The 121,896-nt window shown below is 43.7% G+C and overlaps 2 protein-coding genes across 5 annotated transcripts; one reads left to right on the forward strand and one right to left on the reverse strand.

Annotated features, from left to right (window-relative positions):
* Positions 1–29,444: 29,444 nt before the first annotated feature.
* RPS24 (ribosomal protein S24) lies at positions 29,445–37,021 on the reverse strand. Of its 3 annotated transcripts, XM_016195332.2 has the most exons (7): positions 36,924–37,021; positions 35,117–35,182; positions 34,819–35,028; positions 33,348–33,458; positions 32,680–32,697; positions 29,921–29,942; positions 29,445–29,527 (listed from the first exon to the last, which is right to left on the reverse strand). In XM_016195332.2, the coding sequence occupies exons 1-5, from the start codon at positions 36,924–36,926 to the stop codon at positions 32,692–32,694; spliced, it is 396 nt and encodes a 131-aa protein (XP_016050818.1). In that variant the 5' UTR covers positions 36,927–37,021; the 3' UTR covers positions 29,445–29,527; positions 29,921–29,942; positions 32,680–32,691. The 3 variants fall into 3 exon arrangements, with proteins under 3 accessions (XP_016050818.1, XP_007539460.1, XP_060062219.1); XM_007539398.3 differs by lacking the exon at positions 32,680–32,697 and having other exon boundaries at positions 36,924–37,020; XM_060206236.1 differs by lacking the exons at positions 29,921–29,942; positions 32,680–32,697.
* Positions 37,022–47,629: 10,608 nt separating this feature from the next.
* Positions 47,630–116,140, forward strand: POLR3A (RNA polymerase III subunit A). 2 transcript variants are annotated; one of them, XM_060206118.1, is made up of 31 exons: positions 47,631–47,807; positions 53,809–53,944; positions 54,415–54,552; positions 55,259–55,430; positions 58,332–58,486; positions 60,911–61,150; positions 61,270–61,432; positions 61,601–61,737; positions 66,131–66,234; positions 68,765–68,906; positions 71,722–71,862; positions 77,171–77,240; positions 77,698–77,825; positions 77,928–78,066; positions 78,518–78,682; positions 81,300–81,472; positions 83,278–83,389; positions 85,681–85,799; positions 87,346–87,483; positions 89,802–89,972; positions 91,558–91,671; positions 97,869–97,955; positions 98,239–98,321; positions 100,918–101,088; positions 104,247–104,340; positions 104,536–104,628; positions 107,820–107,984; positions 109,015–109,179; positions 109,409–109,540; positions 111,216–111,348; positions 115,590–116,140. In XM_060206118.1, the coding sequence occupies exons 1-31, from the start codon at positions 47,764–47,766 to the stop codon at positions 115,736–115,738; spliced, it is 4,173 nt and encodes a 1,390-aa protein (XP_060062101.1). In that variant the 5' UTR covers positions 47,631–47,763; the 3' UTR covers positions 115,739–116,140. The 2 variants fall into 2 exon arrangements, with proteins under 2 accessions (XP_060062155.1, XP_060062101.1); XM_060206172.1 differs by lacking the exons at positions 111,216–111,348; positions 115,590–116,140 and adding an exon at positions 111,005–111,197 and having other exon boundaries at positions 47,630–47,807.
* The last annotated feature ends 5,756 nt before the right edge of the window (positions 116,141–121,896 follow it).

The raw sequence follows: 121,896 nt of genomic DNA on the forward strand, positions 1-121,896 counted from the left end.
CCTACTACAGTGCAGACTTTACCATGTGTAAGGACCCAGGTATAAGCCTCCAGTCCCCTCCTGCAGGGAGGAAGCTTCACAAACAGTGAAGCAGGGAGGCAGTGCTGCAGGTTTCTTTGGCTTTTTCTTCTTCTTTCTTTTTAAAGACTTTATTTATTAATGAGAAAGACAGGAGGAAAGAGAAAGAATCAGACATCACTGTGGCACATGTAATGCCGGGGATTGAACTCAGGACCTCCTGCTTGAGAGTCCAAAGCTTGATCACTGCGCCACCTCCTGGACCAATTACTTTTTGTTTTCCTTCTCCAGGGTTATCGCTGGAGTGCCTGCACCATGAATCCACTGCTCCTGGCTGCCATCTTCCATTTTTGTTGTTGTTGGACAGGACAGAGAGAAATTGAGAGGGGAGGGAAAGATATGGGGGAAAAATAGAGGGGGAAAGAGGAATAAAAAGAAAGATATAGACACCTTCAGACCTGCTTCACCGCTTGCGAAGTGACCCTCTTGCAGGTAGGGAGCCGGGAGCTAGAATTGGGATCCTTGTCCAGTCCTTGCACTTCGCCCAGTGTGTCATGGCCCAGCCCCTGTTTCTTTTACTCTTTATTTCTCTATCTCCCTCTTCCCCCTCAATTTCTCTGTGTTCTATCAAGTAAAAAGAAAGTGAAAAATGGCCACAGAGAATAATGGATTCATCATGCAGGAGCCAAGCCCCAACAATAACAATGATAGCAATATATTAATTAGTTAAATTGAATTAAACAAGTTACAGAAACAAGTACTGGTAACGATGTGGTAAAAATAAATAGTAAAAATGGGGGTAGACAATATAATGGTTATGCAAAGAGACTCTCATGCCTGAGGCTTCAAAGTCCCAGGTTCAATCCCCACACCACCATAAGCCAGAGCTGAGCAGTGCTCTGGTAAAAAATAAAATAAAATAAAAAGGGGTCTGGACAGTGGTACACCCAGTTAAGCACATATATTACCAAGCGCAAAGACCTGGTTCAAGGGGGTCTGGCAGTAGCGCAGCAGGTTCAGCACAGGTGGCACGAAGTACAAGGACCCGCACAAGGATCTCAGTTTGATCCTCCGGCTCTCCACCAGAAGGGGAGTCGCTTCACAAGCGGTGAAGCAGGTCTACAGGTGTGTCTATCTTTCTCTCCACCTCTCTGTCTTCCCCTCCTCTCTCCATTTCTCTCAGTCCTATCCAACAACAATGACATCCATAACAACAATAATAACTACAACAACAATAAAAAACAAGGGCAACAAAAGGGAAAAATAAATAAAATAAAATAAAATAAAATAAAATAAAATAAAATAAAATAAAAAGGACCCGGTTCAAGTACCCACTCCCCACCTGCAGCAGGAGATGCTTCCTGAGCAGTGAAGCAGATCTGCAAGGGTCTGTCTTTCTCTCCTTCTCTATCTACCTGTACTCTCTCAAATTCTCTGTCCTAGATAATAAAAAGGAAGAAAGAAAAAAAAGAAACCCACTGGGAGCGGAGGATTTGTAGTGTCGGCACTGAGCAATAACCCTGGTGGTAATAATAATTTTTTAAAAGGAACCCCATTACACTGTTGGTGGAAAGGTAGATCGGTCTAGTTCCTGTAGGAAACAGTCTGGAAATTCCTCAAAACATGTTTTCAATGGTCCTACTGAGTCCAGGGAAAATAGCTTCTTCTTCTTCTTCTTCTTCTTCTAGCGTTTGCCCTTCTTCCGTAGCCAGTCAACAGCGTCAGGTTGAGCCTGATGTAAAGTTTCAAGACCTCCTTTGAATCTGGAGAGGTGGCAGTCGTTGCAGAGCACAGGACTTGCAGGCCTGAGGCTCCCAATTCAAACCCCAGTACCACCTGTACCATCACAGTGATGCTCTGCTTCTCTCTTCCTTTTTGTCTCTGTATCCAGTGAAACTGTCCTGCTGGGCGAGTCTCAACCCAAAGCCTCTTTATCCTTTTTCAACCTCTTTGGCGATGTGCAACACATGCATGAAACCTTGCGGGTTTTTTTGTTGGTTTGGTTTTTTGTTTGTTTTGTTTTGTTTTGTTGCCACCAGGGTTATCACTGGGGCTCAGTGACTGTACTACAAATCCACCACTCCCGGAAGCCATTTTTTTCCTTTGTTGTTGTTACCTTTTTTTTCTTCTTCTTCTTTATTGGGGGGACTAATGATTTACAGTTGACAGTAAAATACAGTCATTGGTACATGCGGAATATTTCTCAGTTTTCCATATACTACTCTAACCCCCCCTCCCTCTGTCCTCCTCCACCATCATGTTCCAGGGCCTGAACTCCACCACACTCCAACCCAGGTCCTTACTTTGTTGCAATACACCTTTTTTTTTCCCCCTATTTTTATTAGACAGGGCAGAGAGAAATTGAAACAGAAGGGCATCTAGAGAGAGAGAGAGAGAAATATCAGCACCTGCAGACCTGCCTCAACTTTTGTGAAACAGATCCCTGCAAGTGAGGAACTGAGGACTCGAAACCCGGTCATTGAACATGATGATACGTGCGTCTAACCGGGTGCACCAGTGTCCAGCCCCGGCATGAAGTAAGTTTGCCTTCAAGAAGGCCCTGGTGCACATGGCAGAGGGCCACAATCACCTCCAGGGCACAAGGCTCCGATTCCCACCCCAACGACAGCCAGAAGCCCCCCCCCCCACCCTGCTGCGCTACCCAGCATCCCTTGCGCCTGTGGGGAGGTCGCGGCCTCCTCAGCAAGATGGCGCCGCCCCAACACTCGCCCAGGGGCCGGGCACGAACCCCACGTGCAGCATCCAAGCCCTGAGCCTCGCACTGTAAACACACGCAGCTCCGGTGACCTCCCCAACCAGAGACTTAGAAACAGACACCAGAGAGGCTGGGCGGTAGCACAGCGGGTTAAGTGCACATGGTGCGAAGCAAAAGGGTCCAGGTTCGAGCCGCCAGCTCCCCACCTGCAGGGGGGGTCACTTCACAAGCAGTGAAGCAGGTCTGCAGGTGTCTTTCTTTCCCCTTCTCTGACTTCCCCTCCTCTCTCAGTCTCTCTCTGTTCTATCCAACAGCAGCAATGGCAATAATAAAGATAACAAGGGCAATAAAATGGGGAAAATGGCCTCCAGGAGCAGGGGATTCGTACTGCAGTCACCGAGCCCCAGCGATAACCCTGGAGGCAAAAAAAAAAAAAAATTAAAAATTAAAATAAAAACACAACAGTTAACCTATTTTTTTCCCCTCATTTATGGGGGGGGGGATTAATGGCTCACAGTCGACAGTAAAATACAGTAGTTGGTACATGGGTAACATTTCTCAATTGTGCACAAAACACTCCCCACCTAGAGCCTCCTGCGCCCTCATGTTCCAGGACCTGAACCCTCCCCACCACTCACCCCCAGACTTTAGTGCAATACTCTAAAAATTGATACTCTGTATTTCAAAAAGTCAAATCTGACTCACCTTCTCACCTCAAAGTGCTCAGCGTAGTGCTGCTGGTTGGTGTCCAGCCTCAGGCGACTCCTCGTGGCCAGGCCTGCTCGGCCCTCCGGCCTGGGAGAGCCTGACCCCACCGCGGCCTCTTGAGCCCCAGGCCCCACTGGCTGCCCGCAGGCGCCCCACCCCCGGGGCAGGGGCGGGAGGACCGTGCTTCTCGCTCCTGGGTGGAGCTGGAGGCGGACACCTCCAATCCCTTAGTCACCTGTTTAATTCTGCTTGGAGATTGTTGACATACCATCTGTGCTAGGTTCATGCATCTATAACTCTGTGCCCTGTAGGTGCAGGTGACTATTCTTTTCTGTTTTTTCCTCCTTTCTTTCTTTCTTTTTTTTTTTAATTTATTTTTCTATGAGAGAGAGTCTGAGACACCACAATAACAATAAAACAACAAGGGCAACAAAAAGGGGGAAAAAATGGCCTCCAGGAGGAGTGGATTCCTAGTGCAGGCACCGAGCCCCAGCAATAACCCTGGAGGGTAATAAATAAATAAATAAATATAAATGGGGGCTGGGCAGTAGCTCACCAGGTTAAGTACATATAGTACGAAGCACAAGGACCCACGTAAGGATCAGGTTCGAGCTTTCTCACCACTTCTTTATCTCCCGCTCCCTTCTCAATTTCTATCTATCCTATCCAATAAAATCGAAAAAATGGCCACAGGAGCAGTGAATTTGTAGTGCAGGCCCCGAGCCCCAGCGATAATCCTGGAGACAAAACTAAATAAATAAATGAACGGATGCCGGGTGGTGGCGTACCTGGTTGAGCACACATGTTCCAATGTGCAAAAATGACCTGGATTCGAGCCCCCAGTCCTTACCTGCAAAGGAAAAGCTTTGCAAGTGGTGAAGCAGTGCTGCAGGTGTCTCTCTCTCTTTTTCTTTTTTTCTTTTTTTTATTTATTTTTTATTTAAGAAAGGATAAATTAACAAAACCATAGGGTAGGAGGGGTACAACTCCACACAATACCCACCACCCAATCTCTATATCCCACCCCCTCCCCAGTAGCTTTCCCATTTTCCGTCCCTCTGGGAGCATGGACCCAGGGTCATTGTGGGTTGCAGAAGGTGGAAGGCCTGGCTTCTGTAATTGCTTCCCCGCTGAACATAGTCGTTGACTGGTCAGTCCATACTCCCAGTCTGCCTCTCTCTTTCCCTAGTAGGGTGGGGCTCTAGGGAAGCTGAACTCCAGGACACATTGGTGGGGTCTTCAGTCCAGGGAAGCCTGGCCGGCATCCTGATGGCATCTGGAACCTGGTGACTGAAAAGAGAGTTAACATACAAAGCCAAACAAATTGTTGAGCAAAACCTTTTTTTTTTTTTAAGTGCTATTGTACTCACAAGACTCACCCAACTGACCTTATATTAGAGATTTGTTACCAGTCTGCCTTCACAAACCTAAGGCTGTGAATAATTGATAACTATTAAATAGTATCCCCTCCCTTTAGTTTGCTTGCTGCTTATAGGCTGAAATAGAACCCAATACAGTGATGGTACCAGTATTTCTTTGAATGGTACAATGGACACATTTTGGAATCATCTTTTACTGTGGCTGGGATGAACATAGAGTTTCAAACAGATCTTTAAAGATGGATTTTTTTATAAAGTAGTTTTATTTATTTGTTTGTTTGTTCCCTTTTGTTGCCCTTGTTGTTTTTTATTGTAGTTATTGTCATTGTTACTGATGTCATTTATTGTTGGATAGGACAGAGAGAAATGGAGAGAGGAGGGGAAGACAGAGGTGGGAGAGAAAGACACCTGCAGACCTGCTTCACCGCTTGTGAAGCGACTCCCATGCAGGTGGGGAGCCGGGAGCTGGAACCGGGATCCTTACTCCAGTCCTTGGTGCTTTGCACCACCTGCGCTTAACCTGCTGCGCCACCGCCCGGCTCCCGAAAGATGGATTTTTTTTCAGGTGAGAAAAGTTATTGAAATGCAAAGTCAATATGCATAGTCAGTACTTGTGCTTCAGGGATGTCCGGTGACAAAGGTACACAGATCTGCTTCTGTACAAATACCTCTCTTTGCCCCAAGATTGTAAAATGGCTCTAAGAGCCCAAATAATAAGCCTCAAGGAGCTCCCAACTTATTATTTTTTTAAACATTAACTTTTTTACATTTATTTATTTTCCCTATTGTTGCCCTTGTTGTTTTTTATTGTTGTAGTTATTATTGTTGTTGTTATTGATGTCGTCGTTGTTGGATAGGACAGAGAGAAATGGAAAGAGGAGGGGAAGACAGAGAGGGGGAGAGAAAAACAGACACCTGCAGACCTGCTTCACCGCTTGTGAAGCGACTCCCCTGCAGGTGGGGAGCCGGGGACTCGAACTGGGATCTTTACTCTGGTCCTTGCGCTTCGCACCACATGCACTTAATCCGCTGTGCTACCTCCCGACTCCCGGGATCATAAATCTTAAAAGGTTTCATCATGAGAAAAAGGAAAGATTACAACTACATGGTAGATAGCTATTATGCTACCCACTGCCCTCCTTTTCCATTTGTTATCTACTTATTTATTTGGGATAAAGACCAAGAGAAGTTGAGAGGGAAGAGGAATACAGAAAAGGGGGGGGGAGTCGGGCATTAACACAGTGGGTTAAGCGCAGGTGGCACAAAGCTCAAGGATCAGCGTGAGGACCCCTGTTCGAGCCCCCGGCTCCCTACCTGTAGGGGAGTCGCTTCACAAGCGGTGAAGCAGGTCTGTAGGTGTCTATCTTTCTCTTCCCTCTCTGTCTTCTCCTCCTCTCTCCATTTCTCTCTGTCCTAACAACAATGACATCAATAACAACAACAACAATAACTGCAACAACAATAAAAAACAAGGGCAACAAGGGAAAATAAAGAAATAAAATTTTTAAAAACAATAATAAGAAAGGGAGAGAGGAAGACACCTACAGCACTGCTTCATCACTCATGAAGCTTCCCCCTACAGGTGGGGACCATGGGCTTGAGTCTGAGTAAAGTATGTATTCTACTGGGTGGTTCCGGGTAGATAGCATAATGGTTATGCAAAGTGACTCTCACACCTGAGGTTCTGAAGTCCCAGGTTCAATCCCCCTGTACTACAATAAACCAGAGCTTATAAGTGCTTTGAGAAAAAAAAAAAGAGGGGGGCGTGGGGCCAGGTGGTGACACACCTGGTTGGATGAACATGTTACAGTGGATTACAGTACACAAGGATCCAGGTTTGAGACCCTGGTCCCCACCTACAGGGGGAAAGCTTCACAAATGGTGAAGTAGGGCAGCAGGTATCTCTCTGTCTCTCTCCTCTATCACCCCCTTCCCTCTAGATTTCTGGCTGCCTCTAGCCAATAAGTAAATAAAGATAATTTAAAAATTATATATTAAAAAATTAAATGTGTACTCTTCTGGGTGCACCACTGTCCTGCCCCCAAAGTGAGGGATATTAGCAAAACTTGTTGTAATCATTTTGTAATATCAATATATATGGATACTAAATCAGTGTATACCAGAAATAATGTGACATGTCAATTATATGTCAATGAAACTCCGAAGAAAGTACCCAATGATATAATATTTATAAACTGTTAGAAGGAAATTACTCTTGCTCAACAATTTGTTTGGCTTTGTATGTTAACTCTCTTTTCAGTCACCAGGTTCCAGGTGTCATCATGATGCCGGCCAAGCTTCCCTGGACTGAAGACTCCACCAATGTGTCCTGGAGTTCCGCTTCCCCAGAGAGCCACCCTACTAGGGAAAGAGAGAGGCAGACTGGGAGTATGGACCAACCAGTCAACGCCCATGTTCAGCGGGGAAGCAATTACAGAAGCCAGGCCTTCCACCTTCCGCAACCCACAATGACCCTGGGTCCATGCTCCCAGAGGGATGGAAAATGGGAAAGCTATCAGGGGAGGGGGTGGGATATGGAGATTGGGTGGTGGGAATTGTGTGGAATTGTACCCCTCCTACCCTATGGTTTTATCAATTAATCCTTTCTTAAATAAAAAAATAAAATAAAATAAAAAAAGAAGGAAATTACTCCTAGTAGCAGGGGAGAGAGGGAGAAAGAGAGAGAAGAGCATAGGGGGAGAGAAACACCCACTCACACCCTCTCCTCTGGAGACTGACGGTATACCCGGGCAGAGTAGCTCAGGGGCAGAGTAGCTCAGCTGGATGAGTGGTCGCTGTGAGGTGTAGGACGACAATCCCTGGATTAATGTGGTGAATGCCCAAGCCTCCCACACTGACACAGGCCCTCCCTCCACAGCCATGTATTTTCAGAAGAGACGCACACTACAGCTGAGAGAAAGAGAACAGGGTATAAATCTGTCCTTTTTCCAAGCAGTGCAGGTTAGAAATCTACAACAAATCCTTGATGTCTAAAGACACGGATTTAAAAAAAAAAAATCCAATTTGATAGGTTCCACCTTACTGCCTTGTATGGAGTCCCTGACAAGGCTTATTTAAATGGATACAGGAAATAGATGTGGGCTAACAGCTGCCCAGAAATCTGACTTCCTTGAATAGCCCAAGTGTGTTGCCTATTCAACTTCCTGTGGCAGGAGGAAAAGATGCTGAAAGGGCACCGGGTGGTAGCGCAGTGGGTTAAGCACACATGGCGTAAAGCGCAAGCGCAAAGACCAGCAGCCTAAGAATCCCAGCCCCCAGCTCCCAACCTGCGGGGTGGAGTGGGGAGGGGGGTTGCTTCGCAAGCGGTGAAGCAGGTCTGCAGGTGTCAGTCTTTCCCTTCTCTGGCTCTCTGTCCTATCCAACAACAACAATAATAACAATAAACAACAAGGGCAACAAAGGGGGAAAATAGCTTCTAGGAGCAGTGAATTCGTAATACAGGCACTGAGCCCCAGCAATAACCCTGGAGACAAAAAAAAAAAAAAAAAAGATGCTGAAAGACACCTTCTCTGCATCACTGTCTCACCTTACAGAACAAGAAACTGAGGCGGGGGTGGGGGGGGTGGGGGGGTGGGGGGGTGGGGGGGGGGAGAGGGACTTGGCTCCAATTACAAAATCAGGGAGGGGTGGAGGGGAAGATAGAGCTAAGGTTTGAAGACAAGACTCCTGCATCAAGCTCTCTGGCCTTCCATGTGAGCCCTCAAGGAATAGGAACAGGAGAAAGGTGTTGTAGTGTTGGGAGAACACTGAACCAGAATATTAGCCCACTGGGATTCCAGTGTTTTTCCTTCCCAGAAAAATCACAAGCACCTTGGATGGGCAGCTACAAAAGAGGAATGTTGTTTGTACAGGATCTGCAGAGACATTGCAGTGCGGATGGGAAGACTGTGCCATGCACATATGAACAGCAGAAAACCCTGCAGGTTCAGCTTCCCTACGCGGACCGAATCCTATAAACAAGATTACCACCCCTATTAGATCTTTTCTGAGAAGAAAGAGTGACCTCTCCAGTTGATGTGCCATCAGGCTTTTTTCAAGCTTCCATAGAGGTAGCAGCCATGACAACAAAGCAGGCAGTGTCCAGGAATGTGCCCACAGTGCCCCCTTGTGGGTATTTTAGGAGTCATTGGCTCCCTTCATTCCACCAACCAGGCCACTGAGAATGGAGTCTTGTTCTACACAACAGTCCTCTCTGATGTATCCTCCTTGACTCCATCCCAACTCTTTGCCGCCCCCCCCCAGCTCTATAGTTCTCAAAATCCAGACAGTATCAGAGCACAGTGAAAAACATAGTACAAAGCACAAGGACCCACACAAGGATCCCAGTTCGAGCCCTCAGCTCCCCACCTGCAGAGGGGTCACTTCACAGGTGGTGAGCTGGTGTCTTATCTTTCTCTCTCCCTCTCTATCTTCCCCTCTTGTCTCAATTTCTCTCTGTCCTATCAAAAAAAAATGAGCACAGGAGCACTGGATTCATATGCAGGCACCGAGCCCCCACAATAACCCTGGAGGCTAAATAAATAAATAAATAAATAATAAAAAGGTTACTGGACCCCATTAATTCCTAAATCTTGGATTGAACCTTGGAGCCTCAGGCTTGATTGTTTGCACAATCATTATGCTGTCCCCCCCCAAATTTGCTTTTTTAACTTTTTTTTATTGACTTTATTTATTTAATAGAGACAGTCAGAAATTGAAAGTGGGAAATAGAGAGGGAGAGAAATAGAGAGACACCTGCAGCACTGCTTCATCACTGCAAACTTCCTCCTGCAGGTGGAGACTGGGGGCTTGAACCAGGTCCTTGCACATTGTAACATGTGGGTTCAACCAGGTGCACCACCACCCAGCGCCTCACATTTGCATTTCTAGTAAGTTCCCAGGTGCTGCAGGTGCTGCCCTTCAGCATCATCTGTGGAGAACCACAGCTTTGGCTCATCTCTTTGCACCCATCCAGGTCCAGCATAAATTCCATCTCTGCAGAGTGAGAAGTTCCCCAAATGCTCCCCAGACTCATCATAAAATGCCTAGAGTGTGTAACCTCTTTGACTTTTTTTTTTCCAGGACTTTGCTCAGCTCTGGCTTATGGTGATGTTGGGAATTGAACCAGGGACCTCAGAACCTCAGGCATGAAAATCATTTTGCATAACCATTATATTGTCTCTCCAGCTCCTTCCATCTCGTCTGTAAAGGGGAGTAAAAGTACCTCCCCATAGAGGGGTTATAAGGGGAAATGAGATCATTCACACAGAGGCTTATTTAGTTGTGCTTGACACATAAAGGACACTACTTAAATATTAGCTTTTCTGCCACGCAGGAGATGGTGCAGTGGAAAAGGTGTTGAGCTATGTAAGCAAGAGTTCCCAAGTTCAATCCCATCACTGAATGTACAAGAGTGATACTTTGGTTCTCTTTCTCTAGTCCTCGTTCTCTCCTGCATTAATAAACAAATCTTTGGTGAGACCAGGTGGTCACACATCTGTAGTCACTGTGTAAGGATCTGGTTCAAGCCCCTGGTCCCCACCTGCATGGGGAAAGCTCTATGAGCAGTAAAGCAGTGCTACAGATATCTCTATCTCTCCCTTTCCTCTCAATTTTTCTATCTAAATATAAATATTTTCTGTGTTTATCTAAAATAAATAACATTTAAAATTATATCTTAAAGATAAAATAAATCTTTAGAACCAGGTGGTGGTGGACCTGGTTGAACACACATTACAAAGTGCAAGGGACTGGGTTAAAAAATTAAATAAATATTAACTGCTCTGCTCATTATTTTTATTAACAGTTATTAGTACTGTTTATTTTCCAGCTTTTTTTATTTCCCTTTTGTTGCCCTTGTTTTTTTTGGTTTTTTTTGTTTGTTTTTTGTATTTATTTATTCCCTTTTGTTGCCCTTGTTTTATTGTTGTAGTTATTGTTGATTTCGTCGTTGCTGGATAGGACAGAGAGAAATGGAGAGAGTAGGGAAGGACAGAGAGAATGAGAGAAAGATAGACACCTGCAGACCTGCTTCACCGCTGGTGAAGTGACTCCACTGCAAGTGGGGAGCCGGAACTCGAACAGGGATCCTTATGCAGGTCCTTGTGCTTTGCGCCATGTGCGCTTAACCCGCTACGCTAAGGCCCGACTCCCACCCTTGTTGTTTTTTATTGTTGTTGTTATTTTTGTCGTAGTTATTAGATAGGACAGAGAGAAATGGAGAGAGGAAGGGAAGACAGAGAGAAGGAAAGATAGACACCTGCAGACCTGCTTCACCGCTTGTGAAGCGACTCCCCGGCAGGTGGGGAGCCGGGGGCTTGAACCGGATCCGGAGCCGGGGGCTTGAACCCGATCCTAACACCGGTCCTTCTTCTGGCTTAGTGCGCTTAACCCACTGCGCTATCGCTCCACTCCCTTATTTTCCAGCGTTTTAAAGATATAGACAGACTCCTATTCAGAGTCACAAAATTCTCAGAAATATAGAAACTCTTTAGTCTAAAGCCTCCATAGGGATTGGGGAGATAGCATAATGGTTATGCAAATGAATTTCATGACCGAGGCTCTGAGGTCCAGGGTTCAATCTCAGGTACCACCAAAAACAAAGTTGAGCAGTGCTGTGGCATGGAGGGCTTAAAGTCCCCCCTAACCTAGATGCTTAGCATTGTCACCTAGGAAGTTAAAATTCTGATGCTTGGGAGTCAGGCGGTAGTGAAGCAGGTTAAGCACATGTGGCGCGAAGCACAAGGACTGCAGAAAGAATCCCGGTTCGAGCCCCCGGCTCCCCACCTGGAGGAGAGTCGCTTCACAGGCGGTGAAGCAGGTCTACAGGTGTCTTTCTCTCCCCCTCTGTCTTTCCCTCCTCTCTCCATCTCTCTCTGTCCTATCCAACGACAACATCAACAACAATAATAACTACAACAATAAAAAAAAGGGCAACAAAAAGAAAATAAATATTTTTAAAATAACAATAATAATAAATAATAACTACAACAACGATAAAACAACCAGGGGAAACAAAAGGGGGGAAAAAAATTCTGATGCTTAAAGGATCCAGGTTCAAGCCTCTGGCCCCTACCTGCAGGGGGAAAGCTTTCCAAGTGGTGAAGCAGTGTTGCAGGTGTCTCTTTTTCTCTCCCTCTCTCTCTTCCTCTCTATCACCCCCTTCCCTCTCAATTTCTGTCTATCTCTATCCAATAAGTAAAGATTTAAAAAAAAAAAAAAAAGGGAGTCGGGCGGTAGCACAGCGGGTTAAGCGCACGTGGCGCAAAGCACAAGGACCCGCCTGGCCTAAGAATCCCGGTTTGAGCCCCCAGCTCCCCACCTGCAGGGGAGTCGCTTCACAGGCGGTGAAGCAGGTCTGCAGGTGTCTATCTTTCTCTCCCCCTCTGTCTTCCCCTCCTCTCTCCATTTCTCTCTGTCCTATTCAACAATGACAACATCAATAATGACTACAACAATAAAACAAGGACAACAAAAGGGAATAAGTAAATAAATATTTTTAAAAATTTTAAAAAAAAAGATCGGGTTGGGGTAGATAGCATAATGGTTAGACAGAGACTCTCATGCTTGAGGCTCCAAAGTCCCAGGTTTTGGAGCCAGGAAGTGGCACACCTGGTCAGACACACGTTACAGTGTGCAAGGACCTGGGTTCGAGCCCCGGCCCCCCACATGCAGGGAGAAAGCTTTGCGAGTAGTGAAGCAGTGTTGCAGGTGTCTCTCCCTCTCTGTCACTCCTTTCCCTCTCAATTTCTGGCTGTCTCTATCCAATAAATAAATAAACATAATTAAAATTTTTAAATGCCCCCACATACTGCCACAGTGCCAGGTTCAATCCCCCATACCACCATAAACCAGAGCTGAGCAGTGCTCTCGTTTAAAAAAAATTTAATCAATATTAAAAAGAAGGGGAGGCAGGCAGTAGCTCCGCGGGTTAAGCGCAGGTGGCACAAAGCACAAGGACCATCCCGGTGGGAGGCCCCGGCTCCCCAACTGCAGGGGAGTCGCTTCACAAGTGAAGCAGGTCTGCGGGTGTCTATCTTTCTCTCCCCAGCTCTGTCTTCCCCTCCTCTCTCCATTTCTCTCTGTCCTATCCAACAACAATACAACAATAAGACAGCAAGGGCAACAAAAGGGAATAAATAATAAATAAATGTTTAAAAGAAAAGAAATTCAGATGCTTGAGTGTCAACCAGACCTCCTAACTCAGGAAACTAGAGCAAGAGACCTGGGTATTTGTATTTTTAATGAACTCCAGGTGTCAAGCCTGAGAACCACTCATATAGCCTTTGTAACTCATCTAGACATAGGAAAATGTCAATCCAGAAAAGATCCCCTGCTGATCCATGGCCTCAGTCTGGCAGGAGACTGAAATTACATCTCCTAATTCTCCCTCTAGTCCTTTCCCCAGCAACTAAACTGCCTGGATGCCATTTCATCAGTCTCTACTTCCACACAAACCCCCCTTCTCCAACATGCATGGCTTAAGTATCTCCTCTGCAGAGGAATTCAGTATGTAATAAGGAGACACTCCATTGATGGTTGAATATCTTATTCTCCAGCATTTTCTTCTACTCAACCAAAATATTGAACAAGAGAAATTCTTAGCCTGGCACCAAGGCTCTTCCTGCCCACCCTGCAAGCTTCTCCAGTCTCACTTCCCACCAGGATTCTACTTATACCCTAATTCCTATCCAGACTGTGAACACTGTTGTTCTAGGGCAGTCACTTCTGTCTGGTTACACAAACTTCAAGGATGAAGTGATGGAGGAGAACTGATTAAAGTGTATGGTGTATCCACCCTATAGATCCACAGACCACAGAGCCCTAGAACTTGGGAAATCCTCTCTGCTTTGCCAGCACACATGAATCCAGGGTCAGAACTCTTGGCTGCTCTTGCAGCCAACCTAAAGTCTATTTTTGAAACAGAATTTCTCCTACTAGAAACACATTGTGCAAAACTCTGCTGGAAGCCACCAAAGTCACTGCAGGGCCTTCCATTTTACTGATTAAAGAAGATAATACCTACCTGCATATTATCCCCCCTCCCCAGTCTCATCCTATGTCCCTACAAAATGGCTACTCTCACAGCTGCCTGATGGTTGCCACCTCCATATTCTTTAACATCATTTTAGAGAGAGACAGAGAAAAAGAAATATACTACAACAATGCTCCACCATTCGTGAAGGTTCCCCATTAGATGTTGTTCCCAAGTAGTGGTCAGGAGCTCAGCTTCAGCTCCTCTTGCATGGTAAAGCATGTACTTAACCAAGTGAGCTATGTCTCTCACCTTTGATCACAAATGAGACTCCTGAACCTGTGCTTCTGGATCAAGTCATGTCTTGGCCCAGTCATTGTATCCCTTTTAGAAACCATAGCAGGGCCCAGGTGGTGGCACATCAGGTTGAGCGCCCACGTTACAAAGTGCAGGGACCCAGGCTCAAGCCCCTGGCCCCCACCTGCAGAGGGAAAGCCTTGCGAGTGGTGAAGTAGGGCAGTAGGTGTCCATCTCCCCCTTCCCTCTTGATTTCTAGCTGTTTCTATCTAACAAATAGATAATTTAAAAAAAAAAAATTTTTAAGAAAGAAGGAAAGAAATCGGGGGCCAGGTGGTGGCACACCTGGTTGAGCGCACATGTTAAAATGCACAAGCACCAGGATTCAAGCCCCCGGTCCCCACCTACAGAGGGAAAGCTTTGCAAGTGGTGAAGCAGTGCTGCAGGTGTCTCTATTCCTCTCTACATCTCCCTTCCCTCTCAATTTCTGACTGTCTCTATCCAATAAATAAGTAAAGATAATTTTTCCATAGCACAACCACCTTGCATAGATCCTCTCCCCTCTGCATTCCTATCATGAATTCAGTGAGCACTATGTGCTGATTCATGGTGAAGAGCAGAGGCAGGTCATGAGTCTGTGGATAAACTGCGTAATCACCTCGGATCTTTTGGAGCAGAAACAGATTTTTTTTTTTTTAGCAATTAAGTATTGATTCACCAAAGTACATGTCAACAGGAGTATAATTCCACACTGTTCCCACCACCAGAGTTCTAAATTCCAAGTCCCTCCACTGTAAATTACCCTGGTTCTCTCAAGGTTGCAGACATGTCCACATTTGTACATAATTGCCCCCCTTTCTTTTTCTTTTCTTTGTTGGGGAATTACTGTCTTACAGTCAGCAGTAACTACAACAGTTTGTACATGCTTAACATTTCTCAGTTTTCCACATAATAATACAACCCCCACTAGGTCCTCTGTCATCATTTTCCAGGACCTGTTCTCTCCGCCCCCCACCCCAGAGTCTTACTTTGGTGCAATACACTAACCTCAGTTCAGGTGAGAAAGACAGGTGGAGAGAGAAAGAACCAGACATCACTCTGGTACATGTGCTGCCGGGGATTGAACTCAGGAACTCATGGTTGAAAATCCAATGCTTTATCTACTGTGCCACCTCCCAGACCACCTGATCTTGTTTTTCTACTTCTGAGAGTGAGGTCAGCCCATATTCATCCTTCTGTTTCTGGCTTATTTCACTTAACATGATTTCTTCAAGCTCCAACCAAGATCGGCTGAAAACAGTGAAGTCATTGTTTTTAATAGCTGAACAGTATTACAATATGTAGACCACACTTGCTCAGCCACTCATCTGTTGTTGGACACCTGGGTTGCTTCCAGGTTTTGGCTATTACAAATTGTGCTGCTATGAACATGATTATACATAAATCTTTCTGGATGGGTGTGTTTGGTTACTTAGGATATATCCCAGGAGAATTGCAGGGTCATAGGGTAGGTCCACTTCTAGCCTTCTGAGAGTTCTTCAGACTGCTCTCCACAGAGGATGTTCCCACCAGCAGTGCAGGAAGGTTCCTTTGACCCCACACCCTCTCCAGCATTTGTTGCTGCTACCATTTCTGATGTATGACATTCTCACAGAAGTGAAATGGTATCTCATTGTTGTCTTTATTTGCATTTCTCTGACAATCAAAGACTTGGAGCATTTTTTTCATGTGTTTCTCGGCCTTTTGGATCTCTTCTGTGGTGAATATTCTGTCCTGTCCTTCCCCCATTTTTGGATGGGGTCATTTATTTTCTTGTTGTTGTTTGGTAAGCTTTTAATATTTTTTGGTTATTTAACTCTTGTCTGATGTATGGCATATAAAGATCTTCTCCCTCTCCACTATTCCAACCTTTGGGTCCATGATTGATCAACAATACTTTTGGCTTTGTATGTTAACTCTCTTTTCAGCCACCAGGTTCCAGATGCCATCAGGATGCCGGCCAGGCTTCCCTGGACTGAAGACCCCACCAATGTGTCCTGGAGCTCCGCTTCCCCAGAGCCCCACCCTACTAGGGAAAGAGAGAGGCAGACTGGGAGTATGGACCTACCAGTCAACGTCCATGTTCAGCGGGGAAGCAATTACAGAAGCCAGACCTTCCACCTTCTGCAACCCACTGGGTCCATGTTCCCAGAGGGATAGAGAATGGGAAAGCTATCAGGGGAGGGGATGGGATATGGAGATTGGGTGGTGGGAACTGTGTGGAACTATACCCCTCCTACCCTATGGTTTTGTTAATTTATCCTTTCTTAGATAAAAAATAAATTTAATTTAAAAAAATTTTTTTTTAGGGAGTCAGGCTGTAGAGCAGCGGGTTAAGCGCAGGTGGCGCAAAGCACAAGGACCAGCATAAGGATCCCGGTTCGGGCCCCGGCTCCCCACCTGCAGGGGAGTCGCTTCACAGGCAGTGAAGCAGCTCTGCAGGTGTCTATCTTTCTCTCCTCCTCTCTGTCTTCCCCTCCTCTCTCCATTTCTCTCTGTCCTATCCAATAATGACAACAACAATAATAACTACAACAACAACAAAAAAAACAGCAAGGGCAACAAAAGGAAATAAAATAAAATAAATATTAAAATTTTTTTTAATTTTTTTAATCCAAAACATAGCATATATTGATATCTTTAAGAAATAACATATAATGTAAAATACATTTTGGAGTATAAGGCCATATTTCTAAAGTAAATACTTTATAAATTCTGAAAAAAAAAATAAATAAAGATCTTCTCCCATTCTGTGATGGGTCTCTTTGGGTACTGGTGTCTTTTGCTGTGCAGAAGCCTTTTAATTTGATGTAGTCCCATAGGTTTATACTTGCCTTAGACTTTTTTCCCCCCCTTTTTGTTGCCCTAGTTGTTGTAGCCTCGTTGCTGTTATTATTGCAATTGTTGACGTTGCTTTGTTGTTGGATAGGACAGAGAGAAATGGAGAGAGGAGGGGAAGACAGAGAGAGAGGGGAGAGAAAGATAGACACCTGCAGACCTGCTTCACCGCCCGTGAAGCGACTCCCCTGCAGGTGGGGAGCCGGGGTCTCGAACCCCGTCCCTGCGCTTTGCGCCACGTGCGCTTAACCCACTGCGCCACCGCCCTAGACTCCCGCCTTAGACTTTTTTTGTACTTGGATGTCTTTAAAATTTATGTGGAAAGGGAGTCAGGCAGTAGTGCAGCGCAGCGGGTTAAGCACAAATGGCGCAAAGCGCAAGGACCGGCATAAGAATCCCGGTTCTAGCCCCTGGCTCCCCACCTGCAGGGGAGTCACTTCACACAGGCGGTGAAGCAGGTCCACAGGTGTCTGTCTTTCTCTCCCTTTCTTCCCCTCCTCTCTCCATTTCTATCCTATCCAGCAATGACGACATCAATAACAATAATAACAACTATAATAAAACAAGGGTGAAAAAAAAATTTATGTGGAAAAGAGTTCTGCCAACATTTTCCTCTAAATATTTGAGTTTCTGGTCTAACATCCAGGTCCTTGATCCACTTGGAATTTACTTTTGTATTTGGTGAAATATAGTGGTTCAGTTTCATTCTTCTGCATGTTTCAACCCATTTTTTCCAACACCATTTGTTGAAGAGACTCCCCTTTCCCCATTTAATAGTCTGGGCCCCTTTGTGTGGGAAATTGCCCCCTTTTTCTTCCAGGTCCCATCCTCTCTTCCCCTCCCAGCCACACATAACCCTATGAATACATCCAAATGTCCCTCCCTTTTTCCTTCTCTCTCTCTTGAGTGCTGATGGAGCTGCGTTCAGAGTCCTCTTATCCTCTTCCTCCTATCACTTCTCCACCATTGGAAGTATGGGTAAAAGTGGTTTTCGGGGTACAGAAGGTAGGAGTCCTGACTTCTGCAATTGCTTCTCTGCTGGATTTAGGTGTTGGCAGTTCGATCCATACCCCCAGCCTCAGTAACAGATTCTTTTCACCAAATACAAAAGTAATTTCCAAGTGGATCAAGGACTTCGATGTTAGACCACAAACTATCAGATACGTAGAGGAAAATATTGGCAGAACTCTTTTCCGCATAAATTTTAAAGATATCTTCAATGAAACAAATCCAATTACAAAGAAGACTAAGGCAAGCATAAACCTATGTGACTACATAAAATTAAAAAGCTTCTACACAGCAAAAGAAACCACTACCCAAAGAGACCCCTCACAGAATGGGAGATCTTTACATGCCATACATCAGACAAGAGTTTAATAACCAAAATATATAAAGAGCTTGCCAGACTCAACAACAAGACAACAAATAACCCCGTCCAAAAATGGGGAGAGGACATGGACAGAATATTCATCACAGAAGAGATCCAAAAGGCTGAGAAACACATGAAAAAAATGCTCCAAGTCTTTGATTGTCAGAGAAATGCAAATAAAGACAACAACGAGATACCACTTCACTCCTGTGAGAATGTCATACATCAGAAAAAGGTAATGGCAGCAAATGCTGGAGAGGGTATGAGGTCAAAGGAACCCTCCTGCACAGCTGGTGGGAATGTAAATTGGTCCAACCTCTGTGGAGAACAGTCTGGAGAACTCTCAGAAGGCTAGAAATGTTGTACCTACCCTATGATCCTACAATTGCTCTCCTGGGGAGATATCCTAAGGAACCCAACACACCCTCCCAAAAAGATCTGTGTACACATATGTTCTTAGCAGCACAATTTGTAATAGCCAAAACCTGGGAGCAACCCAGGTGTCCAACAACAGATGAGTGGCTGAGCAAGTTGTGGTATATATACACAAAGAAATACTACTCAGCTATTAAAAATAGTGACTGGGTGGGGGTATAGCATAATGGTTATGCAAAGAGACTCTCATGCCTGAGGCTCTCAAGTCCCAAATTCAATCCCCCACACTGCCATAAGCCAGAGCTGAGCAGTGCTCTGGTTTAAAATATATATATATATATATATATATATATAGTAACTTCACCTTTTTCAGCTGATCTTGGATGGACCTTGAAAAACTCATGTCAAATGAAATAAGTCAGAAACAGAAGGATGAATGTGTGATGATCTCACTCTCAGGCAGAAGTTGAAAAACAAGATCAGAAGGAAAACACAAGTAGAACCTGAACTGGAATTGGTGTATTGCACCAAAGTAAAAGACTCTGGGGTGGAGGGGAGGGGGGAAATATAGGTCCAAAAAGGATGACAGAGGACCTAGTGGGGGTTGTACTGTTATATAGAAAACTGGGAAATGTTATGAATGTACAAACTATTGTATTTACTGTTGAATGTAAAACATTAATTCCCCAATAAAGAAATTTTAAAAAAGAAACAGATTCTTTTAAATTTTTTATTATATTTACTTATTGGCTACAGACAGCCAGAAATCAAGAGGGAAGGGGGTGACAGAGAGGGAGAGAGACAGAGAGACACCTGCAGCCCTGCTTAACCACTCATAAAGCTTTCCCCCTGCAGGTGGGGACCAGGGGCTCAAACCCAGGTCCTTGCGCATAGTAATACAACCACTTAACCAGGTGCACCACCACCCGGCCCCTTAGAAACAAGATTCTTTATCGACCTCTCAGAATAGGGACACACACTAAATAGGGAACATGGCTGGTCAAATTAATATTCAATAATCCCATGGCAATAGGCATTTTGATAAGCACACAGTAGATATTTAAGTCCTATGTACCGTTATATGCCCTATAGAAAGCAGCTGCTCAATTAATATTTGACTGAATGAATATATATGCTATAATGAAGGCTCTAGAGTCAGACAATTGGTCCCACTCCAGCCCCACCACTTAGTGGCTGAGACCTTAGAGTAAGTTAAAACTACTCTATCCCCTCCAGTTTGGGTCTGGTGAGACTTGCCTCAGTGGGCTGCTGTGCAAATTAAAGGAGACAATTGTTTATATTCAGCTCTAGGAGAGTGGTTTTATTTGTTAAGATGTTGTCTCTGAGAAGAGCCCAAGGCCATGCAAGAAAGGAAGAAACCAGAGCCTTGTTAAAAGCTTCCTGATTAATTGGATACATGCAACTACAATTGTCCTAAAGTAGGGCCAGGAAGATAGCCATGCTTATACAATAGACTTGCATGCCCAAGGTTTGGAGGATCCATATTCAATCCCTATCAACATCACAAGCCAAAACTGAACAGTACTCAGGAAAAAAAAAAAAGAGAGATAAAGATTTAAAAAGACAAGAGGTGCTACAGCAAACTGTAAAGAAACACCCCAGTATTCCTTAGAGACTAAGAACTGCCCCTTTTCTGAAACCACCTCTAGCCTTTCTTCTCTCTTCAAAAGCCCCTGCTACCTCAAGAGACCATAGGCAGTGCAAAGGTGAGAAAGGGATATGTTCCCCCTGTGTTGACTCTGCTTAGTAAAGACAAGTTGTTTTTTTTTCAGAGGCTCTTTCAAAGCCTGTTGACAGCAAAGTGTGGCCTGACTACTATTAAGGCCAACAAAGTGCTGAATCTCCAACTAGCTATTGCACAATTGAAAGCGAGTTCCTGCAAGTCCTTATACCCTGTCATGTCTAGCACTTGTTTCCAAACTTCTCACAGATGCTAGCTACATCATCTGAGCTCCACAGTAGCTTTGAGTCAGGTCAGCAGAGCAGCTTCCCTCAGGAGTCCCAATTTAAAGAGAAACAAAGGGATCAAATTGCTTGTCCAAAGACACCGAGCTGGACCAGAAGGAAGGGAAGTGTGCAGAGGAGACATAGAGTAGAGGACAGGTAGACAGATACAGGCTCACCATCAAAGCTGAGGCTGTGGTAGATGTCATGGTGGATGGGAGAAAATCTAGCCTGAAACACAAGACTACCTTTTCCAATGAGGCTATCTGAATGATTGCACTCAGCCCTGCCTGAAGACATCACAACAAAAGTCTTTTTTCTTTTACTAAGATTTATTCATGCAGCACATTGGGCAGAGCACTGAACTTGCATGTATGAGGTCCTAAATCACATGTGTCAGTGATGTTCTGGTGGTTTTTTTCTTTTATTTCTCTCTACTTATGTTTTTTGTGATAACTAGGGTTATCACAACAAACAAGCTCACCACTCCCAGTAGCCTTTGTTTGTTTGTTTTTATTTAATAGAACAGAGAAATTGAGAGAGGAGGAGAGACAAAGAAAGCAAGACACCTGAAGGATTTACCGCTCAAGGGTTTCCCTCATGGGTGAGGACCAAGGACTTGAACCTGGGTCCTTACATGATAACGTGTGCATTCAACCAACCAGTTGTGTCCATTGCCTGGCTCCAAAAACTGGGGTGGGGATTTTTTTTTTTAATCTACTAATGAGAGTGGGGGTATAGGAGAGAGAAAGAGCATCAGAATATCCCACTAGTATATGTGACGCCAGGGATTAAACGCGGCATCTCAGGGTCAGGCAGTTGGCACACCTGGTTAAGCACACACATTACAGTGCACAAGGACTCTAGTTCAAGCCCCTTGTCCCCACCTGCAGGGTGAAAACTTCCCAAGTGGTGAAGCAGTGTTATAGGTGTCTCTGTCTCTGTCTCCCCCTCTCCTTTCAATGTCTGTCTCTATCCAATAATAAATAAAAATTAAAAATAAAATAAACTCAGGATCTCATGTTTGAGAGCACATTACCAAATGAGCTGCCTTCCAGGCTGCAAAATCTCTACATTTTGAGTTTGGTGCCAGCCTGCACCTCTATTCTGGCTCTTGCAGCTTTGCCCTCCTCATTTTAGCTTCTAGCAACCCACTCCCAAAATTATGCATTCCCTCAGTTGTTTCATTGCTTCTATTACCATTAGCCCTGCTCCTGAAACAGTCCCCCATCACGTATCTCTCCTCTGCCCAGTCCTAGGTCAGTCCAAATACCATCTCCCAAGACCCCCCACATTCTAGCCCCTGCATTTCACTGGGCTTCCATACCCTAAGTCATCTCCATCCAGTCATAGGGAAATCGCATCTACAATATTTGCCTCAGGTTACTGCTCACTTAAGAATACCACTCTTGGGGGGCCAGGCAGTGGCGCACCAGGTTAAATGCACATAGTGTAAAGCGCAAGGACCTGCGCGAAGAACCCAGTTCAAGCCCGATTCCCCACTTGCAGAGGGGTCGCTTCACAAGTGGTGAAGCAGGTCTGCAGGTGTCTTTCTCTCCCAGTCTCTGTCTTCCCCTTCTCTCTCAATTTCTCTCTCTCCTATCCAACAACAAAAGCAGCAACAACAATGGAAAAAAGATAGCCACCAGGAGCAGTGGATTCCTAGTGTAGGCGTGAGCCCCAGTGATATCCGCGGAGGCAAAAAAAAAAAAAAAAAAACCTCATGAGGCCAGATAGTGGCACACATTACAGTGCACAAGGACTTGGGTTCAAGTCCTTGGTCCCCACCTGCAGGGAGGGGGAAAGCTTCACAAGTGAAATAGAGCTGTAGGTGTCTCTCTGTCTCTCCCTCTCTTCTCAATTTCTTTCTGTCTCTATCCAGTAATTAAGCAAATGTGTAAAATTTTTTTAAAAATATCACTCACCTCTCAATCAATCGCCTACTAAACATAGATGAGCCATTTTGGTGAAGACTGGGGCTTGCAGACCTAAGTCACACCATCCCTCCACAATACTACAAAGACTATCTGATATTTTCTGGTCCTAGCCAGTGAGCACAAAGCAGAAACCCTAGCCCCTGCCCAGCAAGGGAACCCACAGGGTCAGCTCCCACAACATAGGCAAAAGAAGCAACTACACCCAGGCTGCCCCAAGTACCCTGGGTCAACAGGTTCAGCCTCCCTCTAGACACATCCGTGCCCTACAATCTCGAAGCTCCTTCTTCAGCCAAGTCTTCTCTCCATCCTCTAAAAAAAAAAAAAAAAATTGACCTGCAACCCCCAAACCAACCTTGTCACAACTCAAATTTTTTTTTAATTTTTATTGTCTTTATTTACTCTATAAAGACAGCCAGAAATCAAGAAGGGGATGATAGAGAGTTAAGAGACACCTGCAGCACTGTTTCACCACCCATGAAGCTTTCCTCCTGCAGGTGGGGACCGGGAGTCCGAAACTGGGTCCTTGTGAATTATAATGTATGCACTCAACCAGGTGCACTACCACCTGGCCCATAACTCTCAATTTTTCCTGATACCCTTCTGGCTGAACTAAACAGGTCTTTCAGCTTACCTGCTGGGGATTCTCTAATGTTTTCCATCCACTCAGATGGATCCATCTAAGGTGGAAGCCAATCATAGATCAACTTGAGTGAGAAACAATCTCCCAAAGCCGTAAATCATTAATGTTCCATCATCCTACAAACCCAACTGCTAGCCAACCCACCACCCAATATTTTCCTAGCCTTTAAAAGTCACTGCAATGGGGGGCTGGGCTGTAGCACAGTGGTTTAAGTGCACATGGCGTGAAGCACAAGGACCAGTGTGAGGATCCTGGTTCGAGCCTTGAATCTCCACCTGCAAGGGGGTTGCTTTACAAGTGGTGATGCAGGTGTGCAGGTGTCTTTCTCTCCCACTCTGTCTTCCCCTCCTCTCCTGATTTCTGTCTGTCCTACCCAACAACAGCAATAACAACAATAAACAAGGGCAACAAAGGCGGGGGGGGGGGGGGGGGGGGGGAGGCGGCGGAGAATAGCCTCCAGGAACAGGGTTCATAGTAGAGGCACAGAGCCCCAGCGATAACCCTGGAGGCCAAAAAAAGTCACTGCAGGGAGTCAGGTGGTAGCACAGGAGGTTAAGTGCACGTGGTGCAAAGCACAAGGACTAGTATAAAGATCCCTGTTCCAGCCCCAGGCTCCCCACCTGCAGTGGGGCCGCTTCACAATCAGTGAAGCAGGTCTTCAGGTATCTTTCTCTCCTCATCTCTGTCCTCCCCTCCTCTCTCCATTTTCTGTCCTATCCAACGACGACAACATCAATAACAATAAAACAAGGGCAACAAAAGGGAATATTTTTTTAAAAGTCACTGCAGTGGTCCGGGAGGTGGCTCAGTGGATAAAGCATCGGACTCTCAAGCATGAGGTCCTGAGTTCAATCCCCGGCAGCACATGTACCAGAGTGATGTCTGGCTCTTTCTCTCTCCTCCTGTTTCTCATTAATAAATAAATAAGACCCCTCACAGAATGGGAGTTCTTCATGTGCCATACATCAGAAAAGAGGCTAATAAACAAAATATACAAAGAGCTTCCCAAACTCATGGTCCAGGAGGTGGCACAGTGGATAAAGCATTGACCTTTCAAGCACGAGGTCCTGAGTTCAATCCCCAGCAGCACATGTACGAGAGTGATGTCTGGACATGAACAGAATATTCACCACAGAAGAGATCCGAAAGGCCGAGAAACATGAAAAAATGGTCCAGGGAGTTGGACGGTAGCATGGCAGGTTAAGCGCAAGTGGCACAAAGCCCAAGGACCAGCATAAGGATCCCTGTTTGATCCCCCAGCTCCCCACCTGCAAGGAAGTCACTTCACAGGCAGTGAAGCAGGTCTGCAGGTGTCTATCTCTCCCCGTCTTTCCCTCCTCTCTCCATTTCTCTCTGTCCTATCCAACAACGACATCAATAATAACTACAACAATTTTTTAAAAAGGAGTATTTTTAAAAATCCTTAAAAAGAAAAAATGTTCCAATCATTGTCAGAGAAATGTAAGTAAAGACAACAGATGAGATACCACTTCACACCTGTGAGAATGTCATCTATCTGAAAAGGTAGCAACTGGTCCGAGAGGATGCGCAGTGGATAAAGCACTGGACTCTCAAGCATGAGGTCCTGAGTTCAATCCCCAGTAGCCCATCTACCAGAGTGATGTCTGGTTCTTTCTCTCTCTCCTCCTTTCTCATTAATAAAATATTAAAAAAAAAAAAAAAACGAAAAAAAAAAGGTAGCAACAAATGCTAGAGAGGTTGTGGGGACAAAGGAACCCTCCTGCACTGCTAGTGGGAATGTAAATTGGTCCAACCTCTGTGGAGAGCAGTCTTAGAGAACTCTCAGAAGGCTAGAAGTGGACTTACCCTATGACCCTGCAATTCCTCTCAAGGGGATATAGCCCAATAAGCCCAACACACTCATACAAAAGGATCTGTGTATACATATGTTCATAGCAGCACAATCTGTAATAGCCAAAACCTGGAAGCAACCCAGGTGTCCAACAACAGATGAGTGGCTGAGCAAGTTGTGGCATATATATATATATATATATATATATATATATATATATATTATGGAATACTAGTTAGCTATTAAAAGTGGTTAATTCACCTTCTTTACCCCATCTTGGATGGAACTTAAAGATATCATGTTAAGTGAAATAAGAAACAGACGAATATGGGATGATCTCAGTCACAGACAGAAGTTGAAAACAAGATCAGAAGAGAAAACACTAAACAGAACTTGGAATGGAGCTGGAGTATTGCACCGAAGTAAAAGACTCTGCAGAAGGGGAAGGGGGTTCAGGTCCTGGAACAGGATGGCAGAGGACCCAGTGGGGACTGTATTGTTATATGGAAAACTGGGAAATGTTATGCATGTACAAACTATTGTATTTACTGTCAACTGTAAAACATTAATCCCTCCAATAAAGAAAAAAGATTGCATGCCTCAGGTGCTAGTCACAGGTTCAATCTCCATAAATCAGAGTTGTGCAGTGCTCTGGTAAAAGCAATTGGCACCTCAATTCAGTTTATCTTCCTCAATCTGCCAAAAGAACTTTCTCATAGCCCAGTTCATATCACCACTGACGACTGAAAACATCAGTGAAAACCAGTAATGGGGAAGGAGGTATTTAGACGGTTTCAGGTTCAATTCCCGGTACCCTATGTACCAGAGTAGTGCTCTATGTTTAACTCACGTGTAAAATAAATCATTGGGATAGTGTGTTCCTTTAGCCATCTACAAGACTCAGACCCAATGAAACCTCAGTTGTGGTTCTCTTCCTTTTTTAAAAAAATATGATTTCCTTTTTGTTGCCCTTGTTATTTTAATATTCATTTTCCTTTGTTGCCCTTGTTTTTACTGATGTTGTAGTTATTATTGTTGTTGTCATCATTGTTAGATAGAACAGAGAGAAATGGAGAGGAGTGGAAGACAGACACCTGCAGACCTGCTTCACCGCTTGTGAAGCGACTCCTCTGCAGGTGGGGAGCCAGGGGCTATCACTGGGATCCTGATGCTGGTCATTGCTATGTGTGCTTAACCCACTACGCTACCACCCTTTTTTTTTTATTTTTTTTAGCTTGGGGCTGGGATAGCTTAGTAGTTATACAAAGACATCCCTGCTTGAGACTCTGAGGTCCCAGGTCCAATCCCCCCACCATTATAAGCCAGAACTAAGCAGGGCTCTCATAAAAAAACTGGCTTGTTGGGGATTGAATTTAAGAGCCTAAGGCGTGAGAATCTTGCATAAACATTAATGTTATCTCCCCCATGCTTATTTTAAAGATTTTTTTTTTTTTTTGAGCAATGCTCAGCTCTGGCATACCTCAGTGCTGGGAGTTGAACCTGGATCAAGAGCCTCAGATGTGAACATTTTTTTTGCCTCCAGGATTACTGCTGGAGCTCAGCACCTGCACTACAAATCCACTGCTCCCGGAGGCTATTCTTTCCCTTTCATTGCCCTTGTTTATCGTTATTATTATTGCTGTCATTGTTGTTGGGTAGGACAGAGAGAAATCGAGACAGGAAGACAGAGATAAGACAACTGCAGGCCTGCTTCACTGTTTGAGAATTGACACCCCACACACACAGTTGGGGAGCTGGGGGCTTGAACTGGGACCCTTATGCCAGTCCTTGACCGCACTATGCGCTGCCGCCTGGCCCTCAGGTATGAACATCTTATGTATAACCAGTAAACAGTGAAGCAGGTCTGCAGGTGTGTCTTTCCTTGCCTTCCCCTCCTCTCTTAATTTCTCTGTCCTATCCAACAACAAGGGCAACAAAGTGGAGAAAATGGCCTCCAGGAGCAGTGGATTCAGCACCGGACCCTAATGATAAATCTGGAGGCAAAGAAAATAAAAATAATTTTTCAGTATACAAGTCTTTCACTTCTTTAGTCAGCTTTATTCCTAGGTATTTTATTGATTTTGCTGGACATCTAATCTTGGATAAGGGGGCCCAAAGTATTAAATAGAGGAAGGAGGGTCCCTTCAATAACTGGTGTTGGGAGAACTGGGTTGAAATATGCAGAAGAATGAAACTGAACCACCTTATCTCACCAGAAACAAAAATCAACTCCAAGTGGATCAAGGACCTGGATGTTAGACCAGGAACTATCAAATACTTAGAGGAAAACATTAGTGGAACACTTTCCCACCTAAACCTCAAGGACATCTTTGATGAAACAAACCCAATTGCAAGCAAGACTAAAGCAGAAACAAACCAATGGGACTACATCAAATTGAAAAGCTTCCGCACAGCCAGAGACTATCACACAGAGACCCTCACAGAATGGGAGATCTTCACATGCCATACATCAGGCAAGAAACTAATAACCAAAATATACAAAGAGCTCAGCACACTTAGCAACAAAAAAGCAAACGACCTCATCCAAAAATGGGCAGATTATATGAACGAAACATTCACTTCAGAGGAGACCCAAAAGGCTAACAAACATATGAAAAATTGTTCCAGGTCACTGATTGTCAGAGAAATGCAAATAAAGACAACACTGAAATACCACCTCACTCCTGTGAGAATGTGTACATTAAAAACGACAGTAGCAACAAATGCAGGAGAGGCTGTGGGGACAGAAGAACCTTTCTGCACCGCTGGTGCATATTCAAGCGGGATAACAATTACAGAAGCCAGACCTTCCACAACCCACAATGTCCTTGGGTCCATACTCCCAGAGGGATAAATGGGAAAGCTATCAGGGAAGGGGATAGAGATCTGGTGGTGGGAATTGTGTGGAGTTGCACCCCTCCTATCCTAGAGTTCTGTTAATGTCTCCCTTTTTAAATAAATAAACAAACAAAAAAAAAGCATAAGAAAAGTCACAAGAAAAATAATTTGAAAAAAAGAGTTGGATTCTTAATCATAAGGTTGAGAGTTCAATACTCAGCAATGCCTAAGTGACGCTCTGGTTTTCTCACACCAGCCCCAAAATTATAGAATATGTGTAGACTAATTAAAAGGAAAAATTACACCCAGAAACCCCTTGTGGTAAACTTTGAAATTCCCCCACTCAATTGCCCCTGCAATATACTCAGATTACAAAGATCTCACTTAAAAATACTAATAAGGGGACTGGACAGCAGGTTAAGCAGGTGGTGTGAAGTTCAAGGACCCATGTAAGGATCCTGGTCTGAGCCTGTGGCTCCTCACCTGCAGGGAGGTAGCTTCACAAGTGCTGAATCCTTTACATAAGCATTAATGTTATCTCCCCCATGCTTGATGAAAATTTTTTTTTCTCTCTCTCTGTCTTCCACTAGATTCTTGATTTATCTGTCCCATTCAACAGAAATAACAATAACAAGGGCAACAAAACGGCTTCCTGGAGCAGTGGATTTGTAGTGTAGGTGATAACCCTGGAGGCAAAAAAAAAAAAAAAGTACTGGGAGTTGGGCGGTAGCACAGTGGGTTAAGCGCACATGGCACAAAATGCAAGGGCTGCATTAGGATCCCGGTTCCAGCCCCAGGCTCCCCACCTGCAGGGGAGTCGTTTCACAAGTGGTGAAGCAGATGTGTAGGTGTCTCTTTCCCCTTCTCTCCATCCTATCCAACAACAATGACATGAGTAACAATAACTACAATAAAACAAGGGCAACAAAAGGGAATACATAATATTTTTTAAAAATAGTAACACAAGCAAGCCAGACCGCCCGTAGTTTGCTCCCATGTTCCACATTCTATACCTGACATCTTTGCACTACTAAAGAGAAAGGCACCATCTAACACTACTAAGTCTTTAACTGAAAGCTTGGGGCTGGCGAGAAAAGTTGTCCTTTTGTTATCCCTGGGGTTTGTTTCAGTGTGCTCCTAGTCCCTTTTGCCCCCTCTTTTTTAACAAGAGGGTAGAAGGGCAGACACCTCCAACAGTGTTCATGAAGCTTTCCCGTTGCAGAGGAGCACCAGGGTCTAAACATGGATCGTAGGGCACAGTCCTGTGGGCTCTATAGACTTCAATGCCTGAGGCTCTGAGATCCTAGGGTCTGGTACCACCATATGCCAGAAGTGAGCAGTGCTATCGTAGGGTGTATGCTTCAGGCTATTAAAATATAGCTCACTTGGTCTTCAAGCTCAGTCCCCACCACTGTGGTGCCGTAGTTTCTCTCACTTGCTCTCTGCCTCTATCTAGAAAACAGTACTTAACAGAATATGTGGACATAAGTGATCTCTATCAGCAATTTTACAGCATGTCTACAAAATTCTCAGACAGGTTTCAATTTATTAAAATTTATTAATCAATCTTGATGAAAAATCTGGACAAGAACCACAGAAGTCACTGCAGTCTCTACTCCTTCTGTAAATCAAAAAGAAAAATTTAGTTAGCAACTTCCTTTAAAACTGAAGTTCAGTCTTCAACAAACTCCAAAATGACACTCATGCAGAACAAGTATTAGTAACCTAAAAACATGTTAGGGTATTGTGAACGTAACAATGTAAAACATCAAGAAGCAAATTTCAAAACATTCAAGTTAGGGAATAAAACAAACAATCCACAATTATTAGTATCTAAGAAGCTATATCTCTATTATATTCTTAAAATCTATTTCACAAGACAAGGGCAACAAAAGGGAAAATAAATAAAATTAAATTTAAAAAATCTATTTTCACATGCTCTACTTTAAAAATTACTGCATCAGTAAATCAATGAGACAGACTAGTGATCTAAAATGAAAAGCTTGAATTATACCTGTTGTCCAATCTCCAGCTCACTGAATCAGTGGCAGGGGAGGGAGAAAGGAGGGAAGAGGGAAAAGAAACAAGTTCATTAATTGTCCCTTTCAACTCCAAAATACTCATATTTAAGTGCATGCAATCAGAAACCTTAAAGATGGTTGGGCTTTGTTATTTGCAATTGTATAAAGAACACTCCTTAGACACACTTGGTGATTTTATTCTTTCCAATTTTGAGAACACCTAGACTATTACTATAGTCCTCAAGCAAACAAGGCAGCAGGATGACTCTGGAGACCATTATGCCAACAATAGTGTCAATCTGTAACAATAGCGTCTACTTATAAACAAAGTTCATGGGAGTCAGGCGGTAGCACAGTGGTGAAGCAGGTCTGTAGGCGTCTCTCTTCCTCTACCTCTCCCCTCTCTCAATTTCTACCCAATAACAAATAAAAAAATAAATAAATAGTTCACACTAACTGAACCTTGGTGCCCGCCCTTCTGCTCAACCCAGCAACATTCTGCTAGTCACACTGGCCTGGGAATCACCATCCCAGACTAAAAGCTGGATCTTCTTGGGGAAGAAAAAAATAAGTTCCATGTGGGAGGCCAGGTGACCGTGTGCTGGGTTGAGCACAGTTCACAAACCCAGTTCACCACTTGCAAAAACCCAAGTTCAAAGCCCAAACCCCATCTGCAGAGGGAGGCTTCACATTAAGTTAAGTAGGTCTGCAGGTGTCTCTCTCCCCTCAATTCCTCTATGTCCTAGTTAAAAAAAGGGGGGGGCCAGGTGGTGGCGCATCTGGTTGAGTGCACATGCTACAGTGCACAAGGACCCGGGTTCCAGCCCCTGGTCCTCACCTGCAGGGGGAAAGCTTTACAAGTGAAGCAGGTCTGCAGGTGTCTCTCAGTCTCTCTCCCTCTCTAGCTTCCCTCCTCCTCTCAATTTCTGGCTGTCTCTATCCAATAAATGAAGAGAAAAAAAAGGAATAATAAAAAAAGGAAAAATGGCTTCAAAGAGCAGTGGATCTGTAGTACACGTACCAGGCCCAGCAATTACCACTGTGGCAATAAAAATGTCAGCATGTATGGCCTGGGAGGTGGCTGAGTGGCCAGACACTGTATGTGGGGTGATGGTAGATAATGTAATGGCTATGCAAAGAGATTCTCATGCCTGAGGCTCCAAAGTCCCAGGTTCAACTCCCTATACTACCCTAAGCCAGAGCTGAGCAGTGCTCTGGAGAAAAAATAATGGTTATGCAGAGACTTTCATGCCTTAGGCTCCAAAGTCACAGCCTTCAATCTTCAATCCCCTCACCAACATAAACCAGAGCTGAGCTGGTAAATAAATAATAACAAAAAGTAGTACTAATGAGTATGTAGAGATTCTTTAAAGTAAAAAAAAAAACTTCAAGTGCTCTCCAAATGATACTATTCTATAGTGTAAAACAATTCTAAGGCCAGATGGTGGCGCACCTGATTAAGTGCACATATTATAGTGCACAAGGGCCCAGGTTCAAGCCTTTCTACTTGCAGGAGGAAAGCTTTCATGAGTGGTGAAGCAGGGCTTCAGGTGTCTGTCTCCCTCCCTACTTAATTTCTGTCTCTATCCAGCAATGAATAAATAAGAAAATAAATAAAAATTTAAGAAACTATAGCTACAGAGGCAAATGCCAATTCCAACATTCAAACAGAAAAGAATTAAAAGGAACGATCCTATGCCTTTTAAGCCAAAGAACATAGTTTCATGTATGCATTCATTTCCCAGTAAGGCTTCAGTGCTAGGGGGCTCAGATTCCCCAAAGACCACCTCTGCATTAGTACTGAGCACTAACCCAAAGGCTGAACGAAGAACGCAATGTCAAGCATTCATTATCAATACATAAGATGAAGTCATCTTTTCGTAGTCTCCAGAGTCTCTCTGAATAGCTATAGGGCTCACAAACAGTAGGCAGTCTAACGTCAAATAAGTCCTCTGGCAGTTCACCATCACAGACTATAGCCGTGCCAGTCAAGTCAGGCCCACCGGGTTTACTGTCTGGCAGGAGAATCAACTGAAGGAAGCAGTAAGGCTACCAGTTAGCATCTCCACTTCAAACCACCACCACCACCCCTGCCCACTTTAGAAGTTAGCCTAAGCTGCTCAAGTGTGCAAAAACCTATCTAAAAGGCAGGCTGTGAAACATTCCAACCAAATACTTTGTTTTTTGATGTGCATGTACAATGTTCTTAAAAATGAAAACTTTAAAAGGGCAGGGTAAAAACAAAAAATGGGGCTAATAGGTGGCTTTAAGTGGTATTTCTTGGGACAGATTTCCTGCATGGGTTCATTTCTTATTGGGGGATCAATGATTTACAGTGAATACAATTGTTGATACTCAGTGAGTTTATCAGCAGAGCTGTCAGAGAAATCAACCAGTCTCCAGAGGCCCCACTCCCACCAAACCCCACCCCACCAAAAGGGCCTTTCCCAAGCACTACATTAACTAACCCCAACCTAGGGAATATTTCCCAAGATGGTTCCAAGCCTATTTCCCAAGTGGCAGAGGGTACCAATGTACTAACATTACCCACCTTCCTCCATGGGATCACTTCACAGTGAAACATGCATGAGTTGTCAAAATTAATAATTATTTTCTTACTCATACTGTCTTAAAAGATAGGCATTGTTATAATAAAACATACGCTAAAACTGTTCAGAAATCAACATGCAAAGCACCAAATCAAACTCAGTGAAGGTGATGCATCCCCACACCGTGCTTACAATCTCAGTACCTGCTAGATACTTCATTTCTGATGAACAAGAAATCCAAGAAAGTAGAGGGAAAAGGCAAAAAGAAAAAGTTGATCGAACACTTGATTATGTTAATTTAACAACCCAATACCTTAATTCCATTCAACTTATTTATAATTAGCTAGCAAAGCTAGTAAGAAGCTGCTTATTGTTAAAAATCACTTTAAGTCTTGGCTAACTGGAGAGGAAAGCAATTGCAATCTTAGCTGCCTCTGCAGAATGCCAGAAAACATGGGCCACATTGATTTAACTGCTTCTTAAACCACTTGTCCATTCTAGTAAGTTTAATCTCAGAGGAATAGTTCTGATCCTCCCTTCAACCGTATATTCCAATTAGCAGTAAAAAATGAATAATTTTCCTAGTCAGGCTTGCAAGGAACCCGCCAGGATCACTGAACCAATGTGGCTCCCATGTTGCGCCATCAGTGAGCTGTAAGGGCCATGGGTGAAGCTGCTCTGCTAGTCTACTAAAGCAGTGGACAAAGCTACTCTACTGTGTTATGCTACACAGCTTCTCAAAAACATTACCTTCTGTACTCCAGAAGAAGTGGGAAAGAAAGAAACATTAAGAAAGGTTATTAACAAAGCCTCTCCTTTGTAAAAACTAGAAACCTGCAGATGGCACTTCTATATACTCTTCCGTCTCTACCTTTTTGCCTGCACCGACATTGGCCTTTGCAGTCCCCCTGACTTTCTTCATTCTGTTCTTGCGTTCCTTCCTCTGTTTTCTTGAGGTCTTTTTCTTCTCATACAGGCCATGCTAAAAGAAAAAAATGCAGGTAACTTTCAACATGGATTCATCATTACTCATTTATCTGATACAAAACTGATCAGTTACATGAGCTTCTCACATCAAAACTTATGTACACACTTACATGTCTGTCATGTTGGCTCTCTCACTCTGGGTGGGTGTCCTTTAACTCAAACTTCCTATTACTTCTAGCTGACAGCAACATTTAACAACAAAATGTTAGCAGCCTACTTACTCATCATTATTCTGCCCACTTCTGCTATTCCAGAAGTGTAAGGGAAAATAAATGCTTCCAAACCTTTGCAAGGATCTTAGATAACTCTTACCTTTTTTTTTTTTAACCAGAGTACTGCTCAGCTCTGGCTTAAGGTGACGCAAGGGACTGAACCTGGGACTTGGGAGCCTCAGGCATGGGAGTCTCTGTATGACCATTATGCTATCTACCTCCACCCCTAATATAAACAATAACTCCCACACCACACAACACACCATCCAAGAGTGAACATCCTATCCACATTTTCCTGACTGCTTTTTATGTATTTGACATGGGTGAAGAAAAATGGGCAAGGACACTGCTTTTAGAAAGCTGTATGTCGGGAATTGGGCTGTAGCGCAGAGGGTTAAGCGCAGGTGTTGTGAAGCTCAAGGACTGGCTTAAGAATCCCCGTTCAAGGCCCCGGCTCCCCACCTGCAGGGGGGGGTCACTTCACAGGCGGTGAAGCAGGTCTGCAGGTGTCTGTCTTTCTCTCCCCTTCTCTGTCCTAACAATGATGACATCCATAATAACTACAACAATAAAAAACATGGGCAACAAAAGGGAAAAAATATAGAAAGAAAAGCTAAATATAAGCAAGGAAGATTACCTAGTTCATTCTGGAAATATAAACCCAATTCGAATGCCAGGGACCCACATCTGAGTCCCAATTTGTCAGGAAACTTCTCAGAAAGGGGCAGGGCAATGGTACACCGAGTTAAGCTGGCATGCTTGGTGTATGGAACTGATTCAAGACCCCCAACAGCACCAAGTGCTAAAAATAACTCCTCCCCCAATTTCTATCTAATAAACAAAATATTCCAAATTTTTTTCTCAAAACTTTTTTAAAAAGAAACTTTATTTCCTTTTTGTTGCCCTTGTTGTTTATCGTCGTGGAATGCCCTGCAGGTGGGGAGTGGGGGGGGGGGGGCCTCGAACCGGGAGCCTGATGCCAATCCATGCGCTTTGTGCCATGTGCGCTTATCCCACTGCACCACCACCCACCTCCCTCCAAGCATCTTTAGACTGTTGGATTTTCACTCCCCGGGACTACATGTCCTTGCTCATTCCACTTGCTATTAAACAAGAAGCTGCTGAGTAAGTGAGGGAACCTACCCTTGCAAGTCTATGTTTGGGTTCATTTTTCTTTGCATAATCCAAGGAATCGTAAATCATTCCAAAGCCAGTTGTCTTGCCACCCCCAAAATGAGTCCTGAATCCAAACACGAAGATAACATCTGGGGTAGTCTTGTACATTTTAGCTAGTTTTTCCCGGATTTCTGTTTTAGGTACAGTTGCCTTTCCGGGGTGAAGAACGTCGATGACCTAAAAAGAGACAATAAATTTAACATTGTCAAGTTTGATGGCTTTTTAAAAAGAGCAATTAACCAGATTTTGATATGCCCACCCTTACCATTTGCTTCCGCTGAAGTAGTCGGTTGGTCATGAACTTCCTGGTGCGGATAGTGACTGTGTCATTCTGAAAACATAGGACACTAATTATAAAGATACCAAATCTCATCGCTTCCCAAACCTTGTAACACAATTTAAATTTATTTATTATTGGTAAAGACAGAAATTGAAAGGAAGGGGAAAACAGAGAGGGAGAGAGGGGCAGAGGGATTCCTGCAGACCATCTTCACCACTTGTGAAGCTTTCCCCCCTGCAGGAGGGGGCCAGGGATTATAGACACTATAATATGAGCACTTAAGCAGGTGCACCACCGCCTGGTCCCCTTGTAACATAATTCTGAGAATTCAATGCCAAAGACTGGGAAGACAGCATGTTTATGCAAAAGACTCTCATGCCTGAGGCTCCAAAGATTCAATCCCCAGAAGCACCATAAAACAGACCAGAGAAGTGCTCTGGCTTAAAAATATATATATATACTGTTTAAAAGGAAAACTCAGTATCAAGGAAATATTTTTAGCAGATTTGGGGATACTTGTTGTCTTGTTGTTATGGGAATCTGTTAACAGTTCAGTTCTAATGATTTTGTTCCCACTACTTTGGACCTTGCTCAACCATTAGATGTTACTAATCCTCAGTTGTGAATCTGAAGTAAAGTATCACCTATGAACCACCTCTGGATGAAAAAGCTAGCATAAAAATTATACTGAAGACTTTTAAAATTTTTATTTACTATTGGCTAGAGACAGAAAAATTGAGAAGTGAATGGGAATATAGAGGGAGAAGAGACACACCTACAGCCCTGCTTCCCTCATGAATCCCCCCTCCATGCCCCGCAGGTGGGAACCAGGGGTTTGAACCTGGGTCCTCGAGCACTGACTGTAGTGTGTGCTGCTTAACCAGGTGGCCACGGCCTGGCTCCAGCAGACTTTCATGCCACAGGCTTAAGTCTCAGCTTCAATCTCCAGCACCACTACCAACTGGACCAAGGAACTGCTAATCTCTATGTCTATCATTTAAAAAGAGATGGGGAGACTTAAGGAGACAGCATAATGGTTATGTAAAAAGATTTGCAAGTCTGAGGCTCCAAGGTCCCAAGTTCAATCCCCAGTCCCACCTGAAGCCAGAATTTAACTGTGCTGACTTATGGGGGGAGGGGGACACTGTGCACAGCCCGTCTTTGGAGAACTTCACAACTAGCAAGAAATAGACATTCAGAATGTTGACACTTAGAAAACCGCCACATCTCAAGTTTCCTTCAACAACACGATCCCTTGCAGTGGCGAGCAGTGGACTTCAGTGCTGAACCCCTAACGATGCAGCTAACTGACTTCTAAGAACCCTTCCGGGGGGCTTCCTTTCCTGGCCCTCCTTCCCCCCAGGTGTGAAAGTCGGCAGTCCAGCTCCCGCCTTTCTAGCTTCCGCGTTGTGGCTTCACTCCTAACAACTCGCCGGGGGCTGCCGGCATCCTCTCCACTTCGGCATTAGCCATCCCATGCAACCCCCAGCACCAAATTTTAGCTTCTTCGGGTGATGTTGGTCACCCCACCCTATGCACTGGGCTTCACGAAACCGACAAATACAGCAGCCCCTCCGCAGTCCCCAGACGCTGGACTCCCAAACCCAGCATGTCCAGATCGGCAGCTAAGCCTGGTCTACCCGAATAAAGGCAGCTCTGATCAGCCTCCATTAAAACATGGCCAAGAAAGAGCAAAGGAAGTCGGGATGCATGGTGTACAGATGGCGGAGTCAGAGGACTAAGGATGGCTGGGGTTTGAGTCGGATAGGCGAACCATTCCAGCAAGACTCACCATGATGGCGAAGGAGCTTCGGGCAGCCAGGGAGGAAAAGAGAGCTAGTTAGCGCCGGCCAATCATATCAACGCGCACAGAAAGACCCCGGGCGCCGCCTGCGTCGGGGAGAGCATGGGACGTCTAGGTCGTCCGGGCCAATGCCTGATTGAAAATACCTAAGTCCCTGCCTCCTCGGCCTTTTGGGTCACACCTCTGACTTTCTGACATTCTGTACTGGCTCCTAGAGGAAGAGCCAGGAGGTGGCTAATTTTATTGTAGCTTGTGTTCCATTTCAATTAAATTCCTTAGTTTAAATCCTCTGTACTTAATTCTGGTGAATGGAATTATCCTTTAAATTGACTCCTCCAGGGTGGCATAATGAATTTGCATAATGGTTATGCAAGAGACTTTCCTGCCTGAGGCTCCCAAGCCCCAAGTTCAATCCTCCACCCCACCATAAACCAGAACAGAGAAGTGCTCAGGTCAAAAATAAATAAATAAATAAATAAATAAATAAATAAATAAATAAATAAATAGCCTCCTCAAGAAGGAGTGAAACAATATTGATAGTAGGGAAAATAGCGAAATGGTTATGCGAAGACTCTCATGCCCGAGGCTCACAGGTCCCATGTTCAATCCCCTGCCCCGCCTAAAGGCAGAGCTAAGCAGTGTTCTGGTTAAAAAAAAAAAAAAAAAAGAAAGTGAGAGAAAGAAAATATTGATAGTACAGGAGTACTATACTACGCAATAAAAAATTTTAAATAAATCATTTATATGGTGTCTATTGGGGTAAAATGAAAGAGGAAGTGATTGTATTTATCGAAATGAGAGGTGAAAGACAACTACCGAAAGGGGCCAGGCACACGTGTTACAAAGCACAAAGACTCACGTTCAAGTCCCCAGCCCCTAAACACTTCAGGAGTCTCTCCCGTATCACTCCTTTTCTTCTCAATTTCACTGTCAAAAAAAAAAAAAAAAAAGAAAGATGGAGTGGTCCGGGAGGTGGCGCAGTGAATAAAGCATTGGACTCTCAAGCATGAGGTCTTGAGTTCAATCCCCAGCAGCACTTGTACCAGTGATGTCTGGCTCTTTCTCTCTCCTCCTATGTTTCTCATTAATAAATAAAATCTAAAAAAAAAAAAGTTATTAAAAAAAAAGAAGAAGGAAAGAAAGAAAGAAATGGGCCGGGCGGTGGCGCACCTGGTTGAGCGCACACATTACAATGCACAGGACCCAGGTTCCAGCCCCAGGTCCCCACCTGCAAGGCAAAAGCTTCACAAGTGGTGAATCAGGGTTGTAGGTATCTTTCTCTCTATATATATATATATATGTGTGTGTGTGTGTGTGTGTGTGTGTGTGTGTGTGTGTGTGTGTGTGTGTGTGTATATATTTCCCCTTCCCCTCTCAATTTCTGTCTCTAGTAATAAATAAATTGATTGATTAATAAAACTAGGGGCTGGACAGTGGCACAGCGGGTTAAGCACACATAGCATGAAGCGCAAGGACTGGCATAAGGATCCTGGTTCGAGCCCCAGGCTCCCCACCTGCAGAGGGGTCGCTTCACAAACAGTGAAGCAGGTCTGCAGGTGTCTGTCTTTCTCTCTCCCTCTGTCTTCCCCTCCTCTCTCCATTTCTCTCTGTCCACCTATCCAACAACAACGATAGCAAAAAAAAAAAAAAAGTTGAGAACTATGGTGTTTGGGAGGTGGGAGCACAGAATCTTGATGGTTGTTGGGCAATGTGGAATCTTACAATTTTGTAAACCACTATCACAAAAATTTTTAAAGATTTTATTTATTTATTCATGAAGATAGAAGGAGAGAAAGAAAGAACCAGATATCACTCTGGCACATGTGCTGCTGGGGATTGAACTCTGGATCTCATGCTTGATAATTCAATGCTTTATCCACTGCTCCACCTCCCAGACCACTTGCACAAATTTTTTAAATAGTTCAGAAAATTAAACTGGGTGGGGGTAGATAGCATAATGGTTATGCAAAGAGACTTTCATGCCTGAGGCTCTAAAATCCCAAATTCAATCCCCTACACCACCCTAAACCAGAGTTGAGCAGTGTTTTGGTAAAAAAAAAAAAAAAAAAAGATTTAATGCATTAAACCGGTGGTGGCACCTGTGGTTAAGCTCACATGTTACAATGCAGGAGGACAAGGTTCAAGCCCATGGATCCCACCTGCAGCTGGAGAGCTTTCACAAGTGGTGAAGCAGTGATGCAGGTGTCTCTCTGTCTCCCTCACTATCTTCCCATCCCTCTTGTTTTCTGTCTGTCCCTATTCAATAAATAAAAATTAAATCTTTTGAAATGAATTCATTAAAATCTATGTTTTCTGAAAAGTAAATAAAATGTACTGTTGCCTGAGGAAGTAGCTCAGCAGGGACTTTCTTTCCTTTTTGCTTTTTTTTTTTTCACCAGAGCACTGCTCAACTCTGGTTTATGGGGGTGCAGGGGGTTGAATCTGAGGCTTCGGAGCCTCAGGCATGAGAGTGATAGTATAACCACTATACTATCTACCCCTCCCCCCCAAGTTGGGCATTTCATGCCAGAGGCATCAAGAACATAGCAAATTCAATCTCCAGCACCACCATAAACTATAGCTGAGCAGTGTTCTGGTTAAACTAAATAAGCAAGTAGATAGTACTAATAACAATAACAAAATTTTCAACAATAAAATTATAATACCAGGTTGGGAAACAACATGATTATGCAAAAAAACTCTCATAAAAAAATAATAAATTAGGAGGGAGTCGGGGCGGTAGCGCAGCGGGTTAAGCGCAGGTGGTGCAAAGCTCAAGGACCGGCATAAGGATGCCAGTTCGAGCCCCCGGCTACCCATTGAGAGGGGAGGGGGTGACGGAGAGGGAGAGAGACAGAGAGACACCTACAGCACTGCTTCACCGCTTGCAAAGCTTTCCCCCTGCAGGTGGGGACCGGGGGTTCGAACCTGAACCTAGGTCTTTGCTCATTGTAAAATGTGCGCTCAACCAGGTGCACCATCCACCCGGTGGCCCTATTTTATTTTTTTAAATATTTTATTTATTTATTAATGAGAAAGATAGGAGGAGAGAGAAAGAACCAGACATCACCCTGGCACATGTGCTCCTGGGGATCGAACTCAGGACCTCATGCTTGAGAATCCAAAGCTTTACCACTGTGCCACCTCTGACCACTATTTTATTTTATTTTATTTTATTTTATTTTATTTTATTTATTGAGTAGAGACAGAAAAACCAAGAGTGAAGGAGGAAAATAGAGAGCGAGAATTTTGTAACATGGGGGCAAGGTGATAGTGCATCTGGTTAAGCACATACTTTACAGTATACAAGGACCCGAGTTCAAGTCCCTGGTTCCTACCTCCAGTGGGAAAATTTGTGAGTGCTGAAGCAGGGCTGCAGGTGTCTCTCTCTCTCTCTCTCTCCCCCTTTCTATCACCCACTTCCCTCTCAATTTCACTGTCCTATCTAATAAATAAATAAAGATACTTTAAAAAAAGATCTATCCTAGATTCCAACTATAACACAATACCCCAGACAATACCCTGGGTCAACCTGAATATTACATGTCAGCCTCAGGCAAAAAAAACTAGTAAAGTCATGGGCCCCTTGGAATCTACCTAAAATAGACCTACTAGCTTTTTCCAAAACAGAGACCCCCAAATCTTCATCTGTAATATTCTTGCCTTTAGGTTCATGATTAGTCAATAATCGGTTCTGCTTTATACCTTAACTACTTTTCAGCCATTAGGTTCCAGATGCTACCATGATGTCATGACTTTCCTGGGCAGATGACCCCACCAGTGTGTCCTGGGACCCTGCCTCCCCAGAGCCCTGCTCCACTAGGGAAAGAGAGAGAGGGGGGCTAGGAGTGTGGATGAAGCTGCCAATGCCTATGTTCAGCAAGGAAGCAATTACAGAAGCCAGATTCCACCTTCCGTACCCCATAATGACCCTGGGTCCATGCTCCCAGAGGGATAAAGAATAGGAAAGCTTTCAAGGGAGGGAATGGGATATGGAGTTCTGGTGGTAGGAATTATGTGGAATTGTACCCTTCTTATCCTATGGTCTTATCAATATTTCCATTTTATAAATAATTTTAAATGGTTTTTTAAAAAAAACTCTATCCTAGAATTCTCTAAAAGAGAGAGACAAAGAGAGAGAGAGATAAATCTGCAGCACTGTTTCACAATTCACAAAGGTTTCCCCTTGCAGGTGGGAACTGGGGGATTGACCCTGGATCTTTGCACCACCACCAGACCCACTAATTAGTAGTTAAGAATTAATCACTGTAAATAATTATAATTAATTGTATTACTAAACAATTTTTAATAAATAAATGAAAATGGGAACATAACATAATGGTTATGCAAAAAGATTCATGCCTGAGGTCCAAGAGGTCCCAGGTTCAGTCCCTAGCTACACCATAAGCCAGAGGGAGCAGTGCACCGGTAATAAACAAACGCTCTCCATCTGAGTTAGCGGGTAAAACTGGGAGGCACCTTAGCAATCTTGTCAACCAGTCTTTTCATTAAAATTTTTAATTAAAAAAATTATTATTTATTTTCCTTTTTGTTGCCCTTGTTTTTTTTATTGTTCTTGTGGTTATTATTGCTGTTGTTATTGATGTCTCTGTTGTTGGATAGGACAGAGAGAAATGGAGAGAGGAGGGGAAGACAAGGAGGGGGAGAGAAAGACAGACACCTGCAGACCTGCCTCACCACCTGTGAAGCAAACCCACTGCAGGTGGGGAGGCAGAGGCTCGAACCGGGATCCTTACTCCGGTCCTTGCACTTTGTGCCATATGTGCTTAACCCACTGCGCTACCGTCCAACCCCCAATTTTTAAAATTATCTTTATTTATTTATTGGATAGAGACAGGCAGAGGTCAGGAGGAAAAGGGGAGACAAAGAAAGAGACAGATAGACAACTGCAGCCCTGCTTCATCACTTGCAAAGCTTTCCCCCTGCAGGTTGGGACTGGGGTCTCCAACCTGAGTCCTTGAGCATTGTAACGTGCTCTCAACCAGGTGCGCCACCACCCAGCCCCTAAAATGTTTTAAAAATAATATTTATTTATTTCCTTTTGTTGCCCTTGTTGTTTCATTGTTGTAGTGATTGATGTCTTTATTGGATAGGACAGAGAGAAATGGAGGGGGGGCAGAGACAGAGAGGGGAAGAAAGACACCTGCAGACCTGCTTCATGGCTTGTGAAGCAAACCCCCTGCAGGTGGGAAGGCGGAGGCTCAAACCGGGATCCTTACTCCTGTCCTTGCACTTTGTGCCACATGCCCGTAACCCACTGCGCTACTGCCTGACCCCCAATTTTTTAAATTATCTTATTTATTTTCCTTTTTGTTGCCCTTGTTTTTTTATTGTTGTTGTGGTTATTATTGCTGTTGTTATTGATGTCTCTGTTGTTGGCTAGGACAGAGAGAAATGGAGAGAGGAGGGGAAGACAAAGAGGGGGAGAGAAAGAGAGACACCTGCAGACCTGCCTCACCACCTGTGAAGCAAACCCTCTGCAAGGTGGGGAGACAGAGGTTGGAACTGGGATCCTTACCCGGTCCTTGCGCTTTGCGCCACGTGCGCTTAACCCCCTGCGCCCTATGTATTTATTTTTAATAGAGTACTGCTCAAGTCTTATTAAAAATGAGATACAGGGAGTCGGGCTGTAGCGCAGCGGGTTAAGCGCAGGTGGCGCAAAGCACAAGGACCGGCATGAGGATCCCGGTTCGAACCCCGGCTCCCCACCTGCAGGGGATTTGCTTCACAGGCGGTGAAGCAGGTCTGCAGGTGTCTATCTTTCTCTCCTCCTCTCTGTCTTCCCCTCCTCTCTCCATTTCTCTCTGTCCTATCCAACAACGACAACAACAATAATAACTACAACAATAAAACAACAAGGGCAGCAAAAGGGAATAAATAAATAAAATGAATATTTTTTTAAAAATGAGATACAGTTTGTCTATTCCCACAAAGTAAATCATTACAAAGTGTCTTTCTTTATGAGTTCACTGATCCAAAAATGTCTTAGTTATCTAAAGTAGAACAGACATGGGTTGACAAAATAGCTCACTCAGATAGTAAGCTGATTTGCCATGTGTCACCCAGGTTTGAGCCACAATGAAGGAAGATTTTTCACTGTGTTTTTTGTTGTTTTCTTCTCTCTGCTTCTCTGTCTATATCTGAAAAAGTCAACCCAGACTAGTAAAACATCAGTGATTACAACATGAATAAAATAAAAGACATGTAGAGATAAATAATTTAGGAGAGCTGGGGAGAGAGCATAATGGTTATGCAAAAAGACTCTCTGGGGGTAGACTATGGGGGTATGGTTATTCAAAGATACTCTCTTGCCTGAAACCCCTGCTTCCCCAACTAGAGTACTTTCCTGACACAGGGACCATCATCCCAGGTTCAATCCCCAGCACCCTAAGCCAATGACCAAGCAGTGTTCTGGAAAAGAAGGAGGAGGAGGAGGAGAATTAGAAGACGAACCTGAATATGTCCAGTTAAGGGGGCTAGGTGAAGGTACACCTGGTTGAGCACATATTACAGTCTACAAAGATCCAGGTTCACATCCTACAAGAGGGAAGGGTTAGGGTTAGGGTTAGGTCCACATCCTACAAGAGGGAAGCTATATGATTGGTGAAGCAGTGCTGCAGGTGTCTCTGTCTGTCTCTCTCTCTCTCCCTCTCTATCGTCCCATTCCCTCTCAAATTCTTTAGGTCTCTATACAAAATGAATAAATGATGGTAAAGGGTTGAATGTTGGTGTGGTCCAGGAGATAGTGCAGTAGATAAAGCTTTCGACTCTTGAGCATGTGGTCCTGAGTTCAATCCCTGACAGATCATGTACCAGAGTGATGTCTGGTATTTCTCTCTCTCCTCCTATCTTCTTCATGAATAAGTAAATAAAATATTTTTTAAGGGGTTGAATGTGAAATGTCATAACCCCAGGCAGGAACATCCTTTAGCATAACCATTATACTATCTCCTCTGCCCAGTAATTTTTAAAAAATATTTTCATTTATTTTATTTTAATGAGGACGAGTAGATGTAAAAGATACTGAGAGAAAGAGACCAGAACACTGCTCAATTCTGGCTTATGGTGGTGCTGGGGATTGAACCTCAGACCTCAGAGCCTCAGGCTTGAAAGGCTTTTGCAAAAAAAAAAAAGAAAAGATAAAAAGAAAGGCTTTTGCATAACCATTATGCCGTCTCCCTAACCCCTTAGTAATTTTTTTTTGAAAAAAAATTGTTAATGATAGAGAGAGAAAAGTAAAGAATATCTCTTAGGCACATGAGATCCCTGGGTTGAATTCAGGACCTCATGCATGAGACTTCAAGGCTTAATCTACTGTACCACTTCTGGGTCCCAATTTCTCTCTCACTTTTTTTTCTTTCTTTTTCTTTTCCTCCAGGGTTATTACTGGGGCTCAGTGCCTGCACTACAAAGCCACTGCTCCTGGAGGACATTTATTTTTCCCATTTATTTATTTATTTATTTATTTATTGGATAGGACAGACAGAAATTGAGAGAGGAAGGGAAAATAGGGAGAGAGAAAGAGAGAGACGCCACCTGCAGACCTGCTTCACCGCTTGTGAAGTGACTCCCCTGCAGCTGGGGAGCCGGGGTTTCTGACTGGGAACCTTATGCTGCTCCTTGTGCTTGGCGCCATGTGTGCTTAACCCTTTGTGCTACCGCCTTTCTCTCTCTCTCTCTCTCTCTCTCTCTCTTTCTTTTAAATATTTATTTTATTTATTTATTCCCTTTTGTTGCCGTTGTTGTTTTATTGTTGTAGTTATTATTGTTGTTGTCGTTGTTGGATAGGACAGAGAGAAATGGAGAGAGGAGGGGAAGACAGAGAGGGGGAGAGAAAGACAGACACCTGCAGACCTGCTTCACTGCCTGTGAAGCGACTCCCCTGCAGGTGGGGAGCTGGGGTTTGAACCGGGATCCTTATGCCAGTCCTTGTGCTTTGCGCCACCTGCGCTTAACCCGCTGCGCTACAGCCCGACTCCCTCTCTCTCTCTTTCTTCCTTTTTTCCTTCCTTCCTTCCTTCCTTTCTTTCTCTTCCCTCTCTTTCTCTCTTTCTTTCCTTCTTTCTTTCTTTCTTTCTTTCTTTCTTTCTTTCTTTCTTTCCTTCCTTCCTTCCTTCCTTCCTTCCTTCCTTCTTTCTTTCTTTCTTTCTTTCTTTCTTTCTTTCTTTCGATAAGTGTATACATGTGGCCAAGGAGGCAGAGTACATGATTTGCATGTGTGAAGTCCTAAACACCACATATGACTGAGTGGTGATCTGGTGTCTAAGACTCTGGTACAAAAATAATATTTAGGGCCTGGGAGGTGGCACCATGAGCAGGTCACCGAACTTGGAAACATGAGGTCCTGAGCTCAATCCCTTACATCACATGTGCCAGAGTGATTCTCTGGTTCTCTCTGTCTCCCTCTTTAAATTTATATATTTAGGGGGGCAGTAGTGCAGAGGGTTAAGTGCACCTGGTGCAAAATGCAAGAACCAGAATAAAGATCCCATTTCGAGCCCCTGGCTCCCCAACTGCAGGAGAGTCGCTTCACAAACGGTGAATCAGGTCTGCAGGTGTCTATCTTTCTCTTCCCCTCTCTATCTTCCTCTTCTCTCTCGATTTCTCTCTACCCTATCCAACAAGAATGACAGCAATAATAAAAACAACAAAAATGATATACAACAAGGGCAACAAAAGAGGAAAAAATAGCCTCTCGGAGCAGTATCCACATAGTGGTAGTGCAGGCATTGAGTCCCAGTGATAACCCTTGAGGCAAAGGAAAAAAAAGTAAATTTATTTATTTATTATTATTTTTTAAATATTTATTTTATTTATTTATTCCCTTTTGTTGCCCTTGTTGTTTTATTGTTGTAGTTATTATTGTTGTCGTTGTTGGATAGGACAGAGAGAAATGGAGAGAGGAGGGGAAGACAGAAAGGAGGAGAGAAAGATAGACACCTGCAGACCTGCTTCACCGCCTGTGAAGCAAATCCCCTGCAGGTGAGGAGCCGGGGTTCGAACCAGGATCCTTATGCTGGTCCTTGTGCTTTGCGCCACCTGCGCTTAACCAGCTGCGCTACAGCCCGACTCCCAATTTATTTATTTTTTTAAAAGTATTATTTTTACTGCAGTCTCCCCACCTGCAGGGGAGCCGCTTCACAAGCGGTGAAGCAGGTCTGCAGGTGTCTCTCTTTCTCTCCCCCTCTTTGTCTTCCCCTCCTCTCTCCATTTCTCTCTGTCCTATCCAACAACAACAACAATGGGGGGGAAAATGGTCTCCAGGAACAAAAAAAAAGTATTATTTTTAAATTTATTGGATAAAGACAGCCAGAAATCAAGAGGGTAGGGGAAGATAGAGAGGGATACAGACAGACACCTGTAGCACTGCTTTACCACTTGCAAAACTTTCTCCCTGCAGGGGGGGACCAGGGGTTCAAACCCTGCTCCTTGCACATCGTAATATGTGCCCTCAGCCTGGCCTTGATGCTCTGGTTTTCTTTCTCAAATCTTATTAATCTATCTTCTGTTGATAAACAGTCTTTTAAAAAAATATTTATTTATTTATTTCCTTTTGTTGCCCTTGTTGTAGTTACTATTACTATTGATGTCGTCGTCATTGTTGGATAGGACAGAGAGAAATGGAGAGAGGAGGGGAAGACAGAGAGGAGGAGAGAAAGATAGACACCTGCAGACCTGCTTCACTGCTTGTGAAGTGACTCCCTTGCAGGTGGGGAGCAGAGGGCTTGAACCTGGATCCTTACTCAGGTCCTTGCGCTTTGTGCCACGTGCGGTTAACCCACTGCTACGCCCGACATTTTATTTATTTATGAGAAAGATAGGAGAGAGAAAGAACCAAACATCACTTTGGCACATGTGCTGCCACGGATCGAACTCTGGACCTCATGCTTGAGAGTCCAAAGCTTTACCACTGCACTACCTCCCAGACTCCCTCTTCTTTCTCTGTTCAAATTTAATTCAGTTATTTTTATTATTGGATAGAGACAAAGAGAAATCGAGAGGGGAGAAGGAGATAGGAAGAGAGACGGGTGTAGGTCGTAAGGATTCCAGTTGGAGCCTGGCGCCCCACCTGCAGAGGGGTCGCTTCACAGGTGGTGAAGCAGGTCTGCGGGTGTCTTTCTCTCCTCCTCTCTGTCTTCCCCTCCTCTCTCCATTTCTCTCTGTGCTATTGAACAACGACGACTTTAAAAACTACAACAACAGGGGAGTCGGGCGGTAGCGCAGCGGGTTAAGCGCACTAGGCGCAAAGCGCAAGGACCGGCATAAGGATCCCGGTTCGATCCCCGTCTCCCCATCTACAGGAGAGTCGCTTCACAAGCGGTGAAGCAGGTCTGCAGGTATCTATCTTTCTCTCCCCCTCTGTCTTCCCCTCCTCTCTCCATTTCTCTCTGTCCTATCCAACAACGATGACATCAAGAATAACAACAATAACTACAAGGGCAACAAAAGGGGATAAATAAATAATAAAAAACTACAACAACAATAAAATACAGCAACAATGAAAAACAAGGGCAACAAAAGGGAAAATTAAATAGAATAAAAAGAAAAAAATAAAACAAAAAAACCCCTGCAGTTCCTAGAGGTGCTGCCAGATGGCAGTGCAAGAAGAAGGCGGACTCAGGCGCTCTTGCCAGACAACCGGGCCAGCGAGTAGCGGAAGAGGAAACGGACACGTGGGGGCGCACTACGGCGGCCGGACAGAAGCGGCGGCTGCATCTGCAAGGAGTGTGGAAGCGCCCCTGGGAGGCAGGGGTGCGCCCTCTGTTCGGCTTCGGGTTTGGAGGAGTGCGCCCCAGCAGCCGTCACCATGGTGAAGGAACAGTTCCGGGAGACAGATGTGGCCAAGAAAATGTAAGACGGGCGTCACCGTGGCCAAACGGCAGAGCGAAATGAGGGCAAAAGGGTGTGAAGTTTGGGTCCCTGGGTCGAGAAGGGAGGTGGGGGGGGGGGTGGAGTGGGGCAGGAGTCTGTGCTAAAGCAGAGCCAGAGCTCCCGAATATCAGGGTGAGCCCCAGAAGATGAGTCGGAAAGAAGGCATTTCCAGGGGGTGGTGATCTCTGCACTTGTTGGGAGAAGGTGGGGTGGCGGTGAGAGCCTTGGCGGTGCAGGCGCCATGGGCCGAAGCCCATGAAGCCGAAGTGTCCTGGGGTCGAGAGATGATTGACGGGCCGGGGCTGGAGAGCATGCTGGTTCTGCAAAGAGAGACTCCCTTGCCTGAGGCTCCAAAATCCCAGGTTCAGTCCCCTGCACCACCACAAGTCAGAGCTGATCCGTGCTCTGGTAAACAAACAAACAGAACCCCTCCCCACACACCTTTCTCCAGTAAAAACGTGGGGAGCAGTGTGGCGCGGGGACAGTGTCTGATTCTGGTCTCGCTGCAGAGCACAAGAGTATTTGCTGACCAGAAAGGCGAAGGGGGTCTGTGGTGTAGAGGGCTGCCCCGCAGGTGGTGTCAGAAACGGAGCTGCTATCGTGGGTCTTCCTTAGCGCTTGTTTACTAGGTCATGGCCTGTCCTTAAAGAAAAATAGTCAGGGCTAAGCGCACACATTACAGTCCGGAACGGCCTGGGTTCAAGGCTCCGCCGCCGCGCCCCCCCCCCCCCCGCGGGGAGAAAGCTTCACTAGCGGTGAAGCGGGGCTGCAGGTTTCTTTCTGCCTTTCTCCCTCTTCCCTCTAAATTTCTCTGTCCTATCAGATAAGTAAATAAAGTTACAAAAAGTAATGAATCAATTATTGTTGCAGCAGACATAGAGGTACTGTGTGCTCGCCCCAGTGGTAGGCATTTGATAAATATATCTCTCTCCAGGGTTGTCTCTGGGGCTTGGTGCCTGCACTGTGATCCACTGCGCCTTGGAGGCCATTTTTCCCATTTTGTTGCCCTTGTTACTGTCGTTGTTGGATAGGACAGAGAGAAATGGAGAGAGGAGGGGAAGACAGAGAGGGAGAGAAAGATAGACACCTGCAGACCTGCTTCACCACTTGTGAAGCTACTCCCCTGCAGGTAGGGAGCCGGGGGCTTGAACCAGGATGCTTATGTGAGTCCTTGTGCTTTGTACTGTGTGTGCTTAATCCGGTGCCCCATCACCTGGCCCCAGGCTTTTGACATATTAATGATGTTTATGTATATTTTTGAGGAGTAATATACTTATTTTAAAATTAATTTATTGAATAGAGCCAGAGAGAATAGGGAGGGCGGAGATAAGGGGAGAAAAAGAGACACTTGGAGCACTACTTCACTGCTCATGAAGCTTCAGTCCCCTGCAGGTGGGGAGCAGGGACTAGAACCCAGGTCTTTGAGCTTGGTAATAATGTGAGCTTCACCGAGTATACTACCCAGCTCCACTAATGATGTTTTTAAAAGATTTATTAAAAGAAGGCAAGAAAGAAAAGGAAGGAAAACCAGAACATCACTCTGGCAAGCTATGTGGTGTATCAGTCTCAGTGCCTCATGCTTGGCGCCACTCCTGCCCCACCCCATGGTTATTAATGAGATCTTTTTCTTTAATTCTTTTTTTTTTTTTTTTTTTTTTTTACCAGAGCACTGCTCAGCTCTGGCTTATGGTGGTGCCGGGGATTGAACCTGGGACTTTGGAGCCACAGGCATGAGAGTCTGTTTACATAGCCTTAATGCTATCTACCCTCTGCTAAAAGTGTTTTTATTACCTCTATTTGATAGAAACAGCCAGATATCAAGAGGGAAGGGGGCGATAGAGAGGAAGAGAGACAGAGAGACATCTGTAGACCAGAGATTTTTTTTGCTTCCAGGGTTGTCCCTGGGGCTGGGTGCCTGCACTAAGAACCCACTGCTCCTGGAGGCTACTTTTTCCCTTTTTTGTTGCCCTTGTTATTGTTATTGCTGTTGACTAGGACAGACAGAAATCGAGAGAGAGGACGGGAAGACAGAGAGGGGGAAACAAAGATAGACACCTGCAGACCTGCTTCACCACCTGTGAAGAGACAAACCCCACTCCCCTCCCCCCCACCTCGCCCCACAGGTGTGGAGCCAGGAGCTTGAACTGGGATCTTTATGCCAGTCCTTGTGCTTTATGCCATGTGCGCTTAACCTGCTGCTTTAGCTCCTGGCCCCATAAGAACTTTTCTAATTGGAGAAGTTAAGGTTGGTTACCATAGAGGCAAAGGCAAGGCAAGTGTAGGCTCAGGGAGTTCTGAGAAGACCTAATGGGAAAGATGTTCAGGTGGAACAAAGCAGAACAGCCAGCCTTCTAAAAGAAATAACTGGAGGGAGGAAGTATTGTTGATGGGGATGCAGACGGATATTCGAGACTGTTTGACAGTCATCTATGGGAACTAGGAGATAGCTCAGCCGGCACAGTGCACTCTTTACCATGCTGAGTTTAAGCCCCTGGCACCACATGGGAACATCATGTTAAGGTGAAGTTCCGTGAGTGGCAGAGCAGTGCTATGGTGTCTCTCCCTCTTTATCTCTAAGTCTCTATTGGGGGCGGGGGCAGAATCTACCCAGTGAGAGAGGAGTCACACAGGTACAAAGCCCTGGTAGCAGAAAAGAGAAATCATGTAGGCAATGATGAGCCTTTATTTATTAATTTTTTTTTTTTACCAGAGCACTGATCAGCTCTGGTTTATGGTGGTACAGGGGATTGAAGCTGGCACTTAGAAGCCTCAGGCTTGACAGTCTGTTTGCATAACCATTATGCTATCTACCCCTGCCCGAGCCTTTAAAATTTTTTTATTAAAATGTTAAATATTTTACTTACTTTAATAAAAGAGATTCAGGGAGAGAGACACCAGAGCACAGTATATTAGGCTTATGATGGTGTTGAGGATTGAACCTGGGTCATTACAGCTTCAGGCATGAAAAGTCTTTTGCATAACCATTACGTTGTCTCTCCAGCCTATTAGAAGGTCTTTTTTTTTTTTTTAATTAGCTTATTTATTAATCAGTGAGACAGTATCAGAGTGTCATTCTGGTACATTTATTTATTTAAAAAGATTTTATTTATTCATGAAGATAGAAGGACAGAGAGAGAAAGAACCAGATATCACTCTTATGTATGTGCTGCCAGGGATTGAACTCAAGACCTCATGCTTGAGAATCCAATGCTTTATCCACTGCACCACCTCCCGGACCACACTGTGATTTCATTTTATTTTTTTAATTTCTTTATTGGGGAATTAATGTTTTATATTTGACAGTAAATACAATAGTTTGTACATGCATAACATTTCCCAGTTTTCCATATAATAGTACAACCCCTACTAGGTCCTCTGTCATCCTTTTTGGGCCTGTATTTTCCCCCCACCCCACCCAGAGTCTTTTACTTTGGTGCAGTACGCCAATTCCAGTTCAGGTTTCTGGTACATTTAATGTCAGGAATCAAGCCTTGTATTTGTAGCTCAGGCACTCTGTCCACCTCCTGAGCCTCACACACTGCCCCATCATTTCTTGAGCAGTTGCGTAGATAGTTGTCAGTCACTGAAGTGGAGAACAGATGTCTGACCTGGATGAATCTACTCCAGTTAGGTTCCTTAGACCCACACCAACACCCAGCCTATTCAGATGCAATTTATACTACCTCAATGATTTTGTTAAGATGTAAAGGAGGCACAGCGAATAAACTTAATACACTCAAGCATAAGATCCATCCCCTACATTACATGGACCAGAGAGTTTCTGCTTCAGATGTTTAAGCTCTTGGGCATATTATGATATGGTCCCTCTTAGTAAGAATTCAGCCTAAGTGGCCAGGTAATGACACACCCAGTAGAGCGTATATGTTACAATATGCAAGGATGGGTGTGTGTTTGTCAGTCGACCTGCAGTGGGGAAGCTTCATGAATGCTGAAGTGATGATGTGGGTATCTCTGTCTACCCCTTCCTCCTGGTTTTTCTTTGTCTTTATGCAGTAGGTAAATAAATAAATGTTGGGGGCCAGGTGGTGAAGCACCTGGTTGCTTGTGCTTGTTACAATTCTCAAGCACCCATGTTCAAGGCCCATCTCCACCTGCAGGGAGGAAGTTTTGCATGTTGACAGGAACTGTCACCTATTTTTTTTTTTTTTTTAATTAAAAGACTGCTTAGCTCTGGCGTATGGTAGAGCAGGGCATTGAACTTGAGACTTCACAGCTTCAAGCATGAGAGTCTCCTTACATAACCATTATGTTATCTACCCCTACCCTACCATTTCCTGTTTCAAATGAGCAAATTTGAGCAAATAATGGATTCTTTTTTCTTTTTTTTTTTTTTTTTTTTACCCTCCAGGGTTATTGCTGGGCTCGGTGCCTGCACCATGAATCCACCGCTCCTGGAGGCCATTTTTTCCCCCTTTTGTTGCCCTTGTTGTTGTAGCCTTGTTGTGGTTATTATTGCCATTGTTGATGTTGTTTGTTGTTGGATAGGACAGAGAGAAATGGAGAGAGGAGGGGAAGACAGAGGGGGAGAGAAAGATAGACACCTGCAGACCTGCTTCACCACCTGTGAAGCGACCCCTGCAGGTGGGGAGCCGGGGCTGGAACCGGGATCCTTAACGCCGGTCCCTGTGCTTTGTGCCACATGCACCACCACCTGACCCCTAGATTCTATTTTCTATGTCAAATCTGAGGTGCCCATGGGGTATCCAGTAGGAGGTGCCTATATGGTCTGTAGTTTTTTATTGATTTTTAAATATTTTTTATTTAATTTGTTATTTTGAGATAGAGTTTGAGTAAGTGAGTGAGTGAGTGCAGAAGACCAGAATACTACTCAATTTTGGCATATGGTGTTGGAGCTTGAACCTGGGACCTTAGAGCCTCAAGCATGAAAGTCCTGTGCGTAATAACTATGCTGTCCTAGCCCCTGTATGGCCTCTGAGTAGACATATTTGGCTATATGTAGAAGATAGATAGATATTAGTATATGCCTGAGTGACACAAGCCATCAGGAACATAGTGTAGGATGAAAAGAGGATGAGATTCTAGTCCTGGCTAAGGAGAGATGCCAATATTTAAGGGATGACAGAAAAAATGGTAAAAGAGACGTAAGAAGGAATACTTAGGAGCTAGGTGGTGGTGCACTTTGTCGAGCGCACATGTTACAGTGCATGTGCAAGACCCAGGTTCAAGTCCTTAGTCCCCACCTGCAGGGGGAAAACCTTTGCAAGTGGTGAAGCAAGTCTGCAATTGTCTCTCTATCTCCCCATTTCCTCTCTCAGTTTCTGTTTCTTTCTTTTTTTTTTTTTTTTCAATTTCTGTTTCTAGTTCAGTAAATTAAAAAAAATTAAGAAAAAAAAAGGAACACTCGGGAGAAAAGAAAATTCAATGCCCTGAAACACCAAGAAAAAGTGTTTAAATGAGAAGTCAGAAAGGAGGCATCTGCCAGTTCTACAGAGAAATGAAATGAGACAGTTCTTACTGAATTTAACACCAAGGAGGTGGACTTGGTGAACTTAGTGGGCAGCATTTATTTAGTAGCAAGAGTGGAAAGTGGATTCCAGTGGGGAAGAGAAATGTTTCCTATCAAGGAAAAATAGTTTGAATATATTTAATAGAAGTAGAGTTGTAAGACTGAGGTTGGTGAGAATTGGTCACATGTTTAATCACTATTTTTATTGGGGAATTAATGTTTTACATTTGACAGTAAATGCAATAGTTTCTACATGCATAACATTTGCCAGTTTTCCATATAACAGTACAACCCCGACTAGGTCCTTTATCGTTATCATCCTTTTTGGACTTTCATTCTCCCCCACTTTGGTGCAATATTTAATCACGATTTTTGATAAGTGACCTTGATGTCATTGCTGCTTTCATTCTCCACCACTTTGGTGCAATATTTAATCACGATTTTTGATAAGTGACCTTGATGTCATTGCTGCTTTGTTTCTTTCCATTCCAGAAGCCACATCTGTTTCGGAATAAAGTCACCTGAAGAGATGCGCCAACAGGCTCACATCCAGGTTGTGAGTAAGAACCTCTACAGTCAGGACAACAACCATGCCCCCTTGCTGTATGGGGTGCTTGACCATAGAATGGTAAGTCATAACCCCAGCTAGGGGGTGTGTGTGTGCGCAGATTATTTATCAGCATAAGTAAGAGAACATGGTAAGACATCACCCCAGTTACGGTGGGTGTGTGTAGACAGATTATTCATCAGCATAAGTAAGAGAACCAGAGTATCACTGGCTCACGGGATGCCAGGGATCAAGCTCAGGAGGGTCTCATGCCTTTAGGTCCAATACTCCAGACAATGCACTGCCTCCTAGACTGCTCAGTTCTTGTGTTTTGCCTTATCAGATTAGAAATCATGATTTCTTTCCATCTCCCTCCTCCCCCAGCCTGGCTCCAGCTGAGGCAGTGGCTCTAGGCTTTGGTCAGTAAGGTAGGAATACACGATAGTTTCTCAGGTGATTCTGATTCTTAGTTACCTGGTCACCTGTGTGGACTGGCCTCACTTATCTTTCCAATGGTTTGCATTGATTACTGGTCATTTTTCTCTCCAAAGGGAACAAGTGAAAAGGACCGTCCTTGTGAAACTTGTGGGAAAAACTTGGCCGACTGTCTGGGCCACTATGGATACATTGACTTGGAATTGCCGTGCTTTCATGTGGGGTACTTCAGAGCAGTTATAGGCATCTTACAGGTAAGCATGCATGTGTTAGTTTCCAAGACATAAACCTGGAGGTTGTTAATTGGGAGACTGTGGTGTGGCCTTAGGAATTGCTAACAGTGGTAGGGTGCCTCTAGGGAAAATACACAAAACACACTGTGGCAGCCACTGAATGAATGTCTTAAAGATTTTTTATTTCTGGGGCTGGGGAGATAGCATAACGGTTATGTAAAAAGACTCTCATACCTGAGCTCTGAGGTCTCAAGTTCAATCCCTAGCACCACCATAAGCCAGAGTTTGACAGTATCTCTCTCTGCCTTTCTGTAGTTCTCTTATTAAAAATAATAAAAACATTAAAAATATTTTTTATTTCTTGAGTCTCCTTGAGTAGGTGGTAGATGTTCCTTATAGAAAATAATTTAAGCTGGGTTGGGCGATGGTACACCTGATTAAGCTCACACATTACAGTGTGCAAGGACCCAGGTTCAAGTCCCAAGTCCCCACCAGCAGAGGGGAAGCTTCACAATTGGTGAAAGTGCTGCAGGTCCCTCCTCCTTCTGTCTCTTTCTCTCAACTTCTCTTTGCCACTATTGCAAACTTAACAAAATATTTTAAAAAAAAGAAAGGAAAGAACTCAAGCAATGCAGAATAGCACACAGAAAAAAATTAAAAGTTATTCAAAAGTCTTCCTAGCTTTGAGTGTGCTAACTTTCATGTGATTTGTTGAATTTTATGAAAGATGATCTGTAAAACCTGCTGCCACATCATGCTGTCCCAGGAGGAGAAGAAGCAGTTTCTGGATTATCTAAAGAGGCCTGGCCTGACCTACCTCCAGAAGCGAGGTCTGAAGAAGAAAATTTCTGATAAGTGCAGAAAGAAAAACATCTGCTATCATTGTGGTGCTTTTAATGGTGAGTAGGATGCAGAAGACATAAAGGGTGTGGCCCAGGAGGCGGCATAGTGGGTAAAGCATTAGACTCATAAGCATAAGGTCTCAAGTGCAATCTCATGCTCCAGAATGGTACTCTGCTTCTTTCATAAATACGTGTGTTGTTTTTTTTTTTAATTTTTTAAAAATTTTTTAATATTTGTTTATTCCCTTTTGTTGTCCTTGTTTTATTGTTGTAGTTATTATTGATGTCATTGTTGTTGGATAGGACAGAGAGAAATGGAGAGAGGAAGGGAAGACAGTGGGGGAGAGAAAGATAGACACCTGCAGACCTGCTTCACTGCCAGGGGCTCGAACCGGGATCCTTACGCCGGTCCTTGTGCTTTGCGCCACATGTGCTTAACATAAATACGTGTTTAAGAATGAAAAAATACGGGCTGGGCAGTAGCACTCCAAGTTAAGCACATATAGTACGAAGTGCAAGGATCCCGATTCGAGCCCACAGCTCCCCACCTGCAGTGGTTTGCTTCACAAGCAGTGAAGTAGGTCTGCAGGTGTCTTATCTTTCTTCCTCTCTGTCTTCCCCTCTCCTCTGTTTCTCTCTGTCCTACCCAGCAACAATTATTATTTTAATTATCCAGCAAAAACAACAATGGAAAAAATATGGCTGCCAGGAGCAGTGGATTCATAGTGCCAGCACTGAGCTCCAGTGATAACCCTGGAGGCAAAAAAAAAAAAAAAAGTAAAAATAAAGGGTTTGGTGGTAGCCCATTCTAATTTTTCTGTTTAGTTAATCAGTTAATACCTATTTTAACCAGAATGCTGCTCAGCTTTGGCTTGTGGTGCCAGAATAGAACCTGGGACCTAAGAGAGAGGTAGGTTGGGAGTATGGATTTGCCGGGCTAGCTTTGCGGGCGGGAGAGAGACGACCAGGGACTCATGGCTGAGCTGGGAACGCAGTTCAATCTTTATTGAGTGGGAATGCAGTTCCATCTAGCTATTCTCTAATCACAAAGCTTCCTATATATCTCCTGAGGCGGAAGTGTCAGGTAGAGGAAGTACATAGGATAGGGTGTGGGGAGAAGGAAAAAGCGAGTGAACCAGTGGGGATTAAACCAATGAAAATGATTATGTAAATAGACCACAGTCAAGCAATGAAACAGAAGGGGTCTTAGAAGCAGACCAACATGGATTGACCTGCCAACACCCATGTTCAGCGGGGAAGCAATTACAGAAGCCAGACCTTCTACCTTCTGCAACCCACAATGACCCTGGGTCCATACTCCCAGAGGGATAAAGAATAGGAAAGCTATCAGGGGAGGGGATGGGATATGAAGTTCTGGTGGTGGAAATTGTGTGGAGTTGTACCCCTCTTATCCTATGTTTTTTTTGTCAGTGTTTCCTTTTTATAAATAGAAATTTTTTAAAAAAGTAAAACTTGGGACCTCAGAGCCTCTGGCATTAAAATATTTTGCATAACCATTATGCATTTTTCACAACTTTTTTTTTCTTTTCCTTTATGCGCCCTTTCTCTCCCCCCATATATATATATATATATATATATATATATATATATTTTTTTTTTTTTTTTTTTTAATATTTATTTACTTTTGTTGCCCTTGTTTTTTTTTATTTTTGTCGTTATTGATGTTGTCATTGTTGGATAGGAGAGAGAGAAATTGAGAGAGGTGGGGAAGACGGGGAGAGAAAGATAAATACCTGCAGATCTGCATCACTGCTTGTGAAGCGACCACCCTGTCAGGTAGGGAGCTGGTGGCTCCAACCGGGATGCTTACGCCGGTCCTTGGGCTTTGCGCCATGTGCACTTAACCCACTGCACTACTGCCTGACTCCCTTTTCTCTCTATATTTTTGAACTTTATTTTATTTTAATAAGAGGTATGAAGAAAAAGATATAGAGAGAAACCAGAGCACTGCTTAGCTCTGGTTTAAGGTGGTGCTAATTGTTGCACCTGAAATCTGGGAAGCTCAAGCATGAATCTGCCCAGCCCTCTGGCAGCCTTTTTATTAGTTTTATTCCGTATATACCAGCTTATTTTTTTTAATTGTATATTAGGCTTTAGAGCCTCATACTAATGCACTATTAAGTAAAAAACTTAGCATCTGTCATTGCTGTAGCAGTTTGAGGTGAGCCAAGCCAATAACTTAATCTTTCCTTTTTTTTTAACTAGAGCATTGCTATGGTGGTTCAGGGGATTCAACCTGGGACTTTGGAGCCTCAGATATGAGTCTCTTTGCATAACCATTATACTATCTACCCCTGCGCATGGACTTAATTTTTCTTTTTTTTTTTTTTAATATTCCCTTTTGTTGAACTTTTTTTTAAAAAATTTTTATTTATTTTATTTTATTTATTTATTCCCTTTTGTTGCCCTTGTTGTTTTATTGTTGTAGTTATTATTGTTGTTGTCGTTGTTGGATAGGACAGAGAGAAATGGAGAGAGGAGGGGAAGACAGAGAGGAGGAGAGAAAGACAGACACCTGCAGACCTGCTTCACCGCCTGTGAAGCGACTCCCCTGCAGGTGGGGAGCCGGGGTTCGAACCGGGATCCTTACTCAGGTCCTTGTGCTTTGCGCCACCTGCGCTTAACCCGCTGCGCTACAGCCCGACTCCCTGAACTTTTTTTTTAATTGTTGTTGTTATCATTGTTGTTGTTGATGTCATTGTTGGATAAGGCAGAGAGAAATGGAGAGAGGAGGGGAAGACAGAGAGGGGGAGAGAAAGACACCTGCAGACCTGCTTCACTAGCCCTAACCCTAACCCTGCCTGTGAAGTGACTCCCCTGCAGGTGGGTTGCCAGGGGCTCGAACCAGGATCCTTACGCAGGTCCTTGCACTTTGCGCCACCTGTGCTTAATCCGCTGCACTACTGCCCGACTTCCAATTTTTCTAACTCTTAATAGGTACTGTCAAAAAATGTGGATTGCTGAAGATAATTCATGAGAAATACAAGACCAACAAAAAAGTGGTGGATCCTATTGTGTCAAATTTCCTCCAGTCTTTCGAAACAGCCATTGAACATAACAAGGAAGTGGAACCTCTGCTGGGGAAGACGCAGGTGAGCCTGACACCACCCACCCACTCTCTGGCTGCCTCCCCTCCACCACACATAAGGACATTCTCTCCTCACTCCGATGCACACACCTTCTTTCAAAGTGAAAAGTCAGACCACATGAACACCTCATGCCACAAGTGTTTAGCATGAAGATTAATGTGAACTGGCCTTGCAGCTAGTGGGTTTTTAGTTACACAGGCAGTGTGTTATGTTTCATTGTTTAACTGTAGTTGTATAGATGGAGCATATTCTATGAGAACCTGTTCTTCACCTGGATAATGAGATATGAGAAAAAGTCTTTGCAGATAATGAGAAAGGAGAGACACCACAGTATTCCTCCACCACCTGTAAGCTCTTCTGCATGATGTTTCCGTGTGGTGAAGGGTCCTCACATGTGGTGAAGGGTGTCCTCACAACCTCCAGCACTTTTATTAAATGAAGTTACTCTGATTTTAATATGACTGCTAAAGTCACTCCCATGGAAAAGTATAGTGAGGGCATTTAGCTTGATTTTTAGGGCCAGGGAGCCAGCATAATGGTTATGGGAAAAGTCTTAGACTTCACAGTCCCAGATTCAGTCCCCAGCACCACCATAAGCCATAGTTCAGCAGTGCTTTTTTAAAAAAAAACAAAACAAAACAAAAAAAAGGGTACTGCTCAACTCTGGCTTAATAGTGCTGCAGGGGGATGAATCTGGGACTTGGGAGCCTCAGGTTTGTATAACCATTATGGTATCTACCCTATACCCAAGAACAGCTTTTTTTTTTTTTTTTTTAAGATTTTATTTATTTATTTATTAGTGAGAAAGGAGAAGAGAGAGAGAACCAAACATCACCCTGGTACATGTGATGTCAGGCATTGAACTCAGAACCTCATGCTTCAGAGTCCAATGCTTTATCCACTGTGCAACCTCCTGGACCACTCAAAAACAAGTATTTTTTTAAAAAAAATATTTATTTATTATTGGGTAGAGACAAAAATTGAGAGGGAAGGGGGAGACAGAGAGAGAGAGAGGGAGCGAGACAAGGAGACACCTGCAGCCCTGTTTCACCACCTGTGAAGCTTTCTCCTGCAGGTAAGGACCAGGGGCTTAAACCTGGGACCTTGAGCACTGTGCTTAAACCGGTGGGCCACCGCCTGGCCTCCCCAAAAGCAACTCTTTAAGCTAGCATTTCAAGGCATTATTCCCTCACTGCCACACCTCTCTATCCTTCATACCTTGGTTTAACAGGCTGACACTCTAGAGGGGGCTTTTAGGATAGTGGTTTAAGAACTCTGACTTTGGGTCAGACCTGAGATTAAAACCTATCTCTGCTGTTTACTTATTGTGTGACTTCATACACATGACCCAACCTGGACTTCAGTTTTCTCGACTATAAAATAGAATACGAGAGTAGTTGCTATGGTCTGGGAGGTGGTGTAGTGGATAAAGCGTCGGAGGTTGGTCCTGAGTTTGATCTCTGGCAGCAAATGTACCAGAGTGATGTCTGGGTCCCAAGTTCAATCCCTGGCAGCACATGTACCATAGTGATGTCTGGTTCTTTCTCTCTCAGCCTGTCTTTATCATGAATAAATAAATAAATTCTTAAAAAAAAAATAGTTGCTTTAGAGATTTTTTGAGAATCAAAACATGAATTCTTGGGGCCAGGCATTGGCACACCTAATAGAATATACACATGGCCATTCACAGGCAGCTAGATCCAAACACTCATTTTTAGCCTGTATGGGATAAACTTCACAAACAGTGGAGTAGTGCAGCAGATATCTCTTGCTCCATTCTTTGTCCGTCTCCACTTCTGTCAGAAAAAGAAAAAGCAAGCAATCAACCACTGGGAACAGTGGAGTTACTGTATAGATACTGGGCCTCGGAGAATCCTGGTGATAAAAGACTAAACAAACAAAAATTGACCAATTTTTTCCTTTTTTTTTTAAACAGCATTAAAAATTTTTTTTTTATTTATTTGTTTATTGGATAGAGAGAGAGGAAAGGGGAAGATAGAGAGGGAGACAGACAAGACACCTGCAGCCCTGCTTCATCACTCGTGAAGCTTTCCCCCTGTAGGTGGGGAACAGGGGCTTGAACCTGGGTGCTTGTGCACTGTGATGTGAGCACTTAGTTAGGTATGCCACCACCTGTCCCCCCCATTTTTTTTTTTTTTCTTACTAGGACAGAAACACAGGGAAGGGGAGATTGAAAGGGAGAGAGAAAGAACTGCTTCACCACTTGTGAAGCTTCTAGCCTACAGTTGAAGACAGGGACTTGAGCTCAGGTTGCTTGCACATGGTCATTGTGTGTTATCAACAGGAATCTGTCACCGCTTACACCACTTGCACTTATTCTAAGTTAACTGGCAGGTAGGTTAGAAAGGACACCCTCGCCCATGCCTTGAAAGATTCATATACGTTGGCATTTTATCTTTTTTACAGGAAAATTTGAATCCCTTAGTAGTTTTGAATTTATTTAAACGAATCCCAGCTGAAGATGTCCCTCTACTTCTGATGAGCCCAGAAGCTGGAAAACCCTCTGATTTGATTCTCACACGGCTTTTAGTACCTCCTCTGTGTATCAGACCCTCTGTCGTGAGTGACTTGAAGTCCGGTACCAATGAAGATGATTTGACCATGAAACTGACCGAGATCATTTTCCTAAATGATGTGATTAAAAAGGTCGGTATTTGCCATTAGAATTTCCAAGTCCTATATTTGGGAGTTTATGTAGCAAACGTTCCTGATCAAGAAGTCTGATTGACCGGGCTTGTTTTGTTCATTTCTCTGCTCTACTTTAGCATCGAATATCTGGAGCCAAGACCCAGATGATCATGGAAGACTGGGATTTTCTGCAGCTGCAGTGTGCCCTGTACATTAACAGTGAGCTCTCAGGCATCCCCCTCAATATGGCACCAAAGAAATGGACCAGAGGTTTTGTCCAGCGTCTGAAGGGAAAACAGGGTATGTCTCCGACAAAATGTACAGGAAACAGCCTGTTGTCTCTCTTTTTGAGTAATGTTTATTTTATCTTGCTGGCTCCCCCGCCCGCTTCTCCCCCCCTTGATCATGCTACTCCCAAACACCATGTGTTGTGCCTTGGAGTCCTGTGACATATTTTCATTTATATAGGTCGATTTCGAGGCAATTTGTCTGGAAAAAGAGTGGATTTTTCTGGCAGAACAGTCATCTCACCTGACCCCAACCTTCGAATTGATGAGGTGGCTGTACCAGTTCATGTGGCCAAAATTCTAACTTTTCCTGAGAAGGTAAAGTTTGTTTTGGATTCAGTCTTTTACGTTGTACTTTGAGATTCCAAGCATCAAACAGAAACTGCCTAAAAAACTCACCCAAACCCTAGTTTGTATATACGTCTTTCTAGTTTGTTTCTTGTGTGTGTGTGTTCTACAATATATACAGCCAGTTGTGTCTAATCGTATATGCATGTATACGTTAAATAAGTACTTTGTTCTGCTGCATGTTATTTTCCCCAGGTCTTATCATTTTGCATATCTGCCCATATTGGTTCACATATCATGATTTTTTTTTTTAAATAAAAAGGAAACTGACAAAACCATAGGATAAGAGGGTTACAACTCCACACAGTTCCCACCACCAGATCTCCATATCCCATCCCCTCCCTAGCTTTCCTATTCTTTTTTTAAAAAATTTTAAAATATTTATTTTCCCTTGTTTTTTAATTGTTGTTGTAGTTATTATTATTGTTGTTATTGATATCATCATTGTTAGATAAGACAGAGAAATGGAGAGAGGAGGGGAAGACAGAGAGCGGGAGAGAAAGACAGACACCTGCAAACTTGCTTCACCGCCTGTGAAGCGATCCCCCTGCAGGTGGAGAGCCGGGGGCTCGAACCGGGATCCTTACCCCGGTCCTTGCATTTTGTGCCACGTGCACTTCACCCACTGTGCTACCGCCCAGCTCCCATAAACAAAATCTTTAAAAAACTTATTTAAGGGGAGTCGGGCTGTAGCGTAGCGGATTAAGTGTACGTGGCGTGAAGCACAGGGACCGGCATAAGGATCCAAGTTCAAGCCTACGGCTCCCTACCTGCAGGGGGGTCGCTTCACAAGCAGTGAAGCAGGTTTACAGGTGTCTGTCTTTCTCTCCCCTTCACTGTCTTCCCCTCCTCTCTCCATTTCTCTCTGTCCTATCCAACAACAACAACAATAATAGCTACAACAATAAAACAAGGGCAACAAAAGGGAATACATAAATACTTAAATTTAAAAAGAAAGATTTTGTTTATTAGTGAGAAAGGAGAGAAAGAACCAGACATCACTTTGGTGCATGTGCTTCCAGGGACCGAACTTGGGACCTCATGCTTGAGGGTCCAATGCTTTATCATAGTCTCTCTTTATTTATTTATTAGCTAGAGACAGAGATTGAGAGGAAGGAGGAGATAGAGAGGTAGAGAGACAACTGCAGCACTGCTTCACCACTCATGAAGCTTCCCCCTGTAGGTGGGACTGGAGGTTCGAACTAGAGTCCTTTCTCATTATAACGTGTGTGCCTAACCACGTGCATCATCACCTGCCCCCCACTTCCTTCTTCCCTCCCTTCCTTCCTTCCTTCCTTCCTTCCTTCCTTCCTTCCTTCCTTCCTTCCTTCCTTTCAGAAATAGAGGGGAAGAGAGGCCCCTACTGTACTGCGCTATTGCTCATGAAGCTCCTCCCCTGGCCCCAGAGTATTATTTTTAAAACCTTAAAGTCACTGAGTTCGGAGTCGGGCGGTAGCGCATTGGATTAAGCGCACATGGTGCAAACGCAAGGACCGGCATAAGGATCCTGGTTCAAGGCCCCAGCTTCCCACCTGCAAGGGAGTCGCTTCACAGGTGGTGATGCAGGTCTGCAGGTGTCTTTCTTTCCCCCCCTCTGTCTTCCCCTCCTCTCTCCATTTCTCTCTGTCCTATCCAACAACGGTGACAACAATAATAACTACAACAATAAAACAAGGGCAACAAAAGGGAATAAATAAATATCAACAAAAAGTCACTGAGTCAAAGACTGAATATTTGTTTTAATCTTGTTTTATATTTAAAAAATTTATTTTATTTGATAGGACAGAGAGCAGTTGAGAGGGAAAAAAGATGAGAGAGACACCTGCAGCACTGTTTCACCACTCATGAAGCTTTCCCCATGCAGGAGAGGAGCAAGGGCTTGAACCTAGGTCCTTGTACATAGTACATGTGGGCTTAACCAGGTCACCACCACACAGCCCCTAACTAATTATTTTTTAAATAATTTTTAGTTTTTACCAGGGCACTGCACAGCTCTTATGGTGGTAGGGGGACTAAGTATTGGACTTCAGAGCCCCAGATACAAACGTCTTTTGCATATCCATTATGTTATCCCCCCATCCGACTAAATATTTTTTTCAAGATTTATTTATTGGGCTAACCACGTAGCTCACGTGGGTAGTGTGCTGCTTTGCCATGTTCATGAGCCCAGCCCATGCTGCACTGAGGAAGTTTTGGTGCTGTGAAATCTCTCTCTGCCTCTCTGCTTCTATTTAAGAGAGAGAGAAAGATTTAATCATTTTAGAGAACCAAAGCATCATTCTGGCATAGGAAATACTAGAGACCAAACTCAAACTTAACCCACTGTGCCACCTACTTCCTGGGCCACAACTGAGTATTTTAACATTACTGATACATCGCCAGAAAGGCTGTACCACTGTTAAACCGGCAAAACAACAGGTGTAGACTACGCACTGCAGACCTGATAAAAAGTGGATATTTTCTTTTTTTGCCTCCACGGTTCTTGCTGGGGTTCTGTGCCTGCACTATGAATCCACTGTTCTGGAGGCCATTTTTGTTGGCTTGTTATTATGCTCTTGTTGTTGGATAGAGATTTCGAGAGGGGGGAGGGCAGAGAGCAGGAGAGAAAGAAACACACCTGCATACCTATTTCACCGATTGTGAAGTGACCTCCCTGAAGGTGGGGAGCCAGGGCTGGAACCAGGATCCTTGCGCTGGTCCTTCTGCTTCATGCCACGCCATGTGTGCTTAACGTGCTACACTACTGCCTGGCCCCCAATAAGTATTTTCTTTTCTTTTCTTTTTTTTTTTTTGCCTCCAGGGTTATTGCTGGGTCTCCGTTTCTGCACTATGAATCCACTGCTCCTGGAGGCTATTTTTCCCCTTGTTGTTTATCATTATTATTATTATTGTCATTGGTGTTGGATAGGACAGAGAGAAATGGAGAGAGGAGGGGAAGACAGAGAGGAGGAGAGAAAGATAGACACCTGCAGACCTGCTTCACCGCCTGTGAAGCGACTCCCCTGCAGGTGGGGAGCGGGGCCACAAATCGGGATCTTCACGCCAGTCCTTGTGCTTTGCACCACCTGCGCTTAACCCACTACACTACTGCCCCCCCCCCTATATATTTTCTTAACCTTGAGAATCATAATTGGCCCAGACCAGACTGTCTTTGTTTAGCTTGTATCAAGTGTCCTAGTAAGATTACTTGCCGGGATAGCATGAGGGTGCTTCTTCCTGAGCAAGTGCTCTCTGGGTTGGAGAGAACTCAACTGGAGCCGATCACTAACTTTGCAGGAGATACACTCTGGGACTCTCGGAGCCGGAAAACAATTTCCAAGTGTCTTTAATCAGAAGAGCAGCTGTATTTATACTCACCAAGTAGGGTGGAAACAGGATGTGACATAGAGAGGGTGGAGTGAAAAGGGAGTGGTGGAAAATCAGGGTGTGACAAGGAGAGGGGGCGGAGCAGATGAGAATTCTACCACAGAACCACCAATGCCCTGGAGGGAGGGTGGTGCTTTATGTAAATATAAAAGTGATTTATGTAAATAGACCACATCTTTTAGTGGGATCAAACCAATCCCACACAGGCATATGGTGCTAGGATTAGAGACAGAAGCTGGGAGGAGCCGGCATACTACCCAACAATTACTAAAGAGATAGAGTTTCTTTCACTGATAATGATGTTAAAAGGGGCCAGGTGGATGCACACCTGGTTAAGCTCACACATTATAGTGCACAAGGACCCAAGTTCAAGCCCCTTGTCCCCACTGGTAGGGGAAAAGCTTCATAAGTGGTGAAGCAGGGCTGCAGGTGTCTCTCTGCCTCTTTCTTTCTCTACCTCCTCTTCCCCTCTCAATTTCTCCCAGTCTCTATCCAGTAATAAATAGTAAAAAAATAAATAATGGTATTGCATAAGACATTTGTCCAAGAAAAAAATAAATAATGGTATTGCACAAGACATTTGTCCAAGAGGTTAAAGTGTTTGTAATGTGACTTTCAGACCTTGAAAGTCTATGCTGAATCACTGGAGATGTAGTTACTTACCACCCACCACCCCCTTGGATCTAGCATCACAGAATTTGCTGGACGTTCTAGATCCTTTCTTTTATTGACAAGGAAACCAAAAGCCAGAAAAGGACTTAGCCATGTCACCTAACAAAATGAGTGACTTGGTTCAGGCTTGGACCCTGGGCTTCTGTGTGTCAGCCCATTGCTTTTTTTTTTTTTTTTAATTTTTTTTTTTTAGCCCATTGCTCTTGTTCACACTACTTTAGACTCCAGGATGCTACTTGATTTCATAGAATTAAAAGTAACAACTTACTAGTGTGTTAACTTACAGAAACCTAATGTTATCTTGTGTTTTGTGCTGGTTTTGCAGGTAAACAAAGCAAACATCCATTTTTTGAGGAAACTGGTTCAAAATGGCCCTGAAGTTCACCCAGGAGCCAATTTTATTCAGCAGAGACATACACAAATGAAAAGGTAATGCTTACCCACCCGATCTAGTTGGATGTAACTGCCTTCTCATAACTTCTTATCACCAGGAGCTACAGAATACAATTAAAAAATGCAGTTTTTCACTTAAAAAAAAATTGCAGGGGTCAGTTGGTGGTGCACCAGGTTAAGTGCACACAGTATGAAGCACAGGGACCCACATAAGGATCTCAGTTCAAGCCCCCCGGCTTCCCACCTGCAAGGGGCTCACTTCACAAGCAGTGAAGTAGGTATGCCAGTGTCTCTCTTTCTTTCCCCCCTCTCTGTCTCTCCCTCCCGCCTCAGTTTTTCTCTGTGCAATCCAATTAAAAAAAAAATCGCCATAAGGATCAATGGATTCATAGTGCGGGCACCAAGCACCAGCATATTCCTAGAGGAAAAGAAAAAAAAAAATGCCACCAGAGTTATTGCTGGAGCTCAGTGCCTACATGCTGAATCCACTACTCTCAGTGGCTGCTGCCTTTCTCCTGTCCCCCCCCCCCCTTCTCCCTTGTAATACAGAGAAATTGAGAAGGAAGGGGGAGAAAGAGACACCTGTAGCTCTGTTCCACCTCTTGTGAAGTCTTCCCCCCGCAGGTTGGGACAGGGTGCTTGAACCCAGTCCTTACACATAGTGATGGCTGCCCCTTGTCAGGTACACCACTACCCAGCCCAGTTTTTGATATTTTAGCCTGTGGAAAACATCCACTCAATGGCAGTGAGCCTAGGTACATTATTTGCTCTGTTTGATCATTCCTTAACATTCAATACTGTTGGATTTAAGTGAACAAAACTATATATATAGGTTGTTTTTATCCCAAATTCCCCTCTGCAGGTGGGGGCCGGGGGCTTGAACCTAGGTCCTTGTGCATTGCAATTATGCACTCAACCAGGTGTACCACCACCAAAACCCCACTTGTATTCTACAGCGGCATTCATTTCACCGACTTTGGCTTTTCTTTTTTTTAATGGGTTTTGGATTACCTCAGTTTAATTTTTCTTTGCTTCTAAACTTTCTTATTTATTTATTTATTTTTAATTTTGTTTTATTTACCTGAGCTCTGGCTTATGGTGGTACAGGGGACTGAACCTGGGACTTGGGAGCCTCAGGCATGATAGTCTCTTTGCATAACCATTATGCTATCTATTCCCGCCGGACTTTGGCTTTTCACAGTGAAATGAACCAGTGCCTTTTTATTTTATGAGAGGATTTATTAGCAGGATCCTATGGGAGAAACTGTTATTACTTTGATTCTATGATACACACACACACACACACACACACACACACACACACATCATTTACTTATTGTATATGATTTATTCTAATGAGATAGAAATAGAGAGAGGGAATGAAGGAGAGAGAGGAGACAAAGCCCGACTACCACTTTAATTAATACAACACCTGGGATTGAACTGGGAGCCAATGCTCCCAGTTCCTGTTTCCACATCTGTCACAAGACATGCTTTCTTCATATTTTAATAGAGAGAGCGACACCAGAGCATTACTCAGCTCTGGTTTATGGTGGTGCTGGGGACTGAACTGAGGATCTCAGCCTCAGACACAAAGGTCTTTTGCATAAGCATTATATTGTCTCCCTAGCCTTATCTATTTATTTATTTATTTTTGCCGCCAGGGTTATTGCTGGGGCTTTAATCCACTGCTCCTTGGAGGCTATTCTTTTTCTTTTGTTGTTGCTGATATTATTATTGTTGTTATTGTTGGGTAGGACAGAGAGAAATTGAGAGAGGAGGGGAAGACAGAGGGGGAGAGAAAGACACTTGCAGACCTGCTTCACCGCTTGTGAAGCTGCCCACCCTACAGGTGGGGACCTGGGGGCTCAAACCAGTATCCTTTTGCTGGTCCTTGTGCTTTGCGTCGTGTACGCTTAACCTGCTGCGCTACCTCCTGGCCCCCTATTTATTTGTTTTTTAAATTTTTTAAATTTATTTGTTTTTATTGTCTTTATTGATTAGGAACAGCCAGAAATTGAAAGGGGAGGGAGCCAGAAATTGAAAGGGGAGGGAGAGACACCTGCAGACCTGCTTCACCACTTGTGAAGCTTTCCTCTTGCAGATGGTGACTAGGAGCTTGAAACTCAGCTTGTTTGTAGTAATGTGTGCACTTAACCAGCTGCACCACTACCTGGCCCTTTATTTATTTATTTATTTATTTATTTATTTTTCTTCTCTGTATTTCTGCTCTAGTTTCTCTTTTTAATTTGGGATGATTAAATTGTTTATAGTACAGCTCTTGGTCCATGTCTGATATCTTCTCAGTTTTCTGCCAAACTCTTTGACCCCCAACCCAGGTCTTCCTCCACCATCATGCACCAGGACCTGGAGGCCAGCCCCCACTCCCTCCAGCCCCAGAGTCCTTTATTCTTTTGCTTTGGTGCAATTCCCCAGCCTCCTTTAATATATTCATATTCCAGTCAGTTTGTCTTCATGTACATGTCATCATTTAGACACCGAATTCTGCAGTGAAGAAAGACCTAGTGGGAAAATTCAGAGATAATGTTTGCTTTCTTACGTTAAGGTTTTTGAAATATGGAAACAGAGAAAAGATGGCTCAGGAGCTCAAATACGGTGACATCGTAGAGAGACACCTCATAGATGGAGATGTGGTGTTATTCAATCGGCAGCCCTCACTGCACAAATTGAGCATCATGGCACATCTGGTAAGGAAGAGATTACTGTTCTTAGTTTCTGGCAGTTAGACATATTCTGTGTGTATGTTGCTGGATCCCAATCTGTTAAACGTCAAATTACTTTTTTTTTTTAATCTTACATTCTTAGAACTTTTGATTTCCTTTCTCACTTTTTGGCTAGAGTGGAACTTAAATTTCATATTCATACACAACAGTAAAACAGGAACTATTTAGAACATTATTTTGAAAGTGATTAACATTTAATTTCAAGGGGAAAATATGGACATGTGTGCACAATCATATGTAAAATAGAAGTGATAGAAAATTAACTTTTGATTTAATTTTACATCTTACCTGAGAAACCAAAATACCTGATTTTTCTTTCTTTTAATTTAACTAGAGCACTGCTCAGAGGTGGCTTATGTGGGTATCAAGGATTGAACCTGGAATGTCAGAGTATCAGTCATGAAAGTCTTTTTTTTTTTTTTTCAAAATTTATTTATTCCCTTTTTGTTGCCCTTGTATTTTTATTGTTGTAGTTACTGATGTTGTTATTGATGTCGTCATTGTTGGATAGGACAGAGAGAAATGGAGAGAGGAGGGGAAGACAGACGGGGAGAGAAAGATAGACACCTGCAGACCTGCTTCACCGCCTGTGAAGCGACTCCCTTGCTGGTGGAGAGCCAGGGGTTCGAACGGGATCCTTACGCTGTCCTTGTCCTTCATGCCACCTGCATTTAACCTGCCCAACTCCCAGTTATGAAAGTCTTTTGCGGAACTATCATACTACCTCTCTGATCTTTCTTTGTGTTTCTCCCCACTCCCAGCTTCATTATACCAGAGCACTGCTCAGGTCTGGCTCTACCCGTGCCCTGAAAGATCTTTCTTTCTTTCTTTCTTTTTTTTTTTTGGTTGTTTTTCTGAATGATCTTTCTTTGTAGTACTCTTTCAGTTTAGACCTTAAAAAGACATACTGTTTTGTTTTGTTTGGGTGGAGTGGGACAGGGTGTGATTTAATTTTAAAACTAGCAGTTTCTTTCTTTTCTTTTTTTAAGCATTTTTTTATTTTGGGCGTTTAAAATAGAAAATACAGCTTTATTTTTATTATTTTTTTAAATTAAAAATATTTATTCCCTTTTGTTGCCCTTGTTTTATTGTTGTAGTTCTTCTTGTTGTTGTTACTGATGTTGTCGTTGTTGGATAGAACAGAGAAAAATGGAGAGAGGAAGGGAAGGCAGAGAGGAGGTGAGAAAGATAGACACCTGCAGACCTGCTTCACCTCCTGTGAAGCAACTCCCCTGCAGGGGTGGAGCCGGGGGCTCAAACCAGGATTCAGTCCTTGCACTTTGCACCACCTGTGCTTAACCTACTGCTCTACTGCCAACTCACCTATTTTTTAAAAAAAATTTATTTTCTTTATTTATTGGATTGAGACAACCAGAAACTGAGAGGGGAGGGGACTTATGGGGAGAGACAGAGAGAGACACCTGCAGCCCTGCTTCTTCACTTGTAAAGCTTCCCCACTGCAGGTGGGGACCAGCGGATTGAACCTGTGTCCTTGCACACTGTAGTGTATGTGCTTAACCAGGTGTGCCACCGCCTGGCCCCAGCTTTGTTTTTTAAATATTCATAAATTCTCCCACTGGCAAAGATGCTAAATCTACAGGCATTGCCAGCCAGTATTCAAGCACACTTTTATGACAGTATTTTTCTTTCTTTTTTAGTTTTTACTTATTTTAAAATTTTTTTAGGCTTAGAGTTACATATATATATATATTGAAGTTTCTTTTTTGTTCGTTTTTTGATTTTATTTATTTATTGTTGGATAGAGACAGAGAAATTGAGAGGGGAGGGGGAATTAGGGAGGAAGAGAGACAGAGAGACACCTGCAGCTTTATTTCACCACTTGTGAAGCTTCCCCTCTATAGGTGGGGACTAGGGGCTTGAACCTGGGCCCTGGTGTACTGTAATGTGTGTGCTTAACCAGGTGCACCATCACCTGGCCCCTATGGTTGTGTTTTTCCAGACCCCACTTTTCATTTTTTAAAAATTGATGAATTTTATTTATTTATTTTAGATTCTGGGCATATTTTCTTGTTATTTATTTTACCAGAGCACTGATCAGCTCTGGATAATGGTGCTGTGGAGCACTGAGCCTCAGGCACGAGTTTCCTTGCACAACCATTGTTCCATCTATCCCGCCAATACTATATTTACTTACTAGTGAGAGAGATAGAAGGAGAACCAGAGCTTTGCCCTCATATGTGTGCTGCCTAGGATCCATCTCAGAACCTCATGCTTGAGCATCTAACACTTTATTCACTGTATTCACTGTGCCACCTGTCAGACTTATTTATTAGCATAGGAAAGAAGACCAAGGTATTATTATTCTGGCATATGTGATACCAAGAATCAGACTCGGCCCCTCATACATACAAGTCCTGCACTACCCACTGCACTACCTCCTGAGCGGCTGTGAATCTATTTCATTATCAAACTGTGACATTGGTCAGTGGGAGCCTATTCATATGGCCCCTGTGTTGGTGTTTGTCTCATACATTACACTGGCTTAATCTAGTAGTGCTCCTTGAATTTGCTCACAAGAGTTATACTGGGGTTCGATCCCGGGTTTCAGCACCAAAAAAAAAAAAGTTATATTGGACTGTCATAAAATGTTTTCCTTTGAAAATATGTCATTACTTCAACTCAGTATACTACTTAATAGAACATATTAGAAACATGTTTTCTGGCTCTAAAGTGCCAGTTTCCCAGGAAGCTGTTTTTGATGGTTTGAAACTAGGAACTGTTTGGATAAGTGATTTTGCCCTTCCTTCTATTTCCACAGGCCCGAGTCAAACCCTACCGAACCTTCAGATTTAATGAGTGTGTCTGTACACCTTACAATGCAGACTTTGATGGTGATGAAATGAACCTTCATCTTCCCCAAACAGAAGAGGCTAAAGCAGAGGCCCTTGTTCTGATGGGGGTATGTAGGGGGCTGCTCTCAGATTCCATGTGACAGCTTCAAAGGAAGGGAAGGCAGGAGCAGGTCCTTTAAAAAAACCCGAAAAACCTTATAATGGTGGTTAATTAGTGTCTGCAGTCAATCTAGGTACTTACAGTGGGGAGTGGTCATATTCTGACCTGTAGCAGATTCCTGGGAGAAAAATAGATGCTTCAACAGCAGTTATAACAATAGTTCAGATAAAAAGTGGCTTGACTTTTGGGTGTCACAGGAAAAGAAGATAGTCTACATACCTAGATTTTCTAGTAGGTAAAGATATTTTAAGCACCAATACATTAAAATTGATTATTTCATATTAGATAGAGTTACACACAAATACATGGGCGGGCGGGGAGAGAAAGGCCATAGAGGTTCACTCTGGTACATGCAGTGTCCAGAGCTCAAGCTGAGAGCCTCAGTCCATAGATTTCCATGCTCTGTCCATTGAGCTCTCTCCCCACACATATACATCAATACATTTTATTTTATTTTTTTAATATATATATTTTTTTACTTTAATGAGAAAGATACAAAGAGAGAAGAAAGACCAAAGCACTGCTCAGCTCTGGTTTATGGTGTTGCTGGGGATTGAACCTGGGACCTTTGGGGCCTCAAGCATGAGAGTCGTTTGGCAGAGCCATTATGCTGTTCTCCAGCCCAGCACCAATACTATTTAATCAACGTTGTGAATGGAAATTTGCCTAGAATATTTTACATGCTTCTGTGACTTTAAAAAAAAAATTTTTTTTTATCTTTATTCATTTGTTGGATAGAGACAGTCAGAAATTGAGAGGGAAGGGGTGATAGTGAGAGAGAAAGAGAGACACCTTACCACTTGTGAAGCTTTCCCCCTGCAGATAAGGACCGGGGGCTCGAACCTGGGTCCTTGTGCACTGTAACATGAGCGTTCAACCAGGTGTGCCACCACCTGGCCCTGCTTCTTTGACTTTTAAAGCACTTAATAAGCACCATTTTTTTTTTTTGTATTGATGCTTACCATTTTATTTTGTATTGATGCTTACCATTTTATTTGTATTGATGCTTACCATTTTATTTGTATTGATGCTTACCATTTTATTTTGTATTGACGCTTACCATTTTATTTTGAGAATCTTACAGCTGGACTCTCGTACTATGTAAAAGAGCCATACAGGGGCACACAGTACCTTCTGTGTGGACTTTTCCCCTTATAAACTGAATTAATTGCCCCAGACCGTTGAGTTTTTAGAGTTTTGTACTTTATTTTAGGTATACATGGTTTTGTTTTTAATTTTTTTCTTTAAAGTACATTTAAAAAAAAAATTTAGTTATTGATTCATGAGAAATGATAGGAGAGAAAGAAAGAACCAGACATCACTCTGGTACATGTGCTGCCGGGGATTGAACTCAGGACCTCATGCTTGAGAGTCCAATGCTTTATCCACTGTGCCACCTCCCGGACCACTTCATTTTGTTTTAATTTGTTAGGACAGAGAAATTGAGGGTAGGAGAGAGAAATGTTGTTTTCGACGGGTTATGTTGTTTTCGATGGGCTAGGTTGTTTTCGCCGGGCTGGCTTCACAGGTAGGTAACAGATGACCAGGGACTCATGGTTGAGCTGTAGGCAGTATGTCTTTATTCATGCAGGACGCAGCACAATCTAAGACGAGCTAAGTTAAACTCAAAGTACAGTACCGTAAAACTCACAATGCTGTCTTTATATATACTTGCCAAGTAAGGTGGAAACAGGATGTGACATAGAGAGGGTAGAGAGAAAAGTGACTGGTGAAAATCAGAGTGTGACAAAGAGGGGCCAGATTAGGCGAGAATCCTATCACTGAACCACAAATGCCCTGGAGGGAGGGTGGAACTTGTTAACAGTGGTTATGTAAATAAAATAGTGTTAAGCAGGGGGGATTTAAACCAAATGAAACAGAAGGGGTCTCATGCATACCAACAGAGAAACACTTCAGGGGCTTGAACCCTAGTCCATGCGCATTTGTAACATGTACCCTCAGCTGTGCTACCATCTAGCTCCTTTTTGGTCATTTATCTATTTATTTTCCAAGCCATTTAAAAAATTTGTGATTAGTAGTGGTTTATAAGATCAAAAGATTACTAGGTAAATAGTTCCATACCTCACCCATAACCAAAGTTCTGTCTCTCTTTTATTATTTATTAAAAGAAGGTCGTATCTGTGACATGATCCAACTATCTCTGGTAAATAAGTGTGTAAAATAATGTTTCTAAAAAAAAAAATAACAAACTGTTCATCGCTGCAAAGAGTGGGGAGGATTACACACCAATTTTCATTTGACAGCTCCATGCACACCAGAGAGTTGACTTTTTTCCTTTCTTTCCTTTTTTTTTTTAATTTTCCATTTTGTTGCCCTTGTATTTTTTATTGTCGTTGTAGTTATTATTGTTGTTATTGATGCTGTCATTGTTAGATAGGGCAGAGAGAAATGGAGAGAGGAGGGGAAGACAGAGAGGGAGAGAAAGATCAATAACTGCAGACCTGCTTCACCGCCTGTGAAGCGACTCCCCTGCAGGTGGGGAGCCGGGGTTCGAACCGGGATCCTTATGTCGGTCCTTGTGCTTCGTGCCGCCTGCGCTTAACCCGCTGTGCTACTGCCCAACTCCCCTTTCTTTCCTTCTTAGCCTTTTAAAATTTTGATTTTTTTTTTATTATTTTTAATCTTTATTTTGAATAGAGACAGAGAAATTGTGAGGGGAGGGGGAAATAGTGTAGGAGAGAGACACAGAGACACCTGCAGACTTGCTTCACCACTCATGAAGCTTTCCCCCTGCAGGTGGGGACCAGGGGCTTGAACCCAGATCCTTGCACATTGTAATGTGTGCGCTTAACCAGGTGCGCCACCTCCGGCCCCTTGATTTTTTTTTTTTTTTAATTTATTTTGTTTGAGAAAGAAAAATCTCAGAGCACTGCTCAGTTCCGGCATACAGTGATGCTAGGGATTGAACCCGAGGCCCCCAGGGTGTCAGATACGTGAGCTCAGTGTGTAGTCTGTTACCACCCAAGCTTGCTGCTCTTTATATTTTTGCTCCCAGGGTTGTCGCTGAGCTTCCATACCTGTGTGATTCTATCATTCCTAGTCTCAATTTCTCTCTGTCCTACCCAAGAAAATGACTAAAATTAAATAAAATTTAGAAAAGAGATTTTTTTTTTAAAATCACTCTATTGCGGAGGGTAGATAGCATAATGGTTATGCGAAGAGACTCTCATGCCTGAGCCTCCAAAGTCCCAGGTTCAGTCCCCTATACCACCATAAACCAGAACTGAACAGTGTTCTGGTTAAAAAAATAAATAAATAAACAAATCACTTTACTATAAGAAAAATAGAAGAAGAGTGATGCTACAGTATTGCTGCACAAATCATGAAACTTCTCTCATGTAGGTATATCCATGTGGTGGCTTGGTGTTCAAACCAGGTCCTCAGGCATGGTCAAGTGTGTGCTTTACCAGTGAGCTATCTTCTGGTCCCCTGTGTTTTTTATTTTAATGTGCCAAGCAATTTCTCCTCCTAGGGCACTACTCAGCTCCAGCTTTTGGTGGTGCTAAGGAATAAACCAAGGACCTTTGGTGCCTCTAGCATGCAAGTCTTCTTGCATAACAATCTCCCCAGCCTCTGTTTTTCATTCTAACAAGAATATTTTGTAATAGTAAAGTTTAGGGGGGCAGGTGGTGGTGCAACTGGATAAGCACACACATTACAGTATGCAAGGGTCCAGGTTAGGCCCCTGGTCCCCACCTGCAGGGGGAAAGCTTCACAAGTAGTGTGAAGTAGAGCTGCAGGTGTCTTTCTGTCTCTCTTCCTCTCTGTCTCCCCCTTTCCTCTCAATTTCTCTCTGTCTCTACCCAATCATAAATAAGTACGTAAAACAAAAAAATTAGAAAGTTTAGAATGTTGCTAGTGATAATAACTATTAAACTGCAGCCAACCATTTGACTTTGCATTAAACGTCCATACCATAAACACTTTATTATAATATTTCTTGTTAAAATTAACAATAAGACATGAGTTCCAGGTATGTTGGGATGGAGCAATCCACTAGAATAAATCTGCTCAGTTTTTTATTCCTTTTTTTTTTTTTTAATTGGGGAATTAATGTTTTACATTCAACAGTAAGTACAATAATTTGTACATGCATAACATTCCCCAGTTTCCCATATAACAATACAACCCCCACTAGGTCCTCTGAATCCTTCTTGGACCTGTAATCTCCCCACCCACCCACCCCAGAGTCTTTTACTTTGGTGGTTCCTGTACTGACTCAAAGCTAGGTGGGTCTCTAATTTGGATGTGACCCCAACACATACAGATCTCAGCCTCCTACACTCCAGATGATCCACTTCTCCACCCCAGGCAGTTTCTCCAAACGAGGTGATCTCTCTCCCTATCCCAGTTGAAAGAGCACCACTCTTTGTTCAGGTGAAGGCAGCCATCTAATCACTGATGGAAGAGGAGACCCAGAAAACCCACAGGTGCTGTGGGGGCGATAGTATAATGACTATGCAAAAAGCTGTCAGGCATGAGGCTCTAAAGTACCAGGTTCAATCCCTCAGCAACCTTAGGCCAGAGTTGTAGTGCTCTGGCGAAAAGCAAACAAACCCACAAATGCATACAAGCCCCTCTACAAATGTGTAAATTTTGGTTATATACTGAACAATTAACATCAGTTTTTGCCCACTGAATGTACTTACTACATCTTAGTTAAGTTCGATTTTAAAAATTTCTTGTTAAAAGTTAATACTAGGCGGGGTAAATAGCATAACGGTTATGCAAAGAGACACTCCTAAGGCTCTGAGGTCTCAGGTCCAATCCCCCCACCCCCACAACCATAAGGCAGAGCTGAGCAGTGCTCTTGTTTAAAAAAAAAAGTTAATATGTACAGCTGAGTAGTGCTCAAGTAGGGGAAAAAAAAACATGAGAAAGAAAAGTAGAGAAAATGAAAGAGGGGGCTGGGCAATGGTGTACCTGGTTAAGTGCATATACTGCCAGTCACAAAGATCTAGGCTGCTTCTTAGCAGACCATTCCCTTTTCCTCCTCCCCAATAGTTATAAAAGTCAGAAAAATGCTCATCCCAGGTGGCGGTAGATAGCATAATGGTTATGCCTGAGGCTCTGCAGTCCCAGGTTCAATCCCTTGCACCACCATAAACCAGAGCTGAGTAGTGCTCTGGTTAAAAATAAAGAATAAAGAAAAAAAAATGCTTATCTCCACCATTAATAAATAAAGGTTTCTAAAAAACTGAACAGCTAACATAATATACACATTTTCCCCTTAGACTAAAGCAAATCTTGTAACCCCAAGAAATGGAGAACCACTAATTGCTGCAATTCAGGATTTTTTAACAGGTGGGTTCATGAAATTTACTTGAAAGGAGATTGTGGAACATGACTCTGACTTAGCAGCCCATGCCACAACTTGAAAAGCTATTTAATTGTGCTCCTTTCTATTTGATAAGTCTGACTGTAAACCTGCTTGAGATCTTCTGTATTGCTAGATTACTCATTGAATCTGCGAGCATTTATTGAGCTCCTATCATAAATTATGCTTTTTTTTTTTCCCTAACCACTGAGCGTATAGCAGATAGTAAAATAGTCTCTTTACTTATGGAGCTTAAATTCTAGTTGAAGGAATCAACTACATATATATATATGTATATGTGTGTGTGTGGGTGTGTGAATCTCACTCTTCTTAGTATTAGTTCAAATAAAATAGATATGTTTTTGAAATTGGAACTTGGTGATACATTTTCCCCCACACTGTCATTCCTTTGCTTTGCTTTGTGTTGTTTCGTAATGTATGTAGGTGCCTATCTCCTCACTCTTAAGGATACATTCTTTGACCGAGCCAAGGCTTGTCAAATCATTGCTTCAATACTGGTTGGAAAGGATGAGAAAATCAAAGTTCGCCTCCCGCCCCCTACAATCTTAAAGGTTTGTGCTGAGGTGTGTGTGTGTGTGTGTGTGTCTTTTTTCATGAAGGGTACTTGAGATCAGATGTAGCAGTTGATGCTCTGGTTTCCTTTTCTCCTTTAGCCTGTCACCCTGTGGACTGGAAAGCAGATTTTCAGTGTCATCCTCAGACCTAGTGATGATAATCCAGTGAGGGCCAACCTCCGGACCAAGGGCAAGCAGTACTGTGGCAAAGGGGAAGATCTCTGTGTCAATGATTCCTGTGAGTTAAGACAATTGGTAATACTCTGGTTTCTCTTCAGATTGTATACATCTTTCGCCTTTTACAACTGGGGTGGGGTGAGGACTTGGCCGCCAATAGTAGCTACCTTTTTTTTTTTTTTTTTAATGCAGTGCCAGTGAACAGACCATGTGTATAACTAGTATGATGCCACTGAATGACCACTCCATTCCCCTAACTTTTTATTTTTCATTTTTAAAAAATATTTTTTTATTCCTTTTTGTTGCCCTTACTGGCCCTCACGTGTAGGGGGAAAGCTTCACCAGTAGTGAAGCAGTGCTACAGGTATCTCTTTCTCTTCCTCTCTATTCCTCCATCCTTCTGTCTTTATCCAGAATAAAAATAATAAAATAGAGAATGGTAAAATACCATCTTGACGTTAACCAAATTAATAAGTAATTGTTTAAAGACATCATCGTCGTTATCTTCCTAGATGTTACTATCCAGAACAGTGAGCTCATGAGTGGCAGCATGGACAAAGGAACGCTGGGCTCAGGATCCAAGAACAATATTTTTTACATCTTGCTTCGAGACTGGGGTCAGAATGAAGCTGCTGATGCGATGTCCCGGCTGGCCAGGCTGGCCCCTGTTTACCTCTGTGAGTATCTCAGTGTCCTTGGTGCTTAGTTGCTATCGTTGGGCTTTTAGAAGTCTTGTTTATTTTTTGTTGTTGTTGTTAACACATGCACATACCCCCACCATCACTCTGCACAGATAACACAAAGAAAAGACTTGTTTCAGGATAAATCATTATTGTTTTCTATCTCTCTCACTCTTTTTTTTTTGCCCCTTACCAGAGCACTGCTTAGTTCTGACTTTTGGTCATGTCTCAGACATAAAAGTCTATTGTGCTATGGAAGACACTCTCTTTGTAACCCTTAATTAATTAATTAATTAATTTTTTAGATTTCTATTCTTTAGATTTCTATTATTGAGAGAAGTAGAGAGAGAGAGAGAGAATCAGAGCATCACTGTGGTGTATGCATTGCCAGGGATCAAACTTCATGTTTAAAAGTCCAAGACTTTATCCATTGTGCCACCTTCTGGCCGACCCTTGCCTTTTTTTTTTTTTTTTTTAATTTTGGACAGAAAAACTGAGGGGAGGGGGAAAGACAGTGACACCTGCAGCCTTGCTTTACCATTCATGAAACTTCCTCCATGTAGGTGGGGGCCAGGGGCTTGAACCTTGCTCCTTGCACTCAATGTGTACACTCAACCAGATGGCCCATTGCCTGGGGCCACCTTTTTTTTTTTTTTTCTGATTAAAGTGATATTAACTTGTCTTGTTGCAAAGGTTAAATTTGCTTTTTGGTTGTTGTTGGTATGCTTCTAAATTCTGCTTCTAAGACCCCTTCTGTTGCATTGCTTGACGTAGTTTATTTACATTCCTTGTTTTCATTGGTTTAATCCCCACTGGTTTGTGCACTATTTTCCTTCTCCTCACCCCCTATCCTACGTACTTCCTCTTCCTGACACTTCCGCCTTAGGAGACATGAAAGACAGAGCTTTCTAATGAAGAGAGATTAGGTTAGATTAGATTGTTGAACTGCATCCCCGCTTGTCAACAAAGATTAAACTGCATTCCCAGCTCAGCCATGAGTCCCTGGTCGTCTGTCTCCTGCCCGCGAAGCTACTGGCAGGTTGTCACCTCAAAATCTGCGTTAGCCTCCTACTGTGTACCAGATTAGATGTTTACATGAAGTTTCTTGTTTTAAGATTCCTTCCTTACTAATGAGAGAGAGCCCCAGAGCATCACTCTGGCATAGGCGATGTTAGTGACCAGACTCTGTGCATGTGAGTCTGGCACTCTGCCCACTGGGCCACCTGAAGTGTCTTTAAAAAAATTTTTTTTTTAATTATCTTTATTTATTGGATAGAGACAGCCAGAAATCTAGGGGGAAGGGGGAATAGAGAGAAAGAAACACCTGTAGCACTGCTTAACCACTCGTGAAATTTTCCCCCACAGATGGGGGACCAGGAACTTGAACTTGGATCCTTGTGCTCTGCACTCAATCAGGTATACCACCACTGGGCCATCTTAAAATGTCTTAATAGACTGGTGGTACCAGGGCGCCTTGTGATGATCCCACTGGAGCCTCCACCTTTGTACTATTCTAGTTTTATTTGTTCATGTATTGAACATGCCAAGGGTCAAGAGATTTTTGCATACCTAAGACATCTTTAGTCTACTCTTATATTTGGTTATCATCCACCTACTTGCTGAGCACACCAGGGTGAGGGTTACTGACAATTCTGTGCACACCAGGGTAAGGATTACTGACAGTTAGTTCTCTCAAAGGTTGAGTTCACATTTGTCTTACTTTATTTCAGTTCTAAGATTTTTTTTTTAATATTAATTATTGGATAGAGACAGAAATTAAGAGAGGAGTGGGAGATAGGGAGAGAGGTAGAGAGATAGAAAGACACCTGCAGCCCTGCTTCACCACTCATGAAGTTTTCCCCAGGTGGTGTGACCAGGGGCTTGAACTCGGATCCTTGTACACTATAATGTAAGTGCTTAACCAGGTGTGCCACTGCCCGGCCAGTTTTAAGATTTTATTTATTTATAAGTGAGGGGTAGGGAAAAAAAGAGAAACTGCATTACTCTGATACATGAGCTTCTGGGGACCAAACTGGGGGCTTCATTCTTTAAGAGTTCAATGCTTTGTTTCAATGCATGTTTGTTTTTTGTTCTCTGTATTTTAGAATGATTTCTGAAAAGGGTGGCAGGCACAAAGGTCTTAGAGCCAGAAGTGAGTGGCTGGGAAAATGGCTTTACTGGCAGAGTTTGCAACTGTATGATGTTCCCATTTTGATCCCTGGTTATCCATCTACCAGAGTGATGCTCTGGTGTCGTCCCGCCCCATGTGAGACACCCCCCCCACACACATACACATAATACATGAAAAAGAAAAAGGAGCCAGAGTGAGACGGTTCAATCCCCATGTATTACCTTCTCAGGCTGCTCTTGAGCATTTACTGCCCACTGACTTTGTCATCAGTTAGTTGGGAACATTATTGTGCTTCTCACTCATAACGTCTCTGAGAAGATGTCCAGTCTTCCGTTAATTTAGTATAGCTCTAGAGGCAGATGTAGTCCATTTGTAGTTAACTAAATCGTGACCTACTCTTTGACGGTGTACACCTGGTCCCACACAGTGTTTGTACGCAGTGACAGTGCTCTTGTTTTTCCCTACCTGCCGTCCACTCTGCAGCTAACCGGGGTTTCTCGATTGGTATTGGTGATGTCACTCCTGGTCAAGGACTGCTGAAAGCCAAGTATGAGCTGCTGAATGCTGGCTACAAGAAATGCGACGAGTACATCGAAGCTCTAAACACAGGCAAGCTGCAGCAACAGCCTGGCTGCACTGCAGAGGAGACTTTGGAGGTGAGCCGGGCACTCCCGAGTTAGCTTAGCGATGACTTACTGCTCAGCGGCTCGTGCTGGCAAGCAGCAGAGGGGAGCGGGAAGTAAAGGCAGAGAAGCTTTAGCCCGTTGCAGCCCTGTGATGGTTGAGTATTTCTTACTTGTTTTTTTGTTGTTGTTGTTGCTGTTGTTTGTTTTTTGTTTTTTAATTTCTTTATTGGGGAGTTAATGTTTTATATTCAACAGTAAATACAATAGTTTTGTACATACATAACATTTCCCAGTTTTCCATATAACAATACAACCCCCACTAGGTCCTCTGTCATCCTTCTTGGATCTGTATTCTCCCCCTCCAAATACCCCAGAGTCTTTTACTTTGGTGCAAGATGCCAGTTCCAGTTCAGGTTCTACTCGTGTTTTCTCTTCTGATTTTGTTTTTCAACTTCTGCCTGAGAGTGAGATCATCCCATATTCATCCTCTGTTTCTGACTCATTTCACTTAACATGAATTTTTCAAGGTCCATCCAAAAAGAATGGGGAGAATACAGATCCAGGAAGGATGACAGAGGACCTGGTGGGGGTTGTATTGTTATATGGAAAACTGGGAAATGTTATGCATGTACAAACTATTGTATTTACTGTTGAATGTAAAACATTAACTCCCCAATAAAGAAATTTAAAAAAATATTCCAATAGACTCATTTCATTGCATGCTTACTTTCATTTATTTATTTATTCCCTTGTGTTGTCCTTGTTTTATTCTAGTTACTATTGTTGCCATCGTTGTTGGATAGGACAGAGAGAAATGGAGAGAGGAGGGGAAGACAGGTGGGGAGAGAAAGATAGACACCTGCAGACCTACTTCACCGCCTGTGAAGTGACTTCCCTGCAGGTGGGGGCCCGGGGGCTTGAACCAGGCTCCTTAACGCTGGTCTTTGTGCTTTGTGACACCTGCGTTTAATCCGCTGTGCTACAGCCCGACTCCCACATGCTTACTTTCTGTTGGGGTTTCACCAATGTTTTTTTTTAATTTGCTAGGACAGAAAGAGAACTGCATTACTACTTCACCACTTGTGAAGCTGCCCCCTGTGGGTATCACTGGAGACTGGAACCTGTATCCTTGCACATGGCAATGTGTGCATTCAACAAGATTTACCACTGTCCAGCCCCGTCACTGTTTTTTTTTTTTTTTTTTAATATTTTATTTATTGATAAGAAGGATAGTAGGAGAGAAAGAACCAGACATCATTCTGGCACATACGCTGCCAGGGATTAAACTTGGGACCTCATGTTTGAGAGTCCAACACTTTATCCACTGCGCCACTTCCTGGACCCCCATCACCATTTTTGTTTTTGTTTTCCAGATAAGGGAAAAACACCACAGCATTGAAGCTTTTTCCAGTATTGTGGGGATTGGGCTCAAATCTGGGTTGTGTATTACAAGTAGTGTAAGGAGTTTTCTGCTTCATACTACATATTATACTTTAGTTTATGCTGATGTTTATCTGCACATAGTGATATATAGAAACATTGTAATAGGACGTTAGACATAACACTGTATCTTTTCTACTTTTTTTTCTTATCACTTAAGAGTTTCTGAAAGTTTTACTAATTTACCATAAAAGTTTACAAAGTTTTCTTTTGCCTTAAAACCTTGTGAAACATGGAGATCTTTATTAAAGATAGGGCATGTGGGTCCTCTAAAGTTACTGGAGATCTAATATCTTGCTTAAATATTTTAATTTTTTTAAATGTCCCATTAAACATTTGTAAAAACAGAATCCATAAGACAACTCCAGCACACCTCTCGCTCTTTCTCTAACCAGGCTTTGATTCTGAAGGAGCTGTCCGTGATCCGAGATCATGCCGGCAGTGCCTGCCTTCGGGAGCTTGATAAGAGCAACAGCCCCCTCACCATGGCTTTGTGTGGCTCCAAAGGTGTGTGCACAGTGCTCTGGTAACTACTGTCATTCTGCTTTCTCCACATGCTTGTTTTTGTTCCAGAAAATGTAAGAATCAAAGCTTCAAACAGACCTTTAGTTTATAAGGGCGCGTGCGCGTGCGTGTGTGTGTTTAATTTTATAATGATCGACAAGATCGTAGGATAAGAGGAGCACAATCCCACACAATATCCACCACCAGAGTTCTGTATCCCATCCCCTCCATTGGAAGCTTTCCTATTCTTTTTTTTTTTTTTCAATATTTATTACCTTTTGTTGCCCTTGTTGCTTTTATTGTTGCGGCTATTATTGTTGTTGTTATCATTGTTGTTGGATAGGACAGAGAGAAATGGAGAGGGGAGGGGAAGACAGAGAGCGAGAGAAAGATAGACACCTGCAGACCTACTCCACCGCCTGTGAAGCGACTCCCCTGCAGGTGGGGAGCTGGGGGCTCTTTACACTGGTCCTTGTGCTTTGCGCCACCTGTGTTTAACCTGCTGCGCTACTGCCTGACTCCTGCTTTCCTATTCTTTATCCCTCTGGGAGCATGGACCCAGGATCATTATGGGGTGCAGAGGGTGGAAGTTCTGGTTTCTCCATAGACATGGGGTTTAGCTAGTCACTCCACACTCCCAGGCTGCTTCTACCTTTCTCTAGTGGAGTGTAAGGTTCTGGAGAGGTGCGGTTCCAGGAAACATTGGTGAGGTCAGGGCATATCTTTTAGAGTCCTGTACATGGCAGTTTGTGGGAGATCATTCACTTGGTAGCATGTGCTCTTTACCATGCACAACGGCCTGGTTCAGGTTCCCAGGCCACCTGACAGAAGCACCCTTCAAATAGGAAGCCTCACCAATAATGGAGGAGTGTTGTAGTATCTCCATATCTCTGTATCTCTCTTCCTATCACTCTCTCCCCCTCTCACTTAAAAAAATCCTTTTGGTAAAGTGGAATCATGTAAGCACAGAGTCGTAGCAAAAACCCTGGTGGCAGAAAATCATATAAGTAAACTACAGATTGAATCATTAACATGTTATAAAGTTTAACTCCTTTGAAGGAATTTGTTGGCAATATGTGCTAAGTTTTGAGAACCTTCAGCAAACTTGATCTTATTAAGCAAACAAACCAAACTCAAATCTAGATATTTTGAAAACATATACAAAGTTGCCCTTGTGTTAGCACACCTGGCAGAGCCCCTGGTCCCCACCTACAGGGGAAAGCTTCATGAGTGTTGCTGTAGGCATCTCATTTCCTCTTTCCATCTTTATCTCCCTTTTCTCTCTTGATTTCTCTCCATCTCTATCCAATAAATTTAAAAAATATTTAATAAAAATGGGAAAATATAAAAGCTTTAATTTTATAGTTACCCAGGACCTGGAAGTATTAAGTTTCATGGTACTGTCTCAAATTTGAAACTCTTCTTATCCTCTTCTCCTCTTTCTTCCCCTGGTATACGTGGCATACTTTCCCAGACCTGTATCTTTGCTGTCTACTCTTCGGTCCACTGTGGAATTCCCTCCACCCCAGTCGGAAAATGCTCCTTTGTCCCCATACACCTCTAATCCTCATTCTGTCTTCCTTTTGATCTACCCTTATTGTTGAGTTATGTTCTTTTACTATCCCTAGCTTATAAAATTGGGATTCTAGCCTGTGTTGTTTCTTCATTTATTTATTGTTGGATAGAGACAGAGAAATTGGGGAGAGGAGATGGGGGGAAAGAGACAGAGAGCTACCTGTAGCCCTGCGTCACCATTTGTGAAGCTTTCCCCCCTACAACGTATGCTGCAGGGGGACCTGCAGGTGGGGACCAGGAGCTTGAACCTATGTCCTTGTGCACTGTAATGTGTGCTCTTAACCAGGTGCACCACTGCCTGCCCCCTACCTGTGTTATGTTGTATTCCTTTTTTTTTTTTTTTTTTGCCTCCAGGCTTATTACTGGGGCTCAGTGCCTGCACTATGAATCCACTGCTCCTGTAGGCTATTTTTCCCATTTTGTTGCCCATGTTGTTGTTGTGTGCTTGTTGTAGTTGCTATTGTTGTCATAGCTGTTGTTGTTGTTGTTGTTGACTAGGACAGAGAGGAGGAGAGATAGACACCTGCAGACCTGCTTCACCACCTGCAAAGCGATTCCCCTGCAGGTGGGGAGTAGGGGGCTCGAACCGGGATCCTTACGCCAGCCCTTGCACTTTGCGCCATGTGCACTTAACCTGCTGTGCTACTGCCCGACTCCCAGTTGTATTCCTTTTTTATCCCACAATAAATGGATGTTACATTCCTGATCTGTTTCCTCAGGTTCCTTCATTAACATATCACAGATGATTGCCTGTGTGGGACAGCAAGCCATCAGTGGCTCTCGAGTGCCAGATGGCTTTGAAAACAGGTCCTTGCCTCATTTTGAAAAACACTCAAAGGTAAGCACAGTAGATTGGGCAGAACTTTGAAGTGTGACTGTCTGTAGTGAAGGGAGTAATGAAAGCTTTGGTTGATAACCTAGCAGTGCCTTTAGGAGTATATAGTACCTTGAGAGCTTGTTCGGAGGCTCTAGCAGGGGAGCGCAGCTGCTTGTATATCCTCGACCAAAGACCATTTTGGGGAAGATCATCATCTTCAAATGAGCGCGCACCTTCAGGAGGGACACATAGAGCGGTGAGGGAGGACGGGGATACCTGCCTAGCCAGCCAGATCGCCCTCACATCCTTCAGGGACATGCGAATGCTTAGGGTATTCTTTCTTAGTCCAAACAAGTTGTTTGGAAGGAAACTTACTAAAATTGAAGCATTACAATTTGGACAAATTCTCTCTTGTATATTCTCTACAAGGAGGAAGATTTTAGACTTCCATCCAGCCTTAAGAAATCAAAATGGGGGTAGGGGTAGATAGCAAAATGGTTATACAAAGAGATTCTCATGCCTGAGGCTCTAAGGTCCCAGGTTCAATCCCCTGTACTGTCAGCAGTGCTCTGGTAAAATTTAAAAAATTTTTAAAAATAATAACAGTAACAACAATAATAACTACAACAATAAAACAACAAGAGTGACAAAAGGGAAAATAAATAAAAAGTATATAAATCTTTATAGATCAAAGACTATTTGCCTTTTTATGTTAAGGTTTTTTTTTTTTATATTCCCTTTTGTTGCCCTTATTTTATTGTTGTAGTTATTATTGTTGTTGTTATTGATGTTGTCATTGTTGGATAGGACAGAGAGAAATGGAGAGAGGAGAGGGAGAGAAAGACAGACACCTACAGAGCTGCTTCGCTGCCTGTGAAGCGACTCTCCTGCAGGTGGGGAGCCGGGGTCTCGAACTGGGATCCTTACACTGGTCCTTGTGCTTTGCACCACCTGTGCTTAATCTGCTGTGCTACCTACCGCCTAACTCCCAAGTTTGTTTTTTTTTAATGTAGGTTTTATGTGAGTGTGTTTTGTTATAGTTTTATTGAAATACAATGCAAACAGTGTATTTATCCATTTAAAGTATGTAGTTCAGTGATCTAGACCATCACCACAACCTATTTTTAGAAAATATATTTTCAGTGCCCCAAAATGCAATCCCACAGTAACGATTCTGTTTATGAGGTGCGTATGTCTGGTCCACAGGAAAGATGTTTAGAAGGGTAGTATCTCCTCAGGGAATGGACAGGCTGCCTCAGTTAGTGAGGTGCCATACCAGTGAGGTCCTTGACTGCTTGCTGCTCTAAGGGTTGTAGCCGAGTTTAGGGTTCCCTCTTCTGAGCCACTTGCCTGTGACTGGCACGCCCTGTAGAATTCTGGGACCTCACCCTCCTGTCTCAAGTAAGGCTGCTTTGTGCTTGGGGGAAGGTCTTGTAAAGCCTGCCACTTGGTGAGAGTGCACTAGCCAGATGTTTATAATCTATAGGTGGAGTACATTGTGATTTAAATAGATTTTGGGATTGTCGGCCTTGAACTTTCCCCTTTTTTCCCCCCTGCCTCCCTTTAGCTCCCAGCTGCCAAAGGCTTTGTGGCTAATAGCTTTTATTCCGGTTTGACGCCAACTGAGTTTTTCTTCCACACAATGGCTGGCCGGGAAGGTCTTGTCGACACAGCCGTAAAGACAGCTGAAACAGGATACATGCAGGTAACTTAAGAAATGTAGGCGTTAGCAGTGGAGAAGGACAGGGCTCTTCAGATTTTGACTGTTGAGTATTTACATTGCACATGAGCTAGAATTTATTTGACTTTGGTATTTAAAAGGAAGAAATTACAAGTGTAGGTGCTCTACAAATAACCATTAAAAGGTAATAGGTTCCAAATCGTCCTTTGTGCCTTCACTGATCAAGACCAGGTCTTGATACATACTATGTGTCTCTCTGTATGTATATGTGTCTCTGTGTGTGTGTGTATATACATGTATGTACCAGTGCTTCTCTAGAGGAGAGTGTTTGCTGGAAGTGCATGCTGGGATATGATCTTAAACCCAATGAGTCTCTCTTCCCTAATACATAAAAATGAGGGTGGTCAGACATACCACCTCATGTTGAGAGGACTCTGCTTTTCATTTTGCACCATGTATGCAACTTAGTATCTTTCTGATTAACTCAGAGGACAGCTTGGAGACTTGGAGGGTGGTTCTTTCTCTGGTTGTAGTGTAATGGTCTCAGTTGAGGGCAGGGCTACTCTGGATGACATCCTGTGTCTCTGTCTTAGGCACACATCCTGTGTGGGTATGAAAATGCACCTGACTCAGGTGCATTCAGGGCAGGGGTAGATAGCATAATGGTTATGCAAAGAGACACTTACAGAGGCTCCAAAGTCCCTGGTTTAATCCCCTGCACCACCATAAGCCAGAGCTGAGCAGTGCTCTGGTTAAAAAAAAAAAAAGTTATGAATTCACCTTTATCTCACCTTGGAGCTTGAAGGAATCATGTTAAATGAGAACAGCCCGGACGATAAGGATGACTATAGGGTGATCTCACTCATGGACAGAAGTCGAAAAATAAGAATAGAAAAGGGGAAACACAAAATAGAACTTGGACTGGCTTTGGTATATTGCACCAAAGTAAAGGATTTGGGGGTGGTGGAGGAAGGGAACTTTGAGGCTCTGATGCATGATAGTGGAGGAAGATGACCTAGGCTGGTGGTAAGAGGGTTTTGCAGAAAGTTGAGAAATTGTATACATATGTCAACAGCTATATTTACTATGATTAACTAACCCCCCAATAAAAAAGAAGAGAAAATATACCTGAAATATGATAAACTTGTAAAAGTGTTAAATCATAAATAAAAAGTCCTTCTAATGTCACTTTCAGAAGACCATAGCAAAGGATTTCTTTTCACTCTGATTCTTCATTTCAGCTTTGTACTCTTATCTGATCTTTGTTAAATAAAATTAGCATATTGTCTACTTAAAACACTAGATAACACTCCCAAGTTTCTGGACCTTAAAATATGATCTGACTTAGGGTCTTCTCTCCTCCCATTGTGGATTCCAGTTCGAAATTGTAACCCTTTGCCAGGTGGTGGTCCAGTTGGTATGGACAAGTAAGGCCAAAACAAGCAAGATTGATGGAAGGTGACAATGGACTTGAGTTAGTAGATGCCTGTTTCTATAACCTCTCCTGTAGCTCTTGTATCATTACTTATGTCTTCGTTTTAACAGAAAACTTTCTTTGATTTTATAGCCTGCTACTTTTGCCAAAAACCCAGAGGAGGACTACCATGCTTTTATTGCTCTTGCAAGAATGTCTTTTGACTTCATTTTTTTGTCTTTACCTTTTTGAATTAGAGTATGACTTTCCCACACAAAGTATTAACCTAGAACAAATCAGTTTTGGCACCAGGGACTTTTGTTTTGATGTTGCCCAGAGGAAGATTTCTTGCCCTTTAATTCACTGAGCCAGTGCCACATTGCTAACTGGTGTGTTCTGCTGAAAGGTTCTCCCTCAGCAGATTTGAGCAGTGGCTGCTGCCTGCTGCTTCAAACACAAAGCTGTCCCTGTTCTCTCTTCTTTCCCTTCTGTCCCAGAAGAGAGCCTGCACCTGATCCTCTGTAACTCATATTGAAGTCCACAGGGGTCCTGGATTAAGTTGTGTTAGACATGCAAAGCTGTTGCATTAATTTATACCTTGGGGAGAAAAGAGAAGTCAAAACAGCCTAGGAAAACAGTTAATGCTTGTAGTGTCCTTTGAGGGTGATAGAGTTTTTAATTACGTGTATTCTAACACACCAAAAAGCCTGAGGTGGGCACATATTCTAAATCCCACTGCACAGGCTAGTGAGACAATTTTGGACTTGTTCTTGAGGTATGGGGACTCATTTAAGGATTTCTAGTAATGTTTTATGCGATTAAAGTGTTCATAACCTTGAAATTTAAGAGTTTCACATTTCAAGAGTTGCAAGTCTCATTTCTCAAAGTAGCTGGGTTTTTATCCCCCCCCCTTTTTTTTTTTTCCTAGAGAAGACTTGTGAAATCCCTTGAAGATCTTTGCTCACAGTATGATTTGACAGTTCGAAGCTCCACGGGTGATATTATCCAGTTCATTTACGGGGGAGATGGCTTAGACCCTGCAGCAATGGAGGGAAAAGATGAACCATTGGAGTTTAAAAGGGTTCTGGACAATATCAAAGTAAGATTAAACATTACATCTGGGGTTAGAATGGTTTCAAGCTTGTTTAAGACTGACAGTGTCAGTTATAATGTTACACAGTTAATGTTTCAGTCATATCTGCTTAACCACTGGTTAGAATTTTTCTTATATTGCTCTGTGTGATTTCCCCCTTATTAAAAAGGAGTGCTCACTTCAGTATGATATGTACCAAACATTAAAGAGGAAAAATATTTTTACAGAATGAAGTATTGTTAATAATTAAATGCTCATTAGAAGAATAAAAGCTTTTGTGTCTAGTAAATGCGATGCAAGCCAGTGTGAGAAGCCACAGGTATGAGAACCATGTACATTTCATATAATTGAACCAGAGCCATAATTTAGAACAGCACTGGGGAAGTAGTTTGACAATATTAGTCTCAGTTTAGGTGTGGGTGCCATTTTAATTTTTTTTTTAATACTTATTTACTTATTTATTCCCTTTTGTTGCTCTTGTTGTTTTATTGTTGTAGTAGTAGTTGTTGTTATTGATGTCATTGTTGGATTGACAGAGAAATGGAGAGAGGAAGGGAAGACAGGGGGAGAGAAAGAGAGATACCTGCAGAGCTGCTTCACTGCCTGTGAAGCGACCCCCCTGCAGCTGGGGAGCTGGGGGCTTCATCTGGGAGGTCCTTGTGCTTGGTGCCATGCATGCTTAACCTGCTGTGCTACTGCCCGACTCCCATGTGGGTGCCTTTATTTATTTATCTATTTACTTATTTAAAGATTTTGTTTATTTATGAGAAAAATAGGAGGAGAGAGAAAGAACCAGACATCACTCTGGCACACGTGCTGCCGGGGGTTGAACTCGGGACCTCATGCTTGAGAGTCCAAAGCTTTACCACTGCGCCACCTCCCGGACCACATGTGTGGGTGTCTTTTAACCAACAGTTCCATTTATCAGATTGTACCCTACAGAAGTGATCTAAGTGTGCCAAAAGTGTTTTCCCAGCATTGTTTATTGAAGTGATGCGTAGTGGAGAATACGTCAAATACATCATGGTCTACCATACAGTGAGATAACAAATAGCTATTAAAACATCGAGAAATCCCATGAATTGGTATTGTCACTCTTTAAATTTTTGGAGTTTTTTTAAAATGACAATATTTCTAATAAAAATCTGGACTGGGGTGAAAATTGGAAGTAATACCAACCAAACAATATTTTACAAAATCATCTATCAGCCAATCTTAATTTTACATCCTCAGATTAAAGATAGACTCTATCTTTAAACTCTAAAAATTGAGTTTGGACTGTTGTACCAAAGTGAAAAACTCTGGGGGTGGGGTAAAGCAGATTTTCAGCTTCACTAGAGGGGATGGGGGTAGGGGCCTTTTGTGGTAGGAATAGTGTTAATACGCACTCCTATTAATTTATAGTCTTATAATTCACTATAACATAATGAAAAAAATCAAAGATAGACTAGTGTTCATTTTAAAAGAAATTCTAGGTTGCTAAAAGGAACACTCTGTAAGATCGCTTGGTTTCTTTTGAATTCTTTCATTTAATGTTGCCCCCCCACACACACACACACACACATAACTGTATTTCCTTTTAATACTTGAGGCAGTTTTCCCGTGTCAGAGTGAGCCTGCTCTCAGTAAAAATGAACTCATCTTGACGACAGAGTCCATCATGGCGAAGAGTGAGTTCCTCTGCTGCCAGGACAGTTTCTTGCAGGTGAGTGTTACAGTGGTTACACCAAGCCTCAGTGTCGGGCAGACAGCTTGCCAAGTGCTGGCAGCTGAACTTATAAACTGAAGGATTGTCAGTATCAGTGCCAGTGTTTTCTTTGTTCAAAATAGACAATGACCTAGGCAAAAATCTCATCAAATGAAAAACCATGTCCATATTAGTTATTAGTCATTGGCACAGATATTTCTCTGTTTAAAGACAAGTGCTTCCCCCCACCCCCATCCCCAGAGGTACGCTATAACCGACCTTTTTGTCCCATGGGTCAGCCATCAGTCATTAGTCCTGAATCTCACTAGTTTTTATTAGTAGTGATTTTTTTTTTTTTTTTTTTTTGCTTCCAGGGTTATCACTTGGGCTCAGTACCTGCACTATGAATCCACTGCTCCTGGAGGCTGTTTTTTCCCTTTTTTGTTGTTTGTTTATCATTGTTGTTATTGATGTCGGTGTTGGATAGGACAGAGGGAAAGGGAGAGAGGGGAAGACAGAGATGGGGAGAGGAAGAGAGATACCTGCAGACTTGTTTCACTCCAAGTTCTGGGCTTTCAGTTCTGTTCCACTGGTCTGTGTGCCTATTTTTGTTCCAGTACCAGGCTGTTTTGATGGTGATGGCCTTATAATATAGTTTGAGATCTGGGACTGTGATGCCTCCATTTCTGTTTCTTTTCCTCAAAAAGGTTTTGGCAATTCTAGGTGTTTTCTGGTTCCAGATAAATGATTGTACTTTTTGTTCTATTCTCTTAAAGAAGCTTGGTGGAACTTTGAGTGGGTATCACATTAAGTTTGTATATGGCTCTGGGGAGAATATTCATTTTGATGATACTTATTTTTCCAATCCATGAGCATGGGATGTCTTTCCATTTCTTGGTATCAGTTTCTATTTCCTTCAATAGTGACTCATAGTTTTCAGTATACAGGTCTTTCACTTCTTTGGTCAGCTTTATTCCTAGGTATTTTATTGATTTTGCTGCAACAATGAATTTTTAATTTGCTTTAGCTGTTTTGTTTTTGGTGACTGACTTGAGAAGTTCTGTTCTATTGATGATCATGGTTATGATAAAAAGCAAAGAGTAGGGTGCCAGGCGGTAGTACAGTGGGTAAAGTGGTGCAAAGCACAAGGACCAGCATAAGGATCCTGGTTCGAGCCCCCGGCTCCCCACCTGTGTGGGGGGGGTCACTTCACAAGCGGTGAAGCAGGTCTGCGGGTGTCTATCTTTCACTCCCGGTCTCCCCTCCTCTCTTCGATTTTTCTCTGTCCTATCCAACAACAACAGCAGCAATAACAATAGTAATAAACAATAAACATCAAGGGCAACAAAGGGGAAAAAATAGCCTCCAGGAGCAGTGGATTCCTGGTGCAGGCACCGAGCCCCAACAATAACCTGGAAGTAAAACAAACAAACAAACAGGCTGGGTAGTGGCACACCTGGTTGAGCACACGTATCACAATGTGCAAGGACCTGTGTTCTAGTCCCCAGCCCCCACCTGCTTGTGAATGATGAAGCAGTGCCCCCCTGGTTTAAAATAATAATAATAATAGGAAGTTGGGTGGTAGCACAGCGGGTTAAGCGCACATTGCAAAAAGCGCAAGGACCGGCGTAAGGATCCCTGTTTGAGCCCCTGGCTCCCTACCTGCAGGGGGGGGGGAGGGTCACTTCACAAACGGTGCAGCAGGTCTGCAGGTGTCTATTTTTCTCTCCCCCTCTCTGTCTTCCCCTCCTCCATTTCTCTCTGTCCTATGCAACAACAGTGACATCAGTAACAACAACAATAATAACTACAACAATAAAACAAGGGCAACAAAAGGGAATAAATAAAATATTTAAATAATAATCATGCTAGGATGGGGTAGATAGCTTTATGATTATGCAAAGAGACTCTCATGCCTGATGCTCTGAAGTCCCAGGTTCAGTCCTCTGCACCACCATAAGCCAGAGTTAAGCAGTGTTCTCGTTAAAAAATAATTTCTAATTTTTTAATTAAGAGTGTTCTGTACTCCTTTTTACTTATTGAGGTGTGAAATGTGAAAAGGTGGCTCTTCTCGATTTGAATACAGTTAGGCCTAGTGCTTTTATTTTCTAGATTTCTTTTATTTTTAAGTAATAACTTAGAATTATGATTTCTGTGTGACTTTCTTATCTTTATTTTCTATTTATTCTCAAAGACCTTAACTGGGACAAGTTATGAGAACTATAACAAGGTAATGTACTTAGCATGCTGAGTCTGCTAAGCAGAAAGGGGTTAACGCTACAGCACTCTGCCGATTTGCCAGTGGCATTGACCAGATTTCTGTCCTGTTTCTGGCAAAATTGGCTCCTCTGTTCATCACTGTAATGAAACATCTTTCTTGCCTCTGCTGGAGGTTAATGGTGGCCCCCTGACTAGCAGCAGTATATTCAGTGAGCACTCACTCAGCCCTCGAGGTGTATGCCGTATAGCTCCCAGAACCACAAAGAGGACTAAATATGCCCTTGCCCTCTGGTGGCCCCTAATCTGGTGAACACATATTTGCTGGAAGGGTCCAAACTCCACTGGCCAAAGCAGATTTACCTGAACCCCAGGTTGTGCTGAGAACCCAGAGGCACTTCCTTAGTGGCATTGAACCCTGGTTCTGCCGAAGACCAATGCCTGTGCTCACAGAGCAGGCTGTGAAGAGGGAGACTTTAACTGCTGGTTAACTGTGTGATTAAGTGCCTGGCCACCGCCATGCTGAATTGCCTCTAGCCCGCATGGATTGATTTAAGTAGTAGCTTAGGTCTCTGTCATTTCCACAGTATTTTTTGCTTGTTTGTTTTGTTTGTCTGTTTTAGCCCAACTTCCAAAATATGTTATAACTTCTGTGTGAGGAAAGTCATTCCGTTTAGCAAAGCCACTAGAAGCATGTCCATGTGGGTGGCCGCTGAAAGATCTTATTTCCAGTGCCTAAATTAGGAATGCTTTTAGGCGTGTGCACTTTTGCTCCATTTTGTGTGCAGTTCCTCACCGCTAGAAATCCCCTGGGTCTTCCCAGCCTTAGACTAGGGTCTTGCTTCGGGCTCCTTGTGCCAGCAGGTGGGGTCAGCCTTTAAGTCATGGTGATTGAATGTCAACATCTGGGCCAATGGGGCTCCCAGGAACTCACTCTGAAGACAACCACAGCTATACTAGGAGGCCCCAGGAGGAAATCATCAACGTGAAAGGAACTCTTTATACTCAGTGATACCGGGAGAAAATGAAATGGCCATAGGTATTGATGCCTTTCAATATTACCACTGAGCCATGCCAGGAGAGATTACTCCACTGCCCTCACCAGCTCCTGTTTCTGTCTTATTTGCTGTAATTGGCCACATCTGAGTATGTGGTCTCAAACATATAATTAACAAGTAAGCCTGGAAAGTTTCTCTTTGAAAACAGCTTCTTAAAAATCTTCAAGTTCTGCAAATTTATCAAAAGACCTTTATAAAAAAAATAATAAAAGAAAGCTTTTGTATAGAATGGTGGCTGAACTGCGTGGAAACTGTGTATTCACGTTTTCTTGCTGCAGAGAGTTGGGTACAAAGGAATTCATGTGAAAGCCATGATCAGGATCAGGCGTGTGATCGACCACCCACCCACCCCACTACTACAAAGTCCCTTGGTTTCCTAGGAATGGGAATTATTTTAAAACTCAGTTTCGTAAAACAGCATCTGCAAGCTACTCATAGAAAGCAGTAGCCCTTTCCCAGTGGGGAATGTGATGTTGTAGAAAAATCTTGCCTCAAAAGCGGGTATTAGAGAAGGTACCTAACTTCTGTGGGAAGACTGTCATCCTAGCTACTAAATCCCCAGGACTTCATTCAGCCTCCTGTCCTCACTGATGGTGCTGATGTCTTGATCCCTCACAGGGCTGGCTTCCCAAGCCAGTCGGCTGTCTAGGAAGGGCCTGTGCACTGTAGACCGAGTGAACACAAGATCCTTAAGACATTTAAACATAGAACATAGGGTACCTGCGAGGTGGTGGTGCAGTGGATAAAACCCTGGACTTTAATCTCTAACATCAGCTCCCAAGTTGAAGCCCTACATACCATACCGGGTTCTCCCTCTTTCCTGCTCTCATTAACTTTTTTTTTTAATTTTAAGTATAGACAGAGACAAGTTGAGAGGGAAGGGGAGATAGATACCTGTAGCACTATTCCTCTGCTCATGAAGCTTGCCCCTTGCAGGACTGGGGCCTTGAACCTGGGTCATCATTCACTGTAATGTTTGTGTCCAACCAGGTATACCGTCACCTGTACTCACAAATAAATCTTTCCCTTTTTAAAAAATATTTATTTATTTATTTTCCCTTTTGTTGCCCTTGTTTTTATTGTTGTTGCTATTGATGTTGTTAGATAAGACAGAGAGAAATGGAGAGAAGGGATGACAGAGAGAGGGGAGAGAAAGATAGACACCTGCAGACCTGCTTCACCACCTGTGAAGCGACTCCCCTGCAGGTGGTGGGCGGAGGGACTCGAATCGGGATCCTTAAACCAAAATCTTTCTTTTCTTTTTTTGTTTTTTGAAATCTTTCTTCTTTAATCATTATTTATTGGATAGAGACAGCCAGAAATCAAGAGCGTAGGGGGAGATAGAGAGGGAGAGAGAAACGCCTGCAGCACTGCTTCACCATTTGTAAAGCTTTCCCCTTGCAGGTGGGGATGGAAGCTTGAACCCAGGTCCTTGCACATTGTAACATGTGTGCTCAATCAGGTGTGCCACCACCTGGTCCCCACAAATCTTAAAAAAAAAAATTCAGTGTTCAGCTTTTGGAAAATGTAGTAAACAGCAGGTTGGAGCTAAAAAGATTTTATTTTTGTAGCCTTAGGGTGTTAACTAGGCTGGTAACTGTTAATGCTCTTATCAGTACCTTATCCATTTTTAAAAATATTTATTTATTCCCTTTTGTTGCCGTTGTTTTATTGTTGTAGTTATTATTGTTGTTATTGATATCGTTGGATAGGACAGAGAAATGGAGAGAGGAGGGGAAGACAGAGAGAGGGGGAGAGAAAGATAGACACCTGCAGACCTGCTTCACCGCTTGTGAAATGACTCTCCTGCAGGTGGGGAGCCGGTGGCTTGAACCGGGATCCTTAGGCCGGTCCTTGCGCTTTGCGCCACCTGCACTTAACCTGCTGCACTATCACTCGACGCGCCCTTATCCATTTTTAAAAAATGTTTTTTGAAAGGGAGAACATGTGCCAGAGTACCACTCTGGCACATGCGCTGGTGAGGATCAAACTCAAGATCTTATGCGTGAGAGTCCAATGCTTTATCCTCTGTGTCATCTTCTAGGCTACTGCCTTATAGTTTCTTAATTTTAAAGAATAGAGCTTTAAAACATTTGTTTCAGTCAGGCTGTTAGGTGTTTTCAGCTTTGTGATATAGAGAGAAAAGCCTGGGCAGGGCACACTGGTCTTCTTAAAACCACCCCCTAGCCTGTCTCTTCTTCTTCTAGTGTTTGCCCTTCTTCCATAGCCAGTCAACAGCGTCAGGTTGAAAGCTGTCAGGAGCTGCTTGTTGCTGGCTTTGAAAGTGACTGGGATCCATGTGGATTCAGTCAGCTAGGAAGCATCGTCAGTTTCCCCAATGAATGGGTACTCACGGGATGCACCACAAGAAGGTCGATCCAATGCATCCCTTGCCTGTTTCAATCAGGAAACACTGAATGGGAGTAAAACTCAAAGTATGAGGGAGTCGGGTGGTAGTGCAGTGGGTTAAGAGCACATGGTACAAAGCACAAGGGCCCGGCTTAAGGATCCCAGTTTGAGCCCCCAGCTCCCCACCTGCTGCAGGGGAGTTTCTTCACAGGTGGTGAAGCAGGTCTCAGGTATCTGTCTTTCTCTTCCCCTCTCTGTCTTCCCCATCTCCATTCTCTCTGTCCTATCCAACAACGACATCAATAACAACAATAATAACTATAACAATAAAACAAGGGCAACAAAAGGGAATAAGTATTTTAAAAATATTTTTAAAATTAAAAAACTCAAAGTACAAGTTTTGAAATGTATATATGTGATATTAGAACAGAGGTTGCAAAGACATTTTGTGACAGAACTGGTATTCTGTTGTATTCTTTATAGTATCTATTTAACTCATTAAATATGGTGGACTCATTAAAGTTTATAAGAAGAATCGTCATTCATATTATCTAGAAATACATAACTGATGTTTTCTCTGTAATCTTTCAGGAAATAAAAAATTTCATTAAGGGGGTTTCTGAGAAGATCAAGAAAACCAGAGATAAATATGGCATCAATGACAACGGCACAACTGAGGTAATGGGCCTTGAACCTGGGTCATTGTTCACTGTAATGTTTGTGTTCAACCAGGAATACCGTCACCTGGACCCACAAATAAATCTTTCCTTTTTTTAAAAAAATATTTATTTTCCCTTTTGTTGCCCTTGTTTTTATTGTTGTTGTAGTTATTGTTGTTGCTATTGATGTTGTTGTTGGATAGGACAGAGAGAAATGGAGAGAAGAGATCGAAATACTAGGACACCCAAGTATTTGCAGGTGCTGCCAGCAGTGACTCTGCTCCTGTCTTCTGTCCTTTCAGCCCCGTGTGCTATACCAGTTGGACCGGATAACCCCCACCCAAGTAGAAAAGTTTCTGGAGACCTGTAGAGACAAGTATATGAGGTAGGGATGGCAACTGTTTCAGTCTGTGGGCTGTCACATCGGGTCTCGTATTCATCTTATTTTGCATAGGTACAGAATCCTCTTGGACTTCTTGCCATTGTTTGAGCAGATTCCGTCTGGGACTCCAGATGTTAGGTAGATCATTTGCCCCAAGATAAAGAAATCATTGTGTCTTTCATGTTTATATGCAGTGTAAGGGCTTGAACTCAGGGACCCATGTATGCAAGGCATGCACTCTGCCTCAGAGCCACCTTTCCAGGAACTTTTGACTGCTTAATCCCCCAAACAACATATGTTCAGGGATAGATAGCATAATGGTTATGCAAAGGGACTCTCCTGTATGAGGTGAGGTTCCAAAGTCCCAGGTTCAGTCCTCCACACCCCCATAAGCCAGAGCTGAACAGTGCTCTGGTTAAAAAAATTTAAAAAGTTAGGCCCAACCATTGCACACGGATCACCAGTTAGCACACAGTATTCACTTTGGCTATGGGACTCACGAGCGTCATAACTCTTTGTACCTGTTACTGGTCTTTGCCAGGGAGCACAGCCTGAATCATTGCCATTTCCTTCCCGACCTCAGTGGCATCTGTACTTATTCTTTCCCTCCCCCGCTCACACTTTCTCGCCTCCTCCTTCTCTCTCTCTTCCCCTTTCTTCCCTTTCCTTCCTTTCTTCCCCCTTCTTGTCTCCCTTTCTCTCTCTCTCTCTCTCTCTCTCGTAGAAAGGAAGCACTGAGGCTTCCATCAACGTGATGGAGGCCTGGCTCAAACCTGGCTTGTGCACATGGCAAAGCAGCACACTGCCCAAGTAAGCTATTTTGCTGGCCCAGCATCTGTTTGTTTTTTTTCCCATTAAAAGGAGAAACCTTCTGGAACAAGGGCAATAACGCCGTAGTGAGACACGGGATTTAGAGCTCATAGATGCAGTCTCCAACACCTAATGCCAGAGCTGAGTAGTGCTCTGATGTCTCTCCCTTTCATGAAAATAAATATATAAAAATAGCACACCAGATAGGACATGGCCTTTCAAAGTACACAGCCTAAGGTTAAGCCCCAGCACCATGTGGCTGGTGCTGTGATATCTCTTCCTCTATCTGGATGAAAAACTGGCCCAGAACAATGACTCACATGTATCAGCTGTAAGTGAGAGAAAGGACAGGGGGGTGGGATGGGATGAAAGACAAAGACAGACAAACTGAGCAGGGGGTGATAGCATATTATGAGACTTGATGCCTGAGAGCTGAGTAGTGCTGAAAGAGAGAATATGAGAACTGGGACCAGGCAGTGACACATCCTGCAGAATGCTTGTTTTTATGCTTGAGGACCCAGGTTCAAACACCATCCCCACCTGCAAAGGGGTAGAATTTCACAAGCAGTGCTGCCTGTGTCTCCTACCTGCCCCCCTTTATTTCTGTCCTTTCGTAGAATGTATTTTTTTAAGGTTTTACTGTCTTTTAAATGTATTTTTATTTTATATTTATTATTGAATAGAGACAGAACTTGAGAGGAGAGGAGGAGATAGATGGAAAGAGATAGAAAGATGTCAGTAGCCCTGCTTCACAACTTGTGGCACTTCCTTCCTGCAGGTGGGGACCAGGGGCTTGAACCTTGGTCCTTGGTGTGCTGTAATGTGTGCACTTAACCAGGTGTGCCATCACTTGGCCCCTATTTCTGTCTTTTTTAAATTTAATATTTATTTATTTTCCCTTTTGTTGCCCTTGTTTTTGATTGTTGTAGTTATTATTGTTGTTATTGATGTTGTCGTTGTTGGGTAGGACAGAGAGAAATGGAGGGAGGAGGGAAAGACGGACACCTGCAGACCTGCTTCACCACCTGTGAAGCGACTCCCCTGCAGGTGGGGAGCCGGGGGCTCAAACCAGGATCCTTCCACCAGTCCCTGCACTTTGCACCAAGTGTGCTTAACCTGCTGCACTACCGCCTGACTCCCTATTATTATATGTAATCAGAGCACTGCTCATCTCTGGCTTTGGTGATGCGGAGATTGAACCTGAGATCTCAGAACCTCAAGCATGAAAGTATTGCATAAGCCACTGTCCTATTTCCTCAAACTAAGAACCAGATTTCTTTTTGCCTCCAGGGTTATTACTGGGGCTCAGTGCCTGCACCACAAATCCACTGCTCCTGGAGGCTATTTTTTCCCTTTTGTTGCCCTGGTTGTTTTATTGTTGTGGTGGTTATTATTGACGTCATTGATTGATGTCATTGTTGTTGGATAGGACAGAGAGAAATTGAGAGAGGAGGGGAAGACAGAGGAGGAGAGAAAGACACCTGCAGACCTGCTTCACTTGTGAGTCGACCCCCCTGCAGGTGGGGAGCCAGGGCTCGAACTGGAATCCTTATGCCAGTCCCTGTACATGCACTTAACCCGCTGCCTGACCCCCAAGAACCAAAATTTTAATATTTATTTATTGCCCTTTTTTGTTGCCCTTGTTGTTTTTCATTGTTGTAGTTATTGTTGTTGTTATTGATGTTGTCCTTGTTAACCCACTACCGCCCAACTCTCAAGAACCAAAATTTTAAAAGGAATTTCTCTCCAAAAGATTGCTTAGCTTTTTCCCCCATATGTTTTCGTCTAGGGCACAGATGGAGCCAGGTTCTGCTGTGGGGGCGCTCTGTGCCCAGAGCATTGGTGAGCCAGGTACCCAGATGACCCTGAAGACTTTCCACTTCGCAGGTGTGGCATCCATGAACATTACCCTTGGGGTGCCCCGGATCAAAGAGATCATCAATGCTTCCAAAGCCATCAGGTGCCCAATCTCTGTGATTCTGTGACGTGTGTCCATGTGTATTCTGATGAGAAACATCTTGGGCTCTCTGTGGTGTACCTGTGTTAATTATATTTAAACTTTGCGGGGGGGGGGGGACTGCCTGGGAGATGGCCCACCCAATAGATAGACTTGCCATGCCCTAGGTCTGAAACCTAGCACCACATGGAAGCACCATGGACAACACTGGGGGAGCTCTGTGTATGGTCGTGCAGTGCTCTGTTGTCTCTATCGCTCTCTTTCTCCTGTCTCTCTTTCAAAATAAAGAATAAGGTGATTGAACCAGGAAGACCAACCACTCAGCTGTGCTATCATGTATATGCATGACCCTTGGCTCATTCCCCAGTGCAGCACTTAGAAAAAGAGAGGTGCAGACAAGTGGAAACCGGATACAGTCAATGGAAGCAGTACCTCTGTGTGGCCACAGTCACATGAAACAGGGAAACGAAGGGCCAGGAAAATAGCTCACTTGGATATCATTCTGCTTTGCCATGTATATGACCCAGGCTTTTTTTTTTTTAAATTTTTTATTTATAAAAGGAAACATTGACAAAACCATAGGATAAGAAGGATACCGCTTCGCACAGTTCCCACCACCAGACCTCCATATCCCATCCCCTCCACTGATAGCTTTCCTATTCTTTAACCCTCTGGGAGTATGGACCCAAGGTCATTGTGGGATGCAGAAGGTTGAAGATCTGGCTTCTGTAATTGCTTCCCCACTGAACATGGGCATTGACAGGTTGATCCATACTCCCAGCCTGTCTCTCTCTTTCCCTAGTGGGGAAGGGCTGTGGGGAAGCGGAGCTCCAGGACACATTGGTGGGGTTGTCTCTCCAGGGAAGTCTGGTTGTCATCATGCTAGCACCTGGAACCTGGTGGCTGAAAAGAGAGTTAACATACAAAGCCAAACAAATTGTTGAACAGTCATGGACCTAAAGGCTGGAATAGTGCAGATGAAGCATTGGGAAGTCCTCCATTTTGTAGATAGCTAGTGGGCATATTTTAGTTATATTTCAAAGGGCCTATAGCTATACTAGTGTGTAGTTTTGTTTTTGTTTTTTTGCCTCAGCCTGAAATCTGATATGCAGGTGGATCCTAATTATTATCTGGGGAGATGATATCATGGGTGGGAAAAGGACTAGAAAGCTGAATCAGGGAAGAGAGCAGCTCCCCAATATGGGAAAGGGTTATAAATATTGCTTACTGTAAACCCCATCGATTTGATGTGATCTGGGGCCCATAATTAGCTTAGGAGTCTGTGTTACCTCTACATCCCTCTAGATCTGAGCTCACATTCTGTGGTCATGAGTAGGAACATTCCAAGCTGCTCCAGTATCGACCCATCTTCCTCAGGTGTAGCATAGAGTATGTTCCATCCCTTCAGAGGATGGAACATTCTCTACCATTGTTGATCCAGGTTGAGGGAAAGGTCCTATGGGGGCCCACAAAGGGTCTATTGTGTTGTTCCTGTTAGAGATGACCGGTAACCCAGGCTTAAGACTAGCCCTCACTAACTGAAGGGAGTTCCGGTACTCTTTCACTCTGGCTGCCTCTCCATCTAAAAATAAAGAGAAATAATAATGAAGAATGACAGATGCTTATGAGTAATAAACCACTATATTTTTGAAGCATGGGGGAAAATAAAGGAAGAAAATGAAAAACTAGTGTGGGAGTAGATAACATAGTGGTTATGCGAACAGACTCTCATGTCTGAGGCTCCAAAGTCCCAGGTTCAGTTCCCTGCACCACCATAAGCCAGAACTGAGCAGTGCTCTAGTTAAGGGGAAAGAAAAGAGAGAGAGAGAGAGAGAGAGAGAGAGAGAGAGAGAGAAAGAAAGAAAGAAAGAAAGAAAGAAAGAAAGAAAGAAAGAAAAGGAAAAACTAGAGCAGTGTTTAGGCCCTTTGGATGCCATTATGCTCAGCTTATATAGGCCTGAATAATGTGTTTATAGTTTTGGCTGTGACCATTCTCTGTAATCCCCAGGTGTTTTGTTTTGTGTGTTTATTTATTTATTATTTATTTATTATTGGCTAGAGACAGAGAGAAATTGAGGAGGGGGAGATAGAGAGGGAGAGACACAGATACCCACAGAACTGCTTCAACACTCCTGAAGCTTTCCCCTCCAGGTAGGGGCCAGGGCCTTGAACCTAGATCTTTGCACACTGTAGTGTGTGTGCTTAACCAAATGTACCACCACCTGGCCCTGAAGTGCCACCACCTGGCCCCCTCAGGTGGTTTTATAATAAGATTTACAGGCGACTTATGACTAGAAAAAAAAATGGGGCCTGCTGGGGGAACCACCTGTTTTGAGCACATATGTTGCAGTGCGTAAGGACCCAGATTCGAGCCACTGCCCCCACCTGCAGGGGGAAAGCTTCAGGAGTGGTGAAGCAGTTCTGTGGGTGTCTCTCTGCCTCTTTCCCCCCCTTCTCTTTCTATCTCTGGCTGTCTCTATTAAGTAAATAAACATAATTTAAGAAAGAAAGAACTTCACAGTTGTCCCATAACAAAATTGTGATTCTAGTGAAATGATGGTAGGCAGCTTCTGTGTATTTAGAGGATGCCATCAGGGACAGTGAAGGCAGAGGCTGATAGTGAATATGAGGTTTCCTCTAGAGGAGGTAGCGGGGGCTGGGGCCGAGGGAGGACTGGAAGAAACTGCCACACAAAGAGTCGGTTTACACAGGGGACAGAGTTTTTGTTAAGACCAGAGAATAGGCAGGTCCACTTGGTAAGGAGGAATTTTCCAACAGTCCTTCACTGATGGAGTGGGGTTGCCTCAGGAGTGCCACAACTAGTAAATCTGAATGAGAGCAGGTGTAAAAACTTAGCAAACTCACACAATAGAGACTAGTTCAGTTGCAGTTGCTTTTTTATACAATGAGTCTGAGTGGTATTCTCCTTAAATAATCGATTTATTTTGTTTTTATTTTAATGAGAAAGACCAGAATACTGCGCAGCTCTGGCCTGTGTTGTAAGGGATTGAACCCAGGACTTTAGAGCCTTAAACATGGAAGCCTTTTTGCATTATGCTGTCTTCCCACCCCTAAATTGTACTTCTATGTTTGACAAAGCAATGGTCTTCAAAGCAGGCTCATTTTTTTGTGTTTAATCATTTTCCCTTGACTTCTCCTAGTACTCCAATCATCACAGCACAGCTGGACAAGGATGATGATGCAGATTATGCACGTCTTGTGAAAGGGAGAATTGAGAAAACCCTCTTAGGCGAGGTAAGACAAAAACCCCTATGAACAAAATTGAAAATTAGATCAGCAGTATTTCAAGAAAGTGTCAAAACTTGTTGCAATGGGTCCTATTAATCTTTGTCCTTAAGAGTCTATTCCCTTTAAAAGAAAATTAGCATAGTAATATATGCTCTTAGGAAAGGGGAAAATGATTAATGTTCTAATCTTTTGACATGACAGATTTCAGAGTACATTGAAGAAGTGTTTCTTCCTGATGATTGCTTTATTCTCGTCAAGCTTTCCCTGGAACGGATCAGACTTCTGAGACTGGAAGTGAGTCACGCAATTAAATGTGTAGAGGAAGTCATCTTCTGTTAGTCCCAGGATAGACACTGATAAAAGTAGGACAAGAGCCAGGCGAGGCACAGGAAAGATCGCAGGGCTTTGTCTGACTTGTGTTCTATATAAGTCCTTTGCACTTACGTATGTTGGCACATTTTCTCTCAAAACCTAACCCCAGCAGATATTACTACCTGAAGACACAGGAAATTAGTTGAAATTTTGAGCAGGTGACAATACCCATTCACTGTGACCTAGTATTGCAATAATTAGTCTCTTTATCTGTCTTTCTAGTACCTGGAAGGACTATAGGACCCACAGTGTCATATGAATCTGTGAGTCCCGGCACTCAGTTTACGGACTGGCTCAGAAAAACCTTTGAATGAGTCAGTTACCCTTATTTATGTTACACTTACGTTCAGTTAAGAATTAAAAGATGTAGGCAATGGGCAGTAGCGCAGTGGATTAAGCACACATGGCACAAAGTGCAAGGACTCGTGTAAGGATCCTGGTTCGAGCCCCTGGCTCCCCACCTTCAGGGGAGTCGCTTTACAAGCAGTGAAGCAGGTCTGCAGGTGTCTTTCTCGCCCCTTTTCTGTTTTCCCATCCTCTCTTGATTTCTCTCTGTCCTATCCAACAACAATGACAACAACAATAATTATAGCAGTGATAAAGAACAAGGGCAATAAAAAGGAAGGGAAAAAAAGTAGCCTTCAGGAGCAGTGGATTTGTAGTGCAAGCATTGAGCCCCCCAGCAATAATCCTGGAGGCCAAAAAAAAAAAAAGAATTGAAAGATGGGCGGGGGTGGTAGATAGCATAATGGTTATGCAAAAATTCATGTCAGATGCTCCAAAGCCCCGGGTTCAATCCCCTGTACCACCATAAGCCAGAGCTGAGTAGTGCTCTGGTAAAAAAAAAAAAAGATGAAGAAAGAAAAAAAGAATTTATTGTTAAATCCTTTTTTTTTTTTATTGAATAGAGAGAAATTGAGAGGGAAGGGGGTGATAGAGAGGGAGAGAGACAGAGAGACACCTGCAGCCCTGCTTCACCACTCATGAAGCTTCCTCCTGCAGGTGGGGACCAGGAGCTTGAACCCAGGTCCTTGCACACTATAATGTAGGCACTTAACCAGGTGTACCACCACCTGGCCCCAGAAAAAAGAATTAAAACACCGTCTACCTTTCTTATGGATAGTCTGAGGCAGTAGTACAAACAGTAATTTTCTAACACTGTCTGCTTTCTCCCACATAGTTAACATCTATAGTAGCCTTAATACAAGCACCAGCCAGCCCATTTATAAGGACCAAGTTCATATGGCAATTGAAACCAAAGCTGAGCAGCCACTTTGCCAGATTGGGAACTTCTCTACTGTGATATTACTAGTCACTTGGCCATACAGCTTTAAAGAAGAAAATTAATTTATTTACGTAATAATAACTATGTAGACAGTTTTGTTCAAGCAAGGGAGAGAAAAGCCAGAACACCACTCTGGTATATGCATTTCTGACAAACTGGAAGCCTTGAGCATGTACGTCCTGGGCTCTTAAACTGCTGAACTATTTTCCCTTGCTTCAGCCTTATAGGTTATTCACTGGAAGAGTTGAGGTGCATTGAAGAATATAATAAAACACAAACATTTCTTCTTATTATTATTATTATTTAAAGATTTCATTTACTTATTAATGAGAAAGATAGGAAGAGAGAGAGAGAAAGAACCAGGCATCACTCTGGTACATGTGTTGCTGGTGATTGAACTCAGGACCTCTTGCTTGAGAGTCCAATGTTTTATCCACTGTGCCACCTCCTGGACCACGCACACAAACATTTTGATGAGCAGTATGTTAAAGGGGACTTTTCACTGACTTAGCTGGTCTTAAGCCTCTTGCCTGCCCTATGCAAAAATACCACAAATTGCTTGTGCATTTTCTTTTCAGATTTTATTACGTTTATTCAATAGAGACAGCCAGAAATTGAGAGGGAAGAGAGTGATAGGTAGAGAAACAGAGAGACACCTGCAACCCTGCTTCACCACTCGCAAAGCTTTCCCCCTGCAGGTGAGGACCAGGGGCTCGAACCTGGGTTCTTGCACAGTGTAAGATGTGATAGGTATGCTCCACCAGGTGCGCCATCACCACCCCTCATGCTTTTTCAACAGGCAAAAAACTGGTTCTTTTGAGAGGAGGATTGTGAAAAGATCCAAGTCTCTCTTTCTCTCTCTCATTTTTTTGTAATATTTATTTATTCCCTTTTGTTGCCCTTGTTGTTCTGTTCTTGATGTCATCATTGTTGGATAGGACAGAGAGAAATGGAGAGAGGAGGGGAAGACAGAGGGGGAGAGAAAGACAGACACCTGCAGACCTGCTTCACCGCTTGTGGAAGCGGTGGGGAGCTGGGGGCTTGAACGTTTTTTTTAATCAAATGGAGATATTGACAAGGCCATGGGTTAAGAGGGGTAAAATTCCACAATTCCCACCACCAGAACTCCCTATCCCATCCACCCCCTTGAAAGCCTTCCTGTTCTTTATCCCTCTGGGAGTATGGACCCAAGGTCATTGTGGGTTGCAGAAGGTGGAAAGTCTGGCTTCTGTAATTGCTTCCCGCTGAACATGGGCGTTGGCAGGCCAGTCCATAAGAAGATCCTGGTCTTACCAATGTGTCCTGGAGCTCAGCTTCCCCAGAGACCCATCCTACTAGGGAAAGAGAGAGGCAGACTGGGAGTATGGACCGACCAGTCAACGCCCATGTTCAGCGAGGAAGCAATTACAGAAGCCAGACCTTCTACCTTCTGCAACCCTCAATGACCCTGGGTCCATGCTCCCAGAGGGATAGAGAATGGGAAAGCTATCGGGGGAGGGGGTGGGATATGGAGATTGGGCGGTGGGAATTGTGTGGAGTTGTACCCCTCCTACCCTATGGTTTTGTTAATTAATCCTTTCTTTAATAAAAAAAAAAAAGAAGAAGAAGATCCTGGTCTTATTGTGACTGAAGCACATGTGCACATGCAGTCCTTGAACAGTGTATCTCAGATGTTAAAATTAAATGGTGGGAAGAGAATATGGAAAACGTGGTTAGGCTTCTTAGAGAGGCAGTGATGACTAAAGATCACAAAACACTGGGATCAGAGCCTTTGGTCCTGTCAATAATGTTCTGGGCGTGGGGGTGGCCACACCCGAACATCTTGCAGGTGAATGCGGAGACTGTGCGGTATTCTATCTGTATGTCCAAGCTCCGAGTGAAACCTGGTGATGTGGCTGTTCACGGTGAGGCTGTGGTGTGTATCACCCCCAGAGAGAACAGCAAGAGTTCCATGTACTATGTGCTCCAGTTCTTGAAAGAAGATCTACCCAAGGTGAGACAAAAGCCATCTCTATGGAGATAGGAGTTGACATGCTAATGCATAATGGTGGGGAGGGACCCAAGCTGGGGGTTAGAGTGCTTAGGAGACACTCGTGGGGAAGTGAGGAGTTGTGTGTGTGTGTTAACGACTGTACTGTTAATTCTTATTCCCCATTATAGTGATTTAGATGCTCGGGGGTTGGGGGAGTCACCTCTTGTGGCACCTACCTAGTCAGGTGCCTAGCAATTTGTAAAGGAAGAGACCATATATATTTTTTATTATTATTATTATTATTTTTAATATTTATTTTATTTATTTATTCCCTTTTGTTGCCCTTGTTGTTTTATTGTAGTTATTATTGTTGTTGTCGTTGTTGGATAGGACAGAGAGAAATGGAGAGAGGAGGGGAAGACAGAGAGGAGGAGAGAAAGATAGACACCTGCAGACCTGCTTCACCGCCTGTGAAGCGACTCCCCTGCAGGTGGGGAGCCGGGGTTTGAACCGGGATCCTTATGCTGGTCCTTGTGCTTTGCGCCACCTGCGCTTAACCCGCTGCGCTACAGCCTGACTCCCGGAAGAGACCATATTGACCTGTGATGTGACTATTCAAGTTGTGAGAGAACTGTAAGGACTAAGAGTAGCACTGCATTTAGTTTCATCTTTGCTACATCCCTAAGGAATCTGAGAGAAAGGGGGAAAATATAAATATAAATTTTATATATATATATATATATATATATCTTTAAAACTGCCATGCCAGTCTAGCCTATTAAAGCCTTCTCTTTTCTCTCGTAAGACTGATGGTAGAATATGGCACAGACCTTGTCATCTTTTCTCTTGACCCCTCAAAACAGCACATGGGCCCTTCTAAATTTGGTATGCTATTGATAATTGCCGCTGAGAGATGGAGGGTGACCAGGGTAGCAGACCCCAGGGCCTGATGCTTCAAGTTCTCACAGCTCCTGTGGGGCCTGAAGCTGACAAGTTCGTGTGAGCTGTGGTTGCTGCAGGGTCTCAAGTCTCCTGTGTCTCTTGAATCCAGGTGGTGGTGCAGGGCATCCCAGAGGTGTCCAGAGCTGTTATCCACATTGATGAACAGAGCGGAAAGGAGAAGTTCAAGCTCCTGGTGGAGGGTGATAACCTGCGGGCTGTCATGGCCACTCATGGTGTGAAAGGCACTCGAACCACCTCCAACAACACATACGAGGTATATATAACTCGGGCTCCGGGTCACCATACAGTCATCCTGTCCTCCTCAGTGCCACATGCAGGCCCTCAGCTGGCTCCTAACACGCTCCTGTGACAGGGCTCTGGGTCTTCTATGAAAGATTGCCTGGTGGTCGAATTTGGGAAAAGAGCATGAGGTTTGCCGAAAAAGATAGAAGGATTGCAGGAGCTTTCTGGAAGTGTCTTCTGCTCATTCTGGCTGTCTGTAGGTGGAGAAAACTCTGGGCATTGAAGCTGCCCGGACAACTATCATCAACGAAATTCAGTACACGATGGTCAATCACGGCATGAGTATCGACAGGAGGCATGTGATGCTGCTCTCTGACCTCATGACGTACAAGGTACGTGGGTGGGTTCTGATCTGTAGGACACGCCATCTCAGCCTTGGGAGAGTCAGTCTGTCTGTTTCTAAGACAAGTAGAACATTCAGCTCAGTGACGATCCCCATTGAGGAGAATATAAACTGGTGCCATCACCCAAAACCCAAAGCTTGGTCAGGCTGTGCATCCTGGAAAAACTCCAGTTGGAAAATTGCAGCCTCATTCTTGAGGTGGAGCACTGTTTTTGTTCCCTTTAGAAATACCAGGGACAGGAAAAAAAAGGAAAAGAAAGTCGATACCAAGGGTCAGGTGGTAGCACACCTGGTTCGCACCCCCAGACCCCCCTGCAGGGGAAAGCTTTGCAAGTGGTGAAGCAGTGTTGCAGGTGTCTGTCTCCCTACCACCCCCTTCCCTGTTGATTTCTGGCTGTCTCTATCCAGTAAATGAATAAAGATGATTTTAAAAAGGGGATGGTGGGGCCAGGCAGTGGTAAACCTGGTTGAGTGCACATGTCACAGTGTGCAAGGACCCCAGTTCAAGCCCCTCGTCCCTACCAGCAGTGGGAAAGCTTCACACGTGGTGAAGCAGTGCTGCAGGTGTCTTTGTCTCTTCTCTATCTCCCCTTCTCTCAATTTCTATCTCTATCCAATAATAAATAAAATATTTTTAAAAAAAGAAAGTCGATACCAAAGGACAACTAAAAGCACACTCCCTACATTCCCCACCCCACCCCACCCCCCCAAAAAAAAGCCACAGGTTTTCGTGGCATACTGATGAAGTTCTTTCCATGTAAAGCGAAAGCTAACATAGTTAGCTATGGGAGTCTGGGGCGTGGTTTGAGGTGGAAGGAGAGACCAGGGTGGGCTGGGTTGTTTGTTTTATTCTACTTGAAGATGTAGTTCCTCAGGCATTACCATGGGCAACAATTTTCATGAAGCTTCTCCTTACAAAACTGTACCTCAGAAAATGAATGCTGGGGGCTCTGGAGAGTGACACCTTTCCTACCACTGTATAGTAACAGCTGTCATTTTGGAGTTTTCCTTTTCAGTCTTACTCTGCTTGTATTATGTTAATTGTAACTGTTGTAGTGTACATGCCATTTTTACCTTTTTTTAACTTACCAAATTTTCCCCGTGCTATTAATGATGTTATAATATTCCTTTGAATGAAAATGCCTTGATTTACTTAACTATGGCCCTTTTCCTTGAGGTTTTAAAATTACTTGAGTTTATAGTAAACATCTTCATGAAGTATTCTTTTGTAAAACTTAGATTTTTTAAATTAAAAAAAAATTTTTTTTTAAAGATTTATGACACAAGGGAAGGAAGGAAGAAAGGAAACAGGAGCATCATTCTGGCACACATGACACCAGGGAGCAAACTCAAGGACCCCATACATGAGAGTCCAACACTGTACCATCAGCTGGATCTCAAGAGTTAGACCCTGAATTTATGGTTCTCTATTCTTAATGATTTGTTCCTACAGCCCCTGGTTGTGAGTGTAAGAATTTGTGTTGCCATTTGACTACTGACCTCACTGGACAGATCCACCTGGAGTTTCACCAACTGCACTTGAAATCAAATGCTTGGGCATTTGATTACTCTGTTGAGATTCTGTAGATGTTTTCTTGTCTTGTTTCCTTTTGGGTCTTTCATAAGTGACATGTGTACTGTTCTGACACTCTCCCGGGGTGCAGGGTGAAGTCCTGGGCATTACTAGGTTTGGCTTGGCCAAGATGAAAGAGAGCGTGCTGATGCTGGCCTCCTTTGAGAAGACAGCTGACCACCTGTTTGATGCTGCCTACTTCGGGCAGAAGGACTCTGTGTGTGGTAGGTCTTTGTTTTTATTTCTCTGGAGTTCTGCACATGCACAGTTTCACTGTTCCAGGCCAGCTTTCTCGGGTAGAGAAAGGGTTACAGGCAAAGAAAAGGAGAAACATCACCATGTCAAAACTCTCCGTCAGTACTATAGTGCTGCCCTCACCCCGCCCCTCCTGGAATAGCAGAAACGCAAAGCGGTGTCGCACACATGGCGGAGTGGGCACTGTCGCAGGTGAACTGTCTCACTGGCCTCAAGTCTTTTTGTTTATTGAGAATAGGGCATGGGGCGGTAGCACAGCAGGTTAAGTGCACATGGCGCAAAGCGCAAGGACCAGCATAAGAATCCTGGTTCAAGCCCCTGGCTCCCCACTTGCAGGGGGTCCCTTTACAAGCGGTGATGCAGGTGTCTATCTTTCTCTCCCCCCTCTGCCTTCCCCTCCTTTATTGGTCTTTGTTCTGTCCAACAACAACAGCAATAACAACAAGGGCAACAAAAAATGGGAAAATGGCCTTCAGGAGCAGTGGGTTCATAATGCAGGCATCGAGCCCCAGTGATAACCCTGGAGGCAAAAAATTAATTAACTAGTTAATTAATTAAATTAAAAATTAAGAGAAAGAATAAAGTAACATCACAGAATTAGAATTGATTTTTTTCTTTCAGAGCTTGATGATGGCATCTTTTGTACATAGGCACACACCTATATACCTTTTAAATACTTTTTAAAAATTTATTATCTTTATTTATTTATTGGATAGAGACAGCCAGAAATTGAGAAGAAAGAGGGAGAGAGACACCTACAACACTGCTTCACTACTCATGGAATTTCCCCCCTGCAGAAGGGGGCTGGGGGCTTGAACCTAGGTCCTTACACATTATAACGTGCACTCACCTGTACCACGAATCTACTGCTCCTGGAGGCTACTTTTTCCCCTTTTGTTGCCCTTGTTTTATCGTTGTGGTTGTTGTTGTTGTTGGCTAAGACAGAAATGGAGAGAAGAGGGGAAGACAGAGAGAGGGAGAGAAAGACAGAGATACCTGTAGACCTTCTTCACCACCTGTGAAGCGACTCCCCTGCAGGTGGCGAGCCGGGGGCTGAAACCAGGATCCTTACGCCAGTCCTTGCACTTTGCGCCATGTGCTCTTAGCCTGCTGCACTACCGCCTAACTCCCCCCCACCCCTGCCCCCTTCAATATTTTTCTGTCACTACAAATATTTGGTCCAAGGGGAAAATAGCAACTCTGGGCCTGAAGGAGTTTTTGTAGTCCTTAGAGTTGTAGTCCGCCACACTGATCCCGTACCCTCTGTGAGGCACAGGGCTGACACGAATGGAGTGGCACTGGTCCTGCTGTCCTGACTTCATGGGAAAGACAAACAGCATAGAGAGTCTTGGTATGCCTGCGAGGTGTGAGTACTAAACCCTTAAACAAGTGAGAAGTCTAAGGAAATGAACTTGCATGCCATTGAGTTCAGCTACAGTTTTGCTCTGTACTGAGCCCACTCCCCAGCCCCTAGCTCATTTCTAAGAAGGGCCTAGAGAAAGCAGAGGGGGAACTGTCACCACAAATGCCTGCCACCCACTGCCTCTTCTGTGAGTTCTGCAGGCCACAGGTCAGGGCTCCTGAAGTGCTGGTGCTCAGAGACTCAGTATCCTACTCCAGGTCTCACCTTGTTGGACCCAGGCAAGATTCCAAACCTGGCCACCATCTCACCTTTGCTCCTGTGTGAATTGGCCCATGGGTGGGGCAGGTGGGGCCTGGTTTTGCTCCTGAGTGTAATTCTTTTTTTTTTTTTAATATTTATTTATTCCCTTTGTTGTTGCCCTTGTAGTTATTATTGTTGTTATTGATGTCATCGTTGTTGGATAGGACAGAGAGAAATGGAGAGAGGAGGGGAAGACAGAGAGGAGGAGAGAAAGATAGACACCCGCAGACCTGCTTCACCGCCTGTGAAGCGACTCCCCTGCAGGTGGGGAGCCGGGGGCTCGAACCGGGATCCTTATGCCGGTCCTTACGTTTGCGCCACGTGCGCTTAACCCACTGCGCTACCGCCCGACTCCCCTGAGTGTAATTCTTTGTCCTTTTAAACAGAACACAGGTTGCAAATGGAGGGAAAAGAACATTTCCAGGGTTTGTTTCTGTGTGGTTTTTTTTTTAAAAGCATATTGAAAGTTAAAAGGAGAGAAAAAGGAAAGATCTAGGCAGAAGAGTGAGTCTGCTTGTCAGCAGGACTAGGGCTCAGTTCTCAACTTGCTACCAGGATGCTGGGCCCTTGTTGCAGTTTGCTGTCCTGCTGCCTGCCTCCACCACTCATCCATTTAGGAATCCACCATGGCCACCCCAGCCCCTCTGAAAATTTCCCCTCCTTTCTAGTCCTTTACATGCTGTAACTCAGTGTCAGCCTTCACTTCAAATTGGAGTTTGGGGGGCCGGGCAGTAGCGCAGTGAATTAAACGCACATGGTGCGAAGCCCAAGGACCAGCATAAGGATCCTGGTTTGAGACTCCAGCTCCCCACTGCAGGGAGGTTGCCTCACAAGCAGTGAGGTAGATCTGCAGGTGTTTGTCTTTCTTTCCCCCCTCTGTCTTTGCCTCCTAGATTTCTCTCTGTCCTATCCAACAACAACAACAGCAATAGCAACAATAATAATGACAGCAATGATAAACAACAAGAGCAACAAAAGGGAAAAAATAGCTTCTAGGAGCAGTAGATTCGTAGTGCAGGCACAGAGCCCCAGCAATAACCCTGGAAGCAAAACAAAAAACAGCAACAACAAATTGGAGTTTGATTGTTTGCCTCTCTGGCTCTTTAGTGGCACAGAGCATAGCAGGCAGAACCAGAAGCCTAATACAAAGCCAACATGTGGACTTTAAATAGCTGAACTAGAACTTGGAGAAAGAACCTATATCACCACCTTGCTCTAGTCACTACAAGGAGCCCTGCTTGTTGAGTGTTCCCAGTTAGGCCTAGGGATCTCCCTGGTTCAGAGATGCCTTTAAACAACGCTGACCCTGAGCACAGAAAACATTCTGCTGCTGTTGCCTGGGAGACTGCCGTCTGCTTACTCTCTTTCTTTTTTTAAATTTTATTTATTTTATTTTCATTATTGGATAGAATTAGAAATGGGGGGATAGATAGAGAGGGAAAGAGACAGACATCTGTAGCCCTGCTTCACCAGCTTTCCCCCTGCAGGTGGGGGCCATGGGCTTAAACCAAGGTCCTTGCACACTGTAATGTGTGCACTTAACTAGGTGGGACACCACCTGGCCCCCTTACCGTCTTTCTGTTGCTTGCTACTCTACTAGACACTTAAGGAAACAGGTTACAAACTTGGAGTTTCCTGGGCATTATCTACTCCTTATTGTCTTAGATAAGACAGTTATAGGGCCAGACAGTGGTGCAGCTGCATAAGCGCACATAACACAGTACTCAAGGACCCAGGTTCAAGCTCTCAGTAAAATAAAATAAAATAAAAATATAAGAGTTATCCTTGCCGTCTCATAGGCAAGACCTTTGGCTGAGAGAGGAGAGAGGGCCCAGGAGATAGCTCAGTGTATTAGAGCACCACCTAGTGTGCCTAAGGCCCCAGGTTCAGGTTTTAATACCACCATAAGGCAGAGCTGAGCAGTGTCCCCCTCTGTCTCTTATAAAAGATGAGTAAAGGGAGACGGACGGTGGTGCAGTGGGTTAAATGCACATGGCACAAAGTGCACGGACTGGCATCAGGATCCCAGTTCGAGCTTCCAGCTTCCCACGTGCAGGGTGTCACTTCACAGGCAGTGAAGCAGGTTTGCAGGTGTCTATCTTTCTCTCTCCTTCTCTTGTCTTCCCCTCCTCTGTCAGTTCCTCTCTGTCCTATCCAATAACAACAATAAGAACAACAATGACGATGATAAACAAGGGCAGCAAAAGGGGGAAAATAAATAAATAAAAAGATGAGTTAATGGATAAATCTATGCAAATGAGGAGAACTACTGAGCTCTTAGTCTCCAGCCAGCAACAGGGCTCTGAGCAGGCACTGGCCTTCCCCCAAGTGCAAGAACTCCCTCCATCCACTTACAAGTCCAGTGCCTGGGCTCTGCTTGCTAGCCATGTTTCTACTGTAGGTGACAAATAGTGATCTGCTGTATTCCCCCAGCCGATGTGTACTGCAGCTGGGACTGAAAGCAGGATTTCTGGCTCCTGGGTTCAGTCTTCTATCCTGAAAGCCCACCTACGTGTTGAAGCTCTCTGACTTTCTCTCTGTTTTCAGGGGTATCTGAGTGCATCATCATGGGAATCCCCATGAACATCGGGACCGGCCTGTTCAAGCTGCTCCACAAGGCTGACAGGGACCCAAACCCTCCCAGGAGGCCCTTGATCTTCGACACAAATGAATTCCATATCCCCCTGGTTACATAGTCCAGGGAAGAGATCATCCCCGACTTCGGCTCCTCGTCTTCTCCAGAAATGGGCTCAAGGACAGCAGCTGACTAGGAGTTTTTGCTCCCTGGATGGTCAGGGAAACCTGTGGTGTCCGGCACTCCTGAGCACGTCATCGTGTTTGTGTGGGCACACACAAGAGTCTGTCTGTTTGCAGAGTTAATGTATGGACTCCCGCTCTGCCTCCCTGGACGCACAGGAGGGCCTTCAAGATTCTTTGCCTACCCATCAGCTCCCAGGGATGTGGCACAATAGATGGGGAGCCAGGTCCAAGTCCCAGCCGTATTCCTGGTTTTGCATTCCTCGGTCATGCTGGAATCTTTCAATGTGACATAATAATGTACATACTGTTAATTATTATTTATTCAATTTGAAAATTTTGGAATTTCTGTTATGGTCTTGCTTTTTGGGGGGTGGGGTGGAGGTAGATAGGGGTAGCAGAGGTGGGGTGGTTTCTGGTGAGCAAATCCAACACCTCTTATATGGGAGGCATGCGCTTTACCACTAAGCTATTCCCATTCTGGTTGTACTTTTGAAACCGAGAAGCAGTAGCATTGAGGCAACACTAGAAAAACTGGTTGAGCAAATGGGACTGTCTAGCATTTGTAACTGAACTGAATCTCACGAGGCCCAAGCTGCTGGAAGTGTCTTTCACAAACTCATTCATAATGGCCAATAGAAAACCTCCCTGGAGTTCAGGGCCTGCTGAGAGGGGGGCTGGTAGTGTGTGAGGGATAACTAAGATTGGTCTAGGCTGCCTGTACTGCTGGGTCAGCACCCAGGGTAGATTTAGAGCTGTTGGATTTAAGAATTCCCTAAGGGAGTCTGGGGAGATAGCATAATGGTTATCTAAAAAGACATTCATGCCTGCCGCTCCTAGGTCCCATGTTCAAGGCTACCATAAGCCAGAGCTGGACAGTACTTTGGTTAAAAAAAAACAAACAGGCAGTTCTCTGAGGCAGTGGCAGGAGAGGCTCTTTCCTACGTATGGGCAGTTGCTAGCTATAAGGGGTGACATGAAAGGAGGAGGCCCACACAGGTGCGGTGTGTGGTGGAGCTGAATTATGCTCTAGTCAGTACCAGCAGGCTCCTCATAGAGTAAGTCTGGCAATAGAAAGCATAAGTCAGGCGGTCCAAGAGGTTGGCAGAGTGGATAAAACATTGGATTCTCAAGCATGAGGTCCTGAGTTCAATCCCCAGTGGCAGCACATGTACCAGTGTGATACCTGGTTCTTTCGCCTATTTTTCACATAAATAAAAATCTTAAAAAAAAAAAAAAAGAAGTCATGTCAGATCTGGTTGGTGGTAACACCTGGTAGAACACACGTTATCACAGTCGGACTTGGATTCAAACCCCTAGTCCCCATCTGCAGGAGGCAAGCTACATGAGCAATGGAGCAGTGCTACAGGTATCTATTTCTTTCTTTCTTTTTTTTTTTTTTTAAAGATTACTTCTTTATTTATTAGAAAGCTAGGAAGAGAGAGAAAAAGAACCAGACATCAGTCTGGTACATGTGCTGCCGGGGATCAATCTCAGGACCTCATGCTTGAGAGTCCAGCACCTTAGTCACTGCGCCACCTCCCGGACCACATGTGTCCATTTCTGTCTCAGATAAAGAAGAAAATAGCTGCCAGGGGAGTCTGGTGCAGGCGCAAACCCCGTTCAGGCTGTGGACAGATCCACAGGGCACTCCAGGAAGGTACCCCACAGCACTTCTTCAGGCTGCTGAAAATGCATCATCCCTCGTGACCTTTTCAAGGCTTATGAGAGGGTTTTTTGTAACATAGGAAAGAAATGTGGGTAGCTTGTCTACTGGAGAGCAGAAGGGGTTTGCTTCTGGGGACAGTGTGTTCTTTGTACTGAACTGGCTCCTTAGGATTGGCCCAGGGCCAGGAAGAAGAAATGGCACTGGCTGTAGCTGCCCTCCCTCTGGAGAAGGTTCTGCCCAGAGCCACTGCCTATTGTTCTGGTTCTTCAGAGTGGGACCTTGGAGTGAAATGATGGTGTAGAGTGGGGTCTTTAACCCTTCTTTTTTTTAAAAAAAGATTTTATTTATGAGAAAGACAGGAGGAGAGAGAACTAGACATCACTCTGGCACATGTGCTGCCAGGGATTGAACTTGGGACATCATGCTTGAGAGTCCAAAGCCTTATCACTGCGCTACCTCCCAGTCCACATTTAATCCTCCTCCTTAGCTTCACGCACTTGGGGGTGGGGGTCTGCTTCTGAAATAACAGCTAATGTGTATCATTGCATCAAATCCAAACCATAGGTGTGAGTTTATTATTGAATATGAAAATGGCTTGAATTATCAGATGAGTGTGACAAAAAAGGTTGGGAAAACTCAAAAGAATTCAAGCTCTGTTTTACACTTAGGCTGATATTCTACACTTTCTTTTGACCAAAGCAGCACTCAAGTCTGGCCAGTAGTTGTGGTCCAGGGGATCAAACCCAGAACCTCTCACATGTAAGTCCTATGTGTGACCACTGTTCTTGCCATTCTGTCGTCTTTACTGATTTATTGCTCCAGGCCTACTTTTTCAGATAAAGACAGGCTGGGGGGGGAAGAAATCACAGCATTAAAAAAAAAAAAAAAAAAGAATCCTTTTTCAATACAGGGTTTTTTTTTTAGCCAAGTTACAGGTGCTACTGTGATGCCATCCTGACTTCCCTGGGCAGGTGACCTCACCAGTATGTCCTGAAACCTCACCTCCTCAGAGCCCTACCCCACTAGGGAAAGATAGAAACAAGCTGAGAGGATACATCCACCTGCCAACATCAATGTTCAGCAGAGAAGCAATTACAGAAGCCAGACCTCTCACCTGCATCCCATAATGAATTTTAGTCCAGGGGCAGGGGTAGATAGCATAATGGTTATGCAGATTCTCATGCTTGAGGCTCTGAAGTCCCAGGTTCAATCCCCTGTACCACCATAAGCCAGAGCTGAGCAGTGCTCTGGTAAAAAAATATATCTGTGTGTGTGTGTATTAAAAAAAGAATTTTAGTCCATACTCCCAGAGGGATAAAGAGTAGGGAACCTTACAATGGAGGGGATGGGACAGGACTTTGGTGGAGGGGACTTTATAGAAGTAAACCCCTGTTATCTTGCAATCTTGTTAATCATTAAGTTATAAAAGATTTTAAAAAATCAGAAAACCTGAGAAAATGGGGGGGGGGGTTGCAGGTTCAAACCTGGGTCACGCACGTGACAAAGCAGCACATTATCCAAATGGGCTGTCATACCTGCCCTAATAATTTTACTAGTGAGAACCAGAGCATCAGTCTCAGCACATGCGTGGCCTGAGATTGGACTCAGGAGCTCGTTCTAGAGGCTCCAGCACTTCATTTTGCCACCTCCTGAGCCACACTGGGTCTACTTTGAAGAGAACAAAAGTTTTGTATCATACATAATTCTGACTGCTGATCTGTCTAGTCCTTTGCCCCCTTACATCTTTTCTGCAAAGAGATTAAAATAACTTGACTCTGTTACAACCCCTGCTTTGTTTAGTGGTTTGGGAGTGGGAGAGTATTTCTAGAGACTCCCAGTGTCTGTATCAGAGCTAAAGATGGCTGTCGTGTTTCTATAGCAGGGTTTAGACATGTATTCACATTAACACTGACACTATAATGGTTATTTTTCTTGAATTTCTGCTGTCTTGACAGAACTCATTTTTCTGCCAAAATTCAAAAGAGGGAAATGTTACTGTACATACAAGTACTGCAATTCATCCCTGGGTGACTGAAAGGCATGCAAACCAGGCCAGACGGTGCCGCACCTCATTTAGTGCACACATTACAGTGCATAAGAACCTGGGTTCAAGCCCCTGGTCCCCACCTTCAGTGGGAAAGCTTCACAAGTGGTGAAGCAGGTCTGCAGTTGTCTGTTTCCCCCTCCCTTTTCAATTTTTACTTATTTATTCCATTTCGTTGCCCTTTTCTATTATTGTAGTTATTGTTATTGATGTCATTGTTGTTGGACAGAGAGAAATGGAGAAGACAGAGGGGGAGAGAAAGACAGACACCCGCAGACCTGCTTCACCGCTTGTGAAGCGACTCCCCTGCAGGTGGGGAGCTGCGGGCTCAAACTGGGATCCTTACATCCGTCCTTGCACTTTGCACCATCTGCACTTAACCCTCTGCACTACCGCCCTTTGCAATTTTGTCTCTATTTTTTCACCAGAGCACTGTTCAGCTCTGGCTTATGTTGGTGGAGGGGGAATTGAATCCTGGGACTTGGAAGCCTCAGGCATGAGAGTCTGTTTCCATAACCATTATGTTATCTACCCTGCCCTTTAATTTCTCTGTCTCTATCCAAAAATAAATAAAAAGATTTTTTAACAATTTAAAACAAATACGGGGGGTGGGGGTTGGCAGTAGTGCAGCTGGTTAAGCGCACATGGCACAAAGTGCAAGGACCGGCGTAAAGGATCCTGGTTGGAGCCCCCGGCTCCCCACCTGCAGGGGGGTTGCTTTGCAAGCGGTGAAGCAGGTCTGCAGGTGTCTTATCTTTCCCCTCTCTGTCTTCCCCTCCTCTCTCCATTTCTCTCTGTCCTATCCAACAACAATGACATCAGCAGCAATAATAACTACAACAGTAAGAAAAAAAGAAAAAGAAATACAGGTGGACCCAACCCCTAAAGTCACATTCTCTCCTGTGATCTCGTGTCTTTGGTGCCCGAAGCCAACAGTGAGAGCCCAAAATCCCCTCCTCATGGAGCTAAGTTGGCAGCAGATCCTTGAGGAGTATCACCTGGTTCTAGTTTAATTGTGCTTTCATTCATTCAGCAAATCGCAGCCTACTAAGTGTGAGGTACTATGCTAGATTCAAATTAAGGCATCTAAAATCTTTCAGAGTAGAGGGTAGGGCAGAGGTTCTAGATCAAGTTTGACAAAAATGTGTCCTGCACCATGTAAGGTTAAAGCTGCAGCACTGGGGGCCAGAGAGAGCTCACTTGTTAGGGCATGAGCCTGGCCGTGTATGTGACCCAGTCTCCAGCCCTTACCCCATGGTAAGGTGCCGCTCAGTGCTGTGGTGTCTCTCCTCTATCCCACTGTCTGGATGAAAAATCAGTAAAATCACAGGTGTGAAGTTCCTGCTTCACAAAAAAAAAACTTGCAGAATTGCCAGCCTGGCTTCTGTGGACACATGCAAAAAAAATCAGCAAGGCCAAGAGGTCCAGAAGGTGGCACAATGGATAGAGTCAGATCCTCAAGCATGAGGTCCTGAGCCCCACAGTGCATACGCCAGTGATGTTCCCATTCTCTCTCATTAGTAAATAAATCTTTCTTTAAGAGAGATTGCTATGAGCCAACACAATCCTCTGGTACCAGCCATGCTCTACAAGGTCCTCCCTCATTTGGACTCCTCTTGGGCATGCATACTAGAGGGTGTTCCCTGAACCAAGGAGACGAGCCTGCAGTTACTGGAAAAGGCTGCTTCTGCTCTCTCCCCATTCCCACAGGGATGAGAACCACCATTCTCACAGGTGGACATTTAAATCAAAGAATGTTAGGTTTCTGCTCTGTACCCTGGTGGTGGGCTAGGCCCTTAGGGTAGGTCTCTGCATGCCTGGGGTTTATCCTCTGGTCAGTTTATCTTGTGGTTAAGAATTTGGGTTGGGGGGGGAGGTAGCAAAATGGTTATGCAAAGAGACTTTCATGACTGAGGCTCCAAAATCCCAGGTGGGATTGGGGGCGGATATAAACACCAGTAATAATGGGTTCCTTTGTAGATAGAAACTAAATGACACAAGGATGGAGGGAGAAGGTGACAATTTTGCGCAATCTGAAAGTATTGCCAGGTTTTAGAAATCAACACCTACTGATAAAGAAATCAAGTCATCCAGGGCCAACTTTTGTTCTGGGAAGAACTTGAGTCTTCTGAAATAAACTGCCATTTAAATTAGATCATATTTCCTTAGCAGGGTATTCAAAATACTTTTGGTTTGATGGAAATTGTGAATATCAAATATTTTATTTTTTTCTTATTTTAAATATTTAAATTTATTTATTTTCCCTTTTGTTGCCCTTGTTTTTTATTGTTGTTGTAGTAGTTGTTGTTATTGATGGCATCATTGTTAAATAGGACAGAGAGGAGAGGAAGACGGGGAGAGAAAGACACCTGCAGACCTGCTTC

The sequence above is a fragment of the Erinaceus europaeus genome, chromosome 1, assembly GCF_950295315.1.
Source record: "Erinaceus europaeus chromosome 1, mEriEur2.1, whole genome shotgun sequence".
NCBI classification, from domain to species: Eukaryota; Metazoa; Chordata; class Mammalia; order Eulipotyphla; family Erinaceidae; genus Erinaceus; species Erinaceus europaeus.

What these genes read in the sequence shown, in the direction of transcription:
- RPS24 (XM_060206236.1), bottom strand. An exon ending in TACTTCAGCGGAAGCAAATG is followed by an intron (nt 35,029 to 35,116) that starts GTAAGGGTGGGC and finishes GTCTCTTTTTAG; the next exon opens with GTCATCGACGTTCTTCACCC. An exon ending in CCAAACATAGACTTGCAAGG is followed by an intron (nt 33,459 to 34,818) that starts GTAGGTTCCCTC and finishes TTTTTCTTTTAG; the next exon opens with CATGGCCTGTATGAGAAGAA.
- POLR3A (XM_060206118.1), top strand. Translation starts at nt 47,764, where the DNA reads ATGGTGAAGGAACAGTTCCGGGAGACAGATGTGGCCAAGAAAAT. An exon ending in TCTCTGTGTCAATGATTCCT is followed by an intron (nt 78,067 to 78,517) that starts GTGAGTTAAGAC and finishes TTATCTTCCTAG; the next exon opens with ATGTTACTATCCAGAACAGT. An exon ending in AATGCTTCCAAAGCCATCAG is followed by an intron (nt 101,089 to 104,246) that starts GTGCCCAATCTC and finishes GACTTCTCCTAG; the next exon opens with TACTCCAATCATCACAGCAC.